This window comes from Coregonus clupeaformis, chromosome 20, assembly GCF_020615455.1.
Source record: "Coregonus clupeaformis isolate EN_2021a chromosome 20, ASM2061545v1, whole genome shotgun sequence".
NCBI lineage: Eukaryota > Metazoa > Chordata > Actinopteri > Salmoniformes > Salmonidae > Coregonus > Coregonus clupeaformis.
This window is the reverse complement of record NC_059211.1, coordinates 56,037,613-56,159,508: the sequence shown is the minus strand read 5'-3', so window position 1 is coordinate 56,159,508 and position 121,896 is coordinate 56,037,613. Positions and strand designations below refer to the sequence as shown.

Here is a 121,896-nt window from a genome sequence, read left to right as displayed (position 1 = left end):
TCCAGCCATGCAGGCGTCATAGTAAAACTCCTTGTAGGCCAATTTTATCTCACGTGAGCTGTGTTCTGATTCTGTGGGGGTCCCTGATGGATTTGCTATCACAAAAGGGGTCCCTGGTCCCCAAAAACGTTTGAGAAACCCCCTGCTCTAGTCTACTCTACAACAATGGGAACAGAACATATCAAAAAAATGACTGAGAATACAGTTTCCTTGAAGTGGTTTTACTATAACACAGACAGAAACCCAGGTATAATATCTTGGATTTTCAGGCCCAGAGTGTCTCATCATAACATCTGAAAAAAAAAGCACAACATGTTTTCATGAAGTACAAAACAAACAAAAAAGAATGAGCCAAAAGAGACGATGAAAAAAAATATAAAACAACGTAAAACACTTTCAACAACTTCTTAAAATTGTGAACACATCTGTTTCTGGCGTTGTAGTTAAACACGACAAGCACACCACTTCCTTCCTTCAAGTAAATGTACCTTTTTCTTTAAACCAAAACGCATAATGTCCCGTCTTCAATCACACCATGATAAATGACCCACTATGCTTGTCAGCCATTTCCCAAAACATCTCTATTATACCCAGACTGTCTCGTTCATTATCAAATAAATATCAGAAGACAAACACTGTGAGCCAATATTCTCATCATCATTAAGTCCTGGGTTTGTACATACAGTACAATTAAGCCTGTTGAGGTTGCCCTATCTTCCATTATAAGGAATATAACATACAGTGCATTCGGAAAGTATTCAGACCCCTTGACTTTTTCCACACATTGTTACGTTACAGCCTTATTCTAAAATTGATTAAATTAAAAAAGGTTCCTCAATCTACACACAATACCCCATAATGGCAAAGCGAAAACATTTTATTTTTTATTTTTTATTTTTTACATTTTAGCAAATGTGTAAAATAAAAAACATATGTATTCAGACCCTTTGCTATGAGACTCAAAATTGAGCTCAGGTGCATCACGTTTCCATTGATCATCCTTGAGATGTTTCTACAACTTGATTGGAGTCCCCCTGTGGTAAATTCAATTGATTGGACATGATTTGGAAAGGTACACACCTGTCTATATAAGGTCCCACAGTTGACAGTGCATGTCAGAGCAAGAACCAAGCCATGAGGTCGAAGGAATTGTCTGTAGAGCTCCGAGACAGGATTGTTTTGAGGCACAGATCTGGGGAAGGGTACCAAAACATTTCTGCAGCATTGAAGGTCCCCAAGAACACAGTGGCCTCCATCATTCTTAAACGGAAGACGTTTGGAACCACCAAGACTCTTCCTAGAGCTGGCCGCCCGGCCAAACTGAGCAATCAGGGAGGTGACCAAGAACCCGATTGCCACTCTGACAGAGCTCCAGAATTCCTCTGTGGAGATGGGAGAACCTTCCAGAAGGACAACAATCTCTGCAGCACTCCACCAATCAGGCCTTTTTGGTAGAGTGGCCAGACGGAAGCCACTCCTCATTTAAGGCACATGACAGCCCGCTTGGAGTTTGCCAAAAGGCACCTAAAGGACTCAGACCATGAGAAACAAGATTCTCTGGTCTGATGAAACCAAGATTGAACTCTTTGGCCTGAACGCCAAGCGTCACGTCTGGAGGAAACCTGGCACCATGGTGGTGGAAGGATCATGGTGTGGGGATGTTTTTCAGCGGCAGGAACTGGGAGACTAGTCAGGATCGAGGGAAAGATGAACGGAGCAAAGTACAGAGAGATACTTGATGAAAACCTGCTCCAGAGCGCTCAGGACCTCAGACTGGGGCGAAGGTTCACCTTCCAACAGGACAACGACCCTAAGCACACAGTCAAGACAACGCAGGAGTGGCTTCGGGACAAGTCTCTGAATGTCCTTGAGTGGCCCAGCCAGAGCCTGGACTTGAACCCGATCGAACATCTCTGGAGAGACCTGAAAATAGCTGTGCAGCGACGCTCCTCATCCAACCTGACAGAGCTTGAGAGGATCTGCAGAGAAGAATGGGAGAAACTCCCCAAATACAGGTGTGCTAAGCTTGTAGCGTCATACCTAAGAAGACTCAAGGCTGTAATCGCTGCCAAAGGCGCTTCAACAAAGTACTGAGTAAAGGGCCTGAATACTTATGTAAATGTGATATTTCAGTTTTTACATTTTTATACATTATTAAAAATATCTTAAAACCTGTTTTTGCTTTGTCATTATGGGGTATTATGTGTAGATTGATGAGGGGGAAAAAACTATTTAATCCATTTTAGAATAAGGCTGTAACGTAACAAAATGTGGAAAAAGGTCAAGGGGTCTGAATACTTTCCGAATGCACTGTACTTGAAACAGAATGTGGCATTTGGCACCACATCGTTTTACCCACAGGCAAGACAATGTGAATGTTGAAATAAGAACAGGACGTTCTCAATAAATATAGAGTATTAAAGATGCGTTATAAAGGTTTTATATAATTTCAGCCAGTAGTTGTGAAAGTAACGCTCAAAGCGGAACATTGTGGACAACGCCATCCACTTCATATGATGATGTTACCAATTCCAATTTGTACAATATGTTATGAATTTGTAAGTGCTTAAGATTCCATTCAACCTCGTTTTTGTTGTTGACAAGAAGTAACTTGAATTGAATGACGCCAAAATAAACTCTAAATAGGAAAAATATAGACCTGAGCTCTGTAAAAGTAAACTAAGAAGAAGGGGCCATCAGGCAGTGTTGTGTTCCAAATGGCACCCTATTCCCTTTATAGTGCACTACTTTTGATCAGGACCCATAGAGCTCTGGTCAAAAGTAGTGCACTATGTAGGGAATAGGGTGCCATTTGGCACACACACACACAAAGTGTTGGGTCTTCTTCAGTGAGAACCTATTCCTAGAGGGATTCCTTCCAGCCGGTTGAGTTCTGAGCAACAGGAGGGTTCTAGTTATGTTGTCCAGCTTCAGTCCTCAGCTTCAGTCCTCAGCTTCAGTCCTCAGACAGAGATAGAGGGTGATGGTGCGCAGCAGTCATAGCACCACCAGTTCGTTAGCTCAGAGCAGCTCTTCCACCCTGTCCTCCAGAAGGGCAGGGCAGAGGTGGGTCGTGTTCATTAGGCATGTAGCAGCAGCAAAACAGACAAACAGGGAGGGACTACCACCGTGACTTTTAATTTTCATCTTCCGTTGCAAAACGTTTTTAAAACATTGCATGCCCTAATGAACAGACCCATGGTGTTGGTGATGGAGCAGGAAGCCCAGGCTAGGCCCGATCCTTACGTTTCAGTTTGTTAGACTTTTTGACAGCTCCGTTCTTGTTGAGCAGCTTGAGGACCTTGTCTTTGTGATCCAGAACTTTCATCATAGTGTCCCGGGTCTCTGTTACCTGGTCCATCACCAGTTTACAGCGCTGCATGTTACCCTGCACACAGAACCAACATTCAGTTAGTTACATGACAACACCGTAGAAGTATCACACTATTGAGTATCACAGAGGATTAGAAAATAAATGCATTGAAATTGATCCCCACTCAAACTGTGACCGTGATAAACAAACTTGTGACTTTTGTCATGTGAGGATTTCCTCTTGAAGGACAATAAATGTCATCAAACACTCAACCAATCAATCAATCACTGAATCAACCAATCATTCAAACAATCCATGTACCTGTATGAGTTAACTTATATTTTACATTTTAGTCATTTAGCAGACGCTCTTATCCAGAGTGACTTACAGTTAGTGAGTGCATACATTTTCATACTGGCCCCCCGTGGGAATCGAACCCACAACCCTGGCGTTGCAAGCGCCATGCTCTACCAACTGAGCTACAGGAGGCCATATATGATGTATTTGGTACTAGACCCACACACCTGTATGAGTTCGTTGATGCGGTGCAGCTCGTCGTCGACCCCGGCCCTCTTCTTAGGGATTAGCCCCTCCTGGAGGGACGTCAGTCTGCTATATACATCATGCTCCAGGTTCGACTAGGGGTCAGAGATCAGAGATCAGCCTGGAGGGACGTCAGTCTGCTATATACATCATGCTCCAGGTTCGACTAGGGGTCAGAGGTCAGAGATCAGCCTGGAGGGACGTCAGTCTGCTATATACATCATGCTCCAGGTTCGACTAGGGGTCAGAGGTCAGAGATCAGCCTGGAGGGACGTCAGTCTGCTATATACAGTGGGGAGAACAAGTATTTGATACACTGCCGATTTTGCCGATTTTCCTACTTACAAAGCATGTAGAGGTCTGTAATTTCTATCATAGGTACACTTCAACTGTGAGAGACAGAATTTAAAACAAACATCCAGAAAATCACATTGTATGATTTTTAAGTATTTTGTTGCATTTTATTGCATGACATAAGTATTTGATCACCTACCAACCAGTAAGAATTCCGGCTCTCACAGACCTGTTCGTTTTTCTTTAAGAAGCCCTCCTGTTCTCCACTCATTACCTGTATTAACTGCACCTGTTTGAACTCGTTACCTGTATAAAAGACACCTGTCCACACACTCAATCAAACAGACTCCAACCTCTCCACAATGGCCAAGACCAGAGAGCTGTGTAAGGACATCAGGGATAAAATTGTAAACCTGCACAAGGCTGGGATGGGCTACAGGACAATAGGCAAGCAGCTTGGTGAGAAGTCAACAACTGTTGGCGCAATTATTAGAAAATGGAAGAAGTCCAAGATGACGGTCAATCACCCTCGGTCTGGGGCTCCATGCAAGATCTCACCTCGTGGGGCATCAATGATCATGAGGAAGGTGAGGGATCAGCCCAGAACTACACAGCAGGACCTGGTCAATGACCTGAAGAGAGCTTGGACCACAGTCTCAAAGAAAACCATTAGTAACACACTACGCCGTCATGGATTAAAATCCTGCAGCGCACGCAAGGTCCCCCTGCTCAAGCCAGCGCATGTCCAGGCCCGTCTGAAGTTTGCCAATGACCATCTGGATGATCCAGAGGAGGAATGGGAGAAGGTCATGTGGTCTGATGAGACAAAAATATAGCTTTTTGGTCTAAACTCCACTCGCCGTGTTTGGAGGAAGAAGAAGGATGAATACAACCCCAAGAACACCATCCCAACCGTGAAGCATGGAGGTGGAAACATCATTCTTTGGGGATGCTTTTCTGCAAAGGGGGACAGGACGACTGCACCGTATTGAGGGGAGGATGGATGGGGCCATGTATCGCGAGATCTTGGCCAACAACCTCCTTCCCTCAGTAAGAGCATTGAAGATGGGTTGTGGCTGGGTCTTCCAGCATGACAACGACCCGAAACACACAGCCAGGGCAACTAAGGAGTGGCTCCGTAAGAAGCATCTCAAGGTCCTGGAGTGGCCTAGCCAGTCTCCAGACCTGAACCCAATAGAAAATCTTTGGAGGGAGCTGAAAGTCCGTATTGCCCAGCGACAGCCCCGAAACCTGAAGGATCTGGAGAAGGTCTGCATGGAGGAGTGGGCCAAAATCCCTGCTGCAGTGTGTGCAAACCTGGTCAAGACCTACAGGAAACGTATGATCTCTGTAATTGCAAACAAAGGTTTCTGTACCAAATATTAAGTTCTGCTTTTCTGATGTATCAAATACTTATGTCATGCAATAAAATGCAAATTAATTACTTAAAACCATACAATGTGATTTTCTGGATTTTTGTTTTAGATTTCGTCTCTCACAGTTGAAGTGTACCTATGATAAAAATGACAGACCTCTACATGCTTTGTAAGTAGGAAAACCTGCAAAATCGGCAGTGTATCAAATACTTGTTCTCCCCACTGTACATTATGCTCCAGGTTCGACTAGGGGTCAGATGGGTCAGATCAGGGTCAGAGGTCAGGGGTCAGGGCAAGACGAAAGGGTTCAACAAGACATTAAGGAACACTGACATATGTACTGCATAATACAAGCTCCAAAATATTAATACATATTTCACTGTTTTTCACTAATTAAAATGTCACTAAATGTCCTCTGGTGGCTGCAATGGAAATGAAGACATCTATGGCCATCGGGACTCACCAGCTGCATGAGCTGAGCAACACACAGGTGCATTTTCCATCCTTGGGCTCGACACGCTACTCCTCTCTGGTTCGCCATGTCCTGCAGCGACTCCTTCTCCTCTGGAACATGTCATAAAGCCTTGTTATAAGACATGACCAAATGACGTGCAGCTTATAAAGGATTCATAAACACTACATAAATGTATTACATATCATCTATAACCGTTTGTCATGGTTCATAAATGTGGCATAACCACCAATGTCAAATGTGACATAAACCTGTGCTTTATTAAGGGTGGCATAAGCACCGCTTAATAAATACCTTATAGATCATATTAAAATTAAGGCTTCACAAAGCATTTATAACCCATCATGCATCTTGGTAGAGCATTGCAACGCCAGGATAGTGGGTTCAATTCCCGGGACCACCCATATGTAAAAAAAATTATTTCACACATGACTCGAGTCGCTTTTGGATAAAAGCGTCTGCTAAATTGTATATATTATATTACTCTAAAACATTTCCTTCTTGGGTGCAAAGTCAATTTAGACCTGACCTCAACTTCCCCCAAAATGCTGTGCTACAGGATGACACACTAAAGTGCAGTCATGCACAGTAAAACACGTTGGTGAGTTTTTTTTTAAACCTACTCCATATACAGTGATTCGCATTGTGGCCGCCAATGGAATGGGTCAAGTAAAAAGACTGCAACACTCTATAATTCAGAGACCCGTGAAATGACACCATATATATACACACATTCTACAGACCCTACTGAGTTTTCCCTACAATACTTTTACTACGGCGCCCAGAACAGTTTTTGCTCTATAACCCAATATGTATTCCATATAAAGTGATTTGCATTGTGGGCATTTATATGACATTGGAACATGTTTTAAAACCCACATTTAATGCAAATGTCACTTCAATATGAACAAATATGAATCATTGTTAATGTTTAGACAATTATTATTCATATATCATTAATAAATACAGGTTGCTGACAATTTTATACTATTACGTGGGGGACTTTTATTTTGAACATTTCTGAAATTCTGTGACACGGAGGTAAAACATTTTTTGGGGTGTGTTGCTGATCATGTGATGAGTTCGCAAATCAAATTCCCAATTTTGGTGCCAAATCGGACAGCGAAAAAACAAGCTAAACTTAATTTACTGTCATTTAAATTAGTCTGTAGTAGTTGAGTGTTGCATTAGATTACACTGTAGCTACCTCAGTCGTTATTTCAAATTATCGCTAGCTAGCTGAAACGTAGCTAGCTAGCAGGCTCTGCTAAATAAAATAAAAACGTAGATACACATCCACATCTCAGTCACATCATGAGATTTGTAAATGAAAGAGGAATGTAATAATATGAATCGAATGGAGTTTCCCCATCTCCCTCCCCATTTAGAGTTTCTGGCGCAGCACAGAAACGCCCTTATCCAGATGGTGTGACAAAGGCATTTCCTCACAGACCTGCTAACTTTCTTTGTTGTTACTTTTAAAAGGTTGGAACCAACATCCAGTTACCTCCAGCAGGAAGAGAGGTGAAGAACCAATCGTCCTCCAGTTCAGGGACAAGCTCCACTATTCACAGCCCTGTGTAATGTTCAATGTCATTGAAACTTAATAAAAAAGGAAATGTATGGTTTAAACATGTCTAATGTTGATTTGTTTTAGCTGTTAAGTGATAATTCCCTAAGTGTTTACACCATTAAGGCTTTACGAATGTGTTATAAATGACCAAAGGGGGTCTGACTTTAAATTAAGTACAAACGTCATGAGATATAAAGTCTTTATGGATGTGAAACTAAGTATTACAAGACACTACATAATGTGTCAATAAATAGGTTATAAAAGTTCTGCTGATGTTATGAAGGTCCTCATGATCCACGGGTTACTGTAGGGTGGGAGACGTATTTAAATGGGTTGATGGACCTTCAAAGCTTGTGTGTGTGTGTGTGTGTGTGTGTGTGTGTGTGTTTTGGCCTCAGAACAGCCTCAATTCGTTGGGTCATGGACTCTACAAGGTGTCAAAAGCGTTCCACAGGGATGCTGGCCCCATGTTGACTCCAATGCTTCCCACAGTTGTGTCAAGTTGGCTGGATGTCCTTTGGGTGGTGGACCATTCTTGATACACACGGGAAACTGTTGAGCGTGAAAACCCCAGCAGCGTTGCAGTTCTTGACACAAACCGGTGCGCCTGGCACCTACTACCATACCCCGTTCAAAGGTACTTAAATATTTTGTCTTGCCCATTCACCCTCTGAATGGCACACATACACAATCCATGTCTCAACTGTCTCAAGGCTTAAAAATCCTTCTTTTAACCTGTTTCCTCCCCTTCATCTACACTGATTGAAGTGGATTTAACAAGTGACGTCAAATAAGGGATCATAGCTTTCACCTGGTCAGTCGGTGTCATGTTTTGTATACTACGTGTATAAGCCTGGGATATCAACCATTCAAAGTTGGCCTTGGTGGGAGTGACAATAGAATTCTGTGGGAATTCTGTGGGAGTGACCTTAACGAGTAAAAGACTTCTCAACAGCTTCTACCCCCAAGCCATAAGACTCCTGAACAGCTAATCATGGCTACCCGGACTATTTGCACTGCCCCCCCACCCCATCCTTTTTACGCTGCTGCTACTCTGTTAAGTATTTATGCATAGTCACTTTAACTCTACCCACATGTACATATTACCTCAACTACCTCAACTAGCCGGTGCCCTCCGCACATTGACTCTGCACCGGTACCCCCCTGTATATATAGCCTCCCTACTGTCACTTTATTTTACTTCTGCTCTTTTTTTCTCAACACTTTTTTTGTTTAAAATAAATGCACTGTTGGTTAAGGGCTGTAAGTAAGCATTTCACTGTAATGTCTGCACCTGTTGTATTCGGCGCATGTGACCAATAAAATTTGATTTGATTTGATTTGTCGTCGTCACTAGTTAACACAGTCAGAAAGTCATAATCATTACTAAACCCTGCCCATTTCCACAAAATGTTACTTTAAACGTAACCGTAACTAATGAAGGCCTGGTTTGATGCGTTGGTCCACCAGAGCTCCCGCACATCTGAGATGAGGTGTCATGTGACTAACATTACCTCATTTTAGAGCGTATTCCAATCCTTCGACCCAACATGCCACCCTTTGTAAAGCACATGTTTATGTCATATTCGAACATAGTGGGTTACGTCATATTTGACATTGGTGATTATATCACACAGTTATGACACATTTTATGAACCCATTATAAAGCATGACATAGTTATAGATGCTTCGTAAACACATTTATGTAGTGCTTATGAAGGCTTTATGAAGCCTTTATAAGCTGAACTTCATTTAAAGCGGGACCTAAAAGCTTATACATGCTTATAACAACTTATCCTCTGAAATACACAACCATAGTTCTCACCAGTGGGTAAAATAACTTATAGTAACATACATAGAGAGACATAATATTAAAAGCCTCATAACAAGACATTAGAAAGGCTCACACGTGCTTATAACACCTTATACTTGCAGGATAAAATGAGTTCCAGAACATATTTAATGTCCGGATACTTCTTGATAAGATATAGAAAAAAGGGCGTTGTAAGAAATTAGGAAAATCAGGACATAGTTTTTGTTCAGCGTTCTGATTGGACCAATACTGACCTTTGATCCGGATGTCGCTGTACCTCTGGAAGTGGTGATAGGCTGCCTTCCAGGGGTTCCTATAGTGACGCAGCAGAGTGACAGGTGGGCGTGGCCTGACAGGGATGTAACGCACCCCTTCCTCATCTTGAGACGGAATACAGCAATATTATATTAATATGCCATTCCCGGGGATCGAACCCACTACCTTGGCGTTACAAACGCCGTGCTCTACTACCGTAACATGGTTAAAAAAGAGACCATATTTCTGAAGCTTGCAATGAGCTACAAATGTATAGAAGGAAAAATAACAGTGTGTTTTCAATAAGGAGAATTAGAATTTCACTTTACTTCCTGAATTGGAATGAACTGAAATGTAATTGACCCCACCCTGGTGAGCGCAGCTGTGTAACATATGGTTAGCCACCCACCCACATACTCCCTGGGAGGGGACTCTCTCCTCTCAGCCCTGCTGCCCAGGGGCCTGTGGCCTGTAGCCCTGTCCTCATCTGTACTGTTGGTCTCCACCATCTCAGTCTCCTCGGTGGAGATGACGTGCTGCTGCTTGCGGGGCTTCTTCCTCGGGGAGGCACCAGGGACCAGGTCCCCTGAGGAGGCGGCCCCATTGAGGGACCCAGCTTGGTGGAGGTGGGTGCTGAGGCCCGAGTTCGCCGAGGGCTGGGGCACTGAGGAGAGGAGAGAGACAGACATGTAAATCACAGGCATGTCAACCAGTTTTACTTCCTTGTTTAAGAAAGATAGATGGGACTGTGGAACTTTCTCAATTAATCTTTACTAGAATCCTCACATTAGGGTGGGGCGACATCTGGAATGACATCGTCCCATCATTGATATAAGATTGCATTGTCTATTTCTTTTTGTCTTGGGGAGGGGGTGAATTAGCGGGAAGAACGCAATTTACAGTATAATTTGATGCAATAACGTAATTCTTATTTAAATTGTTACAAAAGCCACAAACAATCTCATTAAATCATTGTTCAAAACAGTATTAGGCCTATTTATTTTTTTTGTCTAGGCTGCAGAATGATTTTCAAATTGGTAGGGCTATTTCTCTTGTCCATTAAAATACTCAGATATAAGTTATATTAGCCTACCTTTTAAAAACTAATATTCTAGCCGTATCAAGTGTAGGCTATTGTTATTTCATCTGGGTAAGCACATCTTACATTCTTTCTTCATTAGGCTGCTTTCAGACTGTTAAAAACTAGGATGTGATGAGATTTAACTTAGTAACTATAGTGTAGCCTTCACTTAGTAACTCAAGTGTAGCCTGCCTTCATTTAGTAACTATAGAATAGCCTGCCTTCACTTAGTAACTATAGAATAGCCTGCCTTCACTTAGTAACTATAGAATAACCTGCCTTCACTTAGTAACTATAGAATAGCCTGCCTTCACTTAGTAACTATAGTGTAGCCTGCCTTCACTTAGTAACTATAGTGTAGCCTGCCTTCACTTAGTAACTCTAGTGTAGCCTGCCTTCACTTAGTAACTATAGTGTAGCCTGCCTTCACTTAGTAACTATAGTGTAGCCTGCCTTCACTTAGTAACTCTAGTGTAGCCTGCCTTCACTTAGTAACTATAGAATAGCCTGCCTTCACTTAGTAACTAAAGAATAGCCTTCACTTAGTAACTATAGAATAGCCTGCCTTCACTTAGTAACTCTAGTGTAGCCTGCCTTCACTTAGTAACTCTAGTGTAGTCTGCCTTCACTTAGTAACTATAGAATAGCCTGCCTTCACTTAGTAACTATAGAGTAGCCTGCCTTCACTTAGTAACTATAGAGTAGCCTGCCTTCACTTAGTAACTATAGAATAGCCTGCCTTCACTTAGTAACTATATAATTGCCTGCCTTCACTTAGTAACTATAGAATAGCCTGCCTTCACTTAGTAACTATAGAATAGCCTGCCTTCACTTAGTAACTATAGTGTAGCCTGCCTTCACTTAGTAACTATAGAATAGCCTGTCTTCACTTAGTAACTATAGTGTAGCCTGCCTTCACTTAGTAACTATAGAATAGCCTTCCTTCACTTAGTAACTATAGAATAGCCTTCACTTAGTAACTATAGAATAGCCTGCCTTCACTTAGTAACTATAGTGTAGCCTGCCTTCACTTAGTAACTATATAATAGCCTGCCTTCACTTAGTAACTATAGAATAGCCTGCCTTCACTTAGTAACTATAGAATAGCCTGCCTTCACTTAGTAACTATAGTGTAGCCTGCCTTCACTTAGTAACTATAGAATAGCCTGTCTTCACTTAGTAACTATAGTGTAGCCTGCCTTCACTTAGTAACTATAGAATAGCCTTCCTTCACTTAGTAACTATAGAATAGCCTTCACTTAGTAACTATAGAATAGCCTGCCTTCACTTAGTAACTATAGTGTAGCCTGCCTTCACTTAGTAACTATAGTGTAGCCTGCCTTCACTTAGTAACTATAGTGTAGCCTGCCTTCACTTAGTAACTATAGTGTAGCCTGCCTTCACTTAGTAACTATAGTGTAGCCTGCCTTCACTTAGTAACTATAGTGTAGCCTGCCTTCACTTAGTAACTATAGTGTAGCCTGCCTTCACTTAGTAACTATAGAATAGCCTGCCTTCACTTAGTAACTATAGAATAGCCTGCCTTCACTTAGTAACTATAGAATAGCCTGCCTTCACTTAGTAACTATAGAATAGCCTGCCTTCACTTAGTAACTATAGAATAGCCTGCCTTCACTTAGTAACTATAGTTTTTTTAAATCTTTATTTTAACAGGGAAAAACAGACTTGAGGCCTGGATCTCTTGTACGTCTGTGCCCTGTGTAAACATGTTGACATGTACAGTTTTAGACATACAGACAAGAACATTTCAAACATACAAAACAAAAACACAATTCAACAGAAACAATCACAGACAACATCATATTGATCCTCCATAACATTTTAAAATGGGCAAGGGACACCAGAGTGTCTAACTGAAGTTGGATCTGCAGTTTGTTCCATAAATAAGGTGCAAAGGAACTGAAGGCAGTCCTACCCAACTCTGTGGAGACCACAGGAGTCTCTAATGTAATCCACATCTGTGATCTGGTTTTAAAATTAGTATATCTAGTGGAAATTATTGATGATATACAGTGGGGAAAAAAAGTATTTAGTCAGCCACCAATTGTGCAAGTTCTCCCACTCCCACCAGATGAGAGAGGCCTGTAATTTTCATCATAGGTACACGTCAACTATGACAGACAAATTGAGGAAAAAAAATCCAGAAAATCACATTGTAGGATTTTTTATGAATTTATTTGCAAATTATGGTGGAAAATAAGTATTTGGTCAATAACAAAAGTTTCTCAATACTTTGTTATATACCCTTTGTTGGCAATGACACAGGTCAAACGTTTTCTGTAGGTTTTCACACACTGTTGCTGGTATTTTGGCCCATTCCTCCATGCAGATCTCCTCTAGAGCAGTGATGTTTTGGGGCTGTCGCTGGGCAACACAGACTTTCAACTCCCTCCAAAGATTTTCTATGGGGTTGAGATCTGGAGACTGGCTAGGCCACTCCAGGACCTTGAAATGCTTCTTACGAAGCCACTCCTTCGTTGCCCGGGCGGTGTGTTTGGGATCATTGTCAAGCTGAAAGACGCAGCCACGTTTCATCTTCAATGCCCTTGCTGATGGAAGGAGGTTTTCACTCAAAATCTCATGATACATGGCCCCATTCATTCTTTCCTTTACACGGATCAGTCGTCCTGGTCCCTTTGCAGAAAAACAGCCCCAAAGCATGATGTTTCCACCCCCATGCTTCACAGTAGGTATGGTGTTCTTTGGATGCAACTCAGCATTCTTTGTCCTCCAAACACGACGAGTTGAGTTTTTACCAAAAAGTTATATTTTGGTTTCATCTGACCATATGACATTCTCCCAATCCTCTTCTGGATCATCCAAATGCACTCTAGCAAACTTCAGACGGGCCTGGACATGTACTGGCTTAAGCAGGGGGACACGTCTGGCACTGCAGGATTTGAGTCCCTGGCGGCGTAGTGTGTTGCTGATGGTAGGCTTTGTTACTTTGGTCCCAGCTCTCTGCAGGTCATTCACTAGGTCCCCCGTGTGGTTCTGGGATTTTTGCTCACCGTTCTTGTGATCATTTTGACCCCACGGGGTGAGATCTTGCGTGGAGCCCCAGATCGAGGGAGATTATCAGTGGTCTTGTATGTCTTCCATTTCCTAATAATTGCTCCCACAGTTGATTTCTTCAAACCAAGCTGCTTACCTATTGCAGATTCAGTCTTCCCAGCCTGGTGCAGGTCTACAATTTTGTTTCTGGTGTCCTTTGACAGCTCTTTGGTCTTGGCCATAGTGGAGTTTGGAGTGTGACTGTTTGAGGTTGTGGACAGGTGTCTTTATACTGATAACAAGTTCAAACAGGTGCCATTAATACAGGTAACGAGTGGAGGACAGAGGAGCCACTTAAAGAAGAAGTTACAGGTCTGTGAGAGCCAGAAATCTTGCTTGTTTGTAGGTGACCAAATACTTATTTTCCACCATAATTTGCAAATAAATTCATTAAAAATCCTACAATGTGATTTTCTGGATTTTCTTTCCTCAATTTGTCTGTCATAGTTGACGTGTACCTATGATGAAAATTACAGGCCTCTCTCATCTTTTTAAGTGGGAGAACTTGCACAATTGGTGGCTGACTAAATACTTTTTTCCCCCACTGTATATGGAGGTAGTTTTAAAAGAAGTGCTTTATAAATAAACAAGAGAGCATGTTGCTCTCGCCTCACAGATAGAGAGGCCCAACCCACATGTTGATATAGGAAACAGTGATGAGTTTTGTAACTATCACCCGTGATAAACCTGAGTGCACAATGGTAAATAGCATCCAGTGGTTTTAATGTGTTTGCCGATGCATGCATATAGATAATATCACCATCATCTAAAACGGACATAAAAGTAGCCTGCACAATTTGTTTTCTATTTACGGAGGACATACAAGCCCTGTTTCAGTAAAGGAACCCTATCTTGAATTTGAGCTTTTTTCCCAATTCAGTAACATGTTTTTTAAAAGAAAGCCTATCATCTAACCATACCCCTAAGTATTTATATGCAGAGACCTGTTTGATTTGAGTACCATCCAAGCTAGTGATTACAAAAGTGTTTCTAATTGAGAGTTTAGACCTATATATTTTTTTAAAGCTTAGTAACTATAGAATAGCCTGCCTTCACTTAGTAACTCTAGTGTAGCCTGCCTTCACTTAGTAACTCTAGTGTAGCCTGCCTTCACTTAGTAACTCTAGTGTAGCCTGCCTTCACTTAGTAACTATAGTGTAGCCTGCCTTCACTTAGTAACTATAGTGTAGCCTGCCTTCACTTAGTAACTATAGAATAGCCTGCCTTCACTTAGTAACTATAGAATAGCCTGCCTTCACTTAGTAACTATAGAATAGCCTGCCTTCACTTAGTAACTATAGAATAGCCTGCCTTCACTTAGTAACTATAGAATAGCCTGCCTTCACTTAGTAACTCTAGTGTAGCCTGCCTTCACTTAGTAACTATAGAATAGCCTGCCTTCACTTAGTAACTATAGAGTAGCCTGCCTTCACTTAGTAACTATAGAATAGCCTGCCTTCACTTAGTAACTATAGAATAGCCTGCCTTCACTTAGTAACTATAGAATAGCCTGCCTTCACTTAGTAACTATAGAATAGCCTGCCTTCACTTAGTAACTATAGTGTAGCCTGCCTTCACTTAGTAACTATAGTGTAGCCTGCCTTCACTTAGTAACTCTAGTGTAGCCTGCCTTCACTTAGTAACTATAGTGTAGCCTGCCTTCACTTAGTAACTATAGTGTAGCCTGCCTTCACTTAGTAACTATAGAATAGCCTGCCTTCACTTAGTAACTATAGAATAGCCTGCCTTCACTTAGTAACTATAGAATAGCCTGCCTTCACTTAGTAACTATAGAATAGCCTGCCTTCACTTAGTAACTATAGAATAGCCTGCCTTCACTTAGTAACTATAGAATAGCCTGCCTTCACTTAGTAACTCTAGTGTAGCCTGCCTTCACTTAGTAACTATAGAGTAGCCTGCCTTCACTTAGTAACTATAGAATAGCCTGCCTTCACTTAGTAACTATAGAATAGCCTGCCTTCACTTAGTAACTATAGAATAGCCTGCCTTCACTTAGTAACTATAGAATAGCCTGCCTTCACTTAGTAACTATAGTGTAGCCTGCCTTCACTTAGTAACTATAGTGTAGCCTGCCTTCACTTAGTAACTCTAGTGTAGCCTGCCTTCACTTAGTAACTATAGAATAGCCTTCACTTAGTAACTATAGAATAGCCTGCCTTCACTTAGTAACTATAGTGTAGCCTGCCTTCACTTAGTAACTATAGAATAGCCTGCCTTCACTTAGTAACTATAGAATAGCCTGCCTTCACTTAGTAACTATAGAATAGCCTGCCTTCACTTAGTAACTATAGAATAGCCTGCCTTCACTTAGTAACTATAGAATAGCCTGCCTTCACTTAGTAACTATAGTGTAGCCTGCCTTCACTTAGTAACTATAGAATAGCCTGCCTTCACTTAGTAACTATAGAATAGCCTGCCTTCACTTAGTAACTATAGAATAGCCTGCCTTCACTTAGTAACTATAGAATAGCCTGCCTTCACTTAGTAACTATAGAATAGCCTGCCTTCACTTAGTAACTATAGTGTAGCCTGCCTTCACTTAGTAACTATAGTGTAGCCTGCCTTCACTTAGTAACTCTAGTGTAGCCTGCCTTCACTTAGTAACTATAGAATAGCCTTCACTTAGTAACTATAGAATAGCCTGCCTTCACTTAGTAACTATAGTGTAGCCTGCCTTCACTTAGTAACTATAGAATAGCCTGCCTTCACTTAGTAACTATAGAATAGCCTGCCTTCACTTAGTAACTATAGAATAGCCTGCCTTCACTTAGTAACTATAGTGTAGCCTGCCTTCACTTAGTAACTATAGTGTAGCCTGCCTTCACTTAGTAACTCTAGTGTAGCCTGCCTTCACTTAGTAACTATAGAATAGCCTTCACTTAGTAACTATAGAATAGCCTGCCTTCACTTAGTAACTATAGTGTAGCCTGCCTTCACTTAGTAACTATAGTGTAGCCTGCCTTCACTTAGTAACTATAGTGTAGCCTGCCTTCACTTAGTAACTCTAGTGTAGCCTGCCTTCACTTAGTAACTATAGAATAGCCTTCACTTAGTAACTATAGAATAGCCTGCCTTCACTTAGTAACTATAGTGTAGCCTGCCTTCACTTAGTAACTATAGAATAGCCTGCCTTCACTTAGTAACTATAGAATAGCCTGCCTTCACTTAGTAACTATAGAATAGCCTGCCTTCACTTAGTAACTATAGAATAGCCTGCCTTCACTTAGTAACTATAGTGTAGCCTGCCTTAGTTAAATCTGGAAAAAAACTATGGCTGATTTTGTGGGAAAGAAAATCATGTCTGTTTAATAGTTTTTCATTTTCAGGCCGAATGACAAATGTGAGCAAGAAGACGCGACAAGTCACTTGCAGAATATGCAAAAAGATGATCAGGGCAAAGGACGGACAGACTACAAACCTCCACCGTCCTGCTGAGTTCGCTACTCTGGGGAAGAAAAGGTGAACAGAAACCTTAAGGTAGGCCTGAGACATGGTTAAACTCAACTAGGGATGTGCATCTTTCCCTTTCAAGATGATTCGATACATATCTAGATACATGGGCTCTGATACGATACAGGAACGATACGTTTAGTTTGAAACGATTCGGTTTCATTAGAGGAACGAAACGATGCGATTCGATGCACTAACATTTGCTGCATGAGGCACATGAGCCCCCCCCCCGTTTGGAAAGCAAATGGCTACTGCTGTAAAGAGATGACGATGAAAATACTCCAATCTATCATTTAGTTATCAAAATTCTTAACTTAATTGAGTGAACAGTAGCCTTATTGGCATCAGCGAGAACACCGTCCATATCCCCGGATAGTGTGCATATTCACCGTCTTTATCATTGGTGCCACTTTTGTTTGTTTTTGGACAATAATTTCCTCCTCCAGGTTGTTAGTATAGTATTTGTGTCTCCCCTTTTCGTAGGCCGATTATATGGATCAGACGACATCGGTTTTATTGATCTGTTTGCCAGGTGTCAGCAGAGTAGGCTACCCTGTAATTTTTGTAGTATAAAAAAAAAAACGTGTGAGCACACTTGAGTGTCCCGTACAAGTAAGAAATGACATCTACTTTCACCCTGGGAAGGTGTTTCACCTGTGCTGGCCCAGGCTTTCACCCTGGGAAGGTGTTTCACCTGTGCTGGCCCAGGTACTTTCACCCTGGGAAGGTGTTTCACCTGTGCTGGCCCATCTCTGGATTACTTGCCTTTCACCCTGGGAAGGTGTTTCACCTGTGCTGGCCCAGGTACTTTCACCCTGGGAAGGTGTTTCACCTGTGCTGGCCCAGGTACTTTCACCCTGGGAAGGTGTTTCACCTGTGCTGGCCCAGGTACTTTCACCCCGGGAAGGTGTTTCACCTGTGCTGGCCCAGGTGCTATTTAAGAGTGGCTGGCCCAGCGCTCCAGCTGTCTTGAGAGATGTGGAGGGTCAACGCCTTTAAGTTTGGTGTGGGTTTTTCCTTTGTTTGCCAAATTTAGTGGGCGCTCATGGTGGTCGTCTTTTAGGTCCCAGTTGTTGTCGCTAGTCAACCTTCAGTGGACACCCCCATGAGTGTCTTTCAGAACCCCTCCTAAAACCCCACCTGTTTCGTTTTGGTTGTTGGTCAGTGACTCTTGGTTAGCTCCCCCTTCTGTTTGAGCGACATTTTTGGTTTTGGTTATCTTGCTGGGGAACGTAACACATCGGTGTGCATCGGTGTGATTTTAACCAATTATAAAAGTTGGCATTGCCTACTGATGGGTTCTGACTTAGAAACTTGAAAACATCCTTAATCATGTCACAGAGGGAGAGGGGAATGCAGTACTGTCAGAACATGTCGTTGTTAGACATCAGGGATCCTAAGAGAAAGAGGAGGGTCACAGATTGGTACAGGACAGCTCTGAGTGGGGAGGATGGAGCTCTGAGGGGGGAGGAGGGAGGAATTCGGGCCGAGGTCAGGTCAGATGAAGTGAGAAAGAACAGTCATTACTAAAGTTCTGCCTAGCAACAGAGATGTATTGGCTGACCAGATGTGTGAGGAGGAGACTCCGCATAGGAAGGGTTAAATATCAGCGCTTGTGTGAATATGTTTTTGTCTGTGTAGCTGTGTGACCCAGTGGGTGAATAAACTTGGTTTGAGCTTTACTAGTCGTCCATACGGTTTTTTACTCTGGTTATTTTGAATCTAACACTACCAATTGTCTACTAATTGGTTGATGATGTCTTGAAAACACTTATCTTCCTCCATCTTTTTTTTTGCTACAAAACACAAACGTGCAACAAATGTTGATGTTGGGGTGGTGCTGGAGATGATGAATATGAAGTTGTTCCTTTCATTCCCACCTCACTTTGTAAAGCCTTCCTCCACTGCTTCTTCACATGCCTCCTCTCCCAGATTAGGGGTTCTATCTCAACCTGCCACCTCTCCCAGATTAGGGGTTCTATCTCAACCTGCCTCCTCTCCCAGATTAGGGGTTCTATCTCAACATGCCTCCTCTCCCAGATTAGGGGTTCATTCTCAACCTTCCTCCTCTCCCAGATTATGGGTTCTATCTCAACCTGCCTCCTCTCCCAGATTAGGGGTTCTATCTCAACCTACCTCCTCTCCCAGATTAGGAGTTCATTCTCAACCTGCCTCCTCTCCCAGATTAGGGGTTCTATCTCAACCTGCCACCTCTCCCAGATTAGGCGTTCTATCTCAACCTGCCTCCTCTCCCAGATTAGGGGTTCTATCTCAACATGCCTCCTCTCCCAGATTAGGGGTTCTATCTCAACATGCCTCCTCTCCCAGATTAGGGGTTCTATCTCAACATGCCTCCTCTCCCAGATTAGGGGTTCTATCTCAACATGCCTCCTCTCCCAGATTAGGCGTTCTATCTCAACCTACCTCCTCTCCCAGATTAGGGGTTCATTCTCAACCTGCCTCCTCTCCCAGATTAGGGGTTCTATCTCAACATGCCTCCTCTCCCAGATTAGGCATTCTATCTCAACCTGCCACCTCTCCCAGATTAGGGGTTCTATCTCAACATGCCCCCTCTCCCAGATTAGGGGTTCTATCTCAACATGCCTCCTCTCCCAGATTAGGGGTTCATTCTCAACCTTCCTCCTCTCCCAGATTATGGGTTCTATCTCAACCTTCCTCCTCTCCCAGATTAGGGGTTCTATCTCAACCTACCTCCTCTCCCAGATTAGGAGTTCATTCTCAACCTGCCTCCTCTCCCAGATTAGGGGTTCTATCTCAACCTGCCACCTCTCCCAGATTAGGCGTTCTATCTCAACCTGCCTCCTCTCACAGAATAGGGGTTCTATCTCAACCTACCTCCTGAACTTGCTCTGTCGGTGGTATGGCAGTTGCACAGCCCTTGACCGCAAAGCGCTACAGAGGGTGGTGCGGGGACAGCCCAGTACATCACTGCGGCCAAGCTCGCTGCCATCCAGGACCTCTATATCAGGCGGTATCAGAGGAAGGCCTGAAAAATTGTCAGACTCCAGCCACCCAAGCCATAGACTGTTCACTCTGCTACCATCTGACAAACGGTACCGGAGTGTCGGCTCTCAGACCAACATGCTCTGAGACAGCTTCTACCCCCAACAAGACTGCTAAATAGCCATTCTGCTAAATAGTCAATTAACTATCTCCACTGACACACAGTTACTTTACCCTGCCTTCATGTACATATCTACCTCAAATACCTTATTATTATCTATCCTGATGCCTAGTCACTTTACCCTGCCTTCATGTACATATCTAGCTCAAATACCTTATTATTATCTATCCTGATGCCTAGTCACTTTACCCTGCCTTCATGTACATATCTACCTCATACCTTATTATTATCTATCCTGATGCCTAGTCACTTTACCCTGCCTTCATGTACATATCTACCTCAAATACCTTATTATTATCTATCCTGACGCCTAGTCACTTTACCCAGCCTTCATGTACATATCTACCTCAAATACCTTATTATTATCTATCCTGATGCCTAGTCACTTTACCCTGCCTTCATGTACATATCTACCTCAAATACCTTATTATGATCTATCCTGATGCCTAGTCACTTTACCCTGCCTTCATGTACATATCTACCTCAAATACCTTATTATTATCTATCCTGATGCCTAGTCACTTTACCCTGCCTTCATGTACATATCTACCTCAAATACCTTATTATTATCTATCCTGATGCCTAGTCACTTTACCCTGCCTTCATGTACATATCTACCTCAAATACCTTATTATTATCTATCCTGATGCCTAGTCACTTTACCCCTGCCTTCATGTACATATCTACCTCAAATACCTTATTATGATCTATCCTGATGCCTAGTCACTTTACCCTGCCTTCATGTACATATCTACCTCAAATACCTTATCATTATCTATCCTGATGCCTAGTCACTTTACCCTGCCTTCATGTACAGTGAGGGAAGAAAGTATTTGATCCCCTGCTGATTTTGTATGTTTGCCCACTGACAAAGAAATGATCAGTCTATAATTTAATGGTAGGTTTATTTGAACAGTGAGAGACAGAATTACAACAAAGAAATCCAGAAAAACGCAAGGCAAAAATATTATGAATTGATTTGCATTTTAATGAGGGAAATAAGTATTTGAACCCTCTGCAAAACATGACTTAGTACTTGGTGGCAAAACCCTTGTTGGCAATCACAGAGGTCAGACGTTTCTTGTAGTTGGCCACCAGGTTTGCACACATCTCAGGAGGGATTTTGTTCCACTCCTCTTTGCAGATCTTCTCCAAGTAATTAAGGTTTTGAGCCTGACGTTTGGCAACTCGAACCTTCAGCTCCCTCCACAGATTTTCTATGGATTAAGGTCTGGAGACTGGCTAGGCCACTCCAGGACCTTAATGTGCTTCTTCTTGAGCCACTCCTTTGTTGCCTTAGCCGTGTGTTTTGGGTCATTGTCATGCTGGAATACCCATCCACAACCCATTTTCAATGCCCTGGCTGAGGGAAGGAGGTTCTCACCCAAGATTTGATGGTACATGGCCCCGTCCATCGTCCCTTTGATGCGGTGAAGTTGTCCTGTCCCCTTAGCAGAAAAACACCCCCAAAGCATAATGTTTCCACCTCCATGTTTGACAGTGGGGATGGTGTTCTTGGGGTCATAGGCAGCATTCCTCCTCCTCCAAACACGGCGAGTTGAGTTGATGCCAAAGAGCTCGATTTTGGTCTCATCTGACCACAACACTTTCACCCAGTTCACCCCCTGAATCATTCAGATGTTCATTGGCAAACTTCAGACGGCCCTGTATATGTGCTTTCTTGAGCAGGGGGACCTTGCGGGCGCTGCAGGATTTCAGTCCTTCAAGGCGTAGTGTGTTACCAATTGTTTTCTTGGTGACTATGGTCCCAGCTGCCTTGAGAACATTGACAAGATCCTCCCGTGTAGTTCTGGGCTGATTCCTCACCGTTCTCATGATCATTGCAACTCCACGAGGTGAGATCTTGCACAGAGCCCCAGGCCGAGGGAGATTGACAGTACTTTTGTGTTTCTTCCATTTGCGAATAATCACACCAACTGTTGTCACCTTCTCACCAAGCTGCTTGGCGATGGTCTTGTAGCCCATTCCAGCCTTGTGTAGGTCTACAATCTTGTCCCTGACATCCTTGGAGAGCTCTTTGGTCTTGGCCATGGTGGAGAGTTTGGAATCTGATTGATTGATTGCTTCTGTGGACAGGTGTCTTTTATACAGGTAACAAACTGAGATTAGGAGCACACTCTTAAAGGGAGTGCTCCTAATCTCAGTTTGTTACCTGTATAAAAGACACCTGGGAGCCAGAAATCTTTCTGATTGAGAGGGGGTCAAATACTTATTTCCCTCATTAAAATGCAAATCAATTTATAACATTTTTGACATGCGTTTTTCTGGATTTTTTTGTTGTTATTCTGTCTCTCACTGTTCAAATAAACCTACCATTAAAATTATAGACTGATCATTTCTTTGTCAGTGGGCAAACGTACAAAATCAGCAGGGGATCAAATACTTTTTTCCCTCACTGTACATATCTACCTCAAATACCTTATTATTATCTATCCTGACGCCTAGTCACTTTACCCTGCCTTCATGTACATATCTACCTCAAATACCTTATTATTATCTATCCTGATGCCTAGTCACTTTACCCTGCCTTCATGTACATATCTACCTCAAATGCCTTATTATCTATCCTGATGACTAGTCACTTTACCCTGCCTTCATGTACAGTACCAGTCAAAAGGTTGGACACACCTACTCATTCCAGGGTTTTTCTTACTTTTTTACTATTTTCTACATTGTAGAATAACAGTGAAGACATCAAAACTATGAAATAACACATATAGAATCATGTAGTATCCAAAAAGGTGTTAAATCAAAATATATTTGATATTTTTCAAATATCCACCCTTTGCCTTGATGACAGCTTTGCACACTCTTGGCATTCTCTCAACCAGCTTCACCTGGAATGCTTTTCCAACAGTCCCTGTTTCGCCCTCCAATAAACTTTTCTTTCCTTGGCGTATTTTCAAGCCCTTTGAAGATGTTACTTTCTTTCTTCCAGCCGCAGGAACAAACCGGTTGTTGATTTTCTTGTAAAGTTCTCTACGTCCTCCCTAGTCTTTTGTGTTCCTTTTTTTCTGCTCTGTAACCGTGTTATCCATTGATGAATCATCTTCTGCTCTGTAACCGTGTTATCCATTGATGAATCATCATCTGCTGTGCAACCGTGTTATCCATTAATGAATCATCTTCTGCTCTGTAACCGTGTTATCCATTGATGAATCATCTTCTGCTCTGTAACCGTGTTATCCATTGATGAATCGTCTTCTGCTCTGTAACCGTGTTATCCATTGATGAATCATCTTCTGCTCTCGCAGACTCAAGGGGTATTTTTATTTAGTTATGTTCGTAGCCATTGGTGGGTGTCTCCAACATACTGGTTCAGCATTGGACTGACAGCTAATAAATACAAATACAAAATCCCTTGTGCAAGATCATGAGCATTAACCGAAAAAAGAAAAAAACATGCTCCGGTGTTGAGACACGAATAGGGACAGAGCAGATACAGCATTGAGGTTTTCAAGTGGGCACCTTTCATCCTTAACGTTTCATTGATGAGCCCACGACATCTCAAAAAGGCTCAACACTAACTCCCGCTGTACCTGTCTAGTTTTCTCCCCGTTCGCTTTGGGGCCCAGCTGGGGTCTTTCCCTCTTCAGCCAGAGCCATTGGCTACTCCTTTTGCAGCACCTGATGTTGTCTTAATGGTTTGGCGAAGGGCTTGGCCGCAGATCAAGAATGTTATAAATACACTGAACATGAACAAAACAACAACAACTTCAAAGATTTTACAGAGTTACAGTTCATATGAGGAAATCAGTCAATTGAAATAAATAAATGATGTCCTAATCTATGGATTTCACATGACTGGGAATACAGATATGCATCTGTTGGTCACAGATACCTTTTCCAAAAAAAGGTAGGGGCATGGATCAGAAAACCAGTCAGTATCTGGTGTGACCATTTGCCTCATGCAAGGCGACACATCTCCTTTGCATAGAGTTGATCAGGCTGTTGATTGTGGCCTGTGGAATGTTGTCCCACTCCTCTTCAATGGCTGTGCGAAGTTGCTGGATATTGGCGGGTACTGGAATATGCCTGGTGAGTAGGCAGGCCATGGAAGAACTGGGACATTTTCAGCTTCCAGGAATTGTGTACAGATCCTTGCAACATGGGGCCGTGCATTATCATGCTGAAACATGAGGTGATGGCAGTGGATGAATGGCACGACAATGGGCCTCAGGATCTCGTCACGGTATCGCTGTGCATTCAAATTGCCATCGATAAAATGCAATTGTGTTAATTGTCCGTAGCTTATGCCTGCCCATACCATAACCCCACCATTGGGCACACTGTTCACAACATTGACATCAGCAAACATGCGGTCTGCCATCTGTCCGGTACAGTTGAAACCGGGATTCATCTGTGAAGAGCACACTTCTCCAGCGTGCCAATGGCCATCGAGAACGTGAACATTTGCCCACTGAAGTCGGTTAGACTCTGAACTGCAGTCAGGACAAGACCCTGGTGAGGACGATGAGCACGCAGATGAGCTTCCCTGAGACGGTTTCTGACAGTTTGTGCAGAAATTCTTCGGGTTGTGCAAAACCACAGTTTCATCAGCTGTCCGGGTGGCTGGTCTCAGACGATCCCGCAGGTGAAGAAGCTGGATGTGGAGGTCCTGGGCTGGCGTGGTTACACGTGGTCTGCGGTTGTGAGGCCCGTTGGATGTACTGCCAAATTCTATAAAACAACGTTGGAGGCGGCTTATGGCAAAAGCTCTGGTTGACATTCCTGCAGTCAGCATGCCAAAACTGCACATTTTAGAGTTTTTTTTATATATATCTGTGGCATTGTGTTGTGTGACAAAACTGCACATTTTAAAGTGGCCTTGAATTGTCCCCAGCACAAGGTGCACCTGTGTAATGATCATGCTGTTTAATCAGCTTCTTGATATGCCACACCTGTCAGGTGGATGGATTATCTTGGCAAAGGAGAAATGCTCACTAACAGGGATGTAAACAAATGTGTGTATGGAACATTTCTGAGATCTTTAATTTCAGCCTTAACTTGGATAGGCAAAAGGCATAGCCTAAGAATAATATACCTTTTAGTGTTTAGCATAAAGCCAATGTTCATTCAAGTGTTAGAAAGAATGTTATAGGCTAAATAAAACAAATTATTATCTGATTCTTGTTGTTTGTGAGACACCACAGACTCACCCTTAATGTATTTCTTGTTCTCCTGACAGTAGCCTATTTTTATTGGCTGTTTGGGGTTGCCAGGAGGGATTGTATGACGGCACAATTTATACTGCTTACACTTTGTTCACGTAAAGCAGAAACGTGTCAGGTTTGTTTGAACTTCCTATTGGATTAGTCCATCTTGCAATAGGTTTGTTCTCCTTCTCATTATTTCTATACTAGGTTTTTATTCAGGCTATTCACTAATAACTTCCTGAGATGGAACTCCGTTAGGCCTATTAGATTCATTCGATGGTTGATCATGAAAGAGGAGGCTGTGCCTAGGCCAACAGGTCACATTCAAATCTAAAACGGGGATTAGGGAGAAAAAGGGAAATTAAAGATTTTAAAACGGTGAGCCAGACAGACAGTGTGTCGTCATCCAAGGTCAACATCCGTCACCATCGTCGCTAGATGACGCGATCGTAAAAAAAATCGTTACAACCCCTACCTCACATCCTCTCTTCGCCCTCTTCTCAAAACGCATCGGAGAAGAAGGTCCAAGAGGAGGGACTACAGGCAAGGAGAAAGGACGTGAGGTATTATGGGAAAGAAACATATACACGTTACCATAGTTACCTGGTTGACACATCTCCATAGACTCTGCCTCCTGCTTGATCTTGACCTCTGTGTGGGCGGAGCCGCCGCCGCTGCATGCTGCCGTGCTACTGGCTGCGGGCTGGGTGGGGGAGGCGACTGTATTGGCCATGGAGGCGGGGCCGGGGGTGTCACGGCCATGGCAGCCGGCAGGGCAGAGGAGCTGGGCTGGGACGGGGGTGGCGGACCAGGGGGGGCCAGCAGGTTGGAGGGGATAGCCTGGGATAGATGCTGCTGGGCTGGGGAGGAGACCGCCTGCTGCTCCCCTCCTCCCTGGGAAGGTAGAGCCTCCACTGCAGCCATGATTTGGATTGGAGGAGCCACCATGGTCATGTGGACCTCTGCTTTAGGCTTCAATCTGACAGGGAGAGAGAGAGGTATGTTAGAGTCACTCTGACAGGGAGGGAGAGAGGTATGTTAGATTCATACGACTCTGGATGTGTCCCAAATGGCACCCTATATATTGGTTGATTATTCTAAAGGCTCACCCTGCAGGTTTTGGTGATCCTGGTCCTCTCACTCCTCCCTCCACTCTGCCGCTGTTAGCCTCACCAGGCCCCACCGGGATCAGATTCTTACCAACAACACACCTAAAAACACACAACAGCAGTTTGGGAATGTTAGGCTGGGCGATATCGAATTAACTCAAATTCATGTTATAGTGCAACAATCAAGGCAACGATCAAGGTTTTTTTCTGTTTTTTATGAACGTTTATGTCTTTTTGGTCTCGTCTCCCTCCTCCTTCTGTGCTGTTTACCTTCCCTCTCCACAGACACCAAGCCCCTCCTCTTTCTGTGCTGTTTACCTTCCCTCTCCACAGACACCAAGCCCCTCCTCCTTCTGTGCTGTTTACCTTCCCTCTCCACAGACACCAAGCCCCTCCTCCTTCTGTGCTGTTTACCTTCCCTCTCCACAGACACCAAGCCCCTCCTCTTTCTGTGCTGTTTACCTTCCCTCTCACAGACACCAAGCCCCTCCTCCTTCTGTGCTGTTTACCTTCCCTCTCCACAGACACCAAGCCCCTCCTCCTTCTGTGCTGTTTACCTTCCCTCTCCACAGACACCAAGCCCCTCCTCCTTCTGTGCTGTTTACCTTCCCTCTCCACAGACACCAAGCCCCTCCTCCTTCTGTGCTGTTTACCTTCCCTCTCCACAGACACCAAGCCCCTCCTCTTTCTGTGCTGTTTACCTTCCCTCTCCACAGACACCAAGCCCCTCCTCCTTCTGTGCTGTTTACCTTCCCTCTCCACAGACACCAAGCCCCTCCTCCTTCTGTGCTGTTTACCTTCCCTCTCCACAGACACCAAGCCCCTCCTCCTTCTGTGCTGTTTACCTTCCCTCTCCACAGACACCAAGCCCCTCCTCCTTCTGTGCTGTTTACCTTCCCTCTCCACAGACACCAAGCCCCTCCTCCTTCTGTGCTGTTTACCTTCCCTCTCCACAGACACCAAGCCCCTCCTCCTTCTGTCCTGTTTACCTTCCCTCTCACAGACACCAAGCCCCTCCTCCTTCTGTCCTGTTTACCTTCCCTCTCACAGACACCAAGCCCCTCCTCCTTCTGTGCTGTTTAACTTCCCTCTCACAGACAACAAGCCCCTCCTCCTTCTGTGCACCTTCCCTCTCACACAGACAACAAGCCCCTCCTTCTTTTCACCTTCCCTCTCACACAGACAACAAGCCCCTCCTCCTCCTGTACACCTTCCCTCTCCACAGACACCAAGCCCCTCCTCCTTCTGGACACCTTCCCTCTCCACAGACACCAAGCCCCTCCTCCTTCTCTACACCTTCCCTCTCCACAGACACCAAGCCCCTCCCCCTGCCACCCACAATAAAGAGGAAAGATCACGTCTTCCTCTATGACAACAAGCAGTTTCAACTCACTATTTGCATTAGAGGCTTGGTCCAACAGAAATCGGTCGATTCCCCTTGTACCTATTCCTTTATTATGTCTCAACTCCCAACATGTAGAACAGAGCAGACCCTACTAAAATGGGAGTATCAATGAACATGATTGTGGAAAATGAATGTTCCGTTTTTGTCGCGCAGTACCGCTAGCAGTATTTTAGCCACATACTGTCATGTGCCAGCTGTCTAGTCTGTGTTTTAGAAAGGTGCAACTAGCATAAAAATATTCATTAATATAAGCAATTGGCAACTAGTTCTAATTCAGAGAAATAAGCATCTTGTTATGCAGGTAGGCCACTTGATTTCAACATCTAAACAAAGTGAACGGGCTATGTTGTTCAAACAGTTGGGAGACGGACAGGAGGGTGCGTTCATAACAGTTAAACGGTCCTACCTCGTTAACGAGCAAATAGATACAAGTTAGCTAGACTTGAAATATAAAGACTGTCTGGCTACTCACTAAGCACGTGGGCTTATGCTTGTTTATGACAGGGGGTTCCCAAACTTTTTCACTCAGCATTGGGGAACATCCGGCGCACACCACGTCTGTTTCTATGGGCACAAGCACTGTTCTGTTTCTATGGGCACAAGCACTGTTCTGTTTCTATGGGCACAAGCACTGTTCTGTTTCTATGGGCACAAGCACTGTTCTGTTTCTATGGGCACAAGCACTGTTCTGTTTCCATGGGCACAAGCACTGTTCTGTTTCCATGGGCACAAGCACTGTTCTGTTTCCATGGGCACAAGCACTGTTCTGTTTCCATGGGCACAAGCACTGTTCTGTTTCCATGGGCACAAGCACTGTTCTGTTTCCATGGGCACAAGCACTGTTCTGTTTCCATGGGCACAAGCACTGTTCTGTTTCCATGGGCACAAGCACTGTTCTGTTTCTATGGGCACAAGCACTGTTCTGTTTCTATGGGCACAAGCACTGTTCTGTTTCTATGGGCACAAGCACTGTTCTGTTTCTATGGGCACAAGCACTGTTCTGTTTCTATGGGCACAAGCACTGTTCTGTTTCTATGGGCACAAGCACTGTTCTGTTTCCATGGGCACAAGCACTGTTCTGTTTCTATGGGCACAAGCACTGTTCTGTTTCTATGGGCACAAGCACTGTTCTGTTTCTATGGGCACAAGCACTGTTCTGTTTCTATGGGCACAAGCACTGTTCTGTTTCTATGGGCACAAGCACTGTTCTGTTTCTATGGGCACAAGCACTGTTCTGTTTCCATGGGCACAAGCACTGTTCTGTTTCTATGGGCACAAGCACTGTTCATATAACACCAAGTGTTCCACCTCCCCCCCTCTTGTTGGCGGAGAGAACATTTTGCAGGTTTAAAGCTTATTTCTTGAAATTCTACACATTTTGTCATGTCTCATGTGTATTCATGTGATATTTGAGTGACTCGAACGTTACAACAAAATCTGTAGGCTAAAAAAAAACCTAGCTAGTTAGTTGATCTGGACATTTCTGACAAGTTATAAATAGGCTCTCTAAGGTCTGCGACGACTGACATAATAATATAATATGCCATTTAGCAGACGCTTTTATCCAAAGCAACTTACAGTCATGCGTGCATACATTTTTGTGTATGGGGTGGACCCGGGGATCGAACCCACTAACTTGGCGTTACAAGCGCCGTGCTCTACCAGCTGAGCTACAGAGGACCAATCATGACAAGAGGAAAACTGATGATGCACTGCCCGAGTTCTAAATTGCAGCTTGTGCATTCTACTATTACAACTTTGAAAGCCGGACTGAGTTCCCGTGACCCTGGGCTCAGAGGCTCACTCACCCCTCATTGGCCGGCAGATCGATTCATTAATTGACCGACTGATTGACTCACCCCTCATTGGCCGGCTTTTTGCGGAGGATGCTGGGTCGAGGGGAGGGAACCAGGGGGGGAGCTCCGACTCCTACTCCGCCCTGGGGGTGTGTCTGTACAGTGGTAGCATTAGGCTGTGTGGCGCCGAACGGGCTGCCCATAGGACCACCCACAAACGTACCGCCTTCAGCCAATAATATCCCTGCAGAACAGACACAGGACAGAACACAGGTTCAGATGTACAGCCATAGACTTATCATATAGATTTGATCAATTATCATTCAAATCACATCACCTTGAGCAGACGTTTTATCCAAAGTATATATTTGTACAATATTTTCAGTATGTGTTTGTGGTCCCTGTGGGACATATTCAATATTTCAAGTAGGATATGCTGCTTCTTGAGGCCATGTTAAACGTTAGTATACTGTAGATTACCAGATGGTTTGGGCTCAGACTGCTGCCCTGCGATTGGTGCCTGCTGAATCCCCTGTGTGCCGATTGGACCAGAGCTACGCAACCCCTGCACTCCCATTGGTGCAGGCTGGATGCCCTGGGCTCCCATTGATTGAGGCTGGATTCCCTGGGTGCTGATTTGTGCAGACTGTAGACCAATCCTGTCCACGGCCATCAGCTGCATGGGGTTGAGGTGGACAGTAGTGGCCACAGCCACAGCAGGCTGGCTGGGCTGAGCGGAGCTAGGGGTCTGGGGCGTCGCTGAGGAGAGGAGCAGGGTGTCAGTCAAGCAGACCTGGGAGATTATGCCGACTGATCCTTAAGGTATTTACTCTTTGTGTATTGGGCAAGGTTTTCCAGAGTCAATTGAATGAAGTTAAATTCAAAAGTGTTGACGTGTTTACCTGGGTACTGTCTGGTGGGGGACACAGAGCTGGTGATGGGGGCGTAGGTGTGTGTCATGGGGTACGGAGAAGAGGAGTAGGTGGGCAGGAAGTACTGGAAGTGCACCGGTCCAGACGGCCTGTTGTCACTCCTGCCCTCGATGGCGACAGGGTTAGGAGAGGAGCGGTGGCCAGAGATGGAGATCAGGTTGGTCCTCTCTGCCGGGTAGTCTGATTGGACACGGGGGGAGGTGTGGGCTATGGGCTGGTAGTCTGATTGGACACGGGGGGAGGTGTGGGCTATGGGCTGGTAGTCTGATTGGACACGGGGGGAGGTGTGGGCTATGGGCTGGTAGTCTGATTGGACACGGGGGGAGGTGTGGGCTATGGGCTGGTAGTCTGATTGGACACGGGGGGAGGTGTGGGCTATGGGCTGGTAGTCTGATTGGACACGGGGGGAGGTGTGGGCTATGGGCTGGGGCACCACTTTAGCTGTTGGTACAACATAATGAAAGAAATACACTTTAGCTGTCGATACAACAGAGGATGGGGATTATGAGACAGGAGAGTGGTAGGAATAGACAGAGCTCAAATAGGCTGATTATCCAAAATGAGGAACTATGAGAGCACTTCTACGCAGTTTCAAAGTTAAAAGATTTAATGGAAGTAAAGATGGAAATACTCTTTAAAGGAAATAAATAATGAATGCAAAAAAGCCCACTAGTGGCTTTGAATGTGTCTGAGTATTTTGTGCACTAGCTTTCACTGCATCTGAGTTTTATACCGGCTGTTACTCACCAACTGGGATGGTAGAGGTGGTCACTGCTGTGGCATGGGAGGAGTGGGAGGTCATCGCCATGGTGACGACAGTACCGCTGGTCATCTGGGTGTGCGGCGCAGTGCCTGAAAGAGGACAGGTACAGAGGATCATGGGAAAGAGAATACCATTCGTTTCAACGAGGAATCGTTAAAAAGGGCGACTGTACTTCCTGACTTGGCCTCGTTTTTTAGATTTGGTTCATTAAGAAATGTCGGCGGCCATTCAAACGTGAGTTGGTTTCGGGCTGTGGTTTGATGTGGGTCTCGTGTGTGTTCGCAAGGCGGAAAGAGTTAGCCAAATTATTTAGCCAATTAGCTTCAGCCGGCTGGTGGTTTGACTTTGGCTAGCCCCATCTCCGTGGCTAATTAGGGGCCGTCAATAAATGACAATGTAAATGAGAGAATATTTTCATGTGCACCTTTTAGTTCTCATTAAATGCTTTCAAAATGTGTATAGAATGTATAGTTGGTTTGAGGCAGTGTTTCCGCTGCAGTTTATATATGGCGCTACACCATTGGCAAAATCACTGCCGCCACGCCCCCAAAAATATGGAGCATAAAAGAAATAACAATCTGATGAGGCGCACTTTGAAGACGCTAAAAAAGCATTCCACATTTACTTTTCCTCTGCAAACAAAATGAGTAATGAATAGAACAATCTTGACAACCCCATAGTAAAAATAGTTTATCTATTTACCTGGTCGGCTTGTTGTTGTGTGTTCTATGCGAGATAAATATTAGAAAGAGGGGGTTTCCATTCCTACTTTATTTCTGAACTCCTAAAAGAGCAAACTGCACCCGTTTTCAGCAGCAGCATGTTTAAGCAAGTTTGTAACATGGGTCAATTGTAAGGTAACTTGGGGTAAAATGCCACCCAAACTCAAAATATTTTTTGGGGGGTGACTTAAATTGTGATGAGACAGATTCCATTTTTAGTTGAGCAAGGGAAAGTGTTGGGGGGTAAATGGTGACATGAAGGGGTTTCTGTGAGAAGTACAGGCAGGGGGCATTTTACCCCGCCAGCGGTTTACCCCAAGTTACCCAGGTAGGCCTACATTATATTTACTGTGTTTATGCACGTTTTTGGGGACATAACATGTCTGCCAACTAGTTTAAATATCACATTTGGGATCTAGCTAATGATTAGTCCAATAGGGTGAATGCAGATAGACAACCTCATGCTTCAGCCTATTTATTTATAGCCAGCGATAATGCTTATTTTCTAATAGCATACCTTATAATACGGACCATGCATAGGCTATATGGGTCCAATATGTCAAAATAATTTAAACTAATAATTATACCAACAGCCCAGCATTATTTTATTTTAATTCATTTTGGAGTAGAATGACCTTTTAAAATGTTTGAGTCACTCATGTTCGAGTCACTGAGATAGCATGAACTATGGCAAAATGTATAGGGCTCCCGAGTGGCGCAGTGGTCTACTAGAGATCCTGGTTCGAATCCAGGCTCTGTCGGCCGCGACCGGGAGACCCATGGGGCGGCGCACAATTGGCCCAGCGTCGTCCAGGGTAGGGGAGGGAATGGCCGGCAGGGATGTAGCTCAGTTGGTAGAGCATGGCGTTTGCAACGCCAGGGTTGTGGGTTCGATTCCCACGGGGGGCCAGTATGAAATTAATAATAATGTATGCACTCACTAAGTCGCTCTGGATAAGAGCGTCTGCTAAATAATGTAAATGTATAGAATGGTAGGAAATTAGCTTTAAAACTATAACAGGGAGGCCTCTAAAATAGGCTGATTTTTAGGGGCAGTTGTTCTTTAAAATGTCCATGTCATTTTATTTACATTCTGATCTAAAAAGGCTAAACGGATCGTAGATCAGCACTCCTCCTCTGCCTCTTTGTGAATATGGGTCCTAGAAATGGTGGCCTCGTAGAATTACATATTAAAATATTCATTCAAGTGATTTAAAAAGGATCTCTGTGGGTGTTCCTTACCTGTGGTGGTGGTTAGAATCGGCGCCACTGTTGCTGCAGCCACCGGAGTCCCACTACCGAAGATGGATTTCTGTAATACAAGGTAATATATGTTCTTCTATGTCTACGTCGTAGTGTCACCCTTCAATAGAGCAGCATTTGACAAACAGAAAACAAGACTTGAGGAGAACAACCACAGAGCATCTTACCCTCCCCTCCGTATGTATTTGGACAGTGAAGCTAACATTTTGTTACATTTGGCTCTATACGCCACCATTTGGGATTTGAGATCAAATGTTTCATGAGGCGACCGACCGTCCAGAATGTCACCTTTTATTTGAGGGTATTTTCATACATATCCGTTTTACTGTTTAGAAATGAAAACACTTATACATACATACACACACACACACACACACACATCTTCACTGACATTTTCAACCTCTCCCTGACTGACTCTGTAATACCTACGTTTCAAGCAGACCACCATAGTTCCTGTGCCCAAGGACACTAAGGTAACCTGCCTAAATGACTACCGACCCGTAGCACTCACGTCTGCAGCCATGAAGTGCTTTGAAAGGCTGGTTATGGCTCACATCAACACCATCATCCCAGAAACCCTAGACCCACACCAATTCGCATACCGCCCCAACAGATCCACAGATGATGCAATCTCTATTGCACTCCACACTGCCTTCTCCCACCTGGACAAAGAGGAACACCTATGTGAGAATACTGTTCATTGACTACAGCTCAGCATTCAACACCATAGCGCCCACAAAGCGTATCATTAAGCTAAGGACCCTGGGACTAAACACCTCTCTCTGGAACTGGATCCTGGACTTCTTGACGGGCCGCCCCCAGGTGGTAAGGGTAGGTAACAACACATCCGCCACGCTGATCCTCAACACGGGGGCCCCTCAGGGGTGCATGCTTAGTCCCCTCCTGTCTGAGACAGACTATAGGGAGGAGGTCAGAGACCTGGCAGTGTGGTGCCAGGATAACAACCTCTCCCTCAACGTGATCAAGACAAAGAAGCTGATCGTGAACTACAGGAAAAGGAGGGCCGAACACGCCCCCATCCACATCGACGAGGCTGTAGTGGAGCGGGTCGAGAACTTTCAAGTCCCTTGGTGTCCACATCACCAACAAACTGTCATGGTCCAAACACACCAAGACAGTCGTGAAGAGGGCAAGACAAAGCCTATTCCCCCTCAGGAGACTGAAAATATTTGGCAAATCCTCAAAAGAGTTATACAGCTGCACCATCGAGAGCATCCTGACTGGTTGCATCACTGCCTGGTATGGCAACTGCTCGGCCTCCGACCGCAAGGCACTACAGGCGAGGGTGCGTACGGCCCAGTACATCACTGGGGCCAAGCTTCCTGCCATCCAGGACCTCTATACCAGGCGGTGTCAGAGGAAGGCCCAAAAAAATCTCAAAGACTCCAGTCACCCACTGGGTTCTCTCTGCTACCGCACAGCAAGCGGTACCAGAACGCCAAGTCTAGGTCATAAAAGGCTCCTTAACAGCTTCTACCCCCAAGCCATAAGACTGCTGAACAATTCATCAAATGGCCACCCGGACTATTTACATTGACTCCCCCCCTTTGTTTTTACACTGCTGCTACTCTCTGTTTATTATCTATGCATAGTCACTTTACCCCTAGCTACACAGGAGCAATTAGGGTTAAGTGCCTTGCTCAAGGGCACATCGACTGATTTTTCACCTAGTCGGCTCGGGGATTAGAACCAGCGACCTTTCGGTTACTGGCACAACGCTCTTAACCACTAAGCTACCTGCCGTGTTTCGAACTGTATTTTGCCCAATAGAAAGTGAATGGTGAATAATGTATTGTCATTTTGGAGTCACTTTTATTTTAATACACTATAAGTGAATTTTGTCCAAATACAGATGTAGGATCTTAATTTGAGCCAGTTTGCTACAGCAGGACAATTATACATTTTTCGTAAGGGAAAATCAAGTCTGAAATTTCGAAGTGTAAATTAAACTTCAGAAGCCTCTTTAAACCTCAAATACACTATGCAAGTTAAACATTTCCTGCAACAGGGAAAAGTGCTTTCATTTATAAATAGTAAAACAGATATGCATATGAAAATACCCTAAAATAAAAGGTGACATTCTATTCTGTTGCCTGATATGAAACATTTGATCTCAAATCCAAAATGCTGGAGTATAGAGCCAAAGGTAAATATTTATCTTCACCAGGTTCTGACCTGTGTCATGGTGTGGGGGGGCTGGGGTTTCTGCCCCCATATGGCAGGGTGGGAGGGCAGGTTGATCCGTGTGGCCGTGTCCCTGGCCCCCTGGGGACGCTGGATACTGATGGTGGCCGGAGGAGGGTGGATGGTCAGCCCTGGATGCCTGGAGGAGGGAGCACAAGACATCATCAACCCACCATCCCTTTTAAATGTGACATCATCAACCCACCATCCCTTTAATGTGACATCATCAACCCACCATCCCTTTAATGCGACATCATCAACCCACCATCCCTTTAATGTGACATCATCAACCCACCATCCCTTTAATGTGACATCATCAACCCACCATCCCTTTTAATGTGACATCATCAACACACCATCCCTTTAATGCGACATCGTCAACCCACCATCCCTTTTAATGCGACATCATCAACCCACCATCCCTTTTAATGTGACATCATCAACACACCATCCCTTTAATGCGACATCATCAACACACCATCCCTTTTAAAGCGACCTCATCAACCCACCATCCCTTTTAATGTGACATCATCAACCCACCATCCCTTTAATGCGACATCATCAACCCACCATCCCTTTAATGCGACATCATCAACCCACCATCCCTTTAATGCGACATCATCAACCCACCATCCCTTTAATGTGAGAGCTCTGGTGGGTATTGTTTCAATATATTATACATGGTCAATAAACTTCAAATTTGAATTCTAAACATTGTGGGCACAAACACACATTTTGTCATTTATACAGGTGGTTAAAGGGAAGTCTATATATTATATATATATATATATATTTGCATGCATTTTACATTCATAAAGCAGGCCGTTATAAAACTACTCGCGGGCTGCCTTTGTTTTACACCTTGTTCAGTCATGTTACCTCATTGGCTAGCTGGCTAACAACCTGTTAACTTTAGTTTATCCAAACATCGGGGACACAGAAACAAAGGAAAGGGGATGTTTTCTTCAGGAGATCAATGATCTCAGCAATGAATGAATGACCGATCTCTTGCATGTCCTCATCAACCTTGATGCTTTTTATAAAAGAGATAGTGTACACTTTTCAATAGGAAAATAATGCTTTTAACACAATGTAGAAACCTAATATTACACAAATGACTTTTTAATTTCAATGACAGATATTCGTATCAACAGTTTAGCTTTTTTATAATAAACAAATGTATTTACAGGGTTACATATTCGTTTCTAGGGCACAACATGTGCTTCGGAAGTAGATGGAATTCACGTAGGCTACATCACAATCTTATTTTCTGGTGCTCCTAACTTTTTTTAAAGTCGGGAGCACCACTGCTACCAATGAAAAATGTTTAATTTAGAGCCCTGACCATCAGTTCATCTGACTCTGGGTAAGTAGATAAAGGGCCAAAATCCCACACTATCCTTTTTAATGCTAGGATAGCATTTGGGCCACTTACCCATGCAGCATCTCTGCAGAGCGGGTGACCGTTGGGTTGATGACAGGGGACTGGTTCCGGGTGGCTGAGATGGGGTCCACTACTGTGGGAAGGACCGCTGTAGTGCTGGTGACAGGGGGACGAGACTGAGGAGGAAGAAGAGAGGGAGAGTATCAAGCGTTGTATGTCACACGATGTTTCTCTACATGACTGACTGAACTGTCAACACAAACAACTACAGAGGGAAAATCATGAACGCAGGAGTTATCTTTGTTATAATGAAGAAACTCCAACACCGGGGCAGTCATTTCCTGCACCACCAATGAGAAAGACACGGTGTGCAAGTTAACCTTTGATCTGTAAACTCTCCCACCATAACAATGCCATTGAGCTGTAAACTCTCCCACCATAACAATGCCATTGATCTGTAAACTCTCCCACCATAACAATGCCATTGATCTGTAAACTCTCCCACCATAACAATGCCATTGATCTGTAAACTCTCCCACCATAACAATGCCATTGATCTGTAAACTCTCCCACCATAACAATGCCATTGATCTGTAAACTCTCCCACCATAACAATGCCATTGATCTGTAAACTCTCCCACCATAACAATGCCATTGATCTGTAAACTCTCCCACCATAACAATGCCATTGATCTGTAAACTCTCCCACCATAACAATGCCATTGATCTGTAAACTCTCCCACCATAACAATGCCATTGATCTGTAAACTCTCCCACCATAACAATGCCATTGATCTGTAAACTCTCCCACCATAACAATGCCATTGATCTGTAATAAAACTGGGGTAAGTACCTGAATAGTCTGGTGGGTGATGTGGTGTACTGTGGTCTGAACAGGGCCTGCACTGGGCCCTGATGCTGGTCTGAGAACAGCTGCACTGGGCCCTGATGCTGGTCTGAGAACAGGGCCTGCACTGGCCCCTGATGCTGGTCTGAGAACAGGGCCTGCACTGGCCCCTGATGCTGGTCTGAGAACAGGGCCTGCACTGGGCCCTGATGCTGGTCTGAGAACAGCTGCACTGGGCCCTGATGCTGGTCTGAGAACAGCTGCACTGGCCCCTGATGCTGGTCTGAGAACAGCTACACTGGGCCCTGATGCTGGTCTGAGAACAGGGCCTGCACTGGGCCCTGATGCTGGTCTGAGAACAGCTGCACTGGGCCCTGATGCTGGTCTGAGAACAGGGCCTGCACTGGCCCCTGATGCTGGTCTGAGAACAGGGCCTGCACTGGCCCCTGATGCTGGTCTGAGAACAGGGCCTGCACTGACCCCTGATGCTGGTCTGAGAACAGCAGGCCCTTTAGAACTGGACATCACTGCTGCAGCCACCGCCCCTGGAAGACAGACAGCACAACGTTGATTAGAGAACATCTTCCAGAACAAAAGGCAGAGGGTAAGAGCTCCCTCTAGAGGCCGAGCCAGAGGAGTGCAACACGCCAGCAAAAATAGAATGTCAAAAGTTTCCCCTCCTGACAGTAATATAGGCTTAGGGTAAATGGGAAGTGAATGTTTGTTGTGGAACAGTGGGGGCTAGGCCTCAAACCAGATGTCGCTTAGGGGCCTCAAACCAGATGTCGCTTAGGGGCCCCAAAACGCTGGGTGAGAGGGAGGTACAGTACATACCTCTGGGTGGGTGAGAGGGAGGTACAGTACATACCTCTGGGTGGGTGAGAGGGAGGTACAGTACATACCTCTGGGTGGGTGAGAGGGAGGTACAGTACATACCTCTGGGTAGGTGAGAGGGAGGTACAGTACATACCTCTGGGTGGGTGAGAGGGAGGTACAGTACATACCTCTGGGTAGGTGAGAGGTGAATGTGTGTTGAGGAACAGAAGGAGCTCTGATTATCTGGATATTAGCTGCCATGAGGTGATGCCGGTTACCGGAGTGGCCCTGAATTAAGAATAGGACAAAAAAACATCAGTCGTTACTCAAGCATTATGGGGCGGTTTCCTGGACACAGATTAAGCCCTAGACCTGGACTAAAAACACATTTTCAACAAAGATAAGTCTGTTGACTGGGGCTTAATATGTGTCCAGGAAACCGGTCCCTAATGGCTTATTCCTGAACGTTATTATAAAGCGTTTTCCAAAACAATGATCACAGACCAGAGTCAATGAGAATGTATCAGGGCTATGTAGTCACCTGCTGTCCACTGATGGTCGCGACAGGGATGGAGGAGATGGGAGCAATGTTGCTCTCCAGGGTGACAGTGATGTGGCCAGGCAGGGCAGGCTGCACCTTGGGGGGCAGAGGAAGAGGGATGTGGCCCCCCTGGCCCTGGCTGGAGACTGGAGCTGGGGCGATGAGACGACTGGGCATCAGCGATTTCAGGGCAGCCTGGGGGAGAAGAAAAAAAACACACCGAAATCTTATTAGTCCTCTTAAAACGTTGAGTTTTTTTTCTATGATATTTGCTGTCCTAAACACATAGATTTGATTTAAGGTAGAGATAACATAGACCATCAATCAATTTGTAAATCTATATTTTTGGACACTTGGGGGTATCAACTTTTCCACTCTGACTGGGTGAGTTCTCAATCAGATGATAGCCTGGTTCCAGATGTGTTCGCGTCGTCTTGTATAGTTGGCTATACACCACACACAGATCTGGGATCAGGCTAGGGGAGAGAGGGAAATGGGGTGTTTTAAATAGCACCCTGTTACCTTTATAGTGTGCTACTTTCAACTAGAGCCCTGGTAGTGTACTAAATAGTACTAAATAGCGAAAAGGGCACAATTTGGGACAGAGCCATGGAGAGTTCATACCTTCATCTGCCCGTCAATGAGGGCAGCAGGCTGGGCCTGCAGTAGGTGGACAGGAGGGTTGGACACGGTGACAGGTTGGCCAGGTGTACCCACCTGGGCCTGCAGTAGGTGGACAGGAGGGTTGGACACGGTGACAGGTTGGCCAGGTGTACCCGCCTGGGCCTGCAGTAGGTGGACAGGAGGGTTGGACATGGTGACAGGTTGGCCAGGTGTACCCGCCTGGGACTGCAGTAGGTGGACAGGAGGGTTGGACACGGTGACAGGTTGGCCAGGTGTACCCACCTGGGCCTGCAGTAGGTGGACAGGAGGGTTGGACACGGTGACAGGTTGGCCAGGTGTACCCACCTGGGCCTGCAGTAGGTGGACAGGAGGGTTGGACACGGTGACAGGTTGGCCAGGTGTACCCGCCTGGGACTGCAGTAGGTGGACAGGAGGGTTGGACACGGTGACAGGTTGGCCAGGTGTACCCGCCTGGGACTGCAGTAGGTGGACAGGAGGGTTGGACACGGTGACAGGTTGGCCAGGTGTACCCGCCTGGGACTGCAGGTTGTGGGTCTGAACCTGGACCTGGGCCTGCAGGTTGTGGGTCTGAACCTGGACCTGGGACTGCAGGTTGTGGGTCTGAACCTGGACCTGGGACTCAGGTTGTGGTCTGAACCTGGACCTGGGACTGCAGGTTGTGGGTCTGAACCTGGACCTGGGACTGCAGGTTGTGGGTCTGAACCTGGACCTGGGACTGCAGGTTGTGGGTCTGAACCTGGACCTGGGACTGCAGGTTGTGGGTCTGAACCTGGACCTGGGACTGCAGGTTGTGGGTCTGAACCTGGACCTGGGTGTGGGATGAAATATTAACTTTCTTATCCTCATGGGGATTTAAGACATATCGGGGTGGATTCTGGGACAGATTAAGCCTAGTCTTGGACTAAAGAGTTTGATGGCGAATTCAGGACAATAAAAAGCCTGCAATGAATGAGAAAATAGAGAAAGTGCAGTTCATGTTATCTGTACATTATAGGTTATGTCCCAAATCGCACTCTGTGGGCACTGGTCAAAACAAGTGTCCTATAAAAGGAAACATGGTGCCATTTGGAACGAACAAATACATGTACACTATCAACTAGACCAGGGGTATTCAACTCTGCCCCTACGAGGTCCGGAGCCACCCTATCCCCTACAGCAGGGGGTATTCAACTCTGACCCTACGAGGTCCGGAGCCACCCTATCCCCTACAGCAGGGGGTATTCAACTCTGCCCCTACGAGGTCCGGAGCCACCCTATCCCCTACAGCAGGGGGTATTCAACTCTGACCCTACGAGGTCCGGAGCCACCCTATCCCCTACAGCAGGGGTATTCAACTCTGACCCTACGAGGTCCGGGCGCCACCCTATCCCCTACAGCAGGGGGGTATTCAACTCTGACCCTACGAGGTCCGGAGCCACCCTATCCCCTACAGCAGGGGGTATTCAACTCTGCCCCTACGAGGTCCGGAGCCACCCTATCCCCTACAGCAGGGGGTATTCAACTCTGCCCCTCACGAGGTCCGGAGCCACCCTATCCCCTACAGCAGGGGGGTATTCAACTCTGACCCTACGAGGTCCGGAGCCACCCTATCCCCTACAGCAGGGGGTATTCAACTCTGACCCTACGAGGTCCGGAGCCACCCTATCCCCTACAGCAGGGGTATTCAACTCTGCCCCTACGAGGTCCGGAGCCACCCTATCCCCTACAGCAGGGGGTATTCAACTCTGCCCCTACGAGGTCCGGAGCCACCCTATCCCCTACAGCAGGGGGTATTCAACTCTGACCCTACGAGGTCCGGAGCCACCCTATCCCCTACAGCAGGGGTATTCAACTCTGACCCTACGAGGTCCGGAGCCACCCCTATCCCCTACAGCAGGGGTATTCAACTCTGCCCCTACGAGGTCCGGAGCCACCCTATCCCCTACAGCAGGGGTATTCAACTCTGACCCTACGAGGTCCGGAGCCACCCTATCCCCTACAGCAGGGGTATTCAACTCTGACCCTACGAGGTCCGGAGCCACCCTATCCCCTACAGCAGGGGTATTCAACTCTTACCCTACGAGGTCCGGAGCCACCCTATCCCCTACAGCAGGGGACGAGGTCCGAGCCACCCTATCCCCTACAGCAGGGGGTATTCAACTCCTGACCCTACGAGGTCCGGAGCCACCCCTATCCCCTACAGCAGGGGTATTCAACTCTGCCCCTACGAGGTCCGGAGCCACCCTATCCCCTACAGCAGGGGTATTCAACTCTGCCCCTACGAGGTCCGGGAGCCACCCTATCCCCTACAGCAGGGGTATTCAACTCTGACCCTCACGAGGTCCGGAGCCACCCTATCCCCTACAGCAGGGGTATTCAACTCTGACCCTTACGAGGTCCGGAGCCACCCTATCCCCTACAGCAGGGGTATTCAACTCCTGACCCTACGAGGTCCGGAGCCACCCTATCCCCTACAGCAGGGGTATTCAACTCTGACCCTACGAGGTCCGGAGCCACCCTATCCCCTACAGCAGGGGTATTCAACTCCTGACCCTACGAGGTCGGAGCCACCCTATCCCCTACAGCAGGGGGTATTCAACTCTGACCCTACGAGGTCCGGAGCCACCCTATCCCCTACAGCAGGGGTATTCAACTCTTACCCTACGAGGTCCGGAGCCACCCTATCCCCTACAGCAGGGGACGAGGTCCGGAGCCACCCTATCCCCTACAGCAGGGGGTATTCAACTCTGACCCTACGAGGTCCGGAGCCACCCTATCCCCTACAGCAGGGGTATTCAACTCTGACCCTACGAGCTCCGGAGCCACCCTATCCCCTACAGCAGGGGGTATTCAACTCTTACCCTACGAGGTCCGGAGCCACCCTATCCCCTACAGCAGGGGGCGAGGTCACCTTCCCCGCGGTATTCAACTCTGACCCTCACGAGCTCCGGAGCCACCCTATCCCCTACAGCAGGGGGTACTCAACTCTGCCCCTACGAGGTCCGGAGCCACCCTATCCCCTACAGCAGGGGGTATTCAACTCTGCCCCTACGAGGTCCGGAGCCACCCTATCCCCTACAGCAGGGGGTACTCAACTCTGACCCTACGAGGTCCGGAGCCTGCTGCTTTTTCTGTTCTACCTGATAATTAATTACACCACCTGGTGTCCCAGGTCTATAATCAGTCCCTGATTAGAGGGAAACGATGAAAAAAACACAGTGGAACTGGCTTGGAGGTCCAGAGTTTGAGGGAACTAGAGTATCCACTGACCTGGGTGTAGGATCTGTCTTCTCTCCTTCCACTCCTGCTGCTGGTCGGATGGTCCACATCACCACTACTGTCCTCACCTGCTCCCGCCGGGGAACCGTTCATCACAAACAGTGTTAGTTTTGATATATACGTCACAGATCACAACATACAATTTAGGGAATGTGTCGCGTCCCAAATGGCACCCTATTCACTATATAGTGCACTCCTTTAGACCAGAGAATGGCACCCTATTCCCTATATAGTGCACTACTTTAGACCAGAGAATGGCACCCTATTCCCTATATAGTGCACTACTTTAGACCAGAGAATGGCACCCTATTCCCTATATAGTGCACTCCTTTAGACCAGAGAATGGCACCCTATTCCCTATATAGTGCACTACTTTAGACCAGAGAATGGCACCCGATTCCCTATATAGTGCACTCCTTTAGACCAGAGAATGGCACCCTATTCCCTATATAGTGCACTACTTTAGACCAGAGAATGGCACCCTATTCCCTATATAGTGCACTCCTTTAGACCAGAGAATGGCACCCTATTCACTATATAGTGCACTCCTTTAGACCAGAGAATGGCACCCTATTCCCTATATAGTGCACTCCTTTAGACCAGATAATGGCACCCTATTCCCTATATAGTGCACTCCTTTAGACCAGAGAATGGCACCCTATTCACTATATAGTGCACTCCTTTAGACCAGAGAATGGCACCCTATTCCCTATATAGTGCACTCCTTTAGACCAGAGAATGGCACCCTATTCACTATATAGTGCACTCCTTTAGACCAGAGAATGGCACCCTATTCCCTATATAGTGCACTCCTTTAGACCAGAGAATGGCACCCTATTCACTATATAGTGCACTCCTTTAGACCAGAGAATGGCACCCTATTCCCTATATAGTGCACTCCTTTAGACCAGAGAATGGCACCCTATTCCCTATATAGTGCACTCCTTTAGACCAGAGAATGGCACCCTATTCCCTATATAGTGCACTCCTTTAGACCAGAGAATGGCACCCTATTCCCTATATAGTGCACTCCTTTAGACCAGAGAATGGCACCCTATTCACTATATAGTGCACTCCTTTAGACCAGAGAATGGCACCCTATTCCCTATATAGTGCACTCCTTTAGACCAGAGAATGGCACCCTATTCCCTATATAGTGCACTCCTTTAGACCAGAGAATGGCACCCTATTCACTATATAGTGCACTCCTTTAGACCAGAGAATGGCACCCTATTCCCTATATAGTGCACTCCTTTAGACCAGAGAATGGCACCCTATTCCCTATATAGTGCACTCCTTTAGACCAGAGAATGGCACCCTATTCCCTATATAGTGCACTCCTTTAGACCAGAGAATGGCACCCTATTCCCTATATAGTGCACTCCTTTAGACCAGAGAATGGCACCCTATTCACTATATAGTGCACTCCTTTAGACCAGAGAATGGCACCCTATTCCCTATATAGTGCACTCCTTTAGACCAGAGAATGGCACCCTATTCCCTATATAGTGCACTCCTTTAGACCAGAGAATGGCACCCTATTCACTATATAGTGCACTCCTTTAGACCAGAGAATGGCACCCTATTCCCTATATAGTGCACTCCTTTAGACCAGAGAATGGCACCCTATTCCCTATATAGTGCACTCCTTTAGACCAGAGAATGGCACCCTATTCACTATATAGTGCACTCCTTTAGACCAGAGAATGGCACCCTATTCACTATATAGTGCACTCCTTTAGACCAGAGAATGGCACCCTATTCCCTATATAGTGCACTCCTTTAGACCAGAGAATGGCACCCTATTCACTATATAGTGCACTCCTTTAGACCAGAGAATGGCACCCTATTCCCTATATAGTGCACTCCTTTAGACCAGAGAATGGCACCCTATTCCCTATATAGTGCACTCCTTTAGACCAGAGAATGGCACCCTATTCACTATATAGTGCACTCCTTTAGACCAGAGAATGGCACCCTATTCCCTATATAGTGCACTCCTTTAGACCAGAGAATGGCACCCTATTCACTATATAGTGCACTCCTTTAGACCAGAGAATGGCACCCTATTCACTATATAGTGCACTCCTTTAGACCAGAGAATGGCACCCTATTCCCTATATAGTGCACTCCTTTAGACCAGAGAATGGCACCCTATTCCCTATATAGTGCACTCCTTTAGACCAGAGAATGGCACCCTATTCACTATATAGTTCACTCCTTTAGACCAGAGAATGGCACCCTATTCCCTATATAGTGCACTCCTTTAGACCAGAGAATGGCACCCTATTCACTATATAGTGCACTCCTTTAGACCAGAGAATGGCACCCTATTCCCTATATAGTGCACTCCTTTAGACCAGAGAATGGCACCCTATTCACTATATAGTGCACTCCTTTTTAGAGTTGGGACGATCAACCAAATATTACCAACACCAACATTGCCGCCTTCTTACAAAAGTATGCTGTGTATGTTGGTAATGTTCTGTGATTTTGCTACACAACGTTCCTGTAGATTGTTTTAAAACTATTATTTGGTCAACAGTAATAGCCTGTTATGCATTATTTTGATTCCTGCTATTTTTATTTATTTATTTTTATTTCACCTTTATTTAACCAGGTAAGCCAGTTGAGAACAAGTTCTCATTTACAACTGTGACCTGGCCAAGATAAAGCAAAGCAGTGCGATAAAAACAACAACAACACCAGAGTTACACATGGGGTAAAAAACAATGTCAAAAATACAACAGAAAATCTATATACAGTGTGTGCAAATGTAGTAAGTTATGGAGGTAAGGCAATAAATAGGCCATAGTGCAAAATAATTACAATTATAATTTAGTATTAACGCTGGAGTGATAGATGTGCAAATAGAGATACTGGGGTGCAAATGAGCAAAATAAATAACAATATGGGGATGAGGTAGTTGGGTGGGCTAATTACAGGTGCAGTGATCGGTAAGGTGCTCTGACAACTGATGCTTAAAGTTAGTGAGGGAGATAAGAGTCTCCAGCTTCAGAGATTTTTGCAGTTAGTTCCAGTCATTGGCAGCAGAGGACTGGAAGGAATGGCGGCCAAAGGAGGTGTTGGCTTTGGGGATGACCAGTGAGATATACCTGCTGGAGCGCAGACTATGGGTGGGTGTTGCTATGGTGACCAATGAGCTAAGATAAGGCGGGGATTTGCCTAGCAGTGATTTATAGATGACCTGGAGCCAGTGGGTTTGGCGACGAATATGTAGTGAGGGCCAGCCAACAAAAGCGTACAGGTCACAGTGGTGGGTAGTATATGGGGCTTTGGTGAGAAAACGAATGGCACTGTGATAGACTACATCCAATTTGCTGAGTAGGGTGTTGGAGGCTATTTTGTAAATGACATCGCCGAAGTCAAGGATCGGTAGGATAGTCAGTTTTACGAGGGAACGTTTAGCAGCATGAGCGAAGGAGGCTTTATTGCGAAATAGGAAGCCGATTCTAGATTTAACTTTGGATTGGAGATGCTTAATGTGAGTCTGGAAGGAGAGTTTACGGTCTAACCAGACACCTAGGTATTTGTAGTTGTCCACATATTCTAAGTCGGACCCGCCGAGAGTAGTGATTCTAGTCGGGCAGGCGGGTGCTAGCTCCTGAGTGGCGCAGTGGTCTAAGGCACTGCATCGCAATGCTAACTGTGCCACTAGAGATCCTGGTTCGAATCCAGGCTCTGTCGCAGCCGGCCGCGACCGGGAGACTCATGGGAGGCGCACAATTGGCCCAGCGTCGTCCAGGGTAGGGGAGGGAATGGCCGGCAGGGATGTAGCTCAGTTGATAGAGCATGGCGTTTGCAACGCCAGGGTTGTGGGTTCGATTCCCACGGGGGGCCAGTATAAAAAAAAAAAATAATAATCACTAACTGTAAGTCGCTCTGGATAAGAGCGTCTGCTAAATGACTAAAATGTAAATGTAACATTCGATTGAAGAGCATGCATTTAGTTTTACTAGCGCTTAAGAGCAGTTGGAGGCTACGGAAGGAGTGTTGTATGGCATTGAAGCTTGTTTGGAGGTTTGTTAACACAGTGTCCAATGAAGGGCCAGATGTATACAAAATGGTGTCGTCTGCGTAGAGGTGGATCTGAGAGTCACCAGCAGCAAGAGCGACATCATTGATATACACAGAGAATTGAGTCGGTGGTGCACCCATGACCAGCTCGGAAACCAGATCGCAAAGCGGAGAAGGTACGGTGGGATTCGAAATGGTCGGTGATCTGTTTGTTAACTTGGCTTTCAAAAACTTTCGAAGGGCAGGGCAGGATGGATATAGGTCTGTAACAGTTTGGATCTAGAGTGTCACCCCCTTTGAAGAGGGGGATGACCGTGGCAGCTTTCCAATCTCTGGGGATCTCAGACGATACGAAAGAGAGGTTGAACAGACTAGTAATAGGGGTTGCGACAATTTCGGCGGCTAGTTTTAGAAAGAAAGGGTCCCGATTGTCTAGCCCAGCTGATTTGTAGGGTTCCAGATTTTGCAGCGCTTTCAAAACATGAGCTGTCTGAATTTGTGTGAAGGAGAAGCGGGGGGGGCATGGGCAAGTTGCAGCAGAGGGTGCAGAGTTGGTGGCCGGGGTAGTGGTAGCCAGATGGAAAGCATGGCCAGCTGTAGCAAAATGGTTGTTGAAATTTTCAATTATCGTAGATTTATCGGTAGTGACAGTGTTTCCTAGCTTCAGTGCAGTGGGCAGCTGGGAGGAGGTGCTCTTATTCTCCATGGACTTAACAGTGTCCCAAAACATTTTGGAGTTAGTGCTACAGGATGCAAATTTCTGTTTGAAAAAGCTAGCCTTTGCTTTCCTAACTGATTGTGTATATTGGTTCCTGACTTCCCTGAAAAGTTGCATATCGTGGGGGCTGTTCGATGCTAATGCAGTACGCCACAGGATGTTTTTGTGCTGGTCAAGGGCAGTCAAGTCTGGGGTGAACCAGGGGCTATATCTGTTCATAGTTCTGAATTTTTTTAATGGGGCATGCTTATTTAAGATGGAGAGGACAGCACTTTTAAAGAACAACCAGGCATCCTCTACTGACTGAATGAGGTCAATTTCCATCCAGGATACCCGGGCCAGGTCAATTAGAAAGGCCTGCTCGCTGAAGTGTTTTAGGGAGCGTTTGACAGTGATGAGGGGTGGTCGTTTGACCGCGGACCCATTACGGACACAGGCAATGAGGCAGTGATCGCTGAGATCCTGGTTGAAGACAGCGGAGGTGTATTTAGAGGGTAAATTAGTCAGGATGATATCTATGAGGGTGCCCATGTTAACAGATTTAGGGTTGTACCTGGTAGGTTCCTTGATAATTTGTGTGAGATTGAGGGCATCTAGTTTAGATTGTAGGACGGCCGGGGTGTTAAGCATATCCCAGTTTAGGTCACCAAGCAATACGAACTCTGAGGATAGATGGGGGGCAATCAATTCACATATTGTGTCCAGGGCACAGCTGGGGGCTGAGGGGGGTCTGTAGCAAGCGGCAACAGTGAGAGACATTTCTGGAAAGGTGGATTTTTAGAAGTAGAAGCTCAAACTGTTTGGGCACAGACCTGGATAGTATGATAGAGCTCTGCAGGCTCTCTCTACAGTAGATTGCAACTCCGCCCCCTTTGGCAGTTCTATCTAGACGGAAAATGTTGGGAATGGAAATTCAGAATTTTTGGTGGCCTTCCTAAGCCAGGATTCAGACACTGCTGGAACATCAGGGTTGGCGGAGTGTGCTAACGCAGTGAATAACTCAAACTTTGGGAGGAGGCTTCTGATGTTAACATGCAAGAAACCAAGGCTTTTGCGGTTACAGAAGTCAACAAATGATAGCGTCTGGGGAGTAGGAGTGATACTGGGGGCTACAGGGCCTGGGTTAACCTCTACATCACCAGAGGAACAGAGGAGGAATAGAATAAGGATACGGCTAAAGGCTTTAAGAACTGGTCTTCTAGTGCGTTGGGTACAGAGAATAAAAGGGGCAGATTTCCGGGCGTTGTAGAATAGATTCAGGGCATTATGTACAGACAAGGATATGGAAGGATAGGAGTATAGTGGAGGTAAACCTAAGCGTTGGGTAAAGATGAAAGAGATAGCATCACTGGAGGCACCGATTGAGCCGTTCTCCGCGTGTGTGGGGGGTGGGACAAAGGAGCTATCTGAGACAGGTTGAGCAGGACTGGGGGCTCTACAGTGAAATAGTACAATATGAACTAACCAAAGCAGCAATTGGCAAGGCATATTGACATGAGAGAGAGGCATAAAGCAATCACAGGTGTTATTCGAGAAAGCTAAGACAACAGCTGGTAATGGCGACAAAACTTTGGGCTGAGGCTAAACAGATAAACAGGATGGGGTACCGTGTAAAGGAACAGTCCAGCAGGCATCAGCTGTGTAGCTGAGTGATCATAAGGTCCAGTGAACAGCAATAAGTGAGTCCGGGAGCAGTTCAGTGGCTGCTACGCTACAGGCGAGCAGGAGGCACGGCTGTTGATTGCGTGTGCTAGCGGGCCGGGGCTAGCAGATGGATCTTCATGGTCGTCGCAACAGGAAGCCTGTTGAAACCACATCAGACGATTACGTCGGCAGACCAGTCGTGATGGATCGGCGGGGCTCCGTGTCAACACTAGGAGATCCCGTCCGGTTGACAGAGAGGTAGATAGCCGGGAGATGGGTCTGGCTCGAGGCTAGCTCAAGGCTAACTGGGGTTAGCCAACAACGACAACAGCCATTCGGTTGCAGCTAGCTAGTTGCGATGATCCGGTGTTATGGTCCAGTGATTCAGTGATTCCGGCAGAAAATCCGATATGCTTAGGCTCGATAGTGCGATGTGCAGACTGTGCAGACTAGCCGATAATTGTCCAGGCTAGAGCTGGCTGGTAGGTAGTGCAGGCCACGGACAATGGTGAAGACCGCGAACGGTGGCTAATAGAAAGTAGCTAGTTAGCTGGCTAGTTTCAGCCAGAGGTTCTGGATAAAAATGTATGAAGAAACAACAGAATCCGTTCCACATTGGGTGAGGCGGGTTGCAGGAAAGTATACTTAGTTAAAGGATGGAAAGTGAGATTGAGAAATATATACGAAAAAGACAAAAACAAACAAAAAAAACAGGCTATTTACACGAGGACACTACAGAAAACACGACTGCATTGCTATGCCATCTTGGATGCTATGAAAGTACAGTGCCTTCAGAAAGTATTCATACCCCTTGACTTACCGCATTTCGTTGTGTTACAGCCTGCATTTCTCACTCCTCTCTACATGCAACACCCCATAATGACAAAGTGAAAACATGTTTTTTTGAATTGTTAGCAAATGTATTGAAAATGAAATACAGAAAATACGTATTTACATAAGTATTCACACCCCTGAGTCAATACGTTATTACCTTTGGCAGCGATTACAGCTGTGAGTCTTTCTGGGTAAGTCTCTAAGAGCTTTGCACACCTGGTTAGTACAATATTTGCACATAACTATTAAAAAAATTATTCAAGCTCTGTCAAGTTGGTTGATCATCGCTAGACAGCCATTTTCAAGTCTTGCCATAGATTTTCAAGACGATTTAAGTCAAAACTGTAACTAGTAGGGTTGGGCAGTATCCAGATTTTCATATCGTCATACCGTCCTTCTCTCACCCTGGGATTTACGGTATTACCGGTTAAGTACACAAGGGGGCGCCAACACGGGGGGGAAAAAAGCCCAGTAAAAGCGAATTTCCATGGAGGCTGCTAGCTAAATATGTTAACGAGCGCAAAGGAAAATAAACCAACTGCAAAGACAGGCAATGCAGCTCATATATAGGTAGGAGCTACCGAATGTCATTTTTGGTGAATTTTGACATTTACAAGTGAATATGAACGAGAGACATTGTGCAAATGAACAAAGTTTTGACCCATGCAGTACTGGCTCTCCAGCAGCGTATCTACACAGTCTAGTCGCTAGGGCAAGGGGCCTGCCTACTCTGCTCGGAGAGGGGGGGGGGCAGACAGCCAAGAACTGAGAGGAGAAAAAACACAAGAAAATCTAAATAGCAGCTGTTCTAATAACTCATCCAATGGGCTTTGACTTCTCAAACACGGCAGAAAGTTAACACAAAATGATGCCTGTCACCTTATTAATTCAGCCACTTATAAAGCTAGCAAGTTAAACATAGGGGTCGTGTTAAAGCAGAATTCAGCGTTTTTAATGCAGGAAAAAATATATATAAAATGCATAAGAAATATCTTGCTGCGTTTTGTAAACGCAGATGTAAAATGCTTCTTATTGTAATTTCTGCTCGGCGTCAAACAAATTATGTGCTTCAGTTGCTTCTATCAGCAGCTCTTTAGCTGATGTTTAGCTACTTTTCGCGGTGCAGCCAGCCAACTTTTCTCCGGTAAAATGCAAGATTAACTTTAAGCAAAACATTAGGAAATGTAGCTGGCTATCATTCTTTCTATGATAGGTAGGCCTAAACATTAGAAATGTGATGGCCATTAATTGTTTTTTGCAAAAAAGAAAAGAACAAAAAAAAGACCTTGCTTTTTCATCGTAAGATCATTTACTTGTGCGGCTGCCACCCAAATAGCGTTAAACTTCTGTTGTCATCTGATGAAAATGAAGCTATTTTCTGCCAAATGTTTTGCACTAATGTATTTTCTGTGAAGGAAAACTATAGTTGCACATCCCTGATCACTCAAATGAAGAAAAAAAACACTTGGCTTTAAATATAAAACGCGACCCCTGTCAATACACAGCTGGACTCACCTGCTCCCGCTTTCCCCCCGGTTGTGCTATTTACAAACAAACACGTGACTGGCTCAACTGTTCTGGGGAACTACGGTAAGCTTCATAATGTAAAAAACGTGACAGATGAAATAAGAACGCAATCTGCTTTATCTCCTACTGCAATGACTGCAGGTATTTACTTTAAAAATTGCTACAAATATTACAATGTATTGAAAAACCTCAAAGAAATAGTTTCAACGGTATTGAAAAACCATCCTGTGGCCAAATACCCCTGTATACCGCACAAGCCTAGTAACTAGGCCACTCAGGAACATTCAATGTTTTCTTGGTAAGTAAAACCAGTGTATGTTTTGCCTTGTGTTTTAGGTTACTGTCCTGCTGAAAGTTGAATTTGTCGCCCAGTGTCTGTTGGAAAGCAGACTGAACCAGATTCTTCTTCTAGGATTTTTGCTGTACTTCGCTCTATTCCAAAACTCTGAAGTCAATGCCGATGACAAGCAAAACCCATAACATGATGCAGCCACCACCATGCTTGAAAATATTAAGAGTGGTACTCCGTGTTGTGTCGGATTTGCCCCAAACATAACGCTTTGTGTTCAGGACATAAAGTTCTTACCCACATTTTTTGCAGTATTACTTATTGCAAACAGGATGCATGTTTTGGAATATTTTTCTTCTGTACAGGCTTCCATCTTTTCACTCTGTCATTTAGGTTAGTACTGTGGAGTAACTAAAATGTTGCTGATCCATCCTCAGGTTCTCCTATCACAGCAATTAAACTCGAACTGTTTTAAAGTCACCATTGGCCTCATGGTGAAATCCCTGAGGGGTTTCCTTCCTCTCCAGCAACTGAGTTAGGAAGGACGCCTGTATCTTTGTAGTGACTGGGTGTATTGATACACCATCCAAAATGTAATTAATAACTTCACCATGCTCAAAGGGATATTCAATGTCTGTTTTTTTTATTTTTTACCAAATCTACCAATAGGTGCCTTTTGCGAGGCATTGGAAAACCTCCCTGGTCTTTGTGGTTGAAATTCACTGTTCGACTGAGGGACCTTACAGATAATTGTACGTGGTACAGAGATGAGGTAGTCCAGCGGACTAAGGCACTGCAGTGAGGCGCCACTACAGCCTTGGGTTCGATCCCAGGCTGTGACCAGGAGCCCCCCATAGGGTGGCGCACAATTGGCCCAGCGTCGTCCGGGTTAGGGGAGGGTTTGGCCCAGCGTCGTCCGGGTTAGGGGAGGGTTTGGCCGAGCGTCGTCCGGGTTATGGGAGGGTTTGGCCCAGCGTCGTCCGGGTTATGGGAGGGTTTGGCCCAGCGTCGTCCGGGTTATGGGAGGGTTTGGCCCAGCGTCGTCCGGGTTATGGGAGGGTTTGGCCCAGCGTCGTCCGGGTTAGGCCCAGCGTCGTCCGGGTTATGGGAGGGTTTGGCCCAGCGTCGTCCGGGTTATGGGAGGGTTTGGCCGGGGGGGCTTTCCTTGGCTCATTGCGCTCTAGCGACTCCTTGTGGCGGGCCGGGCACCTGCAAGCTGACTTCGGTCGTCAGTTGAACGGTGTTTCCTCCGAAACGTCGGTGCGGCTGGCTTCCGGGTCGAGGGAGCAGTGTATAAAAACAGTGCGGTGTGCGATTTCAGAGGACGCACCACTCGACCTTCACCTATCCCGAGCACGTTGGGGAGTTGCAGCGATGAGACAAGATCGTAACCATAATGAAAAAGGAGGTATAAAATAAAAGATGAGTGTTAAACACTCTTATAGCACACAAAGTGAGTCCATGCAACTTATTGTGACTTTTTAAGCAAATATTTACTCCTGAACTTATTTATGCTTGCCATAACAAAAGGGGTTGAATTCTTATTGACTCAAGACATTTCAGCTTTCATTTTTAATGAATTGATAAAAAACATAATTCCACTTTGACTATATGGGTTATTGTGTGTAGGTCACTGACACAAATGGTATATTTAAAAAGTCAAGGGGTGTGAATACTTTCTGAAGACAGTGTAGTGTATCAGCCTGTCCCAGTTTGGTTGTTGGCTGAGGAGCCCCTTGAGCTCAGAGGAGGGAGAGCACAAGCATATGACCGTTGCTCAAAATGTTGTCCTAGTTACAGTGGAGAGTCACAGCTCTGAGAATATATAATAGGGCGGCAGGTAGCTTAGTGGTTAAGAGCGTTGTGCCAGTAACCGAAAGGTCGCTGGTTCTAATCCCCGAGCCGACTAGGTGAAAAATCTGTCGATGTGCCCTTAAGCAAGGCACTTAACCCTAATTGCTCCTGTAAGTCGCTCTGGATAAGAGCGTCTGCTAAATGACTAAAATGTAAAATGTAAATATACAGTGCATTCGGAAAGTATTCAGAGCCCTTGACTTTTCCACATTTTGTTATGTTACAGCCTTATTCTAAAATGGATTAAAGAAAAAAAAAATCCTCATCAATCTACACACAATACCCCATAATGACAAAGCGAAAACAGCTTTTTCTTTTCTTTCTCAAATGTATTTTAAAAAACGGAAATACCTTATTTACATAAGTATTCAGACCCTTTGCTATGAGACTCGAAATTGAGCTCAGGTGCATCCTGTTTCCATTGTTCATCCTTGAGATGTTTCTACAACTTGATTGGAGTCCACCTGTGGTAAATTCAATTGATTGGACATGATTTGGAAAGGTACACACCTGTCTATATAAGGTCCCACAGTTGACAGTACATGTCAGAGCAAAAATCAAGCCATGAGGTCGAAGGAATTGTTTGTGGAGCTCCGAGACAGGATTGTGTCGAGGCACAGCTCTGGGGAAGGGTACCAAAACATTTCTGCAGCACTGAAGGTTTCCAAGAACAGAGTGGCCTCCATCATTCTTAAATGGAAAAAGTTTGGAACCACCAAGACTCTTCCTAGAGCTGGCCACCCGGCCAAACTGAGCAATCGGGGGAGAAGGGCCTTGGTCAGGGAGGTGACCAAGAACCCGATGGTCACGCTGACAGAGCTCCAGAGTTCCTCTGTGGAGATGGGAGAACATTCCAGAAGGACAACCATCTCTGCAGCACTCCATCAAATCAGGCCTTTATGGTAGAGTGGCCAAACGGAAGCAGTTCCTCAGTAAAAGGCACATGACAGCCCGCTTAGAGAGTTTGCCAAAAGGCACCTAAAGGACTCCCAGACCATGAGGAACAAGATTCTTTGGTCTGATGAAACCAAGATTGAACTCTTTGGCCTGAATGTCAAGTGTCACGTCTGGAGGAAACCTGGCACCATCCCTACGGTGAAGCATGGTGATGGCAGCATCATGCTGTGGGGATGTTTTTCAGTGGCAGGGACTGGGAGACTAGTCAGGATCAAGGGGAAAGATGAACAGAGCAAAGTACAGAGAGATCCTTGATGAAAACCTGCTCCAGAGCGCTCAGGACCTCAGACTGGGGCGAAGGTTCACCTTCCAACAGGACAACGACCCTAAGCACACAGCCAAGACAACGCAGGAGTGGCTTCGGGCCAAGTCTCTGAATGTCCTTGAGTGGCCCGCCACAGGAATGGAAGATCCAGAGTTACCTCTGCTGCAGATGATAAGTTCATTAGAGTTACCAGCCTCAGAAATTGCAGCCCAAATAAATGCTTCACAGAGTTCAAGTAACAGACATCTCAACATCAACTGTTCAGAGGAGACTGTGTGAATCAGGCCTTCGTGGTCGAATTGCTGCAACAAAAAAAACACTACTAAAGGCCACCAATAAGAAGAAGAGACCTGCTTTGGCCAAGAAACACAAGCAATGAACATTAAACCGGTGGAAATGTGTCCTTTGGTCTGGAGTCCAAATTGGCGATTTTTGGTTCCAACCGCTGTGTCTTTGTGAGACGTGGTGTGGGTGAACAGATGATCTCCACATGTGTATTACCCACCGTAAAGCATGGAGGAGGAGGTGTTATGGTGTGAGTGTGCTTTGCTGGTGATGCTATCTGTGATTTATTTAAAATTCAAGGCACACTTAACCAGCATGGCTACCACAGCATTCTGCAGCGATACGCCATCCCATCTGGTTTGGGCTTAGTGGGACTATCATTTGTTTTTCAACAGAACAATGACTCAACCCTTTTTTGGTTACTACATGATTCCATATGTGTTATTTCATAGTTTTGATGTCTTCACTATTATTCTACAATGTTGAAAATAGTAAAAAAAAAAAAAAAAATTTGAATGAGTAAGTGTGTCCAAACTTTTGACTGGTACTGTATATATATACATACACTGAATATTAACAGATTACATTAATTCTGGCCAAGGGATCCATAGAATAAGTTCAGAGGATGTAATACCATACAATGTAACATTATTAATTTACATTACATTTTAGCCATTTAGCAGACGCGCTTATCCAGAGCGACTTAGTTAGTTAGTGCATTCATCTTAAGATTGTGATATGTGATTGTCTCACCTAGCTATCGTATGAAGTACATTTTCCCTCAAAGTATTTAACAACAAAGTCAGTGCTAATGGGAAAAGAGGAGTGCCTTTTTTTTTTTTTTTTTTTTTACAATTTGTGTTCTTAACCCCGGGCAACATGGACCTGGGAGGCTCACAGTACTGTAATTTAAGCTTTAAAATCGCAAAGTTGTCTCTGCCTCATGGAAAAATGAGTAGAATTGCAGGAAATTTGCTTGAAAACTGCAAAATGTAATCTCCGATGACAAGAGGCGGGCCTTTAAAATGTTTCTTCCCACGGCCCAAATAAGTTTTAGAACCCCTGATATATGGAATAGGACGCCATTAGGAACACGCATTATTCAATATTAATGTTCACCTGGCTGGTTGGATGACTGATTGGCAGAGACCGGTTTTCCACCAGGATTAGTCTGAGCAGGCATTCCAGGTCTAGAAAATGGCTGAGAACTCATCTTTCACTATCCTAGAATGGAAGAGGATAGAACAACCATTATACATATATATATATATATTTTTTTAAAGAAATCACGCCTCTTTCTCAATTCATTTTTTCCCTTATCTCGTCAAATGTATTGACGGATAAGGTCCAAGGTCCCTCCCCTCAATGGCTTTTGAGAAGGGGGGAGAGGTTGTAAAGGAATCCACATGACAGTCAACGCAAATGTCATGACCGTCATAGCCCTTGAATCAAGTAAAGATGAATTTAGAAAAAGCCCATTCTAGCGGCTCTAGCTAAGTCTCACTAAACTCAGTATCCCGTCTTTCATTCACACGGAGCTCAGCTACCCTTTGTGTGCAAGCTGAAGCCTTTTTTACATATCATTGCTCCGTCTGCGATCAATGAAATGTTCCAAGCAATTTGGGGAAATTCAAACAGAATGAAAAAAAGACGGGGGGTGGTACATTCTAGCTAGCTGGTTACTTCGCCAGAAGATACCGACCCTACCATTACGCTTGTTTACACTGAGCTGCACTGGGGTTGGAACGCAATAATAGTTGCCGGTGTGAGATAATAGTCGGAAAACATACCTCAATGCAGGGATGGGATTAGCCCTTGATCATGACTCTCAGTTAGGGCTGGGCGGTATACTGTATGTTACTATATAACGGTATTGATGCACGGACCCGATTGTTTTTTTTACTTTACCTTCTATAACAGCATTTTAATGTTTGGTTTGTTAAAATGTGATACACTGTGTGTAATGTCCATTTTTATAGTTTATTTTTTTATACTCCACTACTTGAGTCATCTCTCTCCGCTCTCCATGCCGATTTCCCCACCCCCCGTCACTCAAGGAGCGCATTTGTTGTCGCTTGACCACGAGACACTTGCGTTCAGTCTGGCATGGTCAATGCAACAGTGTTGATGACTACGATGCGGTTTCCACTTTGCTTCTTAATATAAATCCACAAGCGTTCTATAATTACACTATTAGTGTGTGCATCTTATATCTGAAAACAGCTAGTTTGTATTTTCTTAGCAAGTTGTGTTAGCAGCTTATGATTTTCGCTAGTTAGACAGACGGAAGAAGGAACCACCTGTGGTAATTAGCTATCTAGCATGCTCTGACACCTGTGTGTAACGGAAGAAGGCCGCCAGAAATGTGTTGTCACTGAAAAATACTGTCGACTGCAACTGTGACACAGCCGGTTAAAACAGTGTACAGTAAGTGTGTATTTTGCATTTGTGAAAATAATTTGGATGTGATATGAAAGTAAAGGGCTTTACATTTCTAGAACCGTATCGCAATTGAGAATCGATTCACGTTTAGATGGAGTATTTGGCTGTTTTGGCTGCCAGAAACACTGCTGGTTTTCCTGGAAAACCGCCCTCTTTGTCTTCATGCTAGATTGCAGTAGCCACCGCTGCCATTATTGAATGGCGCGCTGTGTTGAACAACAAAAGGAGCTGATTGGCTGACACCGCCATTCCAAAATGGTTGCGGTGGCTCCTGCTAGCGGGCAGTTTTACGGGAAAACCAGCAGTATTTCAATCTTCTAGATGGAGCAGTGTGGATAAAGGTCCAATTTGGAGTACAGTGGCATATCCCATTCCTGTATTGAGCAACGTTTCCCGACCCATATCTCGCGCCAGCTCCCTGGTGCCACGATTGCGTTCCAACCCCAGTGCAGCTCAGTGTAAACGAGCGTAACCGTAGGGTCGGTATCTTCTGGTAAGCTAGTTACTATGAAACCCTGGCTAACTATACAGCCGTTAGGAGTAACTTGATAATCACCGAATAGGCACTGCTCTCAAGAATGTGCCTTTCTGATTTGGCAGTATCACAACCGATGGCAGCGACCACAGTCGCTCTCAAATAAAACGTATGCATAACGTTAACGTTTAGTTTTGATCGCATTTCCAGATGGTTAACCTTGCAAAATAGCTAGGTAAGGATAGCTGGCTAGCTGAAGCTATCGCTAAACAAACATTGGGTGAACAACTTAGCTTCTTACAATGTTTCTAGAATCCCCAAGTAAGTTGGGGGAAGCTTTTTTCGACAAAGCTTTGACTATACATTCGCACAAAAAGACATGCTAAAATACCGTATTCGTAGAGTAAATTTCTTCCCCAGGCATTCGTCTTCTCTTTTCAACAACACACAAGCCGGAAAAACGAATAGGAGCTCCCCATTTTTTCGTCCAATCGTCGGAGAGAATTGTGTAAATCCTTGACCAATCACAAACGGGAGGGAGTCAATCGTATCTGCGAAACGATTGGCTGGTGGCATATTCCCGCGCGGGGGGAGATTTTTACACCTGTACACCTCACAATAACTCCTCCTGAAGTGTGGACTTGTTTCCTTCACTACTCCCCACAAATGTAAAAGCATTGGATTGGTGTTGGTATGGGCTAGGCCATCATTGTAAATAAGAATGTTCTTCTTTTAACTGACTTTCCTGGTTAAATAAAGGTTAAATAAAATATAAATATAAAGATGCCACCCGGGGAGCGCATTCGGTCTTCAATGAGGTCCGGACACTGAGGCATAATAAGAAAGTGTCTGGAGTGCGGCGCTGAATTATTATTTCATTTCGGCGATTATTAGTGAGCTGGACACAGTCAAGAAACTGTATGAATGCAGGACCATTATCATTTAACCTCTTAAACTCTAACGCCCTCTGGTGGCATTCTCTTAACAACGCATAATATTGAATACTACCGTCACAAAGTACATTTCGGTTAAAAGTCCTACAAACACATGCTTAGTACTGTTAGAACTACTACAATGTGACTACTACAGAGGCCAAAATACAGCAGGCCAACAAAAAAAACGTACAGGGGTCCCCCAAATGTCCCCATGTTGGGGAATAAGAGATTTGAAAGTCTAGGTTTGAAATAAAATATGTCACCAATTACTGTTACAAAACTACACTCAGTTGGAGGTTGCAACATGTTGAAAATAAGAGGAACGTGACTGATGTCCTGGTTCTTCCATGTCAATCAAGGCTCAAACCAGCAGCCCCCTGGCATGATGCCCCCAGCAGCTGGCACCCTGTCCAGCAACAGACACTATCCCAGCATCAGTGGCAACACACTGGATACAGCTAACACTGCTGGACAGGGTTGGCTCTGCACGCTGTCCAGTTCGTCTTCCCCCCAGCCAGACTTTCCGTCAGCACCACAGGGTTTAGTGCCTCCCAGCTTGGAGAACCTATATTGTACCTCTCTGAACTCAGCGGCAGGCAGAGAGCCCCTGCCATTCTCCTACGTAACCCTTCAGGAGCCGCGTTGTGTATTGAGCTGGTTCCTGAGCTGGGGCCACTGCCCCAGAGGGAACGGTTTCTGCAGGACCTGTTGGGGAAAGCTGTGCCAGGGAAAGCGTGTACGCTCCTCGAGTCGCTCAATACGCTACAGGTTAAGGACAGCCCACCAAATATATTTGAGTGCCAACTGCGCCTCTGGACCCAAATGGTTTGAGTCATGGAGTGAGGAGGAGAGGAACAGTTTTCTGCACATTCTAGAAGAGAGGGACCCGATCTTTTGTTGCCCGCTTCTACAGAGGTGTAGCTGGGACAGCAGGCAGGGGTTGAGGGATACGGGAGAAGAGGGTGTAGAATGGATAGACAATGCGTGGGTGGTAGACAGATAGAAACAAGTAAAGTTGGAGTGGTACATGGGGAAGCATATGTGTGGAGACAGTGAAGAACGGAAGGGTGGTTAAGAGCGTTTGGTCGGTAACTGAAAGGTCGCTGGTTCGAATCCCCGAGCAAACTAGGTGAAAAATGTTGATGTGCCCCTAGGTGAAAAATGTCGATGTGCCCTTGAGCAAGGCACTTAACCCTAACTGCTCCTGTAAATCGCTCTGGATAAGTGCGTCTGCTTAAAAATAAAGAAAATACTGTAAACGTGCAAATTCCCATAGGAACACGGCCATTTTAAAAGTGCAGGGCTTGTGCCATGCCTTGATAAACATATGAGGAGAAAGCTGAAGTCTCGACCTACCCATTGATGTAAATATATCCTGTCTGGTTCCCAGTTCATCCACTAGATTGCAGTATTAGATCCCATGACGTCTCTTGGCGATTTTCAAGCCCGACATCTTAAAATGACCCAAGCAATCAGGCCTTTCAAGTTATCGAGTTTATTTTTTTTTAAATAAGACACAGACAGGGCCCAAAACAACCGCTCCCGATTTAACGGGTTATACACAGTTTCGATTCGCATTTATTCATTTTGAAAGTTTATTTTTCTCAAACCACCCGTATGTTTGACACCCCATGGGCTAGATAGAGGGAGTTTCCATGTAGTCATTTCCTTTCAAATCCATGAAGGTAGAGAGGATGGAAAACCTATATGAACTCTCTTTGAAGAAGGGAAGTGAACAAGTGCACACATTTGGCTGCATTTACACACAGCCTAATTCTGATCTTTTGCCCAATTATTGGCAAAAGATCTGATTTGATTGGTCAAAAGACCACTTTATTGGCAAAAGATCAGAATTGGGCTGCTTTTGTAAATGCAGCCTTTCTATATACACGCTCAATCGTGGCTGGATGTCCACTATTTCATTTCATCACTAAAACCATAGGGACCAAGATGACTTGACAGATGTATAGCCGTTGTCTACGTGATATGACCAACACTTTCCTGCAATTTATTTGTTAACATATATTTTAAAGACTGTCACGCCGTTAGTCTGATTGCTCAAAGCGCTGAAGAATACATTGAAATAGTGTAATGATATGGCTTTTACTACTGCCATTACAGAGACAGACAGCTAGATGGCAGCAGAGCCTCTTCTTGTTTTGCATTGTTCTCATGACCTTTTGGTTGAAAATAAAGTCATTGTTAGCTGCTGCTATGGAGTACCTTACGCTCTCTGTAGATTGTAGTCTGAGCATTAGGCCTTAAACCAAGTGTGCCGTCACTGGATGTCGTTATTAAGGTGTTTGTCCCAAATGGTACCCTATTTCCATTATAGTGCACTACTTTTGACCAGGGCCCATAAGGCGCTGGACAAAAGTAGTGCACTATTTAGGCAATAGGGTACCATTTGGATTTGGAAAACATCTAAGGAACCACATTTTTCAGGTTTCCTGTCTGGGTCCAGTTCAGATATTATACCGGGGGCTAACCCAATATTTGGATGAGGGATTTCTCCAGAACTGCAACAAGGGAGATCCACTTCAGTTGAGTTGCTCCACTTTTCACAGCCAACATTCCATAGGTTTTAATCTCTCACCTCTGTCCTGACTATATTCATGGTGACCCCTCACCTCTGACCTGACTATATTCATGATGTTGTCCAATGCAATGTTACAGATAAACACGGATGCATCTCAAATGGCACCCTATTCCCCATCAGCAGATGGGGTTTGAGATTATAGCACAGAATAGACAAGTTATTAAAGGGTTGAGATTATATCACAGAATAGACAAGTTATGAAAGGGTTGAGATTATAGCACAGAATAGACAGCCATGCATCCTGGACATACTGCAGGTTTTCTGAAGCTGGGAAAGGAGGTGAAGCTATTCAGTCTCGTCATACAATCCATTCAGTCATGCAGGGTACAGAGACTGTAAATATGCTACACATTGAATCGATCACAATACATCTAAAATATCATCTTTAGTGATCTTAAGTTTCCCCATTACAGCTATGAACAGGGGGCCCTCAGGCCAGGGGAAGCTAGGGGGAGCACTGCAGAGCCACCATTGTGGACAGAAGAAGTCCTGCTGGCAGAGATGATAACCCCGTGCAGGCGCTCCGCTCCGCATCATGTTACCGCCACATTCACAGGGGCCATGACATCATTCAGACACCGTGATGCCCTTCACCGTGCGGGATCCTGCTGCTGGACGCGGTTACTACCTGATGCTTGTTATTCCTGTCACCCCCTTACAGAAGGAAGGTCTCTGTTTGCCCACGGCATGCCTGCGTCCCAAAATGGCACACTATTCCCTAGTGCACTACTTTTACCAAGGCCCATAGGACTCAGGTCAAAAGTAGTGCACAACACAGGGAATAGGGTGCCAATTGGAACACACAACCCATGTGATGGGACTTCTGGGTGGTTGGTGCCCTCCCGCCCCTTGTTGAGACGAAGGTGTGTCCTTTTCAGTCATACCCTTCAACACAAGCTAAACCCTCTCCATTTGGCACACACTGCATTTCCTGTTCAGTACAGAGCGCTAGTGAAGGACCTTGATGGTGTCTGATAGCACTGCTGTAGATAGTCTACACATCTTGCTGGGGAGGATTTCTATTTGAACACAACGTGTGAGGAAACAAAAGCTCATCATATCCCTTATATAGATATATCCGTGTGATTCATCTCTAATTGATGCAATTCCCTGTTAAATTAAACTACAATTCATTAATTCATTCTCTCTACGCTATTGCAGGTGATTTTATGTTGAGCTTTAGCAGCAGGATAGTCACACCTTTCATGACGGAATCAAAAATAGCAGCAAAGAATTCCACAGATTTTTCCTATAAGCTTTTAGACAGTGTCCTGCCCTACTTCTAGTAGTGGTGGATGCATTCCACCCATCTTGTTTTCCTGGGCTAGAATGCCATCAAGTAGGTCAAACTTAGCCAGTGTGTCAAATGACACCCTATTCCCTTTATAGTGCACTACTGTTGCCCAAGGCTCATAGGGCTCTGGTCAAAAGTAGTGCACTATGTAGGGAATAGGGTGCCATTTGGGACGTACATACACTTGGTCGCAATCCTCCACACACACCATGACTTGCATCTGTCAAAAATCCCTGCAGTTTTTAAGTTTAACAACTGATTACTTTTAGCAACGCTTAGGCGACATTTATGGAAAAGCACATCAACAGACAGAGAGTACATTGTTTGTGCCCCAAATGGCACCCTATTCACTATTTAGTGCACTACTTTTTGAGCTGGACCCTGGTAAAAAAAGTAGTGCACTAAAGAGGGAATAGGGGTGCCGTTTGGGATGTGGTCAATGACTGCAATCAAATGTTCTCCTTGGAATTCTAAGATTCTAAAGGGAGATGAACTGAGCAGAAACAGTCATCAATACCTATATGTTTATGCTGTGATGTGTTTCAACAATTGAACAGTGGAATCCGTGTCCATAATTCTGACATGATGTGATGTGCCTGATAAGAGATTATTGCGTAGTATTCCAACTAAAAGGGATGTTTATTATGCCCATTCAGAACAGTCCCTTGCCTCTAACAAGCAGACCAGACTCTACGTCTATGTGACAGTTGACAGATGAAACATGTGACCAGGGCGGAAATATAGTATTGATCTATTATGAATTATTATTCTCCGGTATGGATTCATTAACTTTTTTTGGGGGGGGGGCTTTTTTATAAACAAAGTGGCCTCATTAAGCAGGGCACAGTGGCCAGGAAAACCCCCTCGCTCCCCATTTCCTTTGCAATTTTGAAGCTTCCTGAAGATTTAGCTGCTTCTGATCCAACCTGCTGAAGCAAGACAGAATGAGAGCGGTGAGGTGAGCAGCCCACGACAGCCGATCGTTTGTCAACGCATCACTTCTCACTTCTGAGACTTATGTTTTGTTGTGCATTGTCCCTGTTCAAATAAACATAATGAATTACAAATAACTGAAGACAGACAGTGAAATCTGTAGCTCAATTGGTAGAGCATGGCGCTTGTAACGCCAGGGTAGTGGGTTCGATCCCCGGGCCACCCATACGTAAAGATGTATGCACGCATGACTGTAAATTGCTTTGGATAAAAGCGTCTGCTAAACGACATATTGTTATTATTAAATCGGTCAGTGTCAACATATTCTGGCACCAGAAACTTGATAATCTGGTGACTAAGGACAAAACAGACAGTGTCTGAGTGGTTAAAAAGCTTTGTGGGTAATCTGTCTCCTCTGATCACAGAACATCAGCCATCAATTTGTTGTTGATTTCCAGATTATTCTACATGTTGAATGGCCACTGTTTATCGACACCCAGCAGGTGATCTACAGCTGAGATTCGTTATGGTGTCTCTCAACCTTCATAGAAGCAGATCCTCACTGTGTACATAGGTACACTACATGACCAAAAGTATTTGGACACCTGCTCATCAAACATCTAATTCCAAAATCATGGGCATTAATATGGAGTTGGTCCCCCCCTTTGCTGCTATAACAGCCTCCACTCTTCTGGGAAGGCTTTCCACTAGATGTTGGAACATTGCTGCAGGGACTTGCTTCCATTCAGCCACAAGAGCATTAGTGAGGTTTGGCATTGATGCTGGGCAATTAGGCCTGGCTTGCAATCGGCATTCCAATTAATCCCAAAGGTGTTCGATGGGGTTGAGGTCAGGGCTCTGTGCAGGCCAGTCAAGTTCTTTCACACCGATCTTGACAAACCATTTCTGTATGGACCTCACTTTGTGCATTTTCTCCTGGCATCTGCCAAACCCAGATTTGTCTGGTCGGACTGCCAGATGGTGATTCATCACTCCAGAGAACGCGTTTCCACTGCTCCAGAGTCCAATGGCGGTGAGCTTTACACCACTCCAGCCGACGCTTGGCATTGCGCATGGTGATCTTAGGCTTGTGTGCGGCTGCTCTGCCAAGGAAACCCATTTCATGAAGCTCCCGACGAACAGTTATTGTGCTGACATTGCTTCCAGAGGCAGTTTGGAACTCGGTAGTGAGCGTTGCAACCGAGGACAGGCAATTTTTACGCTCTACGCGCTTCAGCACCCGGCGGTTCCATTCTGTGAGCTTGTGTGGCCTACCACTTCGCGGCTGAGCCGTGGTTGCTCCTAGACCGGGGCAGATCTAACAGGGCAGAAATTTGACGAACTGACTTATTGGAAAGGTGGCATCCTATGACGGTGCCACGTTGAAAGTCACTGAGCTCTGAGCTCTTCAGTAAGGCCATTCTACTGCCAATGTTTGTCTATGGAGATTGCATGGCTGTGTGCTCGATTTTATACACCTGTCAGCAACGGGTGTGGCTGAAATAGCCGAATCCACTAATTTGAAGGGTTGTCCAGATACTTTTGTATATAAAGTGTATCTGAGGTCAAAGTACAGCCTGATGGACAACACAACAGAAGAGAAAGAGTCATTGTACTGGGAATTTGACCTCTGACCCTTTGCGTGCTCCATCCGCACAAATAGAACACATTTTCCCAGAGGCTCGGGGTTAAAGCCTGCAAAAGTATGGTTTTTTTTTCACGAGTCAAACACGTGATTTTCAGACACGTGTGAAGGTTCACATGGACTTTCACGTTTATTTTTCACATGATTCAGACAGATGTGGTTTCCCAACATTTTCACGTGATATTCTAAGTTTCACATATGTGCTTTTGTAACCGGTCTGATTATAACCCGGGTCTCCCACGGGAGAAGCCAATATCTTGACCATTAGACCATGAGGGCAGACTGAATCTCTCAATCACTCTCAATCTCAGAATATTGACTTTTATATTAAAAATAGGGTTTTCAAACGTTAAAAAAAATAATTATGTAATTGAGTTAATCGCAGGATTTGCTGAAAATTCTGCTGTAATTTAATATATATATATTTTTGTATTACAAAAATATTGCTGTCTTGATTTTGTCCAAAGTAATGGTGAGTAAAATCAGGTAAATTGATGAAGCACACTTTCTTTAACCTCAATGTCAATCAGTTCTGACATTGCATTGTTGTTTTTAGCTGTATAGATTATGTATTTTGGATGTTTTCAGTGTATTTTGAACAACACATTCGCACATTTTCAAATACATTAAAATCCCTTTTAGGCCTGTGTATTAAATGTCACAAAAACCAATGGACAGCTAACAATAACAACCAATGGACAGCTAACAATAACAACCAATGGACAGCTAACAATAACAACCAATGGACAGCTAACAATAACAACCAATGGACAGCTAACAATAACAACCAATGGACAGCTAACAATAACAACCAATGGACAGCTAACAATAACAACCAATGGACAGCTAACAATAACAACCAATGGACAGCTAACAATAACAACCAATGGACAGCTAGCAATAACAACCAATGGACAGCTAGCAATAACAACCAATGGACAGCTAGCAATAACAACCAATGGACAGCTAGCAATAACAACCAATGGACAGCTAGCAATAACAACCAATGGACAGCTAACAATAACAACCAATGGACAGCTAACAATAACAACCAATGGACAGCTAGCAATAACAACCAATGGACAGCTAACAATAACAACCAATGGACAGCTAACAATAACAACCAATGGACAGCTAACAATAACAACCAATGGACAGCTAACAATAACAACCAATGGACAGCTAGCAATAACAACCAATGGACAGCTAACAATAACAACCAATGGACAGCTAGCAATAACAACCAATGGACAGCTAGCAATAACAACCAATGGACAGCTAACAATAACAACCAATGGACAGCTAACAATAACAACCAATGGACAGCTAGCAATAACAACCAATGGACAGCTAACAATAACAACCAATGGACAGCTAACAATAACAACCAATGGACAGCTAGCAATAACAACCAATGGACAGCTAGCAATAACAACCAATGGACAGCTAACAATAACAACCAATGGACAGCTAGCAATAACAACCAATGGACAGCTAACAATAAAAGTATCAAAAAATAGGACGAAATGGAAGGCTAGCTATCATCTATCACTAAGCTAGCTAGTGGCTAGCTATCATCTATCACTAAGCTAGCTAGTGGCTAGCTATCATCTATCACTAAGCTAGCTAGTGGCTAGCTATCATCTATCACTAAGCTAGCTAGTGGCTAGCTATCATCTATCACTAAGCTAGCTAGTGGCTAGCTATCATCTATCACTAAGCTAGCTAGTGGTTAACAATTAGCACGCGACCATTAGATATACATTTCAGAACCCATACGGAAAAATGTATGCACGCGTGACTGTAAGTCGCTTTGGATAAAAGCATCTGCTAAATGGCATATTATATTATTATAACAAATAACCTTCTAAAATACATATCATTACTGTGGTTAATACTGTATGTACACATATAAATACACTCAATATGAGCCCTCATTAAACTTTTTTTTTTTTTTTTACGTTTAAAAACCAAAACATTTACATTGCCTTCAGAAAGTTGTCACATTACTTGACTTTTTCCACATTTTGCTGTGTTACAGCCTGAATGTATTGTCACTGGAATACACACAATATTTTTACAAATTCATAAAAAATGAAAAGCTGAAATGTCTTGAGTCAATAAGTATTCAACCCCTTTGTTATGGCAAGCCTAAATATGCTCAGGAGTAAAAATGTGCTTAACAAGTCACATAACAAGTTGCATGGACTCATTCTGTGTGCTATAATTAAGCAATAAGGCCCGAGGGGGTGTGGTATATGGCCAATATACCACGGCTAAGGGCTGTTCTTAAGCACGATGCAACACGGAGTGCCTGGATACAGCCCTTAGCCGTGGTATATTGGCCACATACCACAAACCCCAGAGGTGCCTTATTGCTATTATAAACTGATTACCAACGTAATTAGAGCAGTAAAAGGAAACGTTTTGTCATACCCCTGATACACCACGGCTCTCAGCCAATCAGCATTCAGGGTTCGAACCACCCAGTTTATAATACTGTTTAACATGATTTTTGAATGACTACGTCATCTCTGTACCCCACACATACAATTATCTGTAAGGTCCCTCAGTCGAGCCAGTGAATTTCAGACACAAAGACCAGGGAGGTTTTCCAATGCCTCGCAAATATGGGCACCTATTGGTAGATGGGTCAAAATAAAGCAGACATTGAATATCCTTTTGAGCATGGTGAAGTTATTCATTACACTTTTTTTATGGTGTATCAATACACCCAGTCAGTACAAAGATACAGGTGTCCTTCCTAACACAGTTGCCGGAGAGGAAGGAAACCTTTCAGAGATTTCACCATGAGACCCATGCGACGGCGCACAATTGGCCCAGCGTCGTCCAGGGTAGGGGAGGGAATGGCCGGCAGGGATGTAGCTCAGTTGGTAGAGCATGGCGTTTGCAACGCCAGGGTTGTGGGTTCGATTCCCACGGGGGGCCAGTATGAAAAAAATATATTTAAAAAATAATGAATGCACTCACTAACTGTAAGTCGCTCTGGATAAGAGCGTCTGCTAAATGACTAAAATGTAAATTGGTGACTTTATAACAGCTGCAGAGTTTAATGGGAAGAAAATTGAGGATGGATCGACAACGTTGTAGTGACTTTATTTTTCATAAATTTTTTACTAATGTTAAAATGTTTCTACCACTTTGACATGACAGAGTATTTTGTGTAGATCTTTGACCCCCCCAAAAAAAAAGACAATTAAATTAATTTGAATCCCATTTTGTAACACAACAAAATGTGGAAAAAGTCTAGGGGTGTGAATACTTTCTGAAGACACTGTACATGAGTGTATAGTATAGTATAGTATAGTATAGTATAGTATAGTATAGTATAGAGTTTATAGTGGAGTGTATAGTATAGTATAGTATAGAGTTTATAGTGGAGTGTATAGTATAGTATAGTATAGTATAGTATAGTATAGTATAGTATAGTATATAGTATAGAGTTTATAACGGAGTGTATAGTATTGTATAGTATAGATTTTATAACGAAAAAAATAATAATCCGAAACGCCATCTTGTTCTCATTGACTTGCATACAGTGAGCTAGCTAGCTATCTACTTAGCTACACTCATGTAAATGTGAAAATCTCACTTTTTTTTCACGGACCAACGTATGAGAAAGAGAGTCATGGGCCTGCAGCAGTAACATTACGAATGTAGTGCACTGGGCTTCTTCATGAAGATACGAGGCGTGCACTGTAGCACTAACAGTCCGAATGCCTCCCCCTGGTGGTAGTGCTAAGCATACATGTCTATCAATGCAACACCATGGAGGACTACAATATTAATGGAGTGGATGGCTCAGAAAAAAAGTATTATTATTTTTAACGCACTATAATTATTATACTCAGGTAGGCTAAATAACCTTTTTTTTTTTTTTTTTTTTACAGAATGGCATTACATAATTTGCTATTCCACATGTGGAAACATTGCTACTGCAACATGTTAACACCACCTTTTCACATGTGAGGAGAATAACACTATTTCACTTCCCACATGTGAACTTACAATTCCACATGTGAGAATTAGAATTTGACATGTGAAGATTTTTCACATGAACTTGCAATTCCACATGTGAAAATGACATTTTCAAGTGGATTTTTTTATTTTCATCGCATATGAGGTGAAAACATGTTATTCTCCTCACATGAGAAAAGGTGGTGTTAACATGTGAACTCTTAATGTAATACTTGTGGAAATAGGATTTCACACGTGAAACTGTATTTTTTTGTAAGGACACATACATTCCCCAGATGTGTCTACGTATGCGTCCCAAATGGCACCCTATTCCCTATATAGTACACTACTTTTGACTGGAGCCCATAGAGGTAGTAGTTTACTATATAGGGAATAGGGGACGAAGCATACAGTATTTATCCTCCCTGCCTCTTACCTACACCTGCTGCCATGTGGCTGTGTAATTGGAAGCTTGTGAAACTAACATAGCGAACATTCTCGGGATATCACACGGCACATTGCAGAGGGACCCATTCTAGGGAATCGTGAGGCGGAGATTCAGTGGAGTTTTGATTCACATTCATACTGTGGTTCTGGGTAGGTTGGGTAGATGATTGAAAACGCAGACGTTTCAGTAGCCCACGTCTGTATCTGAAGGAACGTTCACCACTACCTTAGCTGACGCTGTCACTTAATATACACAGAGCTTCACATTTCTAATTTAGAATAAACCAATTAATACATCTCTGAAAGTAGAGAATTGCGCTACGACTATTTACTGTACAAGTCATTCTTGAACAGAAATCCAGATTCCATACTGTGATTCACTGACACATGACACAAACACATTTTACAAGAGACAACACTACATCATTCACAAAGTATTCTCTCTCTCTCTCTCTCTCTCTCTCTCTCTCTCTCTCTCTCTCTCTCTCTCTCTCTCTCTCTCTCTCTCTCTCTCTCTCTCTCTCTCTCTCTCTCTCTCTCTCTCTCTCTCTCTCTCTCTCCTGTCTCTCTCTCTCTCTCTCTCTCTCTCTCTCTCTCTCTCTCTCTCTCTCTCTCTCTCTCTCTCTCTCCACTCTCTCTCTCTCTCTCTCTCTCTCTCTCTCTCTCTCTCTCTCTCTCTCTCTCTCTCTCTCTGTCTCTCTTGTCTCTGTCTCTCTCTCTCTCTCTGTCTCGTCTCTCTCTCTCTCCTTCTCTCTCTCTCTCTCTCTCTCTCTCTCTCTCTCTCTCTCTCTCTCTCTCTCTCTCTCTCTCTCTCTCTCTCTCTCTCTCTCTCTCTCTCTCTCTCTCTCTCTCTCTCTCTCTCTCTCTCTCTCTCTCTCTATCTCCTCTCTCTCTTCAGCCCTACCACACTTAAAGATGTGGTCAAACATGACGCCCACAGTTGGTCTAAAAGGAAAGGCTCAGATCTTCCGTGGTTTTCTATTGACAGGAGGAAGAGAAGATGGACTGTAGGTACACCTAGGCAATGTCTCAAAGTGGCTCAGATATTGGCTCATATTCATTCTGCCTTGGCAGTCTGACCTCAGACCAGCTGACATGACGAGATATATAACGACCTCCCAAATGGCACCCTAATCCCTACACAGTGCACTACTTTAACCAGGGCCCATAGAGCAGGGGGTATTCAACTCTTACCCTATGAGGTCCGGAGCCTGCTGGTTTTCTGTTGTACCTGATCATTAATTGGGCATACCTGGTGTCCCAGGTCTAAATCAGTCCCTGATTAGAGGGGAACCGCAGTGGAACTGGCTTGGAGATCCAGACTTGGACCTTAGAGGACAAGGTGCCGTTTCAGATGCAGTCCTGGTCTCTGAAACGACCCATGATTGATAATAACAGTGGATTTTACCCTGAATCTCCTCACATCTCTGTAGCACCATTCCGTATGGACTGTATCATTATGGATATCGATTCAGCCAAGTATATGCAGTGCTTGACCACATACATGTATGACCATTTATTGCTGTATAATAGACTATTGTGTATAAGTTTGGCTTGGTGACGATACCTCACCTAAAACCATTATAGCTTAGTCATGACAGGGCTATTGTATTCTGCCTCTGCCCTGAATACCAAACTAACTCCTCCATGTCTCCCACAGCTCAGATGAACGTCACAGCTCCATGTTACCACTCTCTCTACCAGTCCAGACACAGTAACACTTTGATTCATCAGGCTTCTCACCACTTCCTGAGCCCATTCCTCTGCTACGTATGTGCTGCTCATACTGTAGTCTGTCTGGCAGGAGGACCCACAGTCTAGGAACCAACCTGTCTAGATGAACACATGGTCACCCACAGTCTAGGAACCAACCTGTCTAGATGAACACATGGTCACCCACAGTCTAGGAACCAACCTGTCTAGAGGAACACACAGTCACCCACAGTCTAGGAACCAACCTGTCTAGAAGAACACATGGTCACCCACAGTCTAGGAACCAACCTGTCTAGAGGAACACACAGTCACCCACAGTCTAGGAACCAACCTGTCTAAAGGAACACACAGTCACCCACAGTCTAGGAACCAACCTGTCTAGAAGAACACATGGTCACCCACAGTCTAGGAACCAACCCGTCTAGAGGAACACACAGTCACCCACAGTCTAGGAACCAACCTGTCTAGAAGAACACATGGTCACCCACAGTCTAGGAACCAACCCGTCTAGAGGAACACACAGTCACCCACAGTCTAGGAACCAACCAGTCTAGAGGAACACACAGTCACCCTCAGTCGAGGAACCAACCTGTCTAGAGGAACACATGGTCACCCACAGTCTAGGAACCAACCTGTCTAGATGAACACACAGTCACCCACAGTCTAGGAACCAACCTGTCTAGAAGAACACATGGTCACCCACAGTCTAGGAACCAACCTGCCTAGAGGAACACACAGTCACCCACAGTCTAGGAACCAACCTGTCTAGAGGAACACACATTCACCCACAGTCTAGGAACCAACCTGTCTAGAGGAACACACAGTCACCCACAGTCTAGGAACCAACCTGTCTAGAAGAACACATGGTCACCCACAGTCTAGGAACCAACCTGTCTAAAGGAACACATGGTCACCCACAGTCTAGGAACCAACCTGCCTAGAGGAACACACAGTCACCCACAGTCTAGGAACCAACCTGTCTAGAGGAACACACAGTCACCCACAGTCTAGGAACCAACCTGCCTAGAGGACTACACAGTCACCCACAGTCTAGGAACCAACCTGTCTAGAAGAACACATGGTCACCCACAGTCTAGGAACCAACCTGTCCAGAGGAACACACAGTCACCCACAGTCTAGGAACCAACCTGTCTAGAAGAACACATGGTCACCCACAGTCTAGGAACCAACCTGTCTAGAGGAACACATGGTCACCCACAGTCTAGGAACCAACCTGCCTAGAGGACTACACAGTCACCCACAGTCTAGGAACCAACCTGTCTAGAGGAACACACAGTCACCCACAGTCGAGGAACCAACCTGTCTAGAGGAACACACAGTCACCCACAGTCTAGAAACCAACCTGTCTAGAAGAACACACAGTCACCCACAGTCGAGGAACCAACCTGTCTAGAGGAACACATGGTCACCCACAGTCTAGGAACCAACCTGTCTAGAGGAACACATGGTCACCCACAGTCTAGGAACCAACCTGTCTAAAGGAACACATGGTCACCCACAGTCTAGGAACCAACCTGCCTAGAGGAACACACAGTCACCCACAGTCTAGGAACCAACCTGTCTAAAGGAACACATGGTCACCCACAGTCTAGGAACCAACCGGTCTAGAGGAACAAATGGTCACCCACAGTCTAGAAACCAACCTGTCTAGGGGAACACACAGTCACCCACAGTCTAGAAACCAACCTGTCTAGGGGAACACACAGTCACCCACATTCTAGGAACCAACCTGTCTAGAGGAACACATGGTCACCCACAGTCTATGAACCATCCTGTCTAGAGGAACACATGGTCACCCACAGTCTAGGAACCAACCTGTCTAAAGGAACACATGGTCACCCACAGTCTAGGAACCAACCTGTCTAGAGGAACACATGGTCACCCACAGTCTAGGAACCAACCTGTCTAGAGGAACACATGGTCACCCACAGTCTATGAACCATCCTGTCTAGAGGAACACATGGTCACCCACAGTCTAGGAACCAACCTGTCTAAAGGAACACATGGTCACCCACAGTCTAGGAACCAACCTGTCTAAAGGAACACATGGTCACCCACAGTCTAGGAACCAACCTGTCTAGAGGAACACATGGTCACCCACAGTCTAGGAACCAACCTGTCTAGAGGAACACATGGTCACCCACAGTCTAGGAACCAACCTGTCTAGAGGAACACACAGTCACCCACAGTCGAGGAACCAACCTGTCTAGATGAACACATGGTCACCCACAGTCTAGGAACCAACCTGTCTAGAGGAACACACAGTCACCCACAGTCTAGGAACCAACCTGTCTAGAGGAACACACAGTCACCCACAGTCGAGGAACCAACCTGTCTAGATGAACACACAGTCACCCACAGTCGAGGAACCAACCTGTCTAGAGGAACACACAGTCACCCACATTCTAGGAACCAACCTGTCTAGAGGAACACACAGTCACCCACATTCTAGGAACCAACCTGTCTAGAGGACTGCACAGTCACCCACAGTCTAGGAACCAACCTGTCTAGAGGACTACACAGTCACCCACAGTCTAGGAAACAACCTGTCTAGAGGAACACACAGTCACCCACAGTCTAGGAACCAACCTGTCTAGAGGAACACATGGTCACCCACAGTCTAGGAACCAACCTGTCTAGAGGAACACATGGTCACCCACAGTCTAGGAACCAACCTGTCTAGAGGAACACACAGTCACCCACAGTCTAGGAACCAACCTGTCTAAAGGAACACATGGTCACCCACAGTCTAGGAACCAACCTGTCTAAAGGAACACATGGTCACCCACAGTCTAGGAACCAACCGGTCTAGAGGAACACATGGTCACCCACAGTCTAGGAACCAACCTGTCTAGAGGAACACATGGTCACCCACAGTCTAGGAACCAACCTGTCTAGAGAAACACACAGTCACCCACAGTCTAGGAACCAACCTGTCTAGAGGAACACACAGTCACCCACAGTCTAGGAACCAACCTGTCTAGAGGAACACACAGTCACCCACAGTCTAGGAACCAACCTGTCTAGAGGAACACATGGTCACCCAAAGTCTAGGAACCAACCGGTCTAGAGGAACACATGGTCACCCACAGTCTAGGAACCAACCGGTCTAGAGGAACACATGGTCACCCACAGTCTAGGAACCAACCTGTCCAGAGGAACACACAGTCACCCACAGTCTATGAACCATCCTGTCTAGAGGACTACACAGTCACCCACATTCTAGGAACCAACCTGTCTAGAGGAACACACAGTCACCCACAGTCTAGGAACCAACCTGTCTAGAGGAACACATGGTCAGCAACAGTCTAGGAACCAACCTGTCTAGAGGAACACATGGTCACCCACAGTCTAGGAACCAACCTGTCTAAAGGAACACACGGTCACCCACAGTCTAGGAACCAACCTGTCTAGAGGAACACATGGTCACCCACAGTCTAGGAACCAACCTGTCTAGAGGAACACATGGTCACCCACAGTCTAGGAACCAACCTGTCTAGAGGAACACACAGTCACCCACAGTCTAGGAACCAACCTGTCTAGAGGAACACATGGTCAGCCACAGTCTAGGAACCAACCTGTCTAAAGGAACACACAGTCACCCACAGTCTAGGAACCAACCTGTCTAGAGGAACACATGGTCACCCACAGTCTAGGAACCAACCTGTCTAGAGGAACACACAGTCACCACAGTCTAGGAACCAACCTGTCTAAAGGAACACATGGTCACCCACAGTCTAGGAACCAACCTGTCTAGAGGAACACATGGTCACCCACAGTCTAGGAACCAACCTGTCTAGAGGAACACACAGTCACCCACATTCTAGGAACCAACCTGTCTAGAGGAACACACAGTCACCCACAGTCTAGGAACCAACCTGTCTAGAGGACTACACAGTCACCCACAGTCTAGGAACCAACCTGTCTAAAGGAACACATGGTCACCCACAGTCTAGGAACCAACCTGTCTTAGAGGAACACACAGTCACCCACAGTCTAGGAACCAACCTGTCTAAAGGAACACATGGTCACCCACAGTCTAGGAACCAACCTGTCTAAAGGAACACATGGTCACCCACAGTCTAGGAACCAACCTGTCTAGAGGAACACATGGTCACCCACAGTCTAGGAACCAACCTGTCTAGAGGAACACACAGTCACCCACAGTCTAGGAACCAACCTGTCTAGAGGAACACACAGTCACCCACAGTCTAGGAACCAACCTGTCTAAAGGAACACATGGTCACCCACAGTCTAGGAACCAACTTGTCTAAAGGAACACATGGTCACCCACAGTCTAGGAACCAACCGGTCTAGAGGAACACACAGTCACCCACAGTCTAGGAACCAACCTGTCTAGTGGAACACACAGTCACCCACATTCTAGGAACCAACCTGTCTAGAGGACTACACAGTCACCCACAGTCTAGGAACCAACCTGTCTAGAGGAACACACAGTCACCCACAGTCTAGGAACCAACCTGTCTAAAGGAACACATGGTCACCCACAGTCTAGGAACCAACCTGTCTAGAGGAACACATGGTCACCCACAGTCTAGGAACCAACCTGTCTAGTGGAACACACGGTCACCCACAGTCTAGGAACCAACCTGTCTTAGAGGAACACACGGTCACCCAAAGTCTAGGAACCAACCTGTCTAGAGGAACACATGGTCACCCACAGTCTATGAACCAACCTGTCTAGAGGAACACATGGTCACCCACAGTCTAGGAACCAACCTGTCTTAGAGGAACACACAGTTACCCACAGTCTAGGAACCAACCTGTCTAGAGGAACACACGGTCACCCACAGTTGAGGAACCAACCTGTCTAAAGGAACACATGGTCACCCACAGTCTAGGAACCAACCTGTCCGGAGGAACACATGGTCACCCACAGTCTAGGAACCAACCTGTCTAAAGGAACACACAGTCACCCACAGTCTAGGAACCAACCTGTCTAAAGGAACACACGGTCACCCACAGTTGAGGAACCAACCTGTCTAAAGGAACACATGGTCACCCACAGTCTAGGAACCAACCTGTCCGGAGGACTACACAGTCACCCACAGTCTAGGAACCAACCTGTCTAAAGGAACACATGGTCACCCACAGTCTAGGAACCAACCTGTCTAAAGGAACACATGGTCACCCACAGTCTAGGAACCAACCAGTCTAGAGGAACACATGGTCACCCACAGTCTAGGAACCAACCGGTCTAGAGGAACACACGGTCACCCACAGTCTAGGAACCAACCGGTCTAGAGGAACACATGGTCACCCACAGTCTAGGAACCAACCTGTCTAGAGGAACACACAGTCAACCACAGTCTAGGAACCAACCTGTCTAAAGGAACACATGGTCACCCACAGTCTAGGAACCAACCTGTCTAAAGGAACACATGGTCACCCACAGTCTAGGACCCAACCTGTCTAGAGGACTACACAGTCACCCACAGTCTAGGAACCAACCTGTCTAGAGGAACACACAGTCACCCACAGTCTAGGAACCAACCTGTCTAGAGGAACACATGGTCACCCACAGTCTAGGAACCAACCTGTCCGGAGGACTACACAGTCACCCACAGTCTAGGAACCAACCTGTCTAGAGGAACACACAGTCACCCACAGTCTAGGAACCAACCTGTCTAAAGGAACACATGGTCACCCACAGTCTAGGAACCAACCTGTCTAAAGGAACACATGGTCACCCACAGTCTAGGAACCAACCGGTCTAGAGGAACACATGGTCACCCACAGTCTAGGAACCAACCTGTCTAAAGGAACACATGGTCACCCACAGTCTAGGAACCAACCGGTCTAGAGGAACACACGGTCACCCACAGTCTAGGAACCAACCTGTCTAAAGGAACACATGGTCACCCACAGTCTGGGAACCAACCGGTCTAGAGGAACACATGGTCACCCACAGTCTAGGAACCAACCTGTCTAGAGGAACACATGGTCACCCACAGTCTAGGAACCAACCTGTCCGGAGGACTACACAGTCACCCACAGTCTAGGAACCAACCTGTCTAGAGGAACACACAGTCACCCACAGTCTAGGAACCAACCTGTCTAAAGGAACACATGGTCACCCACAGTCTAGGAACCAACCTGTCTAAAGGAACACATGGTCACCCACAGTCTAGGAACCAACCTGTCTAAAGGAACACATGGTCACCCACAGTCTAGGAACCAACCTGTCTAAAGGAACACACGGTCACCCACAGTCGAGGAACCAACCTGTCTAAAGGAACACACAGTCACCCACAGTCGAGGAACCAACCTGTCTAAAGGAACACACGGTCACCCACAGTCTAGGAACCAACCTGTCTAAAGGAACACATGGTCACCCACAGTCGAGGAACCAACCTGTCTAAAGGAACACACGGTCACCCACAGTCTAGGAACCAACCTGTCTAAAGGAACACATGGTCACCCACAGTCTAGGAACCAACCTGTCTAAAGGAACACATGGTCACCCACAGTCTAGGAACCAACCTGTCTAAAGGAACACACGGTCACCCACAGTCGAGGAACCAACCTGTCTAAAGGAACACACAGTCACCCACAGTCGAGGAACCAACCTGTCTAAAGGAACACACGGTCACCCACAGTCTAGGAACCAACCTGTCTAAAGGAACACATGGTCACCCACAGTCGAGGAACCAACCTGTCTAAAGGAACACACGGTCACCCACAGTCTAGGAACCAACCTGTCTAAAGGAACACATGGTCACCCACAGTCTAGGAACCAACCTGTCCGGAGGACTACACAGTCACCCACAGTCTAGGAACCAACCTGTCTAGAGGAACACACAGTCACCCACAGTCTAGGAACCAACCTGTCTAGAGGAACACACAGTCACCCACAGTCTAGGAACCAACCTGTCTAAAGGAACACACGGTCACCCACAGTCTAGGAACCAACCTGTCTAAAGGAACACATGGTCACCCACAGTCTAGGAACCAACCTGTCTAGAGGAACACACAGTCACCCACAGTCTAGGAACCAACCTGTCTAGAGGAACACACAGTCACCCACAGTCTAGGAACCAACCTGTCTAAAGGAACACATGGTCACCCACAGTCTAGGAACCAACCTGTCTAGAGGAACACACAGTCACCCACAGTCTAGGAACCAACCTGTCTAAAGGAACACACGGTCACCCACAGTCGAGGAACCAACCTGTCTAAAGGAACACACGGTCACCCACAGTCTAGGAACCAACCTGTCTAAAGGAACACACGGTCACCCACAGTCGAGGAACCAACCTGTCTAAAGGAACACACGGTCACCCACAGTCGAGGAACCAACCTGTCTAGAGGAACACATGGTCACCCACAGTCTAGGAACCAACCCGTCTAGAGGAACACACAGTCACCCACAGTCTAGGAACCAACCTGTCTAGAAGAACACACGGTCACCCACAGTCGAGGAACCAACCTGTCTAAAGGAACACACGGTCACCCACAGTCTAGGAACCAACCTGTCTAGAGGAACACACAGTCACCCACAGTCTAGGAACCAACCTGTCTAAAGGAACACACAGTCACCCACAGTCTAGGAACCAACCTGTCTAGAGGAACACACAGTCACCCACAGTCTATGAACCAACCTGTCTAAAGGAACACACAGTCACCCACAGTCTAGGAACCAACCTGTCCGGAGGACTACACAGTCACCCACAGTCTAGGAACCAACCTGTCTAGAGGAACACACAGTCACCCACAGTCTAGGAACCAACCTGTCTAGAGGAACACATGGTCACCCACAGTCTAGGAACCAACCTGTCTAGAGGAACACACAGTCACCCACAGTCTAGGAACCAACCTGTCTAGAGGAACACATGGTCACCCACAGTCTAGGAACCAACCTGTCTAAAGGAACACATGGTCACCCACAGTCTAGGAACCAACCTGTCTAGAGGAACACATGGTCACCCACAGTCTAGGAACCAACCTGTCTTAGAGGACTACACAGTCACCCACAGTCTAGGAACCAACCTGTCTAGAGGAACACATGGTCACCCACAGTCGAGGAACCAACCTGTCTAAAGGAACACACGGTCACCCACAGTCGAGGAACCAACCTGTCTAAAGGAACACATGGTCACCCACAGTCTAGGAACCAACCTGTCCGGAGGACTACACAGTCACCCACAGTCTAGGAACCAACCTGTCTAAAGGAACACATGGTCACCCACAGTCGAGGAACCAACCTGTCTTAGAGGAACACATGGTCACCCACAGTCTAGGAACCAACCTGTCTAAAGGAACACATGGTCACCCGCAGTCTAGGAACCAACCTGTCTAAAGGAACACATGGTCACCCACAGTCTAGGAACCAACCTGTCTAGAGGAACACATGGTCACCCACAGTCTAGGAACCAACCTGTCTAAAGGAACACATGGTCACCCACAGTCTAGGAACCAACCTGTCTAAAGGAACACATGGTCACCCACAGTCTAGGAACCAACCTGTCTAAAGGAACACATGGTCACCCACAGTCGAGGAACCAACCTGTCTAAAGGAACACATGGTCACCCACAGTCTAGGAACCAACCTGTCTAAAGGAACACATGGTCACCCACAGTCTAGGAACCAACCTGTCTAAAGGAACACACAGTCACCCACATTCTAGGAACCAACCTGTCTAAAGGAACACATGGTCACCCACAGTCTAGGAACCAACCTGTCTAGAGGAACACATGGTCACCCACAGTCTAGGAACCAACCTGTCTAAAGGAACACATGGTCACCCACAGTCGAGGAACCAACCTGTCTAAAGGAACACATGGTCACCCACAGTCTAGGAACCAACCTGTCTAAAGGAACACATGGTCACCCACAGTCTAGGAACCAACCTGTCTAAAGGAACACACAGTCACCCACATTCTAGGAACCAACCTGTCTAAAGGAACACATGGTCACCCACAGTCTAGGAACCAACCTGTCTAGAGGAACACATGGTCACCCACAGTCTAGGAACCAACCTGTCTAGAGGACTACACAGTCACCCACAGTCTAGGAACCAACCTGTCTAGAAGAACACACAGTCACCCACAGTCTAGGAACCAACCTGTCTAAAGGAACACACGGTCACCCACAGTCGAGGAACCAACCTGTCTAAAGGAACACATGGTCACCCACAGTCTAGGAACCAACCTGTCTAGAGGAACACACAGTCAACTGCCTTGACTCACTGGAAAGAGAGTATACACAGCCGTTAGGAATTCACATGTCTCCCGCAAAGGCATAGAGTTGAGGGAATGGATGGTCTCAAACCACAAAGTTCTCTCTGGCTGGTAGTAATGGCATGATGTGTCATGGTTGTTGTATCACGAAAAGGTTAAAGGTGACCACCCCCAACCCCTAAAGAATACATACAGAAAAGTATGTGTCTGAAATGGCACCCTATTCCCTACACAGAGCACTTATGGGCCCTGGACAAAAGTAGTGCACTATATAGGGAATAGGGTGCCATTTGGGACGCTTACAGAGACCGTAGCGTTTTGCTCGGGCACAACGACAGACTTAAAGTCAGAGGACAGGGAAAAGGAAAGACGGGGAAAACACATTCAACTCCGGACAGGAAGTTAATGAATCTCCATGGAAATAAAGGCGAACCACAGCTCTCTCTCTCTCTCTCTCTTCTGAGCAATTTTTCCAAGTAATTCTCTGTCACAGAGTTTGAATCATCTAAAAGCCTACGTGCTCTTCTTTGCTTAGCTTTATGAACATCCTCTATAGCAGGGGTTCCTAAAAGTTTTCACTCATTTACAACTGCGACCTGGCCAAGATAAAGCAAAGCAGCGCGATAAAAACAACAACACAGAGTTACATATGGGGTAAAACAAAACATGAAGTCAAAAATACAACAGAAAATATATACAGTGGGGGAAAAAAGTATTTAGTCAGCCACCAATTGTGCATGTTCTCCCACTTAAAAAGATGAGAGAGGCCTGTAATTTTCATCATAGGTACACGTCAACTATGACAGACAAATTGAGGGAAAAAAATCCAGAAAATCACAATTGTAGGATTTTTTATGAATTTATTTGCAAATTATGTTGGAAAATAAGTATTTGGTCACCTACAAACAAGCAAGATTTCTGGCTCTCACAGACCTGTAACTTCTTCTTTAAGAGGCTCCTCTGTCCTCCCCTCGTTTCCTGTATTAATGGCACCTGTTTGAACTTGTTATCAGTATAAAAAGACACCTGTCCACAACCTCAAACAGTCACACTCCAAACTCCACTATGGCCAAGACCAAAGAGCTGTCAAAGGACACCAGAAACAAAATTGTAGACCTGCACCAGGCTGGGAAGACTGAATATGCAATAGGTAAGCAGCTTGGTTTGAAGAAATCAACTGTGGGAGCAATTATTAGGAAATGGAAGACATACAAGACCACTGATAATCTCCCTCGATTTGGGGCTCCACGCAAGATCTCACCCTGTGGGGTCAAAATGATCACAAGAACGGTGAGCAGAAATCCCAGAACCACATGGGGGGACCTAGTGAATGACCTGCAGAGAGCTGGGACCAAAGTAACAAAGCCTACCATCAGTAACACACTACGCCGCCAGGGACTCAAATCCTGCAGTGCCAGACGTGTCCCCCTGCTTAAGCCAGTACATGTCCAGGCCCGTCTGAAGTTTGCTAGAGTGCATTTGGATGATCCAGAAGAGGATTGGGAGAATGTCATATGGTCAGATGAAACCAAAATAGAACTTTTTGGTAAAAACTCAACTTGTCGTGTTTGGAGGACAAAGAATGCTGAGTTGCATCCAAAGAACACCATACCTACTGTGAAGCACGGGGGTGGCACCATCATGCTGTGGGGGTGCTTTGCTGCAGGAGGGACTGGTGCACGTCACAAAATAGATGGCATCATGAGGAAGGAAAATTATGTGGATATATTGAAGCAACATCTCAAGACATCAGTCAGGAAGTTAAAGCTTGGTCGCAAATGGGTCTTCCAAATGAACAATGACTCTAAGCATACTTCCAAAGTTGTGCCAAAGCCCTGACCTCAATCCTATAGAACATTTGTGGGCAGAACTGAAAAAGTGTGTGCGAGCAAGGAGGCTTACAAACCTGACTCAGTTACACCAGCTCTGTCAGGAGGAATGGGCCAACATTCACCCAACATATTGTGGGAAGCTTGTGGAAGGCTACCCGAAATCTTTGACCCAAGTTAAACAATTTAAAGGCAATGCTACCAAATACTAATTGAGTGTATGTAAACTTCTGACCCACTGGGAATGTGATCAAAGAAATAAAAGCTGAAATAAATAATTCTCTCAACCATTATTCTGACATTTCACATTCTTAAAATAAAGTGGTGATCCTAACTGACCTAAGACAGGGAATTCTTACTAGGATTAAATGTCAGGAATTGTGAAAAACTGATTTTAAATGTATTTGGCTAAGGTGTATGTAAACTTCCGACTTCAACTATATATTTTCTGGTTGATTTAAATATTGACTGGCTTTCATCAAGCTGCCCATTCAAGAAAAAACTTCAAACTGTAACTACATCACATAATGAATCATGTGGAAATTGAGCAAGTTGAGGTGACTAAACTGCTTGGAGTAACCCTGATTTGTAAACTGTCGTGGTCAAAACATATCGATACAACAGTAGCTAAGATTGGGAGAAGTCTGTCCATAATAAAGCACTGCTCTGCCTTCTTAACAGCACTATCAACAAGGCAGGTCCTACAGGCCCTAGTTTTGTTGCACCTAGACTACTGTTCAGTCGTGTGGTCAGGTGCCACAAAGAGGGACTTAGGAAAATTGCAGTTGGCCAAGAACAGGGGAGTACGGCTGGCCCTTAAAAGTACACGGAGAGCTAACATTAATTATATGCATGTCAGTCTCTCATGGCTCAAAGTGGAGGAGAGATTGACTTCATCAGAACAGACCATGGGAGGCGCACTGTGCTACATAGAGCCAAGCAGTAGAATCAGATTTAAAAAACTGGTAAAAATACACCTTATGGAACAGCGGGGACTGTGAAGAGACACACACAAAGGTACAGACACATGCATACTGCACACATTGTGATATTGTTCTATGGTGGTATTAAACATTTTATATTGTAGATAGGTAGTGGTGTAATAATGTTACATGATGTACTGTTTTATATTTTGTTTTATATGTAATGTAAGCACTTTAATATGTTTGGACCCCAGGAAGTGTAGCTGCTGCCGAGGCAGCAGCTAATGCGGATCCCTAATTAATACAAATACAAATACAGAGGGGCCAAATATGACAGGCCAAAGTCATATAGGGGCCAAATATGACAGGCCAAAGTCATATAGGGGCCAAATATGACAGGCCAAATTAGTGTTTAATGCAACAACAAATACAAATACAAATACAGAGATTCCGTGATGACATCCTAATGCCCATTGTCATGAGATTCCTCCGCCGCCATCACCTCATGTTTCAACATGATAATGCACGGCCCCATGTCGCAAGGATCTGTACACAATTCCTGGAAGCTGAAAACGTCCCAGTTCTTCCATGGCCTGCATACTCACCAGACATGTCACTCTTTGAGCATATTTGGGATGCTCTGGATCGACGTGTACGACAGCATGTTCCAGTTCCCACCAATGTCCAGCAATTTCACACAGCTTCTGAAGAGCAGTGGGACAACATTCCACAGGCCACAATCAAGAGCCTGATCAACTATGCGAAGGAGACGTGTCGCGCTGCGTGAGGCAAATGGTGGTCACATCAGATCCTGGCTGGTTTTCTGATCCACAGCCCTACTTTTTTTTTAAAGGTATCTGTGACCAACAGATGCATATCTGTATTCCCAGTCATGTGAAATCCATAGATTAGGACTTTATTTATTTATTTCAATTGACTGATTTCCTCATATGAACTGTAACTCAGTAAAATCTTTGAAATTGTTGCATGTTGCGATTATAGCACCGGCAGGAATGAACAGCTCTCCGCTCTGAGCTGTGCAGTGAGGGCCGACGCCAAGGGAGCTCAGGGAACGCTGATGTTCAAATTTGTCTCGGACCTCAGTCATTTAATCACGACCTCTCACCCATACAACCACCAACATCACCACTGAGGTACAGTGCCTTTGGAAAGTATTCAGACCCCTTGACTTTTTCCACATTCTGTTACGTTACAGCCTTATTCTAAAATGGATTAAATTGTTTTTTCCCCCCTCATCAATCTACACACATTACCCCATAATGACAAAGCAAAAGCAGGTTTTTAGAAATATTTGCTAATTAAAAAAAAAAAAAAAAAAATGAAATATAACATTTACATAAGTATTCAGACCTTTTACTCAGTACTTTGTTGAAGCAGCGTTTACAGCCTTGAGTCTTCTTGGGTATGACGCTACAAGCTTGGCACACCTGTATTTGGGGAGCTTCTCCCATTTTTCTCTGCAGATCCTCTCAAGCTCTGTCAGGTTGGATGGGGAGCGTTGCTGCACAGCTATTTTCAGGTCTTGATCGGGTTCAAGTCCGGGCTCTGGCTGGGCCACTCAAGGACATTCAGAGACTTGTCCCGAAGCCACTTCTGCGTTGTCTTGGCTGTGTGCTTAGGGTCGTTGTCCTGTTGGAAGGTGAAACTTTGTGCAAGTCTGAGGTCCTGAGCACTCTGGAGCAGGTTTTCATCAAGGATCTCTCAGTACTTTGCTCTGTTCATCTTTGCCTCAATCCTGACTAGTCTCCCAATCCCTGCCGCTAAAAAACATCCCCACAGCATGATGCTGCCACCACCATGCTTCACCGTAGGGATGGTGCCAGGTTTCCTCCAGACGTGACGCTTGGCAATCAGGCCAGAGAGTTCAATCTTGGTTTCATCATACCAGAGAATCTTGTTTCTCATGGTCTGAGAGTCTTTAGGTGCCTTTTGGCAAACTCCAAGCGGGCTGTCATGTGCCTTTTACTGAGGAGTGGCTTCCGTCTGGCGACTCTAACATAAAGGCCTGAATGGTGGAGTGCTGCAGAGATGGTTGTCCTTCTGGAAGGTTCTCCCAGCTCCACATAGGCACTCTAGAGCTCTGTCAGATTGACCATCGGGTTCTTGGTCACCTCCCTGACCAAGACCCTTCTCCCCCCGATTGCTCAGTTTGGCCAGGCGGCCAGCTCTAGGAAGAGTCTTGGTGGTTCCAAACTTCTTCCATTTAAGAATGATGGAGGCCACTGTGTTCTTGGGGACCTTCAATGCTGCAGAATCGTTTGGGTACCCTTCCCCAGATCTGTGCCTCGACACAATCCTGTCTCGGAGCTCAACGGAGACAATTCCTTTGACCTCATGGCTTGGTTTTTGCTCTGACTTGCACTGTCAACTGTGTGCCTTTCCAAATGTCCAATCAATTGAATTTACCACAGGTGGACTCCAATCAAGTTGTAGAAACATCTCAAGGATGATCATTGGAAACAGGATGCACCTGAGCTCAATTTTGATTTAGCGATTTTGATTTAGTTTTTTTATACATTTGGCCACATTTCTACAAACCAGTTTTATTTTTTTATTTTTTATTTTTTAATCCATTGTAGAATAAGGCTGTAACATAATAAAATGTGGAAAAAGTCAAGGGGTCTGAAAACTTTCCAATGGTACTGTATGAGTCACCTAGACCTAATAGGTGAGAATAAACCCTTTGAAAGACATTTGATATCACCCTAATGTTATTCACCAAGGTAATATAGTAGTAAACCATGGAGTGACCCAGTTACCATAGTAGTAAACCATGGAGTGACCCAGTTACCATAGTAGTAAACCATGGAGTGACCCAGTTACCATAGTAGTAAACCATGGAGTGACCCAGGTACCATGATAGTAAACCATGGAGTGACCCAGTTACCATAGTAGTAAACCATGGAGTGACCCAGTTACCATAGTAGTAAACCATGGAGTGACCCAGTTACCATAGTAGTAAACCATGGAGTGACCCAGTTACCATAGTAGTAAACCATGGAGTGACCCAGTTACCATAGTAGTAAACCATGGAGTGACCCAGTTACCATAGTAGTAAACCATGGAGTGACCCAGGTACCATAGTAGTAAACCATGGAGTGACCCAGTTACCATAGTAGTAAACCATGGAGTGACCCAGTTACCATAGTAGTAAACCATGGAGTGACCCAGTTACCATAGTAGTAAACCATGGAGTGACCCAGTTACCATAGTAGTAAACCATGGAGTGACCCAGGTACCATAGTAGTAAACCATGGAGTGACCCAGTTACCATAGTAGTAAACCATGGAGTGACCCAGTTACCATAGTAGTAAACCATGGAGTGACCCAGTTACCATAGTAGTAAACCATGGAGTGACCCAGTTACCAAAGTAGTAAACCATGGAGTGACCCAGTTACCATAGTAGTAAACCATGGAGTGACCCAGGTACCATGATAGTAAACCATGGAGTGACCCAGTTACCATAGTAGTAAACCATGGAGTGACCCAGTTACCATAGTAGTAAACCATGGAGTGACCCAGTTACCATAGTAGTAAACCATGGAGTGACCCAGTTACCATAGTAGTAAACCATGGAGTGACCCAGTTACCATAGTAGTAAACCATGGAGTGACCCAGGTACCATGATAGTAAACCATGGAGTGACCCAGTTACCATAGTAGTAAACCATGGAGTGACCCAGTTACCAAAGTAGTAAACCATGGAGTGACCCAGTTACCATAGTAGTAAACCATGGAGTGACCCAGTTACCATAGTAGTAAACCATGGAGTGACCCAGTTACCATAGTAGTAAACCATGGAGTGACCCAGTTACCATAGTAGTAAACCATGGAGTGACCCAGTTACCATAGTAGTAAACCATGGAGTGACCCAGTTACCATAGTAGTAAACCATGGAGTGACCCAGTTACCATAGTAGTAAACCATGGAGTGACCCAGTTACCATAGTAGTAAACCATGGAGTGACCCAGTTACCATAGTAGTAAACCATGGAGTGACCCAGTTACCATAGTAGTAAACCATGGAGTGACCCAGTTACCATAGTAGTAAACCATGGAGTGACCCAGTTACCATAGTAGTAAACCATGGAGTGACCCAGTTACCATAGTAGTAAACCATGGAGTGACCCAGGTACCATAGTAGTAAACCATGGAGTGACCCAGTTACCATAGTAGTAAACCATGGAGTGACCCAGTTACCATAGTAGTAAACCATGGAGTGACCCAGTTACCATAGTAGTAAACCATGGAGTGACCCAGTTACCAAAGTAGTAAACCATGGAGTGACCCAGTTACCATAGTAGTAAACCATGGAGTGACCCAGGTACCATGATAGTAAACCATGGAGTGACCCAGTTACCATAGTAGTAAACCATGGAGTGACCCAGTTACCATAGTAGTAAACCATGGAGTGACCCAGTTACCATAGTAGTAAACCATGGAGTGACCCAGTTACCATAGTAGTAAACCATGGAGTGACCCAGTTACCATAGTAGTAAACCATGGAGTGACCCAGTTACCATAGTAGTAAACCATGGAGTGACCCAGTTACCATAGTAGTAAACCATGGAGTGACCCAGGTACCATAGTAGTAAACCATGGAGTGACCCAGTTACCATAGTAGTAAACCATGGAGTGACCCAGTTACCATAGTAGTAAACCATGGAGTGACCCAGTTACCATAGTAGTAAACCATGGAGTGACCCAGTTACCATAGTAGTAAACCATGGAGTGACCCAGTTACCATAATAGTAAACCATGGAGTGACCCAGTTACCATAGTAGTAAACCATGGAGTGACCCAGTTACCATAATAGTAAACCATGGAGTGACCCAGTTACCATAGTAGTAAACCATGGAGTGACCCAGTTACCATAGTAGTAAACCATGGAGTGACCCAGTTACCATAGTAGTAAACCATGGAGTGACCCAGTTACCATAGTAGTAAACCATGGAGTGACCCAGTTACCATAGTAGTAAACCATGGAGTGACCCAGTTACCATAGTAGTAAACCATGGAGTGACCCAGTTACCATAGTAGTAAACCATGGAGTGACCCAGTTACCATAGTAGTAAACCATGGAGTGACCCAGTTACCAAAGTAGTAAACCATGGAGTGACCCAGTTACCATAGTAGTAAACCATGGAGTGACCCAGTTACCAAAGTAGTAAACCATGGAGTGACCCAGTTACCATAGTAGTAAACCATGGAGTGACCCAGTTACCAAAGTAGTAAACCATGGAGTGACCCAGTTACCATAGTAGTAAACCATGGAGTGACCCAGTTACCATAGTAGTAAACCATGGAGTGACCCAGTTACCATAGTAGTAAACCATGGAGTGACCCAGTTACCATAGTAGTAAACCATGGAGTGACCCAGTTACCATAGTAGTAAACCATGGAGTGACCCAGGTACCATAATAGTAAACCATGGAGTGACCCAGTTACCATAGTAGTAAACCATGGAGTGACCCAGTTACCATAGTAGTAAACCATGGAGTGACCCAGTTACCATAGTAGTAAACCATGGAGTGACCCAGTTACCATAGTAGTAAACCATGGAGTGACCCAGTTACCATAGTAGTAAACCATGGAGTGACCCAGTTACCATAATAGTAAACCATGGAGTGACCCAGTTACCATAGTAGTAAACCATGGAGTGACCCAGTTACCATAGTAGTAAACCATGGAGTGACCCAGTTACCATAGTAGTAAACCATGGAGTGACCCAGTTACCATAGTAGTAAACCATGGAGTGACCCAGTTACCATAGTAGTAAACCATGGAGTGACCCAGTTACCATAGTAGTAAACCATGGAGTGACCCAGTTACCAAAGTAGTAAACCATGGAGTGACCCAGTTACCATAGTAGTAAACCATGGAGTGACCCAGTTACCAAAGTAGTAAACCATGGAGTGACCCAGTTACCATAGTAGTAAACCATGGAGTGACCCAGTTACCAAAGTAGTAAACCATGGAGTGACCCAGTTACCATAGTAGTAAACCATGGAGTGACCCAGTTACCAAAGTAGTAAACCATGGAGTGACCCGGTTACCATAGTAGTAAACCATGGAGTGACCCAGTTACCATAGTAGTAAACCATGGAGTGACCCAGTTACCAAAGTAGTAAACCATGGAGTGACCCGGTTACCATAGTAGTAAACCATGGAGTGACCCAGTTACCATAGTAGTAAACCATGGAGTGACCCAGTTACCATAGTAGTAAACCATGGAGTGACCCAGTTACCATAGTAGTAAACCATGGAGTGACCCAGTTACCATAGTAGTAAACCATGGTGTGACCCAGTTACCATAGTAGTAAACCATGGAGTGACCCAGTTACCATAGTAGTAAACCATGGAGTGACCCAGGTACCATAGTAGTAAACCATGGAGTGACCCAGTTTCCATAGTAGTAAACCATGGAGTGACCCAGTTACCATAGTAGTAAACCATGGAGTGACCCAGTTACCATAGTAGTAAACCATGGAGTGACCCAGTTACCATAGTAGTAAACCATGGAGTGACCCAGTTACCATAATAGTAAACCATGGAGTGACCCAGTTACCATAGTAGTAAACCATGGAGTGACCCAGTTACCATAATAGTAAACCATGGAGTGACCCAGTTACCATAGTAGTAAACCATGGAGTGACCCAGTTACCATAGTAGTAAACCATGGAGTGACCCAGTTACCATAGTAGTAAACCATGGAGTGACCCAGTTACCATAGTAGTAAACCATGGAGTGACCCAGTTACCATAGTAGTAAACCATGGAGTGACCCAGTTACCATAGTAGTAAACCATGGAGTGACCCAGTTACCAAAGTAGTAAACCATGGAGTGACCCAGTTACCATAGTAGTAAACCATGGAGTGACCCAGTTACCAAAGTAGTAAACCATGGAGTGACCCAGTTACCATAGTAGTAAACCATGGAGTGACCCAGTTACCAAAGTAGTAAACCATGGATTGACCCAGTTACCATAGTAGTAAACCATGGAGTGACCCAGTTACCAAAGTAGTAAACCATGGAGTGACCCGGTTACCATAGTAGTAAACCATGGAGTGACCCAGTTACCATAGTAGTAAACCATGGAGTGACCCAGTTACCAAAGTAGTAAACCATGGAGTGACCCAGTTACCATAGTAGTAAGCCATGGAGTGACCCAGTTACCATAGTAGTAAACCATGAAGTGACCCAGTTACCATAATAGTAAACCATGGAGTGACCCAGTTACCATAGTAGTAAACCATGGAGTGACCCAGTTACCATAGTAGTAAACCATGGAGTGACCCAGTTATCATAATAGTAAACCATGGAGTGACCCAGTTATCATAATAGTAAACCATGGAGTTACCCAGTTACCATAGTTGTAAACCATGGAGTGACCCAGTTACCATAGTAATAAACCATGGAGTGACCCAGTTACCATAATAGTAAACCATGGAGTGACCCAGTTACCATAGTAGTAAACCATGGAGTTACCCAGTTATCATAATAGTAAACCATGGAGTGACCCAGTTACCATAGTAGTAAACCATGGAGTGACCCAGTTACCATAGTAGTAAACCATGGAGTGACCCAGTTACCATAGTAGTAAACCATGGAGTGACCCAGTTACCAAAGTAGTAAACCATGGAGTGACCCAGTTACCATAGTAGTAAACCATGGAGTGACCCAGTTACCATAGTAGTAAACCATGGAGTGACCCAGTTACCATAGTAGTAAACCATGGAGTGACCCAGTTATCATAATAGTAAACCATGGAGTGACCCAGTTACCATAGTAGTAAACCATGGAGTGACCCAGTTACCATAGTAGTAAACCATGGAGTGACCCAGTTACCATAGTAGTAAACCATGGAGTGACCCAGTTACCATAGTAGTAAACCATGGAGTGATCCAGTTACCATAGTAGTAAACCATGGAGTGACCCAGTTACCATAGTAGTAAACCATGGAGTGATCCAGTTACCATAGTAGTAAACCATGGAGTGACCCAGTTACCATAGTAGTAAACCATGGAGTGACCCAGTTACCATAGTAGTAAACCATGGAGTGACCCAGTTACCATAGTAGTAAACCATGGAGTGACCCAGTTACCATAGTAGTAAACCATGGAGTGACCCAGTTACCATAGTAGTAAACCATGGAGTGACCCAGTTACCATAGTAGTAAACCATGGAGTGACCCAGTTACCAAAGTAGTAAACCATGGAGTGACCCAGTTACCATAGTAGTAAACCATGGAGTGACCCAGGTACCATGGTAGTAAACCATGGAGTGACCCAGTTACCATAGTAGTAAACCATGGAGTGACCCAGTTACCATAGTAGTAAACCATGGAGTGACCCAGTTACCATAGTAGTAAACCATGGAGTGACCCAGTTACCATAGTAGTAAACCATGGAGTGACCCAGTTACCATAGTAGTAAACCATGGAGTGACCCAGGTACCATGATAGTAAACCATGGAGTGACCCAGTTACCATAGTAGTAAACCATGGAGTGACCCAGTTACCAAAGTAGTAAACCATGGAGTGACCCAGTTACCATAGTAGTAAACCATGGAGTGACCCAGTTACCATAGTAGTAAACCATGGAGTGACCCAGTTACCATAGTAGTAAACCATGGAGTGACCCAGTTACCATAGTAGTAAACCATGGAGTGACCCAGTTACCATAGTAGTAAACCATGGAGTGACCCAGTTACCATAGTAGTAAACCATGGAGTGACCCAGTTACCATAGTAGTAAACCATGGAGTGACCCAGTTACCATAGTAGTAAACCATGGAGTGACCCAGTTACCATAGTAGTAAACCATGGAGTGACCCAGTTACCATAGTAGTAAACCATGGAGTGACCCAGTTACCATAGTAGTAAACCATGGAGTGACCCAGTTACCATAGTAGTAAACCATGGAGTGACCCAGTTACCATAGTAGTAAACCATGGAGTGACCCAGGTACCATAGTAGTAAACCATGGAGTGACCCAGTTACCATAGTAGTAAACCATGGAGTGACCCAGTTACCATAGTAGTAAACCATGGAGTGACCCAGTTACCATAGTAGTAAACCATGGAGTGACCCAGTTACCAAAGTAGTAAACCATGGAGTGACCCAGTTACCATAGTAGTAAACCATGGAGTGACCCAGGTACCATGATAGTAAACCATGGAGTGACCCAGTTACCATAGTAGTAAACCATGGAGTGACCCAGTTACCATAGTAGTAAACCATGGAGTGACCCAGTTACCATAGTAGTAAACCATGGAGTGACCCAGTTACCATAGTAGTAAACCATGGAGTGACCCAGTTACCATAGTAGTAAACCATGGAGTGACCCAGTTACCATAGTAGTAAACCATGGAGTGACCCAGTTACCATAGTAGTAAACCATGGAGTGACCCAGGTACCATAGTAGTAAACCATGGAGTGACCCAGTTACCATAGTAGTAAACCATGGAGTGACCCAGTTACCATAGTAGTAAACCATGGAGTGACCCAGTTACCATAGTAGTAAACCATGGAGTGACCCAGTTACCATAGTAGTAAACCATGGAGTGACCCAGTTACCATAATAGTAAACCATGGAGTGACCCAGTTACCATAGTAGTAAACCATGGAGTGACCCAGTTACCATAATAGTAAACCATGGAGTGACCCAGTTACCATAGTAGTAAACCATGGAGTGACCCAGTTACCATAGTAGTAAACCATGGAGTGACCCAGTTACCATAGTAGTAAACCATGGAGTGACCCAGTTACCATAGTAGTAAACCATGGAGTGACCCAGTTACCATAGTAGTAAACCATGGAGTGACCCAGTTACCATAGTAGTAAACCATGGAGTGACCCAGTTACCATAGTAGTAAACCATGGAGTGACCCAGTTACCATAGTAGTAAACCATGGAGTGACCCAGTTACCAAAGTAGTAAACCATGGAGTGACCCAGTTACCATAGTAGTAAACCATGGAGTGACCCAGTTACCAAAGTAGTAAACCATGGAGTGACCCAGTTACCATAGTAGTAAACCATGGAGTGACCCAGTTACCAAAGTAGTAAACCATGGAGTGACCCGGTTACCATAGTAGTAAACCATGGAGTGACCCAGTTACCATAGTAGTAAACCATGGAGTGACCCAGTTACCATAGTAGTAAACCATGGAGTGACCCAGTTACCATAGTAGTAAACCATGGAGTGACCCAGTTACCATAGTAGTAAACCATGGAGTGACCCAGGTACCATGATAGTAAACCATGGAGTGACCCAGTTACCATAGTAGTAAACCATGGAGTGACCCAGTTACCATAGTAGTAAACCATGGAGTGACCCAGTTACCATAGTAGTAAACCATGGAGTGACCCAGTTACCATAGTAGTAAACCATGGAGTGACCCAGTTACCATAGTAGTAAACCATGGAGTGACCCAGTTACCATAGTAGTAAACCATGGAGTGACCCAGTTACCATAGTAGTAAACCATGGAGTGACCCAGTTACCATAGTAGTAAACCATGGAGTGACCCAGTTACCATAGTAGTAAACCATGGAGTGACCCAGTTACCATAGTAGTAAACCATGGAGTGACCCAGTTACCATAGTAGTAAACCATGGAGTGACCCAGTTACCATAGTAGTAAACCATGGAGTGACCCAGTTACCATAATAGTAAACCATGGAGTGACCCAGTTACCATAGTAGTAAACCATGGAGTGACCCAGTTACCATAATAGTAAACCATGGAGTGACCCAGTTACCATAGTAGTAAACCATGGAGTGACCCAGTTACCATAATAGTAAACCATGGAGTGACCCAGTTACCATAGTAGTAAACCATGGAGTGACCCAGTTACCATAGTAGTAAACCATGGAGTGACCCAGTTACCATAGTAGTAAACCATGGAGTGACCCAGTTACCATAGTAGTAAACCATGGAGTGACCCAGTTACCAAAGTAGTAAACCATGGAGTGACCCAGTTACCATAGTAGTAAACCATGGAGTGACCCAGTTACCAAAGTAGTAAACCATGGAGTGACCCAGTTACCATAGTAGTAAACCATGGAGTGACCCAGTTACCAAAGTAGTAAACCATGGAGTGACCCAGTTACCATAGTAGTAAACCATGGAGTGACCCAGTTACCAAAGTAGTAAACCATGGAGTGACCCGGTTACCATAGTAGTAAACCATGGAGTGACCCAGTTACCATAGTAGTAAACCATGGAGTGACCCAGTTACCAAAGTAGTAAACCATGGAGTGACCCGGTTACCATAGTAGTAAACCATGGAGTGACCCAGTTACCATAGTAGTAAACCATGGAGTGACCCAGTTACCATAGTAGTAAACCATGGAGTGACCCAGTTACCATAGTAGTAAACCATGGAGTGACCCAGTTACCATAGTAGTAAACCATGGTGTGACCCAGTTACCATAGTAGTAAACCATGGAGTGACCCAGTTACCATAGTAGTAAACCATGGAGTGACCCAGGTACCATAGTAGTAAACCATGGAGTGACCCAGTTTCCATAGTAGTAAACCATGGAGTGACCCAGTTACCATAGTAGTAAACCATGGAGTGACCCAGTTACCATAGTAGTAAACCATGGAGTGACCCAGTTACCATAGTAGTAAACCATGGAGTGACCCAGTTACCATAATAGTAAACCATGGAGTGACCCAGTTACCATAGTAGTAAACCATGGAGTGACCCAGTTACCATAATAGTAAACCATGGAGTGACCCAGTTACCATAGTAGTAAACCATGGAGTGACCCAGTTACCATAGTAGTAAACCATGGAGTGACCCAGTTACCATAGTAGTAAACCATGGAGTGACCCAGTTACCATAGTAGTAAACCATGGAGTGACCCAGTTACCATAGTAGTAAACCATGGAGTGACCCAGTTACCATAGTAGTAAACCATGGAGTGACCCAGTTACCAAAGTAGTAAACCATGGAGTGACCCAGTTACCATAGTAGTAAACCATGGAGTGACCCAGTTACCAAAGTAGTAAACCATGGAGTGACCCAGTTACCATAGTAGTAAACCATGGAGTGACCCAGTTACCAAAGTAGTAAACCATGGATTGACCCAGTTACCATAGTAGTAAACCATGGAGTGACCCAGTTACCAAAGTAGTAAACCATGGAGTGACCCGGTTACCATAGTAGTAAACCATGGAGTGACCCAGTTACCATAGTAGTAAACCATGGAGTGACCCAGTTACCAAAGTAGTAAACCATGGAGTGACCCAGTTACCATAGTAGTAAGCCATGGAGTGACCCAGTTACCATAGTAGTAAACCATGAAGTGACCCAGTTACCATAATAGTAAACCATGGAGTGACCCAGTTACCATAGTAGTAAACCATGGAGTGACCCAGTTACCATAGTAGTAAACCATGGAGTGACCCAGTTATCATAATAGTAAACCATGGAGTGACCCAGTTATCATAATAGTAAACCATGGAGTTACCCAGTTACCATAGTTGTAAACCATGGAGTGACCCAGTTACCATAGTAATAAACCATGGAGTGACCCAGTTACCATAATAGTAAACCATGGAGTGACCCAGTTACCATAGTAGTAAACCATGGAGTTACCCAGTTACCATAGTAGTAAACTATGGAGTGACCCAGTTACCATAGTAGTAAACCATGGAGTGACCCAGTTACCATAGTAGTAAACCATGGAGTGACCCAGTTACCATAGTAGTAAACCATGGAGTGACCCAGTTACCATAGTAGTAAACCATGGAGTTACCCAGTTATCATAATAGTAAACCATGGAGTGACCCATTTATCATAATAGTAAACCATGGAGTGACCCAGTTACCATAGTTGTAAACCATGGAGTGACCCAGTTACCATTGTAATAAACCATGGAGTGACCCAGTTACCATAATAGTAAACCATGGAGTGACCCAGTTACCATAGTAGTAAACCATGGAGTGACCCAGTTATCATAATAGTAAACCATGGAGTGACCCAGTTACCATAGTAGTAAACCATGGAGTGACCCAGTTACCATAGTAGTAAACCATGGAGTGACCCAGTTACCATAGTAGTAAACCATGGAGTGACCCAGTTACCAAAGTAGTAAACCATGGAGTGACCCAGTTACCATAGTAGTAAACCATGGAGTGACCCAGTTACCATAGTAGTAAACCATGGAGTGACCCAGTTACCATAGTAGTAAACCATGGAGTGACCCAGTTATCATAATAGTAAACCATGGAGTGACCCAGTTACCATAGTAGTAAACCATGGAGTGACCCAGTTACCATAGTAGTAAACCATGGAGTGACCCATTTACCATAGTAGTAAACCATGGAGTGACCCAGTTACCATAGTAGTAAACCATGGAGTGATCCAGTTACCATAGTAGTAAACCATGGAGTGACCCAGTTACCATAGTAGTAAACCATGGAGTGATCCAGTTACCATAGTAGTAAACCATTAGATAATTTGCGGAAATGCTAAAGTTGTTTGTGCTCAGATTCAAACTCGCAACCTTAGGGTTGCTAGACATTTGCATTATATGTCCACCCATCCTCCCCGACCAAAGTGTTCGCCTTAAGTACCCATCTGTCTTATGTAACACAACCAAACATAGCATATCATATTAATTTGTTACGTCTAGTCTATGAGACCAGGCTGTGAGCTGAGAAAAGTAGCACTGCCCTTGCCACTAGTCAACCCAGTGGGAGGAAACACCTCGAAGGAATCTATGGAATGCTTTCTTACGCTTACTCAGGGGACTCAACGGACCGAGGGAGGCAAAATATTTACTGTGAAATCCAGAGCTAGTCGAAAAGCAGAAAGCACTAGTTGCCAAGTGCAGGCCTGAGGGATGCATAGCTCACATGAGAGAACAGAGCAGGGCTGGACATGGCTCCTTTTGCTAAAGGGTGGTAGGTAGCCTAGCGGTTAGAGCATTGGGCCTTTAACCAAAAGGTCGCTTGTTCAAATCCCCAACCTGACGAGGAGAAAAACATGTTGATGTGCCCTTGAGCAAGGCACTTAACCTGAATTTCCTCCAGGGGTGCTGCACTACTATAAATGAATCTTGAATACATTTCACTGCACCTATCTGGTGTATGTGACAATAAAACATGTTATTTTTTAAATGATGATTTATCATTAATTTGCTAAAGTCAGAAAAAACACAAGATTTTTGGAAATCCAATGGTCACATTATCATTCACATTACAAGATAGAGAGATATTTCTAATAACCAACTCTGAATTTCAAAGTGAGGCTTTCACGTGTAACAGAAGTGCTCCTGGGCCTCAACGTTTCAGCCACATACCTGTTGGGTGAAGTGGGGTCTTTGGCAGGACACACATTTATAAGTTAATATCTCATTTGATGCTTCAACCATAGCGATACAATATAATATAGTGCTCTGTTTAATTCTGTGGCTTCAACCATCTACATTCTTGGCAGGAATTGTAAAAATGTGTTTCACAGAGTGAGAATGATGAAGTTGATCAACAGAGGAAGGGAGGGAGCGCTGTATGGCTCCTTCATAACATTAATCACCAAGGGGAGTTTTATTCCTCAGATTTAAGTAATACATAAAACATTCAAACTTATTTTAAATTTTCTCTACAAAACAACGATGGCACCTGATTGCCTTCCTTCTAACAAAGCTTAATGTGATGTAAACATGTGTGAATTGTCTGTGGTGAATGTTCTGGAATGGAATGTGTAGACCTGAGTTAGTTTTATTGTGCCAGATACATATTCCTCTGAGTTGCTGAGTTGTTGGCCTGTGCGTCACTGTTCAGCTGTGTAAAATGCCAGAGACATTCCTCTGAGCTGAGAGCGTTGTTTGATTAGAGATAATTAAAAGCAGACTGGTTGGAATGCAATAAGAGATGTAGAGGAGAGAGAAAGAATTCTGGACAGAAAGCAGATGCCACGAAAACAGTGCTGAATATGTCGAATGAAATGTATTGAATATGATAGAAAATATGTTTTTAAAAAAAAAAGGTTAATTGGGAAGAGGTGCTTCAGAAGAAATGATGGTACATGCTGGTCAAATATTGAACACCATTTTTAACATGCGGTATGTGGTTGTTTGGAATATCGCTTTATTCATTTATCTTAATTCAATCACTTTGTCATCAGAAACCACAGTGAAACAGGGGCAATTAGCCAGTTAATTGGTGGGGAAATGTAAATCTCGATTTAAAAACAAACAGAAGGATTTGCATCGTAATTTATCCATGGTCAATTAACAATGTCGCTTGTCAGTCAAGGTGTATACTGGAGATTAGCACTGAGGTCTTTGAGACACGTCTCCAGACTTCGCAACAAGTTAGCAATACATGTGTCTATTGATAAAGACCAGCCTTGTCTATTGATAAAGACCAGCCTTGTCTATTGGTGAAGACCAGCCTTGTCTATTGATAAAGACCAGCCTTGTCTATTGATAAAGACCAGCCTTGTCTATTGATAAAGACCAGCCTTGTCTATTGATAAAGACCAGCCTTGTCTATTGACGAGACCAGCCCTGTCTATTGACCAAGACCAGCCTTGTCTATTGACCAAGACCAGCCTTGTCTATTGACCAAGACCAGCCTTGTCTATTGTAAAAGACCAGCCTTGTCTATTGATAAAGACCAGCTTTGTCTATTGACCAAGACCAGCCTTGTCTATTGATAAAGACTGGCCTTGTCTATTGATAAATACCAGCCTTGTCTATTGATAAAGACCAGCCTTGTCTATTGGTGAAGACAGCCTTGTCTATTGATAAAGACCAGCCTTGTCTATTGACGAAGACCAGCCTTGTCTATTGATAAAGACCAGCCTTGTCTATTGACGAAGATCAGCCTTGTCTATTGATAAAGACCAGCCTTGTCTATTGACGAAGACCAGCCTTGTCTATTGATAAAGACCAGCCTTGTCTATTGACCAAGACCAGCCTTGTCTATTGACCAAGACCAGCCTTGTCTATTGACCAAGACCAGCCTTGTCTATTGTTAAAGACCAGCCTTGTCTATTGATAAAGTCCAGCTTTGTCTATTGATAAATACCAGCCTTGTCTATTGATAAAGACCAGCCTTGTCTATTGGTGAAGACAGCCTTGTCTATTGATAAAGACCAGCCTTGTCTATTGACGAAGACCAGCCTTGTCTATTGATAAAGACCAGCCTTGTCTATTGACGAATATCAGCCTTGTGTATTGATAAAGACCAGCCTTGTATATTGACGAAGACCAGCCTTGTCTATTGATAAAGACCAGCCTTGTCTATTGACGAAGACCAGCCTTGTCTATTGACCAAGACCAGCCTTGTCTATTGACGAAGACCAGCCTTGTCTATTGACCAAGCCAGCCTTGTCTATTGTTAAAGACCAGCCTTGTCTATTGATAAAGACCAGCTTTGTCTATTGACCAAGACCAGCCTTGTCTATTGATAAAGACCAGCCTTGTCTATTGTAAAAGACGAGCCTTGTCTATTGATAAAGACCAGCCTTGTCTATTGATAAAGACCAGCCTTGTCTATTGATGAATACCAGCCTTGTCTATTGATAAAGACCAGCCTTGTCTATTGATAAAGACCAGCCTTGTCTATTGACTTAGACCAGCCTTGTGTATTGATAAAGACCAGCCTTGTCTATTGGTGAAGACAGCCTTGTCTATTGATAAAGACTAACCTTGTCTATTGATAAAGACCAGCCTTGTCTATTGACGAAGACCAGCCTTGTCTATTGACGAAGACCAGCCTTGTCTATTGATAAAGACCAGCCTTGTCTATTGATAAAGACCAGCCTTGTCTATTGAAAAAGACCAGCCTTGTCTATTGATAAAGACCAGCCTTGTCTATTGATAAAGACCAGCCTTGTCTATTGATAAAGACCAGCCTTGTCTATTGATAAAGACCAGCCTTGTCTATTGATGAAGACCAGCCTTGTCTATTGATAAAGACTAACCTTGTCTATTGATAAAGACCAGCCTTGTCTATTGATAAAGACCAGCTTTGTCTATTGATAAAGACTAACCTTGTCTATTGATAAAGACCAGCCTTGTCTATTAATAAAGACCAGCCTTGTCTATTGATAAAGACCAGCGTTGTCTATTCATAAAGACCAGCCTTGTCTATTCATAAAGACCAGCCTTGTCTATTGATAAAGACCAGCCTTGTCTATTGATAAAGACCAGCCTTGTCTATTGGTGAAGACAGCCTTGTCTATTGATAAAGACTAGCCTTGTCTATTGGTGAAGACAGCCTTGTCTATTGATAAAGACCAGCCTTGTCTATTGATAAAGACCAGCCTTGTCTATTGATGAAGACCAGCCTTGTCTATTGACGAAGACCAGCCTTGTCTATTGATAAAGACCAGCCTTGTCTATTGATAAAGACCAGCCTTGTCTATTGATGAAGACCAGCCTTGTCTATTGATAAAGACCAGCCTTGTCTATTGAAAAAGACCAGCCTTGTCTATTGATAAAGACAAGCCTTGTCTTTTGAAAAAGACCAGCCTTGTCTATTGATAAAGACCAGCCTTGTCTATTGAAAAAGACCAGCCTTGTCTATTGATAAAGACCAGCCTTGTCTATTGACGAAGTCCAGCCTTGTCTATTGATAAAGACCAGCCTTGTCTATTGATAAAGACCAGCCTTGTCTATTGACTTAGACCAGCCTTGTGTATTGATAAAGACCAGCCTTGTCTATTGATAAAGACCAGCCTTGTCTATTGGTGAAGACAGCCTTGTCTATTGATAAAGACCAGCCTTGTCTATTGGTGAAGACAGCCTTGTCTATTGATAAAGACTAACCTTGTCTATTGATAAAGACCAGCCTTGTCTATTGATGAAGACCAGCCTTGTCTATTGACGAAGACCAGCCTTGTCTATTGATAAAGACCAGCCTTGTCTATTGATAAAGACCAGCCTTGTCTATTGATAAAGACCAGCCTTGTCTATTGATAAAGACCAGCCTTGTCTATTGATGAAGACCAGCCTTGTCTATTGATAAAGACCAGCCTTGTCTATTGATAAAGACCAGCCTTGTCTATTGATAAAGACTAACCTTGTCTATTGATAAAGACCAGCCTTGTCTATTGATAAAGACCAGCCTTGTCTATTGATAAAGACCAGCCTTGTCTATTCATAAAGACCAGCCTTGTCTATTCATAAAGACCAGCCTTGTCTATTGATAAAGACCAGCCTTGTCTATTGGTGAAGACAGCCTTGTCTATTGATAAAGACTAGCCTTGTCTATTGGTGAAGACCAGCCTTGTCTATTGATAAAGACCAGCCTTGTCTATTGAAAAAGACTAGCCTTGTCTATTGATAAAGACCAGCCTTGTCTTTTGAAAAAGACCAGCCTTGTCTATTGATAAAGACCAGTCTTGTCTATTGAAAAAGACCAGCCTTGTCTATTGATAAAGACCAGCCTTGTCTATTGACGAAGTCCAGCCTTGTCTATTGATAAAGACCAGCCTTGTCTATTGACTTAGACCAGCCTTGTGTATTGATAAAGACTAGCCTTGTCTATTGATAAAGACAAGCCTTGTCTATTGGTGAAGACAGCCTTGTCTATTGATAAAGACCAGCCTTGTCTATTGGTGAAGACAGCCTTGTCTATTGATAAAGACTAACCTTGTCTATTGATGAAGACCAGCCTTGTCTATTGACGAAGACCAGCCTTGTCTATTGATAAAGACCAGCCTTGTCTATTGATAAAGACCAGCCTTGTCTATTGAAAAAGACCAGCCTTGTCTATTGATAAAGACTAACCTTGTCTATTGATAAAGACCAGCCTTGTCTATTGATGAAGACCAGCCTTGTCTATTGACGAAGACCAGCCTTGTCTATTGATAAAGACCAGCCTTGTCTATTCATAAAGACCAGCCTTGTCTATTGATAAAGACCAGCCTTGTCTATTGATAAAGACCAGCCTTGTCTATTCATAAAGACCAGCCTTGTCTATTGATAAAGACCAGCCTTGTCTATTGATAAAGACCAGCCTTGTCTATTGATAAAGCTAGTAAGAGTCTTTGTTTCACCATGTGCCCTAGAGGAAATACTCCGCAATCACCCCTCTGACTGGGCTACACTGGGTTAGGTTTAGGGTTAGGGAAAATAGGATTTTGAATGGGACTGAATTGTGTGTACAAGACTGTGTGTGTGTGTGTGTGTGTGTGTGTGTGTGTGTGTGTGTGTGTGTGTGTGTGTAATGCACCAATGGTATATTGTGATGCAGGTTTCTTGCCAACAGTCAAGCAGGTGGCAGAGTTGTTTTTCTCCTCTGAATAAACTGTCCTTCACTTCTGAATGGGAGACACCATTAATGTCTGTTCTAGGGACTCTGATAAGAGGAGTTTGAACTAGTTTGTACTTATAATACATGTCAGCTTGTATTAAGTTGACACAGGATGCATCATATAGATGTGCAAGTTGTGTATAACCTTGGAAGACTCAATCTCAATCAATGGGATTGAAATGTTGCATATTCATAATATGTATTTGCAAATGCAGTGTGCAGAAGTTCCTTCTCAACATTCTACCATAGAAGAGAAACAACAAAGTTTTAAAAGATATATATTACGGTTTTTATTCCATTAATTAAATGTTAATGGCATAGAAAAGTTCCCCACAGCAACATCAACATAAAGGGTTCAACCAGCGAAGCGAGGTGTACATCATAAAGGGTTCAACCAGCGAAGCGAGGTGTACATCATAAAGGGTTCAACCAGCGAAGCGAGGTGTACATCATAAAGGGTCCACTAAACCATGCAGGTTGGTATATATAGGCTCATGTTAGAAAAAATCTTTGGCATCATTTTTCACATCAATAAAATACTAAAAATGAAATAACATACAAAATATATTAAACTTATTTTCTCAGTTCAAAACAACAACTTTATGTAAACAAAGTCCAATTAATAGTGAAAAGGGGTATTCATCAAAAAGCAATGGGTTCTAACACAGAGCATATGACCAGCAAATGCACTTTGAGAGAGATAAGATCATAACAACCAAAAGTAGCATTTGAAGGTAGTGAAGTACTGTGGAGTTGGAATACAATACGGACTCTTCTCACATTCCAGTCAACAACAATCATTCAGACCCCTGCTCTGACTGACACACAGAGAGAGAGAGAGAACTAACTGGTATCAACACATGTCACCATCCCAATAGATGCAGGCTGAAGTTTAAATTAAAGGACACACACACACAAACATGTAAAAGACATTTTAAGACCCTCAGAAATGTGAGATCCTCAAGCAAGGAGGGGGAAAACAGCATACTTAAACATAACTCTGGGTTATTTTAGCATGATCAACAAATAGAACAGATGCAAGGCAAATATGGATGGCTAGCTCTCTGTTTCCATGGACATGTTGCCGTATATAACTAGTCATCGATTTAGAAGACGCTCAGATGCTCCTGGTAGAAACCAGCTACCATGGAGCCTTGGCGGAAATAAATAGACTGGAAAAACAGAATAGATCCTCAGAATGCATGCCATGTTAACAGGGTGAGGGGTCAGACTCTAGATAGCCGTATTATTGGACCGGGTGTGAGAGTGGGAGCATTCCATCAGGATGGAATGGCAGCCGATTAGCCACGGCTTGTCAGCTCGGGGTGGGGGGACAGCGGCATTCTGGGTAGTGGCTGTCTGGGACCCGTCTGTGATCTAAATGGCACCCTACTCCCTATGTCATCAGGGTTCCCCAATTTTATTTATTTATTGTTGGACTGTAAAAACACCAGCAAATCAGCTCCAAGTGATATTAATTAGGGTAAATCTGTTCCAAAGTATTGCCACGCATAATAGAAGGATATATCTGACTATACTAATGTAAGCAAGGTTTTAAATGATCATGTTTTAATCAAATGGGGGGGGGGTGGGTCTTCTTGCGGTCTATTTGCAGTCTACAAATTATTTGTAATTATGTTGCGACCCCCCCCCACCGACCATCCGCTAAAACATAAATAAAAAAATACAAAAGGCCCGCAGCTGAATCTAGTTGATGATTTTTAGTGCACTAATTTTAACCAGGGCACAGGCCACTACATGGGGAATAGGGTGCAATTTGGGACACAGTCCCGGCGTCTCAGACATCAAGCCCAGTGCTGTGAACGGCAGCCTCTCCTCTTCTCATCCTCTGTTTCTTAGAGAGGATGAGCAACCAGACAGACAGACAGACAGACAGACACGCCATCCTCCGTTCCTCCACCCTCCAGTCTAAACAAGGCCCATTCCCATTCCTGTGTTAAAGCTGGGAGGGCGCAGGGCCTCGACATACAGGCTTTAATATGTAGGGAGAGGAGAGTGCCGACTGCATAGTTTAATTTAGGCTTGGGAATGCAGAAGTTGGGTTGGTTGGTATTTACGGTACTTACAACTGACTTCACTAAGCACACGTATTAGTATCACAACATAACGGGAAGGAGATGTATAATCATAGAACAAGCCAAAGTAGCCGTGGGATAGTTATGTCGTTTTTTTCCAGGAATTATGGATCATTTGACTTGGCATGCTGAGCTCAAAGTAGCTGACACACAGTCTGTCCATAAGGGAAACAGATATGCAATATGAATAGAAGTGAATAAATCAGCAGGGGTGGAGAAAGACAGACAGACAGACAGACATTTAGACATTTAGACAGACATACAGACAGACAGACATTTAGACAGCTTTCTTAAAGGCCAAACAACACACAACTCTTCACACAAACACATCACGTCACACTATGAGCAGCACTTAAATAAGAATATAAATACATCAAATAAAAAACACGAATTACATACAAATATAATATAAATGCAGTACACAGTCTGATTGATATCTCAGGTTGGTCTGAGTACCTCGGAGGCTTCAGATGGAGACTGGCGTAGTTGCACCTGGCCGGGCCAATAAGGTTCTTCTTCACTTTTCTAAGTGTAGAGAGAGAAACAGTCAAGTGGAGCACAGCTCTCCTCTCTGTCTGCTACACGCTTCCTGTTGCTTCTGGATTGTTTTCTCAGGTAGGTAGGTAGGTAGGTAGGTAGGTAGGTAGGTAGGTAGGTAGGTAGGTAGGTAGGTAGGTAGATAGGTGGGTAAGTGGGCGGGCAGGTAGATTGATAGGAAGCTAGGTAGAAATGTAGGTAGGAAGGTACTGTATGAAGGTAGGTAGGTAGGAAGCACATGTCCATTACTCCAAACCCGTCTCCAAACTGTCCGTCTGTCTTCAAAAGGAAGTGTCCTTCTGTTCATCTGGAGGCCAGTCTGACCAGAGACAGGCAGGTAGTCTTCTCCTTGCTGGGAGGGACATACGGGACAGGAAGGTCTCTCGGTCGTCAACCGTGTTATCACTGTCCATCCACAGTGAATCCCCAAGTTCAGTTATCTGAACTGTAGTCAGAGTTCAATGTTTGTTAAATAAGGATTTCTACCACGTCTGCTGCAGTGTCTGAACTGCTGGGGGGATCCACTGTGAGGTCAGCCTCTTCGGCTGGAATATCACCATCACACTGGCTGCTGCAGTCCCTGCTCTGGGGCTTGGAGTGGGGGAGAGGCAGGGCCAGGGGGGCACGGGGGTGTTGGTGGGGGGGCCGGGAGAGAGGAGACGCTGCAGCAGCCGTCTGGTCATCAGAGAGGCTCTTTCCTACAACACACAGACAACAAGAGGAAGCTGGTTAATTACCAGATCACAGACAACAAGAGGAAGCTGGTTAATTACCAGATCACAGACAACAAGAGGAAGCTGGTTAATTACCAGATCACAGACAACAAGAGGGAGCTGGTTAATTACCAGATCACAGACAACAAGAGGGAGCTGGTTAATTACCAGATCACAGACAACAAGAGGAAGCTGGTTAATTACCAGATCACAGACAACAAGAGGGAGCTGGTTAATTACCAGATCACAGACAACAAGAGGGAGCTGGTTAATTACCAGATCACAGACAACAAGAGGAAGCTGGTTAATTACCAGATCACAGACAACAAGAGGAAGCTGGTTAATTACCAGATCACAGACAACAAGAGGAAGCTGGTTAATTACCAGATCACAGACAACAAGAGGAAGCTGGTTAATTACCAGATCACAGACAACAAGAGGAAGCTGGTTAATTACCAGATCACAGACAACAAGAGGAAGCTGGTTAATTAACATCTGTTCTGTGAGATCCTCTGCCACGTCTATTCCAGAGCGTCTATGCCGGAGAGGAGAAGACATGCAGTATCATGCATTCTGTTACTAAAAGATGCAGTCGTCTATTTGAGGAATGTCCCTCACTGGGTCCTCTCCCCAACAGTCGTTTTTTTTTAAAGAAGTGTAACATTCTGCCTGGCGACACTAAGCACTAAGCAGCCGCCAGTTGTCTCTTGAGTTAATAGCATGGGGCTGTTTTAGATCTGACATTCCTCCAGGCGTTATGACCTGTGACCCCCAGAAGACTAAAAAGAAGGAGAAGACAGCTATGTCATAATTCTCCAGATTTTTCAGGAATTAGCTATATCTGCACTGAATTCTTGGCTCCTACGTGAACCTCCTGATCATCTCTGTCTTCTCCTACTGTTGCGTCCTAAATGTCCCCCTATGCCCTACATAGTACACTACTTTTGACTAGAGATCTATGGGCCTCATGACAGAAGTAGTGAACTATAGGGTACCATTTGGGACGTAGACTTAGACCCAGACCTGGGCCACTGCGCTCACCTTTTCCCCAGATGGGTCGCTCCACTGGGCCGTTGATGGAGGTTGAGCCGTTGGCCTCGGTGCTGACGGAGGGGACGGACCTGGCAGGGCGGAGGGCCTGCTGCTCTAGCCTGATCTGCTCCCGTTGGGAACGCTGCTGTAACACCCTGATCACTGCATCCTTCTCCAGGAGCTGGGAGTGCAGCGCTCGGATTCTATAAACCCACAGACATGTCGCAGATTAAAGTACGCACACAGAGATGGCATAGATGTAACGACCAACGTATACCAATTGGTCAGGAGAAAGGGCCATCTATGTAAGATGTACGAACCTATTCTCCATCTCCTGATGTCTGCGGCTGGACGGCAGGTGGTCGTTGAAGCTGCTGTTGGGTGAGTGGCGAGGGGAGCGTTTGATGACGCTGGCGTCTCTCTGAGCCGCAGCGGTAGCGGCTGCGTCCATAGCGAACTGCCTCATGGTGCTCTCCTCCAGGTACTTCTGTTCCCAGCGTGTGACGTCGGCCTCCAGAGCCAGGATCCTCTCCTCTCCTTCAGCCAGCTGCAGCTGTACGGACACCGTGGAGCTCAGATCAGAGGGCGGGGAGCCGGGGCCGCTAGCCGTGCTGTGAGACTGACACCACGGAATGAGAAGGGAAGGAAAGGGTTGGTTGGAAAAGGGTCATGGGTTGAATGTTTCAAACATGCAGCAGTGGTCTTGTTTTTGTAAGACTGTGTTTATACTACAGCCTTGGGGTTTGTCAAATATGACATGTCAATGTGGATCATGAGGTCGCACTTTAAGTGCAAAGACTTCTGTGTGTGTGTGTGTGTATGTGTGTGTGCGTGCGTGTGTGTATGTGTGCGCGTGTGTGCGTGTGTATGTGTGTGTGTATGTGTGCGTGTGTGTATATGTGTATGTGTGTGCATACATGCATCACGTCGTGTCTCCTCTCCCAACCTCCACCTCCACCTCCCCATCCTCTCCTCTCCTCTCCTCTCCTCTCCTCTCTCCTCTCCCTCTCTCTCCTCTCCTCTCCTCTCCTCTCCTCTCCTCTCCTCTCCTCTCCTCTCCTCTCCTCTCCTCTCCCTCCCCCTCCTCCCTCTCCCCCTCTCCTCTCCTCTCCTGCTCACCTGTGCTGCTCGGAGGCTCTTCAGCTCCTGCTCCAGCCTGGTCCTCAGCCTCAGTTCCAGGGCCTCTCTCTTCTCACAGACGGCCTGTAGCTGTCCCAGGGCACTCTGCAGCCGCTCTACCTTCTCTACGTACGCCCTCTTCCTCCCCAGCTCCTCCCCCAGGGCCAGGTTACGGGCCTGTGCCGACCCCAGGGCCAGCTCCAGAACCTCCCGGCGCCGGAGCCACTCCTCCCCGGAACCACGCAGACGTTGCACCTCCCGCTGCTGCTGTTCATCTAGGAGAGAGACAGAAAAGAGGAGAGGAAATGGTTAGAAATGTTCAGGTGAGAGCGGCTGCTACATGATCTCTCAGTGAGTAGAACTCAGAACCCCCCCTCCCAGAGTTCCTTCATTGGAATCCATTAAAGTTACTCACTTAGTCCCTTTAATGGATTCTAAGAATCTAAAAGAGAGTTCCACTTCACATTGTAAGTACTGTGAACTCTAAGGGAGGTGGAGGCGTTAATCTTTTCTCCAACACCGGGGGGGTTGGGGGGGGGTCTGAGGTTAATGCCTAAGGAATGCACTTGTTGTAGTTGTCGTAAACAGGGTCAATCAGTCCAACATCTCTGTTATAGACTGTCATTCCAAAGCCATCCAAATAGTCGAACACCAACTCTAATGTCCCCTCAGCTACATATTAAGAGCCAATACTATATCCCAGAGAAGAGGACATACCTAGAAAGAACTGTACCCCAACCTCCTTTAAAACGGTCACAGTTACACAACCCAAGAGCAACATGTATAGGTTAACATTTATGTATAGGTTAACATGTTGCAACATGTCCCACCACAGGTTTTTTCACATGCAGCTCTGTTTCTGTTGCGGCTTCAAATCTCATATAAACCAAAACGCAGTTAACACCTTCTCCAACCCCACGACTGACATTTAACGTTGAATATGAACATTCCTCAGAGGGTAATCATTGCTCCTGGAGGCCAACAGGCAAGGTAGCGTGACTGTTCAACCTGTCACATAACTACTGACTAAGGACCACTTTGAGCTGATTTAAAAAACGTAATTTCCCCAATACAAATACCAAGTTCACTAAATAATAGTTGTGAAGTTTTACCCCAACAATGAGTAGCAGGGCAGCGGCAGTTCCCCTTGCCAAAGGCTGGACAATAACAGCATGAGAGTTGGCTAAACCTTATCCACAACTGACCACTCATGACGTCACATACTGAGGTAAAGAAATGAACCACAGATGGAGAGATGCAGTATCTGTCCAGGGGTCAGCGTGCTGTGAGTGGCCAGCATAGGGGCCATTCCCAGAGAACTGAACAGCCTGAAATGACCCCCCCCAAATCCAGGAATCCAGGCTACATTTACTGCAACCAGAGGTCTCTTCACAGTCCCCAGGTCCAGAACAGAGGCTGGGAAACACACAGTATTAAATAGAGGCATGACTACATGGAACTCTCTGCCACCCCAGGTAACCCAAACTAGCAATAAAACCAGACTAAAAAACCCTTTATGGCACGATGGGGACCGTGAAGAGACATTTTTATATATTTTGTATTGTATTATGTGATACATGGGTTGGGATACGACTGTGACATGTGGTTGCCTCGTCTGGCTATCTTAAGATGAATGCACTAGCTGTGGGTTGCTCTGGATGGGAGTGTCTGTTGTAGGAATAAATTGTAATGTAAATGTTGTGCTGTATATTTATCTATATTATGTATTTTATTTGTTGTGTTTTCTGTTTGGACCCCAGGAAGAGTAGCTGCTGCTGCTACTACTACTACTACTACTACTACTACTACTACTACTACTACTACCACTACTACTACTACTACTGCTACTACTACTACCACTACTACTACTACTACTACTGCTGCCACTGCTACTACTACTACTACTCACTACCACTACTACTACTACTACTACTGCTGCCACTGCCACTACTACTACTACTACTACTACTACTGCTACCACCACTACTACTACTACTGCTGCCACTGCTACCACTACTACCACTACTGCTACTGCTACTACTACTACTACTACTCACCACTGCTGCTGCACCACTGCACTACTGCCACTACCGCTACTACCACTACTACCACTACTACTACTACTGCTGCTACTGCTACCACTACTACTACCACTACTCACTACTGCTACTACTACTACTACTACTACTACTACTACTGCTGCTACTGCTACTACTACTACTACTACTACTACTACTGCTACTACTGCTACTACTACTACTACTACTACTACTACTACTACTACTACTGCTACTACTACTGCTACTGCTACTACTAAGGGCGTTCAAGTGCCAAGGGCGACTCTGTTAACAGGCCGGGTGGGAGGGAGGAGCAGGGAATGTCCCCTTAACCAGCCTCCCCTCTGGCCTCAGCCCCACAACACAACATACCACATTAATGTGGCAGAGAAATCAGTCACAGCCCAGGAGAACTCTATGCCTGCCACAGACTGCCAGCGTGACTGTTTCACAAAAGAGATCTGAAAACGATCCCCCTTGCCCAGTGCAGTTCCTCTACAGAAAGTCTACAAGAAGAAAGACACTGTTTCCTCATTCCCCTCTCTCGTGTTGGGGAGGCATCCGATGTTGACTTACTTTGTTCGACGAGCTTGGCGAAGACATGCTGCTTCTGGTCGTCGGATTCAACATCCTTGGCTACTTGCTGTTTTGTAGCTGTGTTCAGACGATCTACAGGTCAGAGAGAGAGGGAGGGAAATCAATTATGATCTACTATTACTTCATGTGGGGAGAACCATACTTAAACCACAAAGACTCCTGCTCCTGGTTATTAATAAAAAACAGGTAGCTAGTGAAGTCTTTAGCTCTATTTATGCAGGTAAGTCCATTAAAAACAGATTATTGTTTGACTAGCTTTGTTAGCATTAGCATCTAGCTGCTGGTAGCCTTTACCTCTGAGGTCTCTGTTGAAGTCGTGTAGTCTCTTGATCTCTGACTCCAGTTTGTTCCTCATGGTTTTCTCCAGGGTCTCTCTCTTGGCTGAGCCCTTCATCAGGGTGTCGTAGGCCTCAGATATCCTCTGGATCTCCACTTCCAGCTGGGAGGAAACACAAGAGGATACTGTCAGTCTGAGGGTCTCTACCTTAACCCTCCCGTTGTCCTAGGGTCAAAATGACCCGCCACTGTGTTGAACCAACTTTATTTAATTTTTATATTTTTTGGATCATTTGTGAGAAGGAGGCAGTGAGACTTTCTTTAAACTCTGGTCCAAAGTCCGACAGCGGAAAAGTGGCATTAAAAAAGAGGGGGATTTAAGACCTGACTCCAAAGAGATCCATGGTCTCACAAGACTGTGATGTCATACTGAATGTACGAGACATATGAATTGCTTGTCTGGCCTGTTCATTATGTAGATACTGCAGTATGCCCACAAGCAAATGACTAACACTCTGCTCTTAAAGAGAAGTGGGAATCCACATTCCTGAATGAGCAGTTATGGGTCCCCAGTTATGGGTCCCCAGTTATGGGTCCCAGGTGTGTGAGCTTTCATCTCTCCTCATGGCATTCTGCCAACGTGGAGGAGCAACAGGAGGAGGAGCAGGAGAAGGAGGAAGAGGAGGAGGGGAAGGAGAAAGAGGAGCAGGAGGAGGAGCAGGAGAAGGAGGAAGAGGAGCAGGATAAGGAGGAGCAGGAGAAGGAGGAAGCAGGAGAAGGAGGAGGAGGAGCAGGAGAAGGAGGAAGAGGAGGAGGAGAAGGAGGAAGAGGAGGAGGAAGAGGAGGTGCAGGAGAAGGAGGAAGAGGAGCAGGGGAAGGAGGAAGAGGAGGAGGAGAAGGAGGAAGAGGAAGAGGAGGAGGAGCAGGAGGAGAAGGAGCAGGAGAAGCAGGAGAAGGAGGAGCAGGAGGAAGAGGAGGAGTGTTCTTGTTTCAGATTGGTAGGTCCGGCCGGCCAGCAGGAAGAGGAGGAGCAGGAGGAGGAGCCAGAGATATAGAGGACAGTCCAGTCTCTGAAACAGGAACGCTACTAGTGCTTTCAACATCATGGGTTAATAAGACACTACCAGGTAGCAAGCAGATGCATGACAACTAGTAGCAAATCAAGTGAAGGAATGTAGGCATGAGCTTCCATGTAAAGATGTTAGAGGAGTCTGAATGAAAAGACAGACTGAAGTGTCTTCTCAATGTACTTTCAGATGTGGAAATAACCTGTATATGAGTCTCTGCCTGTTACTAGCAATGAATGATTCCAAAATTAACAGAAAAGTCCCTGTGATCCGTCCACGGTGCACATTCCTGCTACAGCACAGCTAGAGGACTAATCTCGCTGATATGCAGCATTGGCACACACACACACACACACACACACACACACACACACACACAGGTTTATACTTCCCTGCCTACCTCTACACCCTCTGTGAGCCAACAGGGCTTAGAAATAAATAAAAAACTATTGATGCCTATCTAATGTAATGATACTCATAACTATTACTGTCACTAAACGACGTTCAAGGCAGTCAGACTCCTACAGTATATGCTGTATTTTTACATTTTAGTCATTTTAGCAGACGCTCTTATCCAGAGCGACTTACAGTTAAGTGAGCGCATACATTTTCATGCTGTGTGCAATGACAGAGTCATTCAAGGTCACCATTAGGATGATTGTATGAGAACAAAAGGGTACGTCCCAAACAGAACCCTATTCCCTTTATAGTGCACTACTTTTAACCAGGGGGGGCATTTTGGGACGTAACCAAGGAAGTGTCCTCTCTCTCACCTTCTGAAGTCTGGCGGCCTTCTCGCTGTAGCCCTCCAGCTCTTTCCTCAGTCTCTCATTCTCCCTCAGCAGGTCCATCTGGGCGGTACTGGGGCTGCTGTGGCTCATGTAGACCTCCGGACCAGAGCGGACACTGTGGCGAGCCATCTGGGCCTGGGCAGGTTCATACCTGGGCAAAGAAGAGGAGAGGATGGAGACTTGTTAGCGACAATGCAGTTCTACCTTGATATCTATAATACTTTGAAACATCGAATGAAAATGCATCATCCACGCGGATAATGGTCGTTATTGTAAAAAAAAAGAATGTGTTCTCCAATGACTTACCTGGTTAAAGAAAGGCAAAATAAATAAATAATATATTATAGAAATAATATAAATTAACTGGGAACCCATAATCCATATAGCGTAATTCATATTGGCTTGTCTTGTGTGTGTTTGTGTTCTCTTTACCTGTGCTGTGAGTTGAATGGGGGAGGAGGTTCCTGGTAGTAGAGTCCGTTTATCTCCTGTGAGTGGCTGAGCATGTATCCAGGAGGCCTGACCAGAAAGGGGTAGTCCGGGGGAGGTCCCCTCTGAACGGGGTACTGGAGAGACTCTGGTCCCTGGTGGTCAACAGGCCCACAGTGGCCATTGGAAAGCTGTGGGTAACTCTGAGTGGAGCTGAGGGGCAGACTGTCTCTGGATCCACATGATCCACCATTCCTCTCCAGGGAGAGCTGCATAAGCCGTTCACTGAGGGAGCGGGCGTGCTCCCGTTTCAGGTCCCACTGGCCCTCTCCTCCTCCCTGGTGATCCATCACCTCCAGACCCAGACCAAGCTGAGGCTGACCCCGCTGAGCCTCTACCGAGGCCAGGTACTGAGAGTGGGCCTTGGCCTCCTCATAGGTGGGCAGCTCCTCTCCGTGTCTGTGGAGCTGGTAGAGGCGACACACGGAGGAGTCACTCTCACAGTGGTTGTAGTCCCCCTGGTGCTCCTGGCCCTGGGGATCCTGTCTGGTGGACATGTGGAGGAACTGGGACTCCTCCTGGGTCAGGCTCTCCAGGGAGGAGCGGGGGGATCCGGTACCCCCTCCTCCTCCGCTGCTGTTGCTGCCTCCACGCAGGGCCTGCTGCTGGATGGACAGGAGGGTGCTGGTGTCTGTGAGGTTCCCGTAACGGAGCTGCTCCTGGATGAGACGGTGCAGGACCGTGCCAGAAGACTCCTCGGCAGTTCTCATCTCAGTCAATCGGAGAATAAATAAGTGACGGGTTGTGTTGAACTTGGTGGTTTGGATTATTAGTAAACCACAGATCTAGACAGAGGAGCAGTAACATAATTAGTTAAATCAAATACAACAACTTAACTTAAAGCCTTATAATGCTTTATGATGGCGTTTTTAATTAAGACTTAAGCATGTATTACCCCCTTACACTATCTTATAATCATCTCATAATGACATAATGGCATAAAAAATCATACACTATACAGTGAGGGAAAAAAGTATTTGATCCCCTGCTGATTTTGTAAGTTTGCCCACTGACAAAGACATGATCAGTCTATAATTTTAATGGTAGGTTTATTTGAACAGTGCGAGACAGAATAACAACAAAAAAATCCAGAAAAACGCATGTCAAAAATGTTATAAATTGATTTGCATTTTAATGAGGGAAATAAGTATTTGACCCCTCTGCAAAACATGACTTAGTACTTGGTGGCAAAACCCTTGTTGGCAATTACAGAGGTCAGACGTTTCTTGTAGTTGGCCACCAGGTTTGCACACATCTCAGGAGGGATTTTGTTCCACTCCTCTTTGCAGATCTTCACCAAGTCATTAAGGTTTCGAGGCTGACGTTTGGCAACTCGAACCTTCAGCTCCCTCCACAGATTTTCTATGGGATTAAGGCCACTCCAGGACCTTAATGTGCTTCTTCTTGAGCCACTCCTTTGTTGCCTTGGCCGTGTGTTTTGGGTCATTGTCATGCTGGAATACCCATCCACGACCCATTTTCAATGCCCTGGCTGAGGGAAGGAGGTTCTCACCCAAGATTTGACGGTACATGGCCCCGTCCATCGTCCCTTTGATGCGGTGAAGTTGTCCTGTCCACTTAGCAGAAAAACACCCCCGAAGCATAACGTTTCCACCTCCATGTTTGACGGTGGGGATGGTGTTATTGGGGTCATAGGCAGCATTCCTCCTCCTCCAAACACGGCGAGTTGAGTTGATGCCAAAGAGCTCGATTTTGGTCTCATCTGACCACAACACTTTCACCCAGTTCTCCTCTGAATCATTCAGATGTTCATTGGCAAACATCAGACGGGCCTGTATATGTGCTTTCTTGAGCAGGGGGACCATGCGGGCGCTGCAGGATTTCAGTCCTTCACGGCGTAGTGTGTTACCAATTGTTTTCTTGGTGACTATGGTCCCAGCTGCCTTGAGATCATTGACAAGATCCTCACGTGTAGTTCTGGGCTGATTCCTCACCGTTCTCATGATCATTGCAACTCCACGATGTGAGATCTTGCATGGAGCCCCAGGCCGAGGGAGATTGACAGTTATTTTGTGTTTCTTCCATTTGCGAATAATCACACTAACTGTTGTCACCTTCTCACCAAGCTGCTTGGCGATGGTCTTGTAGCCCATTCCAGCCTTGTGTAGGTCTACAATCTTGTCCCTGACATCCTTGGAGAGTTCTTTGGTCTTGGCCATGGTGGAGAGTTTGGAATCTGATTGATTGATTGCTTCTGTGGACAGGTGTCTTTTATACAGGTAACAAACTGAGATTCGGAGCACTCCCTTTAAGAGTGCGCTCCTAATCTCAGCTCGTTACCTGTATAAAAGACACCTGGGAGCCAGAAATATTTCTGATTGAGAGGGGGTCAAATACTTATTTCCCTCATTAAAATGGAAATCAATTTATAACATTTTTGACATGCGTTTTTCTGGATTTTTGTTGTTGTTATTCTGTCTCTCACTGTTCAAATAAACCTACCATTAAAATTATAGACTGATCATTTCTTTGTCAGTGGGCAAACGTACAAAATCAGCAGGGGATCAAATACTTTTGTATATACAGTGAGGGAAAAAAGTATGTGGACACCCCTTCAAATTAGTCGGACCGCAGAGTGAAGGAAAAGTAGCCAACAAGTGCTCAGCATATGTGGGAACTCCTTCAAGACTGTTGGAAAAACATTCCAGGTGAAGCTGGTTGAGAGAATGCCAAAAGTGTGCAAAGCTGTCATCAAGGCAAAGGGTGGCTGCTTTGAAGATATATATTTTGATTTGTTTAACACTTTTTGGGTTACTACATGATTCCATATGTGTTATTTCATAGTTTTCATGTCTTCACTATTATTCTACAATGTAGAAAATAGTAAAAAATAAAGAAAAACCCTTGAATGAGTAGGTGTGTCCAAACTTTTGACTGGTACTGTAATTTAATTGCCAAAGCTAGCTAGTTGATGTTAATTGTTGCTTGCCAAGCAATGCGTTGCTTGCTAGCTAGCTTTATAGTGAGTGCTGGGTTTCTCTGATAGCAATATAGCTAGAACTGGCTAGCTAGCTAGATTATTTCTAGCTAAAAAATAATCATGTTTGTCCCTGCAGTGGATTGTTCTGGTCTGGAGCCTCAACTGCCTATGGACAGACCCCAGCCAATGTAAGTTAATATTTTGTATCATTTAGCTAGCTAGTTCCTAAACATTAACCCCTTATTCTTAATCTTGGAATTGTTTCACTGACTCTCTGTCTCTGCATTATTCACAGGGTAACTGTCAACTTGTGAGTCTGAAAATGGACACTGGAGGTTTAGGATTCTGCATTGTAAGTATCAATTTGATGTTCATGAACATTTGCCACGACCCTATTAGGTTGGGCTAACGGATTTGGTCGGGGTGCATTGTAGCTAAGCCTTACCCTAACCCTTTTCCTAACCTTAATGTAATTATTCTAACCTACCACATCAATTCACTTATCCTGGAACGTTAATTCACCTAACCTGCCAATTTAGTTATCCTAACCCGTAATTCACCTAACCTGCAACTGGCGCCGCCGGAACCGTTGCTAACAGTGGAGGCCGACCAAATCAGAAAGCCCAACCACATTAACCACTAATTCTTCATCTTGTGTGGATTTTTCTTCACTGACTTTCTGTCGCATCATCCTCAGGGTAACTGTCAACTTTTTTTTAAGATCTTCTTTTCAAATAGAGTTGATAAGTGCACAGAGATAGTTTGTACATTATATTTTGTTTTTCAGATGCGACCTTCCAGTGACTTTCTGAGCTCAAAAAGGGAAGCAATACATTTTTAAGTGCTAATTGTTTTTTTGTTTTTTCTATTGCATTAGACATGCATTTAATTACATTTCTTACACGTATATCACCATATATTATGAAGTATGTATTACTCATATATAAAAATATGTATTATTCATATATAAATATATTGACCATAAATAATCATGCATACTGTTAAAAATATTTTAAACAAATACATGTATATATATGAATAGCACATGTATGTAAAATTCATACTACCACATATGGATAAGCAACACATACAAATATATTTACATAGGCCTATATCAACAATATTCACAAATATAAAAAAAACAAAAAAAACGTCCAAAATCAAATATGTTGATTTTTTATGAAATATATATGTGACATATATTTAGATATATTTATTTCAAATATTAGTACATTTATTCCATATTTGAAATCTATGTCAATATATTAGGCTTTGGTAAGGAAAATTCCATCTAAATTCCGTTTAGGGTAGATGTGGTTCTCTGTAGCTCAATTGGTAGAGCATAGCGCTTGTAACGCCAGGGTAGTGGGTTCGATCCCCGGCACCACCTATACGTAAAAATGTATGCACACATGACTGTAAGTCGCTTCGGATAAAAGCGTCTGCTAAATGGCTTATTATTATTATGTAATTGGGAAGAAATTACTTCAGCATAAATGGGGGCGGCAGGTAGTTTAGTGGTTAAGAGCGTTGTGCCAGTAACCGAAAGGTCGCTGGTTCTAATCCCCGAGCCGACTAGCTGAAAAATCTGTCGATGTGCCCTTGAGCAAGGCACTTAACCCTAATTGCTCCTGTAAGTCGCTCTGGATAAGAGCGTCTGCTAAATGACCAATTATAAATGCAAGCATACCACACGCTCTGAATAGCATGGGCCTATATTAGCAGGTAATTTCATACATTACTATACATTATTTTTAAAAGCCCAAAAACCCCGAAGTATTGCAGTTAAGTGGTTTATTTGTGGGGCGATTGGATATTATTATATTGAGTCAGTCATTTCCTGCTGCAAGCTTTGCAGATTCCAAACAATTGGCCATCTAGTCTTTTTCTTTCCAGAACACGTTAATGACAGATATCAGGCCACGCATTCATTGAGGCTATTTGTTGAGATAAAAATGTGTGTTTACTATACAATCTAAATGGTCTGTATGCGTGTATATGTATAAATATAACTACTCTATAGCCTCTATGGGGAACACACATAGCCACAATTAATAGAGCATGGGCTAAACTGCTGCCTCCACATGTCTGATAACGTTCCTGTGTCAACTAGGAAAATAAAAACATATAGCCCAATAAAACAATTCATACTCAGTGCCAATAAAGTGCAGATAAAGTCTCTATTGTCTACAGCAGCTCCCTAGACAGACATGATCACAGACCAAACCGATATTCCAACGTATTATATATAATAATATAATATATATACTAACTGTAAGTCGCTCTGGATAAGAGCGTCTGCTAAATGACTAAAATGTAAAAATGTGTGTGTGTGTGTAATTATGAATTAAAATGCAATTATTATAACACCAAAATAACATATGGATAGATTGTAAGAAAGAAGGCTAGTTAAAGTTAGAAGGAACAAACCATAATTTTGCGCCTATAATAATACTTCGAAAGACCTATCCACCATGTGTAAAGCAACTAATTTCAAAAAGCAGCAAAACTATAATCTTACCAATTTACATTCTCATCAAGGAAACAAGTTGTCGACGCCGTAGGCCTGTATTGTTTATATTTGTTCCTAATAGAACTTCGTGGAACTGGAAAGTATAAATTCGTATCCTGAGTATACGTTCCTCTGAGAGAGCGCAATGCTACGGTGTGCCTCGTCTGAGAAAGCTTTCACAACAGACTGAGCCTGCAGAGAGAGCGCTGCTCATAAATAACTGAGCGCCGATTGTTCGCAGAGACTGGAATGATTGGAATGCGAGAGCTCCAAGTCCCTCCGAGATCAAAAGCAGAGCGCTCAGAGAGAAAAAGGGGGGGCAGGGCGAGTAGAATCGGAACTGCAGAGCAGAGCGGAGCAGCACAGTGCTCATAGCAGAGAGACAGCTGGTAGTCGCCTGCCTGTGTGATGTAAAGCGTTTCGTTGTTGTTAGCAGTTGGGGAGATGGAGTAATTAGCTATAGCATGCTGTGACAAGAAAGAGAAAATTGGGGCACTATTGTGAAACAGAGCTTAAGTTTTAAATGGACTTTAATTTTCACAACATTCTAAACTCCCCATATAGTATACCATACACAATTCTATCAATAAATAGTCTATCAAAAATATTGTATCATGATTTTACCCATTGTTTTACTTTAGGGATTCACCATAGCTGTGCCTTGTGGAAAATGTAATCCGAGCAATCCCTATAGCACTTTGGTACAACTGCTGATGTAAACAGGGCTTTATAAAATACATTTGATTGATTTGATAAATATACCATGCATGGCAATCGTATGCTTGATCAAATGCAGTCCTTACTACCCTACCTGCAATTCAGACAAATGTTGCTGCACTAAATCCAAAACATAGCATTAAGGTAGTAGCATACATAGCGAGACAGGGTATCTGGGGGATAAGCAGCAGTCGTCATTAAAGTGAAGCGTCACTGATCATTATTTCTCAAAAAAGGTCCTTTGTTTGCAGGTAAATATTTAAGCCGAGGCCCGTGCCGGGAGTGGAGTGTGTGTCTGTGTGGACATGGTGGAGTGCGTGTGCGTATGCCTGCGAGGGGTGTGTGCCAGCCGGGTGTATGAGGCCCGCTGCCTGCCAGCTGTCTGGGGGTGAAAACACTGTCCCCTCCCTAATCAGGGTTAGCTCTGAGAGAAGAGATGCATTGTTCTCTTCACAGCAGACATGACCAGGAGGAGAGGAGGAGAGGAGGGGAGGAGGAGAGGAGGGGAGGAGGGGACAGCCCTGCCATCTGCTGTATGGGAGCCCATCCACCACCATCACAAATGGCACCCTATTCCCTATTTAGTGCACTACGTTTGACCAGGGTCCACGGCTCTGGTCAAAAGTAGTGTACTAAATAGGGAATAGGGTGCCATTTGGGACGCTGCCCAGGACTAACCAACACCAACCCCCTGGTCCTGACAGGCCTGCATTCTTCACACACATGCTGCATAGGGGGACGCTGCCTAGGCCCTAGGATCAGCTGGCCTGGCTGAGATAGGGGGATGCTGCCTAGGCCCTAGGATCAGCTGGCCTGGCTGAGAGAGGGGGATGCTGCCTAGGCCCTAGGATCAGCTGGCTTGTCTAAAGGAGAGGGGGATGCTGCCTAGGCCCTAGGATCAGCTGGCCTGTCTAAAGGAGAGGGGGATGCAGCCTAGGCCCTAGGATCAGCTGGCCTGGCTGAGAGGGGGATGCTGCCTAGGCCCTAGGATCAGCTGGCCTGGCTGAGAGAGGGGGATGCTGCCTAGGCCCTAGGATCAGCTGGCCTGTCTAAAGGAGAGGGGGATGCTGCCTAGGCCCTAGGATCAGCTGGCCTGGCTGAGAGGGGGATGCTGCCCTAGGCCCCTAGGATCAGCTGGCCTGGCTGAGAGGGGGATGCTGCCTCAGGCCCCAGGATCAGCTGGCCTGGCTGAGAGAGGGGGATGCTGCCTAGGCCCTAGGATCAGCTGGCCTGTCTAAAGGAGAGGGGGATGCTGCCTAGGCCCTAGGATCAGCTGGCCTGGCTGAGAGGGGGATGCTGCCTAGGCCCTAGGATCAGCTGGCCTGGCTGAGAGGGGGATGCTGCCTAGGCCCTAGGATCAGCTGGCCTGTCTAAAGGAGAGGGGGGATGCTGCCCTAGGCCCCTAGGATCAGCTGGCCTGGCTGAGAGGGGGATGCTGCCTAGGCCCTAGGATCAGCTGGCCTGGCTGAGAGGGGGATGCTGCCTAGGCCCTAGGATCAGCTGGCCTGGCTGAGAGAGGGGGATGCTGCC

The 121,896-nt window shown here is 44.9% G+C and overlaps 2 protein-coding genes and 1 pseudogene across 2 annotated transcripts; 1 reads left to right on the top strand and 2 right to left on the bottom strand.

Annotated features, from left to right (window-relative positions):
- Nucleotides 1-2,770: 2,770 nt before the first annotated feature.
- Nucleotides 2,771-59,078, bottom strand: LOC121534169 (histone deacetylase complex subunit SAP130). The gene is given in 23 exon segments (XM_045205589.1): nt 2,771-3,388; nt 3,838-3,951; nt 5,990-6,090; nt 9,639-9,764; nt 10,049-10,303; nt 26,192-26,332; nt 26,335-26,567; nt 26,698-26,799; nt 29,962-30,142; nt 30,379-30,657; nt 30,801-31,271; nt 31,578-31,682; nt 33,558-33,627; nt 35,775-35,922; nt 37,219-37,343; nt 38,021-38,559; nt 39,019-39,118; nt 39,372-39,566; nt 39,996-40,466; nt 40,792-40,824; nt 43,266-43,342; nt 56,805-56,909; nt 58,994-59,078. Coding segments are annotated over 22 exon segments (4,119 nt in total). The 5' UTR covers nt 56,899-56,909; nt 58,994-59,078; the 3' UTR covers nt 2,771-3,229.
- Nucleotides 59,079-59,868: 790 nt separating this feature from the next.
- LOC121533033 lies at nt 59,869-60,481 on the top strand (annotated as a pseudogene).
- A 45,658-nt stretch (nt 60,482-106,139) lies between these two features.
- Nucleotides 106,140-119,823, bottom strand: LOC121534168 (angiomotin-like 2a). Its single transcript, XM_041840696.1, has 9 exons — nt 119,659-119,823; nt 114,140-114,981; nt 113,690-113,858; nt 111,868-112,012; nt 111,553-111,645; nt 108,920-109,194; nt 108,121-108,419; nt 107,810-108,003; nt 106,140-106,753 (listed from the first exon to the last, which is right to left on the bottom strand). Exons 2-9 carry the CDS (start codon nt 114,904-114,906, stop codon nt 106,524-106,526), a joined length of 2,172 nt encoding a protein of 723 aa, XP_041696630.1. The 5' UTR covers nt 114,907-114,981; nt 119,659-119,823; the 3' UTR covers nt 106,140-106,523.
- Nucleotides 119,824-121,896: the final 2,073 nt, after the last annotated feature.

Coding starts and splice junctions, on each gene's coding strand:
- LOC121534168 (XM_041840696.1), bottom strand. CDS start 114,906: ATGAGAACTGCCGAGGAGTCTTCTGGCACGGTCCTGCACCGTCTCATC. Junction 108,004..108,120: donor CATCAGGAGATGGAGAATAG/GTTCGTACATCT, acceptor GTGGGTTTATAG/AATCCGAGCGCTGCACTCCC. Junction 106,754..107,809: donor GCGACCCATCTGGGGAAAAG/GTGAGCGCAGTG, acceptor TGTGTGTTGTAG/GAAAGAGCCTCTCTGATGAC.